The sequence below is a fragment of the Schistocerca nitens genome, chromosome 1 (assembly GCF_023898315.1).
Source record: "Schistocerca nitens isolate TAMUIC-IGC-003100 chromosome 1, iqSchNite1.1, whole genome shotgun sequence".
NCBI classification, from domain to species: Eukaryota; Metazoa; Arthropoda; class Insecta; order Orthoptera; family Acrididae; genus Schistocerca; species Schistocerca nitens.
The window spans coordinates 934,518,413-934,653,276 of record NC_064614.1 but is presented as its reverse complement, the minus strand read 5'-3'; the positions used below and the strand labels follow the sequence as shown (position 1 = coordinate 934,653,276).

Sequence of the window (134,864 nt, the reverse complement as noted above, 5' to 3'; positions counted from 1 at the left end):
CACTGCTGATCCGTGAAAGGCAATCCGCAACAATGTTGTCGATCCCAGAAATATGTCTAATGTCGGTAGTAAACTGGGCCACGAACTCAAGGTGATGAAATTGACGGGGAGAGCAGTTGACACTATTCCGACGGAAGGCGAAAGTGAGTGGTTTGTGGTCTGTATATACCGTGAAAGTTCGCGCTTCCACTTGAGGGCGAAAATATTTCACTGCTTGGTATACTGCCAGGAGTTCACGGTCGTATGTGCTCCATTTTCTCTGTGCAGGCGAAAGCTTGTGGGAATAATACGCCAGTGGCTGCCATGCGTTGTCGGACCATTGTTGTAACGCGGCACCGATCGCCGTCTGGCTCGCATCTACGACAATTGCTAATGGCGCGTCGAGTCGTGGGTGTGCGAGAAGCGCCGCGTCGGCCATACTCCTCTTTGTTGCCTCGAACGCAGAACACATGTCCTCTGTCCACTGTATCAGAGACTTGCTATTTACTTTAGGGCCTGATAATGCCGCCGTCAAAGGTTCCTGCAGCTCCGCAGCGTGAGGAAGGTGTCGTCGATAAAAATTGAGCATCCCCAAAAAACGACGTAATTCTTTGATTGTAGTTGGTCGGGGTAGCTGCAAGATAGCGTCCACCTTCTCGGACAGAGGAAGAGAGCCTTCAGCAGCAATCTTATGGCCAAGAAATGTCACCTCTGACTGCCCAAAAACACACTTGTCCACGTTCAAGACGACACCGTAACGCTCCAATCGCTCGAAAATCTCTCGCAGATGTTGTCGGTGTTGATCGTGGTCAGCAGAGAACACTAACACATCGTCCAGGTAGGCGAAACAGAACGGCAGCCCCTGGAGAACCGAGTCTATAAACCTTTGCCAGGTCTGAGCGGCATTGCGTAAACCGAAAGTCATAAATTTACTTTCAAATAAACCGAAAGGCGTTATTATTGCAGTCTTTGGAATGTCGTCATTGGCCACCGGAATCTGTGTATACGCTTTAGCGCAGTCCAGGACTGTGAACACCGTGGCACCATGTAAAGCGTGATTATAATCCCTCAGTAACGGAACGGGATATCTGTCCGGCACCGTTCGCGCGTTAAGCGCACGGTAGTCACCGCATGGGCGCCAAGCTCCACCCTTCTTCGGAACAAGATGTAATGCGGAGGACCACGGGCTCTTAGATGGCCGCATTATGCCCTCACGAATCATGGCGTCAAATTCTGCCTTCGCTATCTTCAATCTGTCCGGAGCGAGACGCCTAGGTCGGCATGCTACTGGGGGACCATCAGTCGTTTGAATGTGATGCACCGTGTCATGTGGTATGAACCTGGGAGCGCCGGGCGGCCTGGTCAAGTTCGGATAGTTAAGCAGTAATTCAGTGTACTCACCCTCCGTAGCATGGACCAACTTGGCACTGTGCGTTGCGGTGTTGCGACGGAAACCCGTGACAGCTAAGCCAGTGACGCTGTCTACCAAGCGTGCGTTCGCGACGTCCGGCAGCAGGTGGTAGTGCGCGAGGAGATCAGCCCCGACGATCGCCTCCGTGACGTCAGCAACTGTAAAATTCCACTCGTACGCGCGACGTAGGCCGAGATTAAGCTCCATCCTCTGTGTGCCATATGTTGCGATGGAAGAATTGTTGGCAGCCGTCAGGCGGAAGGCAGTTGGCGGCCGGCAACGATGTATGGCTGTTCGTGGTATGATACTCAGGTCCGATCCAGTGTCAATTAAAAACTTAACGCCGGAACTCCTATCGGTAACGAACAGGCGCTTGGAGGATAACTGGCAGTCGGTTGCGCCTATTGTCGACCGCCGGTGGCGTTTGGGTGCGAGCATGGCGATGTGCACTTCCTTGCCTGATCGCCGAATCGTCGGTGGTACCAACACAACGGTACCTCGCCTTGCGGAGTGGTAGTACTGCCGGAAGATCTGCTTCTCGAACGCCGCCGTCTGTATCGACTTCTTCTATTATTGTCGTCGTCCCGTGCTAGCAGCGCACTGACCTCGGCGCACAAAAGCTCAACCTTGGCAGCGAGAGAATCATGGTCGGCTCGTGCCACAGACGCGGTACTGTTTGCACTGTTGTCCAACGCCGCGACTGCGCTGACCGGAGCCGGTGTGATCGCGTCCTGAATCCGGTCTGCTAGCTGCGCCACGTCATCCAGCGGTATGTCCGTTTGTGAGGCGATTATGGCTTTTATTTGCGGCGGCAACCTACTGCTCCACAGCGTTCTGAGCAGACTGTCTGGCACAGTAACGGTGTCAACCTTGCTGCGTAGATGTCGCAGATATTGGGAAGGCTTCCTGTCGCCAATTTCTTCCTGTGTCAGAACCTGACGTATCCGGTCCTCTTGTGACGCGGCAACCCGTCGAATCAACTCTGATTTTAGCCTGGCATAAGCTCCAGCCTCGGGCGGTGCTGTGATTATGTCCTGCACCTCGGCTGCATAACGTTGGTCGAGTTGGCTCACTATCAGCGCAAATTTAGTTGCTTCGACCGTTATTCCAGCGCAGCTAAAACTTGCCTCTGCCTGCGCGAACCAGAGTACTGGGTTGTCGGGCCAGAACGGCGGCAAACGGACTGCAATCCTGGAGACGGCCTGCTGTTCGGTCATTATGTGCTCGTTACTTGCGTAGCTCACGACTGCTTCTTCTTAATCGCGTCGGTCTCTGCTTGAATCACGTCGGTCTCTGCTTGAATCACGTCGGGCTCTGCTTGAATCACGTCGGGGTCACCACTTGTCGGGTACAGCTAAACTGGTGGCTGTCCGACTTTTGCTTGACGTGATTCGGAAGAATGAAGACCTTCAGTTGAGTAATAATAACTTTATTGCGGCGCGTATCTGACGACGCCCGGCATGCGTGGACAGTTCGGGGCTATAAAATTTTGCTTCCGATCTATACAGAGGATCCTCAATCCTCGGGAACTTCTGTAGTTAGGAGAGAAAATAGTATCCGTCCACACAAGTCAGGAGACAAGGAACTACTCACTAACTCTAAAAAACAAGGAATAATAATCATAAGAAACAGAACGTATATAAAAGTTATAAAACTGTCGCCAATTTCTTCCTGTGTCAGAACCTGACGTATCCGGTCCTCTTGTGACGCGGCAACCCGTCGAATCAACTCTGATTTTAGCCTGGCATAAGCTCCAGCCTCGGGCGGTGCTGTGATTATGTCCTGCACCTCGGCTGCATAACGTTGGTCGAGTTGGCTCACTATCAGCGCAAATTTAGTTGCTTCGACCGTTATTCCAGCGCAGCTAAAACTTGCCTCTGCCTGCGCGAACCAGAGTACTGGGTTGTCGGGCCAGAACGGCGGCAAACGGACTGCAATCCTGGAGACGGCCTGCTGTTCGGTCATTATGTGCTCGTTACTTGCGTAGCTCACGACTGCTTCTTCTTAATCGCGTCGGTCTCTGCTTGAATCACGTCGGTCTCTGCTTGAATCACGTCGGGCTCTGCTTGAATCACGTCGGGGTCACCACTTGTCGGGTACAGCTAAACTGGTGGCTGTCCGACTTTTGCTTGACGTGATTCGGAAGAATGAAGACCTTCAGTTGAGTAATAATAACTTTATTGCGGCGCGTATCTGACGACGCCCGGCATGCGTGGACAGTTCGGGGCTATAAAATTTTGCTTCCGATCTATACAGAGGATCCTCAATCCTCGGGAACTTCTGTAGTTAGGAGAGAAAATAGTATCCGTCCACACAAGTCAGGAGACAAGGAACTACTCACTAACTCTAAAAAACAAGGAATAATAATCATAAGAAACAGAACGTATATAAAAGTTATAAAACACAGCGCCTCTAGAGGCTGGGCGCGGAACTACACAGCGTCGCTACATCACTGTACTGACACACGCGCACAGCACACACACACACACACTGGCGAGCTTGAATTAGCGCGCGGCAGCGTCGCTACAAAACGAAAAAAAGTGGGAATGCAAATAGTGTTGGCAAAAATTACTTAACAGTTGTTCACCAAAATATATGTTCCCTAGCAAATAAGACCCAACAGCTAGAAGTGGAGCTGGAGTCTACAGAGGGCTCAGTTGTTTGTCTCACTGAGCATTGGTGCAATGAGGCTGAAATTGGTCAATTAGTCTTGCAGTCTTATAATTTAGCGTGTGCATACTGTAGGACTTCTATGAAGTGTGGAGGGTGTTGTATTTATGTAAAACAAAATTATCAGTATAAGACCAGAAGCGATTTAGGTGTAATCAGTGAAGAGCAACATTTTGAACTGGCAGCAGTTGAAATCAAGGACAAATACAGGTGTAGGAATTTGATTATCTTATGTATATACAGATCTCCTAGTGGAGACTTCAACAACTTTTTCTCCAAACTTAATCATGTTCTTGACAAGATATCCACTCCAAAGAACCACATTCTCATATGTGGAGACCTAAATGTAGATAAACTGAATCCTGATACTACATGGGACTCATTACTAAGTCTTGCTCGAAGTTTCAATCTAGTTCCAATGGTTAACAGTGTAACAAGAGTAACAAAATACTGAAAGACAGCTGTTGATCAGGTATTAACAGATTTAGGCAAAGAAAACTGTGAGGTAGTGGTAGCAGAACTAGAATTATCTGATCACTCAGGTCACATCATCAATATAAAAGTGGCTCCAGAAGAAGCAAAGAAAATGCATATTTACAGACGAATTTTTTCTAAACAAAATAGATATGAGTTTGCCAAACAGATAGCAGGACAAACATGGGACTCAGTATACTCAGAGGTAGATGCAAATGAAAAATTCAAAAATTTCATGACATTGTTTCAATTAAATTTTGAAGAAACGTTTCCTAAAGTGTTATGTCCATTATCAACAGCAGGAAAAAACAAGTGGGTCACAAAAAGCATCAAAAATCGTCTGAAACACTAAAGTACGTGAGCTCCATTAAACACAGCCAAACTAATACTGCTTTCTCACTCTTTTATAAAAGATATAGGAAAACATATAGGAAAATATTGCTTGCAGCAAAGAGAGCTCATAACTCCAAACTGCTGCTCTCTGCTGAAAACAAAAATAAAGCAGTATGGAAGATTGTAAAGCAGGAAACTGGTACCAGGAAAATGAATCTATCAAACTTGAAAGTCAAAGAGGAAGGGACTCTAATTAAAGATCCAATATATTTGGCAAACTATATAAATGATTATTTTAGTAGCATAGGAATAAAATTACAGGAAAATTTTCTAACAGCCCCTCAGGTCAAAACGCCAAATAATGGTGTATCACACTCAATGGTGATATTCCCTACAACACAGGAAGCAGTCTACAAAGCAGTCAGCAAACTGAAAAACAAAAACTCAGCTGGTCTGGATGAAGTCCCCATTTTTATAATTAAGGACTGTATCAAGAGCTTACTTCCAACTTTAGTTGATATTATAAATCAATCTTTCAAGCATGGCTACTTTCCAGACTATTTAAAATATGCTCAATTACTACCTCTCTTCAAAAAAGGTGATGCAGGAAAAATAGAAAGTTATAGGCTAATTTCTCTACTCTCATGCTTTGCAAAAGTATTAGAAACTATTATGAAAGATAGGCTAATGAATTATTTAAATAAAAACAACTTACTGTCTGTTGACCAGTTTGGATTTCGATCAGGGAAAAGCACAGAATCAGCAACAGTACACCTCACAAAACACATTCTAGAAGCATTAGATAAAGGGTATATTTCTCGATCTAACTAAAGCATTTGATACAGTAGACCACAACATATTGTTAAAGAAGCTAGATGAACTGGGAATAAGGGGACTTGTGAAGAAGTGGTTCCAGTCATATCTAAAAAATAGAAGACAGGTAACTGAAATCTCACATATTTCAAGTCGCTCAAACTATATCGTAAAGTATACTTCAGACCCAAATTATGTAAATATAGGTGTCCCACAGGATAGTGTCCTTGGCCCAATACTATTCCTCATTTACATAAATGACTTCCCACAGAGCATCAAGCATGGACAAACAGTATTGTCTGCAGATGCCTCAAATGTTGTAATCAGTGACAAATCACCAGATGCACTGAAAGAAAAAGCTGAACGAACACTAAACAGTGTACGTGAGTGGGCATCCAATAATAAACTAACACTAAATTTAAAAAAAAAACAAATGCCGTTAATTTCTATGTCTGCAGAAAACCACACTATAACAACTTTAAGTTAAACAATGAAACTATAGAATGTGTAGACTACACAAAATTTCTTAGTATGCATGTTGACAGTCAGTTAAAGCGGGAAGAACATATTAAAATACTTGTAACAGAATCGCTACAGCATGCTATGCTCTTAGAATTCTGACTGCAGTGTGTGATACTACATGTGTCAGATCTGTATATTTTTCGTATACCCACTTTGTTATTACCTTTGGAATAATATTTTGGGGAGTCAACAGTAAAAATATTCAAATATTTTTCAAATTACAGAAAAGAGCAATTCGTATAATAACGAGGAGTGGCAGTAGGGCTCACTGCCTTGAACATTTCCAAAAGCTGGAAATCCTAACTGTCCCCTGTGAATACATTTTCAATGTATTATGTATGTAAAAAAAATATTGACTGCTATGTTAAAAATTCGTTAGTATACAGCTATGAAACTGGAAACAAATACAATCTGCATCTAGAGAGGAAAAATAAAGTTAAAACGCAGCAGAGCTTGTTGTACAATGCCGTTCAAATATATAACAAATTACCCCAAAATATAAAAGATATTAACACAATTGGACAGTTCAAAACAAAACTAAAAAAATTTTTACTAAATAAAAGTTATTATGCAGTAACAGACTATCTGAATACATGTAGTGTAATTAAAGTAGCCTGCATTGTAATGCATAAGGAAATAATTATAATAGGAAATCCAGAATTGTACAGTACTACAAGAAAATTACATAAGGATATAAAACTAATGTAAGATACTTTAAAATTGTGTCTAAATATTAATTTTATGTGTATAAATTGTAGGTATATTGTCTTGTATTTGATTTTGCTGACAAAATCCACACAGTGTAAATTGTTACAAGGATTAATAAAGAAATCAATCAATCAATCAAACCAATCTAGCAGTATAGCGTGTTTAAGTGCAGAACCGTGTAGCCCTTGGAATGTTTTTACATTCCACGATCATTTTCTCTTTCTGTTATCTTCTTGGTACGAATGCCTAACACCAGAACAACACTTCAGAATTGATAGCACAGTTGGTTTACATAATATGTCTCAAAATATGTCCATCTCAAGCTCCATCATACGTAAACCACACATCCAAACTTAACTGTCTATTATATCATCGCAACACTCTCACATCTGCTGTACCCTGAAAAGGGGTGCTGACTTCCTCAACAAGCACGTATCAGAAGAGATCTTGTCACTTGGACGGTGCCATGAGTAAGATTGGTGTGGAACAGTCTTCTCTGAATAGTGATTACAGACTCAGCTCACCCTGTTCCGTCACAAGACTTGGCATTTAAAGAGTTCAGTGCCCTTCTACCTCCTGTCAGCTGTAAATTAAATCAGCGACATTGTTGTAGGGAAGGTTGGTCAAAGACAATGTTGGGAGATCTTTCAATAGCCAACTCTATCCTAAGAATGCGAGAATACTCTATGACTCCCATCCACTTAGGGAAAGATGGACAATCGTAGTCGCATACTACGCACCATTATTCAACTACTAAAAATATGTATATAATCTAATTACATCGATATAGTACGCTGTCTGGTATACTTCGGTGTGTATGTTCGAGAATTAACCAGGAATGGACATACATTCACAATCTAGTATATGGTACACGTAAAGTAGTGGAGGGGTGGTTTAGTGATAATACAGAAATTGTGAAGCATGCTGCTGTGTCACTGGTCAGTATTGAAATTATGGAAAAACTGGTAAAACTGCTAAAACTGATCGCAGTATCAACTGTGGTGCTTATTACAATACATTGGCAGTGTCTTTTCTGTCCCATCTGCCCATTGGTACACTGTTGATTACCACACAGTGATTGACTGACACCACTTGTCTGAGTTGGGGAGAATCTTGGTGGGAGCAACACCTTCCAGGGATGGCCAATACCAAAATAGTGAAGGAGTACATGGATGCAATATATGGAATAAATGCTCTTGGTCTCTTCAAAGCAGAACACCTACACATCTGCCATCCCATAATTGTGAAATATGAAATTAAATGTAGAGGTCATCACGTTTGGGCAGCTGTTTGAAAACACGCCACAATTTCGCAAACCCTTCAAATTCCCATATGTTGTGATGTTTCCCGCATTTTTGTCAGTAAGGAATACCGTCTCTGTCTTTTATTTCAATTATCATGTATGTTAGGTGAGAGCAGCATAGTTTATACAATGTGATGTCCAGCTTTCTGTGAGAGCCAATGGATTGAAATGTGTTAATGTCGGTTTAGCACCTGACACAGTCATCGAAGATGTGGTGGAAAAACAAAATGTATGGCGGAGTAGAACGGTGTAGGTGAATGTGTTACAGTGGAAAACAATTAATCAAATTGTTTATCAAAGAACAACACAGATATCCTATCTTGATATCCTAGAGTAAAGGCGACGAAACTTTACACTGGTCTGAGCAAGCGACTTCGATCACTGGCTACCTGCTCCAGTGGATCAATACCTGTATATTTAATAGGATCACCAGATACGCTTGATGCCAGCAATCAGTCGGTATTGACTTTCGATATATCGGAAGAGAGGGACATGGTAACATCTTACCAAGTTCTCTACCAGGAGACGTTAGCAGTGTTTTTATGGTTTATAGCTTTTTTCAGTTGAATGGTACGAAATAATGAGGATACAAAGAATGTTTGGGTGGCAGACATGATTGCACCCTAAGGGATGCACATCTCCTATGGACTGCAGTACCTGTATGTAGTTTGGAGATGCACCACATGCAATAGCAGAATCCTCATCGTTCCGGTTTGCATATGACGTGGACTCTTGCTAATTTTCACAATTAAAAACACCACCATAACTCCTCATACTGTCTTTTCTACTACCTTGTGTTGCAGGAGAAAGCTTCGTTTGGCGCTGGCCTACCACATTGTACACAGCTGGCGCAGCTATGAAAACATGTTCTCATTTCCACTACTTGGACAAAACATGGTCCTGTCGCATTAACTCAGCTCACCCTGTTTCTCCATCGGGTGTAGAAAGTCTTAGATTTAGCGCTCTCTGACTTCCGCTCAGTTCCGTCCTAATCGGGGTCTATTTCATGGATAAAGCTGCAGGGAGGGTGGGACAGAGACTGAGGAAGTCTTACAAGATTCAGAGGGACTGTCTGAAAAACCATGCTGGAATTTTGCTGTATGGGGTCCTTAGCAGACTGGTTCGAAAACGGTGTTTAATTTCTAGATATGAGAGTACCATGAATATGATTCATCAGTTGCTGTTATCATTAAAAGATACATCCATAGGATCCAATGCAAGTATGTGGTTGAATGAATAATGCTCATTTCAAAATCGCAGACAGTGTATTGGTCATAGGATTTTGTACATTTCTTACACACTTGAATCTAGAATTGCATTTTTATGGGGTTCCCCACAAGCAGACCATCTACTGCATCTGATCATTCTCAGTCGACCATCATCCTCCATCGCCTAAAGCCTCGTGGATATATTGTGTGAGAAGATTCAATATGACGGATGTTTTCGCTGGACGATTGTTCCCCCCACGTAAATTGATCAGTGGATTGCCTTGTGACAGTCTCTCAACGACCTCTAAGCGTTCGGTACGTCTAGCGTGTGGATGTCGAGGATTGGGCGTGTATCTGCCACGATGTCTGGCATGGGTACATGGCGCTTGCGAGACGATGCGATGTTCCTGGGCGGACGGCGCGCACTTCGCGATTGCGAGTTTGTGTGGTCAGTAAGTTTTTTTACACCAGATATGTTGGACATGTTGTGGTGCAGGAGAGTGTTTGTTTTCTCTATGTCAGTGCATACAGGTCCTCGGATATATTTTGTGTTAATTTCTATTTGTGGCGGGAATTTCATACTTGATTTGTGTAATATTTGCCTGTGATACTTAAGCAATGAATATATTTTTTATTACGAAGAACGGCCATCAGAAGGTGGCGGTGTTTTAAATGATTTGATAGAGTAGAGCAAATGCATTATTTCACTCTATTTTTGATACCGAAATTGCGTCAGCTCTTCCTTTGTCTCCAGAATTATCCTATAGGAACACATTATTCTGGGAGAGATGAAAATCTCTGTCTGTGTGCTGGGAGACGTTGGTTCACATGAACAGACAGGGAGTGGCCTCTTGAGAGAGACAGAGACAGGAAGCGAGTCTGGAATTTCCCGATCAACAGAATGCCACCACGTGTTGCTTTGTTTTGGGGCTGCAAGATCAGAGCAGGCCGATATATGGTCTGTGGTCGGTGGCATTTAGGAACGTGATCCATAATGACGACAATGGTCGGTTTGACCTTCACAGAGGCGCCCTGACGACAGTCACACACGCAAGACACCCGAAACGATGACTACTACACCGCACTTCATTCCATTCCTTGGTTATTACAGTTATAGCGTGAAGTGAAGCTGAGGTGGGGGGTGGGGGGTATGCAGACGTGTCTTACCCTAGTGGGGAAGCCCTGTTCCAGCAAACTGATTAAATAAAGAATATGCATCAATATATTATTGACTTTATTTTAATTTCGTGTCGTTAAATCTTTCCCCTCCAGCACAGAGTGAGTCTTCTTCCCACCAATTTTTCCTGGGAAGGGTAGGGAGGAAGGGGGCAAGGGGTGGGGGAGGGACGTCCTCTCGTGGTGGCATTGTGCACTGGCTCAATCAATCACTGCATGTGAAGGTGAGTGCACACACGAAAATTTTCTAACAAGACTACAGCTTCAGTCAGTTTAATTATGTAATTACGACATGTTGCTGCTGAATGTGAGCTTTTTCCACCAAACGAAAGAGAGATCCAACCCTGCGAATTAAATTTTGTAAATAAACAGTACATCCTTTGCTGTGTAATTGACGTTGGTTTTAATTTCTTTTCACGATATCCTTACTCTCCAGCACAGACTGAGTCCTTTCCCCACCAATTTGCAGATGTGGGAGGGGTGGGGGAAGTGAAAGATGGGAGGGGAGGCTAATTTAATGATTTAATTAATCAGTCAATCAAATTGCTGGAGTTAGATGGAGCTATTCAAATAACTAAGGCCTGGAAATGTACTTGTATCAGCAATAGGAGTTACAAAAGGGGTGAAGGAGGAGGAGGGGGAGGAGGAGGAGGAGAGGGAGGAGGAGAGGGTGAAGGAGGTGTGAGGTTTCTTGGAAGGATAGATAATTCCCAGGGGGTCATAGTCCAGTTAGTGGTACAATAGATTAAGGACCTGTCAATCAAAGGACAACAATAGGTTTGCCCTTGACTGCACACTTGCACTTGGTGTAGGTAACCCGCACTAACACAATGCGCTGCACTGCTCAAGGACTTTAGTTACCACATTCTCACGACATAACTGTTCTCTATTTACCGTATTTATCGGAACATTACCATACCGATAGCCAACATTCGGAAAACTATTCTGTTCCTTGTGTTTGCCATTTTTCTCCAAAGCTGAAATGCGCTGATAAATTTCGTTTAATTTTGGTGATAGTCCTGACTTTCTTGTTCCACGTCGATATTTAATCTACACAAGGTAATTATTATCTCCTTTTCTACCTTACACTCGATTCTATTAGACAACTCATGTACATTAATGGTGAGTGTCTTGACTCTCTGGTGTCTGCTGTGCACTGTCAAGTGTCAAGTTTAGTCTCCTTCTGTTTACCTTATTTCTCTATCTCTTTTACTCTTTTCCTTTTCTCCTTTTCCAGTTCCCCTGCTTTTTTTCCTTTTCTCCCTTTGACATTCCTGTAGGACAACTTAGCTAGCAATAACGAAAGGAAATCGTTTGCAGGCGCCGGCAGTGACAGCACCTCAGCTGTAGCCACAACCGGCTCTGTTTTGTCTTGGGCATCGGCTGATCTTGCGCCTGTTTGCTGCACCAGCATCTCAGCACTAGATCCACACAGCACATTTTGTGTTCTCGTGATTTTGGGTTCCAAATTTTGCGCTACGGAGTCATCTTCATCATCAAGATCAGTAAATGGACATTCTTGCACATCTTCAATCATCTCGACCTCTGATGTGGCATCTGATTCTGCTTTATCCTGCCTACTGGGTCTACCCATGTTTAAAAAACAGACAGTGACACTATGTATACAAGAACATATGGTATCACACAGTAACACGAGACACTTAAGCCTAACCAATAAATACTATAATGTTTAATTACTTTTGAAGTTGAAAAAACCTTAAAAGTCTACAATACTGTATAGCTGATAATACAGTTCTCCATAGTAATTATTCGTTTTTTTGAAATAACATTATCTAACTGCGAAGGCTTAACACTTCTGTAGTAGTAAACACTTTACATATTCTGCTCAACAGTTTCAGCAAAAATTACTTTACTTTAGCCTACTTATTATTTATTAATTTTGTTTACTATTTACTTTTTTTACTTCAAAATATTGTCTTTGAAATGCTAACTATTGCCATAAAGTGACATATTTAAATCACTAAACTGATAATCCACAAATTGTGATAAATACTGCAAATACCTTAAAGTTATTAATATATTCATATAAGGCCTGTCAAAGAGAAATTATTTATACGCTCTCCAGCATTTATGCCTCAGGGAAGCTGTGAAAAATTTAAAAAAAAATGTTACGGCTGGTAATGGTGACCAGCAATAACTATTATTAACAAATAAAATCTTTTCATTCTGATTACACAGAACAAAGACTCTCTTTATTATTGCACCATTTCTGCACTGATATTATCGATATGATTCTTAAATTAATTTCAGTCCCTTTTTTCTTTATACATGCCTCTATTAAGGTCTTTGCATACAGTCAAAAATATTTCAGCAAATAAAAATGTTCACTTTATTTAACATCATCACAAAATTTCGGAACATAATGACTGTAAAAAGTACTGTGGCATTAGTCTTAAGACTATCTCACAGTAGACTGTGCACTATCTACAAACTTTATGCAGAGATAATCAATAACTGCATGTAGAATATCAGAGAAGCAATTATTTTTGAAGAACAAAGTGGATTTAGATCAGTTCAGTCATGCACAGACAATGTGTTTCTAAATATAGAAAAACACAGAAAACGCATTGTAATAAACACAGGTAGGAACTGATTTGAAAAAATAATAATTATTAGACAAGGGTGTGGACTATCACCTACCTTTTTCGATATTTACAATCATTCTTCACAAATGGAGATGTAATGTAAACAAAAAGTAATGAATGATTAACACCTGAATGTACTTTTGTTTCCATATGACATAGTTATTATTCAAAACAATGAATATGACCTCCGAAGATCAGTATACCAGCTGAATGAAATTTGCAAGAAGAACAACTTTAAAATTTCTAGCAACAAGACAAAAAAATAGCAATCTGAGGAAAGTATCCAAAAATTGTTTTGGATAATTCACTTTTAGAACAAATGTCTCAAATCTCTTCTTTAGGCTGTGCTATAAGTTTTGATTTTGATTCTGACAAAAAAATAAAATACACAAATTCCAAGCGGTCTGTGGTCCCATTAGCAGAACACTGTGCTACAAAGTCCAAAAAGAAACCATCATGAAATTCTATAAAGTAATGGCGGTTCCTGGGCTAGCCTATGGAAGTGAAATCTGGGTTACCAAAAAGAAAAAAAAAAGAAAAGATAAAATTCAGACAGCAGAGATGAGTTTCCTAAGAAAGATGAAGGTCTGCACAAGGAGATATATGATTAGAAACGAAGATGTTAGAACAGGAATATTTTCAGAATCAGTGAAAAAATTCAAAAATATCACGAAAATTGGATACAACACATCATGAGAATACCAAGTCACAGAATTCGTCAGTAGATCCGGATCAACAAGCCAAATGAGAAAAGAGATATTGGATCACCTCAAAAGGTGATGATGATAATGATGATGAATTGCGAACTTCGCATGATGATTTATAACTGTTTTTACACAGAATGCACATACACAAAGCGTGAGCTTACATACGTGGATGGTAGAGGCCTCATTTGTATGGAAATGGCATTTATTGGACTCAAATTGCTTGCAGCGTGCAGGGATAGCTTATGTATTAGACGAGGAAGACAAGCAATGCAAAAATGAGTGTGAGCCCGAAAAATGTCATTCTGTGGTGCAGAAAAGGAATGTCACACACAATACAAGGGGCTCAAGGAAGAGGAATCTGCACTTGATAAATATTTTAGAAAGTCAAAGCACCACCTTTTTCATTTGTTACTGGTATGTCAAATTGCACCTAGAGTTGCCAAAAGGAACACAGTGTTACGAGCGGCTATCACATCCAGTGAAAAACTGGTTTATTTGAGGTTAGAATTAGTACTTGCCAATCCAGTGTAAATTTTTGTACAATAGCCGTATCTCACGCAATACCTCTCCCTTCAAGAATTACAGGTTTTCTTTACATTTTGTATTTGGCTTTTAGTAGTTCAAGTGCTTTACTTGTTCTGAGATTAGCTTGCAAAACTACATAAATACGGACCACTCATGCTTGCAAAACTGTTTCACACACACAGTAAATAAGCCTGTCACAAACACATATTTAAAGAAACGACTTTAATACATTACCTAATGTATACTTCACAAAAAAGCATTTTGCCACGGTTGTAATGTCTGAAGTTTACAGTACATTTCTACATGAAACATTACAAATGCCTGACAGCATGCAAATGAATTACACTTAGGCCTACTAATCAGTCTGATTCTACCCATGCACTTTCTTTCACTTCAAGTTGCAGCCATATTGCAGTCCATTTCATTGTAAAATATTAAGTACATTGCTGGTATGTATAAAAATCCACTTAATATAAATATATGCAATAGAGGATAAGTAATTTAGCACGCTCATGTTGTACCATTTAGACTGCTGCCTCAGTGCTTCAGTTAATATTTCGTCCTTTATTATAAAATTATAAATTTTAACAAAAGAAATAACGAAATGAAACAATTTATAAGAAACAACAAAAATAACGAACAACAAACAACTGATATCAACCACATGGTATCGGGAGGAATTGAGACTGAGGGTCACGTCACACGTAATCAACGGATGACGTCAGCCGTCAAAACTTACTTTCCGAGAAACCTTGACAGTGCCGTGGCGTGAGGGAACGGCCAGTGTGGATGACGCTATTTGAAAAGCAGTGCAGAACGCTTTGACGTGACGTGGCGACCAGTTTGAACTGGCCTTGAAGCGTAATTGAGAATTCCACCGTCTGATTTCCAGTCGTGGAAATGGAAGTTTTCGTTACTTGTGTGGCAGTTATTGTTGGCTTTCTGATGGGAAGATTACAGTGATCACAATTGCTTAATAAAGTCAGTGAAGTGCCAGTTTCAAATGCATAGTAACGCCACAGTCTATGTTAGACTGTGGTAACGCTCAGAATTGAATTGATGTAGTGTCAAAGATATTACTTGACCACCGTATATCAACGAGGTTCTTAGGGATATTTCAGTGTCAGCTGCGCTCCGTGGTGTAAGGTTGTCAGAGTGTGACGTGAGTGTGTGACAACTGTTAGTTCATAGTTGTAAAGCGTCTGTGTTGGGTAGGAGTTCTGTGAACGAAATAAGTGTTACAGTCATGTCATCCTTTGAAGAAGTTGAAAACGAACTTGATAGAAAGCTTAAAATATTCTTCAGCAACCCAGATAACCTTCAGGCAGCATCAGAAAACGTCTTCGAAAGTCTACTCGAGGAAGTTATCCTTGGTGTTGTGTTCGAAGTGCACCGCTCTGTTAAGACCGGTTTGTACGAAATTGAAGAAGCGATACAAGAGGATGCGAACGAATTTCGAATTGTAGATGCGCCTGATTTGGATATTTTCGGCCAGCAACCAATCAAGAAACCGCAGGAATGCACCTGCCCAAGCTGTAAACGTAGCCTCGCAGCTTTAAGATTTGCACCACATCTTGAAAAATGTATGGGTATGGGCCGAAATAGTTCGAGAATTGCGAGCAGAAGGATAGCGAACAATAGTAAAGAGAGCGTGGGTTACGGTGGTATGATGAGTGATGACGACGATGACGCGGACTGGACCGTAGGTTCAGATAGGAGACGCAAGAAGCGTGATCGCAATGGTACAAAAAGATCAAGGAATCCCAAGGCGATGCGCAACGGAGACGTCAGCTCGGAAACTAGCGTCAGCTCCGACGTAGGCTCACACATGAGCTACGATGGTATGACAAACGAAGAGAAAAAGACGTTGCTGACTCAGATTTGTGGTGTTATATCAGAGCATACAAGAAAGCTTTGCACTAGGTCAATGAGGTGCCCGCAACATACTGATGAACAGAGACGCTTAGTGAGAGCATCATTAATTCAGCAACAGGAACCAGAAATGAATGGTGGGCCAGAACTGTTGCATGTGGACGGGGATATTGGTGACGAAGGTGATGGACAGAGTATGAGAGAGTCTGTGGGTCGCGGTTGGGAACAAGAACATTCAAATACGTCGTCACCAGCAGACTCAGCTTCAACAAGTTCGTCCTCATCCAAAAAGAGGGAGAAGATACCGAAGTCCAAAAGTAAAAGTTCAAAAAATCACAAAGGATCTCCTAGTTTCCATAATTCTCATGCCGAATTGTAAAAATGTTATTTAACAGTATTGTAATGGTACATATAGATTTGGGCAAAACTTCATATAAAATAAGACACATTAGTGCTCCATTAAAGTGTGCAGCTCCTTTATACAAAACTTTTCATAAAGATTAATCATTTGTACATGTTGATAGCCGCTTGTTTTGAAAACTAATATATTTTAGTTGATTGTTCCAAATCAAAAGCCGTATAAAAGTGGAGGGTGTATGGCTTCACTGTCTTATGAAAGAGTTGTTTTTTCCCCGTGGTAAATAAGTTAATCTTGAACATTTTTAGTGTCTTTAAACTATGTAAAAAAAGGTTTAGGGTACATTCCTGTACCCTGTGAAGACATCAGTCTGTGTCTTTGAAGTGCAAATTTTTGTTCTCTAATTTTGTGAGAATCCTTCATTAATCCCTTGTAGTAAATTGTTAATTTTGAATGGGTAGAAACGTACTTGAAACTCTGATTTTATTAGTGAGAGTCTAAATCTGTGATGATAATTTACTTATATACTCTATAATATTATTCCTTCCTGCAACTGCCTCCTCATCCTCCTCCAGTGCATTGTAAATCTGAAGATTGTGTCATATAAGTTAAAAAATGTTACACGAGTTAAAAAAAATTAAAAGGACATTAAAATTGAATTATTTTCTCATTCTTATTGAAAAAAAATAAAAAAAGCATAGAGTTATTGTGGGATTGGTGTCAGTGTGCTGTGATGTCTGTGTGAGTACAGTTATGTATATCAAATAACAGTGCATCAAGTTTTTGTAACATTGATGTCAGTGTGCTTTGGTGTTTGTGTAAGTACTATCAGGACAATAGAAGAGCCTCCTTTTTTTATCATTTTCCAAAAACTAAACTTCACATTGGGTAATACCACAATGCAGCCATACACAGTTGTCTTCCTGCCATTAGTATGCAACAGGGATACTGACAAAAATATTTTCTGTCTACCACATGTATTAATAGTATCAGAATAAGTGATTGTTTACATATAGTGTATTTGACAGTTTTGCAACATATTCCATCTACAGTTATATGAAAAATATATGATGTTAAAATATATCAGTATTATCTATGCTTGCTTTTTGCTTAAGTATCTCGGTTGTTAGAAATCTGTTGGTATTCTGTATGTTGCAGGAACTGTGGCAAACCCTGTGCTTTGTGCCTTTCCGTCCTGAATATTATTTATGTTAGAGAACTGAATGGTGTGGGTTCTTCACTTTTTAGGTGTGTTGATTGTAAAACAATTTGTTGTCATTTATATGTGCACTGAACATAACCTGTGGTTATGTAGGGTTCAGCACAAAGCTAATTTGGCCTGTCATAAATTTCAAAGCATTAATGACACCAAAGGGCATAAAAATAGTCAAAGCACGAGACACAATTAAGCAGTTTACATTGTTTATGGACACAGCTGTTGCTGTGGAAAAGCATTTACTTTAGTTTGTATCATGAGGTTTAATTTGATAAAAATTGCCACTGCATGTAAATAAAGTATCTTCTAGTAATCATTTAATGGAAAACAGACATGTTGATGGTTTTTGTGGACAAATGTCTCATGAGTTTTAAAGAAATCTCACTGTGAAAGGTAGAGTAATCTCAGAAAACTGCACTGCAAATGAATGGTAAACTTTCTGTATCCAAAAAATTCATACTAATCGTTGATACGAACATGTAGAGCTTCCCTGTGCAGGTTAGCATTACATTCCAATAAAAATGTAGATTCTTGTGATCATCTCCCATTGTTTCAGGGTTCTGTTCATCAGACAAGTTTTCTTGAATAAGAGAGCCATTTCACTGAAATAAGTTTAGTGTGTCATGCCACCTTGCACTCCACCTGGCTCTCAGGTGACTTTGATGTATTCTTGTAGCTCACTTATTTAAATAAAAACTAGCCTTGTCCAGTATGTGTATCACTCGAGATGTATACCATTCCCATCAATCATCTCACTGATTCCAGTGTGATAACCTGAAACATATATCTACTAAATCCATGAAATTATGCTGTGATAATCTCTGATCAGATAATGTTTAACACTTGCTGTGTAAGAGACTAGCATCGACAGCCCTTGATTTGCAACGCTCACTACATTTAGGGATAGCTGGGCTGTTTTTCTGATATGTGAAAGAATGTCGCGCAGCTTTGTAAAGCCAGGTGGTCCATGACTCACTGTATCTGAATATCTTTGATTTTAAAATAGAGAACATACACGGTGCAGATGGTTTTGCTAAGTGTGCTTTGATACCTACCTTTCAATTGATGGGTAGATGACTCAGTTGACTGCTGAGCATCCTTTGGTAACCTCCTACTCATCTCCTTTTCAGTTGCTGTTGTACCAGTCACTAATAAAGGAGCCAAACATAAATCAATGGCAGAATATGCTTGCTGCTGTGTTAAAGCATTATATTTTTCTGTGTACCAGGAACCTTTTAATTATGTGATGCCTAAAGCAGATCACCACGGCTTTTCCAGGATGTACAACAAAGTGCTATAATTCACTGATGAGCCCTTCACAAACTTTGCCTTAATAGAATCAAAAATTTGTAAATGTGTGGAATTAACTGATTTTGTACAGCCTATAAATTTTACAATCAGTATCTTAATGTTAACCAAGATAGTGTGAAATGGAATGAGTTGCAAACAAAATACCACCACTCCCATCTGTTATGTGGATCACTTTGTCTTGTTTAAAAATAAGCTGCTTCTAAAGACGTGATGGTGAACCAAGTAACTTGTCTCTGTTGGTGGACCAAAAAATCGAGGTGAGTATGAAAACAGCTATTCTATCCAGCTCCCCATTCATACCTTAGTAATCTATTGATATGTGAAACACTTTATATTTCCCATTCTTTTTAATACTCCCAGTACTTATTCTCTTTAAACCATTTAAGTTTACAACATCTGTCTTTGGACATTGTCAGTATTTTCTGGTCCTGCTTTGGTCTGAAGAATGTGCAATATTCTGAAAGATTATGATCCTGGCTGCTGGTCAATTCAGAATCTTTGTTGGTAATTGAATACTGGAATGTAAACCATGAGAGAAACAACTGTTTATTTCTTGTTCACATTAAAGTGACAGATTTCACACATATACTTTCTTACTCAGAAAAAAAGGTTGGCAAACAGTTCTAAGAATTTCTACCATTTTGTTTATTTCTCAATTTGGGGAAAATTCTACTCTTTAATGATCCCTGTAATGTTACTTTGTGATGGAAAAGAAGCTGCAAAAGAGGCAAATAGTTTCACTGTGAATTGACATATTTTCTGTAATCCTGAAGGGTTGTTTTTCTGGCAGTATATATAGCCATGACTTGGCTGTCACGGCCTATCCACTGAATATATATAGTTATAACAATGAAAGCTCTGTTCAGCTGAATGTACATAAACATTCTTACAATAGTACTAAGTATACATCTACAAATGACAGGTATACTTGTCCATTCATATAACTCAAATACTTAAATTCAATGACAAACATTTTTCTGACAACGTGACAAGTAGCTGTAAGTTTGCTCCAACGCCACATGACACGTAGTAAAATTCTTGTAATAGGGTTCAGTGTTTACAGATGTAGAGAACAATTTTCTTTGAAAAATACTTTTGTAATCAAGTTAATATTAAACTATCGGTATCAGGTAAACAGCAGCTATCAGAATATCGGCAGTATTGTGATAGTTTGTTATTAATACAGTATAAATATTATTTTAGCAATTTCTTCATTTTTGTTAATGCATAATTGTAACTTATTCCACATTCCCAGAGGTTCTTCTTTTTTTATTAAATCTATGGAACATCATGAATGAAACAACAAAGTGGTTTTCACACTCTTTCCTGGAAACTGTATCTCTGACAAGATACCACTCACCTTACTGTTAACAAATTTAAATCACTCAGCTTTCTGGAGTCAAACAAACAGAAATTGATAATTCAGTCAGTAAATATTTTGATTCTTCTGTTCAGTGTACTGATTCACCCCACTTTATTAATATGAGGTGGTTGTGATGACCTCATACAGTACAAATTATAGCAGACAATAATGCTTTTAAAAATGTTTCTTTAGTAGATAAATTTCTCTCTTCTTGTCTTGTTACTAAAACAGTGATAATCCACATTTCTGTACACACTTATGACTGCTGCAAATTAAATCAGGTTGCACTGTTATAAATGATGAGCCAAGCAGTATTGCTTTCTGTGACTGAGTCCTTATCCGAATTGCAATTATGAGCTCTGCCTGATAAAGAAACCATCAGTCTGAATGCACTTGACTTCACTGACTTTGGGTTGGATTTCACTTTTTCGAAGTCTTAGGCCTCTAACCACGTACTTGGCTTTTATTGCCTGTGCTTTTAATATATAACATCAGTTCTATGAAATGGGTATTTCCAGAATTTCTACTGATATATGTGAGATCCTTGTCTTGTCTTTTACAACCATATCTACCAGAGAGATCAGTTTTTCTCAGAATTTCCTTGCCATTCTTGCATTCCAGTTCTTGACAAAGTTGGTATTTCACTGTATTGATCATAGTGCTACAGAAATAAATAACATATTGGTCCCCACTGTCAGTAGGATATCTGTTGTGTGCACTTCTTTATCTTTGAGGCAGAATGCTACCTAGTAAGTAGCAAATGTACTCAGTCATTTGTGGTGAAATCTCAAAACTATGCTATTCAAAAGAATTAGGGGAATATTTTGTCAAATCTGGTACATAGCATTTACTTTGATACAGGTGGTACCTGGTTCATATTGCTTGGCTTGAGAGTTACAATTTCAATGTAAATTAAAATCATTTCTCATCTATTGTCTGTGTTATGCATTAAGTATCAGGTGACCCCTCAGAAGGAAGTGAGTACCAATGTCCCAGTGTTTCCTAGTGATGCAAACAGGTGGCATTTGTCATTTTTGGATGCTGTGTTCAATCAAGGATATGCATTTCAAATGTAAGTTGCACTGATCCAAAAAGGATGGACTTTTGGCCTTGGTGCTGCAGATGTCAATGCTTCTTCATGTGTCATCCACAGGTTGTGTACATACTATAGGGACACAGGTCAGTATACAAGGCAAGTTAGACAATGTCGCTGATGCATTACAACATCAAGTGAAGAACGATACCAGACCATTTCTGCATTGCGGTATTGTATGGATATTGCCAGAACATTGCAAAATGATCTTAGAAGAGCCATTTGAGCCGCTTTGTCCGATAAGACTGTAATGAACAGGTTACGAGAAAGGACCTTACAGCCCAGACACCCTGTTCGAGACCCTACTTGATGCAACAATGTCCTGCAGCTCACCATCAGTTCTGCCATTCCCAAGTCAACTGGCAACTTCATCTCTGATGAAACCTGTTATTCACAGACAAGTCCAGATGGCCTCTGATGCAAGGAGATGCCCGTGTCCACGTGCGGAGACGCTAGTGAGTGGTACCTGCTAATTGTTGTCCAGGAAATCGACAGATTTTCAAGGTTCTGTGATGCTGTAGGGAGGTTTCAGTGTTGACAGCCATACGGATCTTTTCGTTGTCTGTGGTTGCCTTACCATCAGGCAGTACATTGAACAGATCCTGTTGTACCAAGTGGTGGCTTCTGCATATGGTGATGGCCCTGAATTCCTTCTAATGTCGGATGTATGTGGCAGGCAACAGCAGAAATGTTTTGCAAAGCCTGGATACTGAAGTAACAGAATCGCCGGCACTAGGTCCCGACCTAAACCCGATTGTGAATGCGTGGGACATGCTTGACAGTCGTGTTCACGGTTGTGCTGTTCCATCATAGACTCTCAAAGAACACTCCCTGAAAAATGGAATGGATACCACTGGGTGACCTTCACAGACTTATAAGCAGGTTTCAGGAAGTGATAAATGCTTATGGAGGACATACTCTCAAAGGCAAGCTCTCAAAGTCCAATGACAGGATGAATGATTGTTTCTACTTTGTTTTCAAAACCTGTTGGACATTTCAGTTCTTTTTTTGTAAAAGATCAAGGACATAATGATGTTTTCTTGTATTTGTGAAAGATAAAGGTATAATTTGATAACATACCCAGTCCTCAATTGTTGCTCAATGGAGTACTGCAGACACCCAAAGTCATGTTCCCCTATTTCTTTTGAGAAGCGGATTTGTCATTCAGAGTAAAATTACTTCCCCACCACCCAGCCTCGATCTTTGGTACACTCTTTGGTGGGCGATACTTGATTGTATTCTGCTGAGCACTATGCTCCTCCTGCTGTAATTTGCAAACTGTCAACTTATTTAACTTTAATATTTTGCCTGCTCATTCTGTTGTGTTTCTTGTCAGCACTGTCACTGCTTTCTCTTTCACCGCTAGTAAATTAAATGAAATAAACTGCAAGAAATCATAGCTGACCATGACGGAATTTTCCACCAGGGCTTACCATGCTTGCACAGCAATGTAACAACATGCACTGCTTCAAGTTGGAACACAGATGAATCTAATCATGTGACCAAGTTAGTTCTGTTATGGGTGGGTACACAGCTTTGTTGAGTAATGCTTGCTTTTGTGTCCATACATTTCGTCTCTCTTACAGCCTCCACCTCCCCTTTCTCTTCAGATCAGGAAGTTCAAGATTCAATGTGTTCTTCTGCATACAGATACTTTTGGAGTAGGATGATAAAAAAAAGGCCATCCAGAAAGTAAAGAATGTTTCAACATACCAAGATATTCTTTAACAATAATACAGAAGCTGAATATACATGTTTTGGCGCATACTTTATCTACTATTCCACAGAGTCACCTCTAACGTTAAGGTATGCATACCTCCGCACCAGTTGGTGTATACCCTCTTCATACTATGTGGCTGCCTTCCTTTTCAACCATGTCATGACAGCATCCTCGAGGTCTTCATAATTTGTGAAGCCTTTATCAGCAAGGTGCTCCTTTGGTTTTGGAAACAGAAAAAAGTTTGACAGTGCCGAGTCATGACCGTAGGGAGGATGCTCGGATATGTCCCAGCGGAATTTCTCACGCAGCAAGGCTTGTGTCTGCTGGCAGTATGCGGACATGCACTGTATTCTGGATAGCCTGATGAAGACATTCATTCAAGGGTTGCAAAGTATGTATCACAACTGATTGTTGTGTTTCAGGGCATTAAATCAAGGAGTAGGAGCCCTTCGCTATCTCAGAATACAGAAGCCATCAGTTTTTTAGTTGAAGCAGTTTTTTAAACTTGTGTGGCTTCTGAGACAACTGAGGATGGCATCACCCTAAAACCGTCACATTATTGTAGGGGTGTTATGGGAAAACAATGTTTCATCTCGAATAACAACACAGTCAATGAACATGTTACCATCTCTTTTGCAATGCTCCAAGAAAGCTAATGCAGCTCCCATTCTCACAGCTTTGTGGTCACCTGAGAGCAAGTGTGGCACACACTGTGCACATATCTTGTGGTACCCTAAGTGTTGAATTACAATTTTGTGCACAACTGAACATGCCACTACCTGACATTGTTCATGCAAGTCGCTAACCATAAGTTGCCAATCCTCTCAAACAATGCAATCCACCTTTTGGTTAATAGCATCTGTGATGAAGTGCAGTCATCCTGATTCTCTTCATCATGAACATCTGTTCTCCCATTTTTGAACATTATGCCATAACGGGCAACATGTCTGTGGTGAATGTCATGGGGTCTAACATTTGCCACCTGGAGAAAGCATATAACACCACATACCTCACAGTCAACAGGGTTCGCAACTGGCACAACCATGGTCACAGCTATCTCTGTACTTACCAGATGACAATGTCTGACCAATCACTTGTGGCAATTGTCTGCACCACACTAAACACCACAAACCAATGAGTGGCTGCCACAAGACAGGCACACTGACTGTATGCGCAAACGTTCTTTACTTTCTGGATAGCCCTCGTATTTGAAATTCACTGAATGATACACAATATTTTTATTCAGTAAATGGTACATTAACCCAAAAACTTCCAACTGAATTCATTTCAGTAAGTGTGTCTTTACACTGTGTAATTACTTGCCCAAACACTTTATTTTTTCCTTTGTACATTGTTCTTACACTGAAGGGTAACAGAAGCATGAATGTGTGTCCTAACAGACTCAGGTAATGTTTTGAGCAAGTATAGTTCGTGCAATCAAAGTACATCGCTTTCATTGTAACAGACACATCAGTTAGCACTGTGATGGAACTGGTCCACTGATCCAGTCAACCTCTTTTTCATCACACCAAATATATTTGCCACGAGGTGATTTTACTTCAGGTGGCAGGAGAGCACAATGTAAAGGTGCAACAGCACCTGAAACAGTGAAAATACACAGATTTAGATATTTTGATTTTATATGAGCAGTTGAATAAATTGGCAAATTTAGCACATACTGCTGAACAATTACACCTAAACAAATAAATTAAAGAGGAGCTGATGATTATGAATAAAGAGTGTTCCAGTGATAATTTCTTGCAAAGTATCATGTTTTTGGAAAATCTTGGACAAATTAAAAGCAATGGGATGAATAAAGATGATTTCACCAGATGGCGGCAGTACTGAGCAGCTGAAAGATACACAGACAAGAAATAGAACAGTAAAGCTTTTTTAAACACACACACACACACACCTCTTTGAAGCTGATGCCTGACCATCCTTTGAGCTGCACAGTGCAGAGAATGTTTCCATGTTCCTATGAACAGCTCAAGTACAAAAGCTATGCAACAATGTTAAAATCTGCTGAGAGGTTATCTTCAGTCGTGCAATTCTAAACCTTACAATAAGAAAATTAAAAACCTTAATAAAAGCAGCAGATGAGTTAGAAATAAATTGTGATTTATGAAACCCACAGTCATTGTGGAGAAAACACACTAAAAGAACGTTTCACCATGAAACGAAGTTCTAAATTAAAATGTTGTAAATATGTGGCAGTGAAGTAGCTCTTAAAAAAGTAGGTAAGTTTGGGGTTTGACAATTTGTCCACAAAAAGTGCTTTAGAAAAGTAGCATAATCTCAAGCTGGAAAAAGACCGGCCATGGAAACTGGTCACATTACTTTCGAAGGAACCATCCAGTATTTGCCTATAGTGATTTGGGAAAACCGAGAATAATCTAAATCTAGTTGGCTGGACAGGCATTTCAAGCCCTTTCCAACTAAATGTGAGTTTAGATTCTTAACCACAATGACACATTCAATTGTCACTTCACAGGAGTAATCTGAGGAAATATTTAAATTTCTGTTTAAGGATGAGATATGATTTGATCCCAAAAGTCAGATTTCTCCCTACACTTGACTCTTTGTAAACTAAAGCTGAGATCAGGCATCTAGTATGGGCTGTACGTTAATTTAAATGTTAAAATACTGCTGAACATTTTAATCTAGTTATGCCATATTACTGATCATACATTTACTTTCTAAATAAATATGCTCTATTAACTATCACAGATACATTTAAGACCAATACCTTCTTCAATGGTTAATGGTCCCTTATGACTTGTCATGTCAGTATCAACATATCCAGGATGCACAGCATTTACAACAAGATCAGGTCTCTCATCACAGTCAAACTTTCTCTGTTGTATGAAAGTTAAAGCACTAACTCCAACTTTTGATACAACATAGGCGGAGTGGCCCCAGCCTTCTTCAGAATGTGTATTTTTCTTTGCTGACCTAAAAAAGAGGAAGGATCAGTTAGAAGCAAGTTTAATATGTCAGAATTTAATCCTATAATGTTTTAGCAAACAGTACCGTTCAGATATTATTTAACGCATTTCATAAAAAATGAATGCCAATCACAAGCAATAACAAGAACACTTAATTACGAAAAATTAATATTATGAGATGAGGGAGGAACATCTCTCTCTCTCTCTCTCTCTCTCTCTCTCTTTGTGACTGTTTACTACTTTCAGCCACAGATATAACAAATGTTTCATGCCACTGTTGTAGCTGTGGGCCTACTCTGAGCCTTTTCAAATAAGTTATTAGGCTTGTCTTATTGCACATTTGTGATCTCAAACCAACACACCACCTTCCTGGATGCTGACTGGTTTGGAGTGAAAGGGACTAAACTGAAAGGTCTTCAGTTCCTTCATCCGTTAAGTGGCAAACCAGGAGTAGAAGTCAAAGGAAGGAGGTGAAAGGCAAATCCTGGAAAGTTTAAGTGTAACTAACACAATAAAAAAAAACAGAGATGAAGTCCAGAAGAAAGACAACACAGACAAGTTGTTGAAAGATCAGTCAAGACAAGGCATTTAAACTAAGAAATGAAAAAGGATAAAGAGAAAGGCAGTCAATGACACCAAAGAGCCCTACCTTATAGGGATGAATAGGAACCGCCTTTGTGGGCAAAAACTTAACAGCAGGTCAGGCAAGTTGTCATTGTCTGCTAACACCAAAGGTAGCATGTCAGGAAGATTAACATGCAGTCTCTAAGCAGCCAAGTTAGGGCAGTCTATGAGTAAGTGGGCCACCACCAGGCGGGCTTGGAATTGGCAGTGAGGGGGAGCCTCACATCTGGGAATGTGGCCAAGGGTCAGCTAAGTGTGGCCAACGCAGAGTCTACAGAGGACAGTGGCTTCCCTGAGAGAAGCACTTAGGGAGGACTGCCACATGTTCATGGTCTCTGTAATTGTCCTGTTTGTTTGGGGAGATCAGGACAGGCCATTCTGAGTTCCAGACTTCCAGCAGCTGATGGCTTATAAACAAACAATGGTCCGGTTCTGGGACCCCCATTTCCAGAATTGGCATCCTGCTGGACAGCTTGGCGAACCGGTCAGCTCGTTCATTTCCCAAAATCCCAACATGACCGGGGTCCAAATGAAAATGACAGACCAGCTTGATGGACGTCTGAGACAAGATCCTTGATAGCCATAACCAGTGGGTGAGGAGAGTAGCACTGATCTATAGCCTGAAGGCTGCTAAGGGAGGAACAACAGATTAGGATACTCTTGCCAGTGTAAGAACGAACATGGCTAAGGGCTAATTTAATGGCCATCAATTCAGCAGTGAAGACACTGCAGCCATTTGGCAGAGAGTGGAGTTCACTGCACTAGGCATGCGAGTTCGCAAAGCCCACTCGTCCGTCAACTATCGAGTCATTGGTGAATACCGCTTCCAAACCTGGATACTTCACAAGCGCAGCCAAGAACAGGTGGCGAAAAATCATGGGGTCAACAGAATCTTTCAGACGAAAGGAGACTTGTAGGAAAATATGAGGTCGGGACACAAGCCATGGGGGCATATGCAATGCCTTTCTGACCAGAGGTGACAGTGGAGAAAGCTGCAGTTCCAAACAGAAACTGGAGGCATGCAACAATTGTAAATCCAGTTCTGGATCGCTTCTATTGGAGGTGGAGTCACTTCCAAGGAAAAGGACATGATAGTTTGGATGTTCAGGGAAGCTACAAATGCATACAGTGTAATTCAGCAGCTTTTGTTGGCACCTGATAGGTAACGAAGGGACTCCAGCCTTGACTACTAGGCTGTTCACAGGGCTAATTTAGAAGGGACCTGTCACAAGTTCTATCCCACAATGAAGAATGAGGTCCAGCATCCGCAATGCTGAGGATGACATTGAAGCATTTGCAAGACTCCCATAGTCAAGATAGGACTGAATCGGGGCTTTGTAGAGCCACAAAAGGGTAGAGCAATCTGCACCTCAGCTAGTGTTACTGAGGCAGCAAAGTGTAATGAGGTGTCACCAGCACTTTTGCTTAAGTTCATGAAGGTGTGCAAGCCATATCTGCCAGGATTGAAGACCAGTGGGCACCTCAACTACAAGAAGTGGGCAGTATGATGGTGACAGAAGAGCATGACATGAGTCTTGGTTGCTGATAACCAAAAGCCATGGGTGAGAGACCACGACTGTGCCTTTCTTATAGCTTCCTGTAGGCAGCACTCTGCAACAACCATACTAGAGGAGTGATGAAAACAAAAACTCATCAGCATATAATGAGAGTGATGCAAGGCCATTGATAGCCTTCAGAAGGATGGGGATACTCAATACAGAGCCCTGTCCCTGTGGGGACTGTTCTCTTGGATATGAGGGGGGCAGGGCGGGTACTGAGTGATCTGCCCACTTGACCTCAGAACATACAGTGCCACAGTGATTCTTAGCAAAAATTGAGAGTGGACTCCAGAGACTCCACTCATGCAACGTAGTACTGATGTGGTGATGCCATGTCATGTCATAAGCTTTCTGTAGGTCAAAAAATATGGCGATGAGATGCTAACAACGAGCAAAGGCTGTCCATATGGTGGACTCTAGGTGAACCAAGTTATCAGCAGTGGAGTGGCCTTTGCAGAAACCACCCTGTGATGCAGCCAAAAGGCCTTGAGACTCAAGGAGCAAACACAGTGAAGGTTGGTAACGCTTACAGGATGATAACTGTCCATCTCGAGGGGGTTCTTACCTATGTTTCAGTACTAGAACTATCGTGCTTTCTTGACTCTGGGATGGGAACTCACCCTAATTCCAAGAGGCCAAGGATGTGACTCTAACAATCCACTGAGAAATGTTTCAGCATTTGGTTCTGGATGCGGTCTGGCCCTGGGACCGTATCAGGGCAATGGACTACGGCACTGGAGAGTTCCCATTCACTGAATGGAGCATTATATGACTGTGCATTCGCTCCTCCCACTGTTTTTATGAGATAAAAGGTGGGGTGGTAGACGCACGAGCATAATGCTCAGCAAAATACTCGGTAACAGCATCTGGCTCAGTATAAATGGCATCATCTAAGGAAATACTTGGTACACCTGCAGGAGACTGGAAGCCATAGAGTCGCCTGATCTTTGCCTATTCCTGTGATGGAGAGGTACATGGTCCAATGCTGGAAACATACGAAACCCAAAATTCTTGCTTTCGTCGTTTTATTATGAGGTAGCAAACATGGGCATGGAGCTGTTATAAAGGCAATAAGGTGCTCCAGTGAAGAATGCCACTTATGGCATTGGAGAGCCTGCCTACAATCTCTAACGGCTGCAGCGATCTCTGGGGTCCACCAGGCACCATCTTCTGACAGAGGGATCTTGAGGAATAAGGGATGGCTTGGTTGGCTGCCAAACGAATGACTGCCATTGTATGGTGAACAGCCTCAATGATACTGCCTTGCAATGGGGAACTAAGGATGATAGCAGAGGTGAATCCATCTCAGTCAGCATTACAGACAACCCAACTGGGTGGGTGCTCATGGGAGCAATGCTGAAGGAGGGACAGAAAGATCAGAAAGTGGTCACTATCACACAGGTCATCAAGCACCCTCCAGTGGATGGATGGTAGACAACCAGGACTGCAAAAGGTGAGATCAATGGCTGAAAAAGTTCTGTGTGCCACACTGAAGTGTGTGGGGGTACCAGAGTTCAAGAAGCAAAGATCAAGATGTGCCAGTCAAGTTTTGATGACTGTATCACAGCCAGTAATCATTGTTCTACCCCACAAAGTGTTATGAGCCTTGAAAACGCCCAAGACTAGGAAAGGTTGGAGGAGTTGAGAGAGTAATTCAGGCAGTACACTTTGGGACATAACATCATTGGGAGGGAGATAAAACATTACAGATTATAAATAAATCCTGATATGCCAATACCCGAACAGCGACAGCCTCCAATGGTGTATCAAGAGGCACAAAGCCACTGTGAGTCCAGCACATACCTACCAACTCCATCCTACAGCCTCTATAGTTGGTACAATTCTTAAAACAACCTCAGTAGCCATAAAGAACAGGGTCCGAGTTGGTGGAAACCATGTTTCCTGGGTGACAATACAGAATGCAGGATATTTGCTTAAAAGCGGCTGTAGCTCAGCCAGGTGGTGGAAAATCCATTACAATTCCACTAACTGGAGGATATGACTGAATACTATGGGGCATTACTACCATTGTAACTATTGGTGGAAGCAGCTGCAGTAGTACAAGTACTGCCAGTATTAACGTTATTAGTTTATAGTCAGTATAATTTACTCACACTGTCCTTTTAGACACTCAAATCAATTTAATACTATTTGTAATCTCAAAATTATTATTTCTTAGGTAACTATAATATAAAAGAAGATACTGTATGTGTGAAACACTGGTCCAATGTAAGAGAGGAACTGATGACTATGATCAGATCAAGTTAAATCCAGAAAAATTATAAAGATACACTATATGATCAAAAGTATTCGGACACCCCCAACAACATACGTTTTTCATATTAGGTGCATTGTGCTGCCACCTACTTGATATCAGCAACCTCTGTAGCCATTAGATATTGTGAGTGAGCAGAATGGGGCACTCTGCAGAACTCACAGACTTCGAATGTGGTCAGGTGATTGGGTGTCACTTGTGTCGTACATCTGTACATGAGATTTCCACACTCATAAACATCCCTAGATCCACTGTTTCCAATGTGTCAGTGAAGTGGAAACGTGAAGGGACATGTACAGCACAAAAGCATACAGGCCGACCTCGTCTGTTGACTGACAGAGACCGCCGACTGTTGAAGAGGGTCCAAACTGCATCAGGATCCACTGCAAGTACTATGGCAGTTAGGTAGGAGGTGAGAAAATTTGGATTTCACGGTAGAGTGGCTGGTCATAAGCCACACATCACACTGGTAAATGACAAAAGACCCCTCGCTTGGTGTAAGGAGCATAAACATTGGATGACTGAACAGTGGAAAAACATTGTGTGGAGTGACGAATCATGGTACACAATGTGGCAATCCGATGGCAGGGTGTGGTATGGCAAATGCCCAGTGAACGTCATCTGCCAGCATGTGTAGTGCCAACAGTAAAATTCGGAGGCACTGGTGTTATGGTGTGGTCATGTTTTTCATGGAAGGGGCTTGCACCCCTTGTTGTTTTGTGTGGCACTATCACAGCATAGGCCTACATTGATGTTTTAAGCACCTTCTTGCATCCCACTGTTGAAGAGCAATTCAGAGATGGTGATTGATCTTTCAACACAATCGAGCACGGCCTGTGGCGGAGTGGTTACATGACAGTAACATCCCTGTAATGGACTGGCCTGCACAGAGTCCTGACCTGAATCCTACAGAACACCTTTGGGATGTTTTGGAATGCAGACTTCATGCCAGGCCTCACCGACCAACATCGATACCTCTCCTCAGTGCAGCACTCCGTGAAGAATGGGCCGCCATTCCCCAAGAAACCTGCCAGCACGTGATTTAACATATGCCTGCAAGAGTGGAAGCTGAGCTGTCATCAAGGCTAAGGGTGGGCCAACACCATATTGAATTCCAGCATTTCTGATGGAGAGTGCCACGAACTTTTAAGTCACTTTCAGCCAGGTGTCCGGATACTTTTGATCACATAGTGTATTAGTGCGTATGTATGTATGTTCCAAACCTCCTCCGAAACAATGGACTGATTTCAACCAAACTTGGTAAAATCTCATTTCCTGTCTGGAAAGAATCACTGTGGGGGTAGGAACCACCCATCTATCAAAGTGTTTGGGGTGAAAAAGCAGCGTAGTCCACAATCTGAGAATACCCATACTTTAGTTATCCCTTATTGATAATGAGAGCAATTAGAGACTTACAAAAACCTTTAAATATATTTTCCAACCTTAATAAAACTTTTTCTCACTGACAACCTCCACAAAATAATGAAAGGAAAAAAGTTAGTCATTTATTACATTTTCACTGCCCGTGCATTAAAACTGCCACATAAAGCATGATGTTTGGTTTGTCGGACGCTTAACTGCATGGTCATCATCCCCACATAGAGCATGAAGTTTTAATTTATTAGTTGTTTACTACTAGCAGTATTCACAACACATTTTGCAGACAGTATCCACATATGCTGCTGTAAGTACATACTAAAATATATCTTTGTACCACATGCAGTTCAGGAGATATGATGTCAAATACTGAGATGTGTGAAAAACTGTTCATACCATGCATGACGTTTTAATTTATTACTTGTTTACTACTAACTCTGTTCACAACACCCCCACAGACAGTAGGCACATACACCACTGGATGTACTTGCAAAATTATATATCATACAGCAAATAGTTCAGGATATACGACATCACAAACATTAAGTTGCATGGAAATGAAACTGCAGGGCAAAATTTGCTAGACATACAGGTGAAACTAGTACAAATACCCGTGGAATACAATAAATATGCATGAAATATATCTGATATGTGCATACGCAAAGGCATAGGTAAATAGCTCATCCTAAACTCTTGGAATGATTTCAATGAAATGTGGTACACATATCAGTTATAATTTGCAAAGTAATACTGCAGGGATAAAAACCACCATCCTCCTACTGGGTTGAGCATGGTAACATGGAGAGGGAGAGGGAGTGGGAGAGGGAGAGGGAGAGAGAGGGAGAGGGAGAGGGAGAGAGAGAGAGAGAGAGAGAGAGAGAGAGAGAAGGGAAGACGAGGAGAGGGGCAGACAGTGAGGGGGAAGGAGGAGGTAGGCGAAAATAGGAGGAGTAGATGGACAGAGAGAGGTGAGGGGCAAATCGACAGAGAGAGGGGAGAGGAAGAGATGGACAACAGCAAAAGGAAAGAGGAGGAGGAGGGAGGGAGGGAGACAGACAGACAGAGGCACCGGGGGGAAGAGACAGGCAGAGAGATGAGTGAAGGGGAGATGGAAGTGGGCAGACAAAGGGAAGAGCCAGAGATGGGCAGAGAGAGGGGAGGGGAGAGGAGAGGAAAAGATGGACACAGAAAGGAAAGGAGAGGAGAAGGTGATGAAGATGGACAGAAAGAGTGGGTGGTAGGTGTGATGGACAGAGACGAGGAGGGAGGACAGAAAGGAGGGAAGTGAGGTGGATAAAACAAGAGAGGATGGGAGGAGATGGACAGAGAGAGGGGGCAAGAGGAAATGGACAGAGAGAGGGGCAAAAGTAGATGGACAGAGAGAGGGGCAAAAGTAGATGGTCATAGAAAGGGGCAAGAGAAGATGGTCAGATAGGGGCAAAAGGAGATGGACAGAGAGAGGGGGACAAAGGAGATATACAGGGAGAGGAGAAGGAGGAGATGTACAGATAGGATGGAGGAGAAGATGCACTAATAGAGAATTGGAATAAATAAATAAATAAATAAATAAATACCTGGGCAATGACAGTTTCCTGGCTAGTAAATAAACAAATATATACTTTCTCGCTTAGTCAATACATTCTTAACAATTGCAACATATTCTCATGCTGATGTGTTAAACTAAGGAAGGTTGTATATAGAACACAACATAGATGGCATCTATGTTGCCAGCAATGAGAATGCAACAGGGAGTAGTAAAAGGGCTCAAATCTCAGAGATCAAGCCGGACTACTTCTGTCCTTTCCAATGCCTGTACTTTCAGCTCTGAGTGCTCTTTCAATAAAGTGGATCTGTTTCTGAAGGCTTGGGATTCAACTGTTGTAATGCTGAAGTGAGAACTTGATCACTTTCATGATAAAATTATTACCTAAAAGAGGGAAATTCTTCATTTCTTTATTTGTCTGTCATTATTGAAACATAACTGTAAAGAGAGAAAACCTCAATTCAAAAAGTTATAGGTGACAGATAAGCTGGCCTGTACCTCTTCAGGTGGTGAACTCCTCTTCATTTATTTGTTACATGTTTTGTATATTTTATTGTTATTGTCAAACATTACCAGTTGTTAAGACCAGTCAAGTGTTGGTTCCAGTGATGAGTAAACATGCACATGAATCAGGACAAAAATATACACTGGTGTCCAAAATTAAAGCAACAAACTGCTATTTTCCCTTCCTATGTCTAATTCACGATATAATCATACAAACTGTCAACACATGTCCGTAAGATCGTGTTCTGCACGGAAAATGGCAATCTGGTTGACGGACAACCACGCCAGCAATGATGTCATGGTACCTATCAAATGGTGTAGTGCTTGTTGCAGTATAGTCCCACATCCATAATCATTGTGTACACAGCCACAGATGGTGCAGTATGGCACAGAGAAGACACCTATCAGACTCTCTGCAGTGGAGGGCCATAAGAAGAATAGAAGCAGACAGTCACAAAATGATGTGGCCTCATGGCTTAAAGTGAATCGTTCTGTTGTTTCTCGGATGGGACAACAATTTATAGAGATCAAACTTGTATCCCGAAGGCCAGGACAGGGCTGATCAGATGTGACATCAGAAAGAGAGGACTTGTACTTGTCTGTAAGAATACTGTGATACTGCCTTAGTACTGCACAGCATCTGGCATCTGACCATGTAGCACCCACTGGATGTATTGTATCACGGCATGCAGTGTACAGAAGGCTTTGGCAGAATGGCCTTTATTGTTAGATACCTTCACTATGTGTACCTCTGATGCCCTTCACAGAAGGGAATGATTAAAGTGGAGACGTCAACATGCCACCTGGACAGTCGAACAGTGGGCCAATGTTCTTTTCACAGATGAGTCCTGATTTGGTCTGCAAAGTGATTCTCGACAGATTCACATTTGGAGGTACAGCAGAATACGATTTCCGGACCCAAACACTGTGAAAAGAGACCAATACTGAGGAGAATCCCTAATGGTGTGAGCAGGGATTATGTTGACCACTCAAACACCTCTGCATGGGTGAATCGGCAAGGTTTAACTGCTGGCAGGTACTGTGATGAGATCTTGGGACCTCATGTGTGATTTTTGCGAGGTACTGGGGGCTCAGACTTCATATGGTGGGCAATAATGCTCAACCTTGTGGAGTATGAGTGCTTGATGTTTTCTTGGAAACAGAGGATATTGCCAGCATGACTGACCTCCTCCCTCTCCCGATTTGAATCTCATAGAGTATGTCTGGAATGCACTCTTGGGAGACGGGTTGCATCACATCAGCAGTCTCTCCAAGACTTGACAGCAGTTCTGCAAGAAGAATAGGTATTACTTCCTCAACATGAGATTGATGACATCATTCATGGCATACCCCATTGTTGGTAGGCCTGTATTGAAGCTAGAGGTGGTTACACCCCGTACTGAAGACATTAGCCAGTTGTCAGAATGTGTGTGCAAATCCAAATTCGAATAAATTCAGAATAACATTTTTCTCTAGTGTTATGCAGTTGTTTGTGATCTGTATTCTTTAAATTGTTTCTACTTCACTATCACCTGTTTATATGGTTTTGTGTCAAAGTAAACACAACCTTGCAGAATTTCCATTTCTTGCTTTAATTTTGAACATCAGTGTATATAACACACACACACACACACACACACAATCTTGTGTCCTTCTGTAAGTGCAGGCTAATCTCCGGAACTGCTGTAGGAATTTGGATCACTAACAGATACACTGACTCACGAGGAAAGCTTTTGTATGTAACGCAAATTGTCTGAATTATGATGAATTCAAGTTAACATGTGAAAACAGTGCCACTGCCACTTAGCAGCAGACAGCTGCCAAACTCGAGAAAGCAGCAGTGGCTTGAGGCAGCAGAAAGTATGACTAAATTCGTATCTGGTGTGATGCTCTAGTGGTATACCGTTTGGCTAGAAACCGAAAGGTTGTAGGATGGGCTCCTGAATGAGTACTTGAATGTGTACTTTTTTCAGTTTGCCTTTTAACCTAGCATTCATCTCTCAATGAAGTGGAGATTCACCACTAAGCGACATCTGACTGATTGCATAGTGAAAAATCAAGTGAGTCTAAAATCTGTGATTTTCAATTATTTATGTATAGGGTGAAGTGTAGCATGAGATGCAGCTTTATTTTGTTTATATAAAGTAAGTTTTGCAATAGTGCAGCAGTTGGCATAACTTTCAACTTTCTGTTTTCCTTGAGTCAAACTTGGATGTGGACACGATTCTTTGCATGGCACCACGAAGAAGTCTGCCATAAAGAGTCCACAACAAAGAATTGCAGCAAGGAGTCTTAACAACACATCACAGTGCATCTAAGCTTCACAAATGCAGCCATAGGTACTTAATGCTACCTGTGCAAAGCCAGGACGTGTCACTAGTAAGTTATATAATACTGATGTTATAACTCAATAATTAAGAATGGATACTGTGATAGCAGCATCAGAATAGTGGCTCTTTCGATGTGAAGATCAAATTTGGGGAAGTCATCAAGCAAAGTTTGATAGAAATTCATGTCTGTTGCTGAAACCTAATAAACAAACATATAATCAGGTTTAATTTCAATACACCTCATTTAATGGTGAGCAGTGAGTGAAAACTTTTTTGTAGTGCCCACCAGTATCATGAAAAGTTTCAAGGAACAATATTCATTAATGAGCATCATAAATAATATTCAAGTAATGATAAAGTACAGAAGTAATTTCCAATTGAGAGTAAAGTCACATGTGTAATAATTAATTTATTCTTCACATGAACAATCTATCTTACGGCACAACAGGAAATAGTTATATGTATCAAGCTTGAGAGCAAAGACAGCAACTATATATTCGTTAGCTTCCAGATCTTTTGGTATAGAAGGGACAGCGGCTGTTGAAATATAGGTCTGTTGGTGGTTAGTGGGTGAAATGCGGAGGGATGAAGCTATCACAGAGGTGGAGGTCAATGCCCAGGAAGGTAGCATGTCTGATTAAGGAGGTAAATTGAAGAGGATGGGATAGAAGATGGTGAGATTGTGAAGGAATGAGGATAGGGTGTTTCAGTCCTGAGTCCAAAGCATGAAACTATCAGACAGACTATGGACTGGGTGGTTAGGAAAGTATCTTCTAGATCAGGGGTGTCCAACCAGCAGCCCACATACAGTCCAAAGCAAGTATCAAAGCAGCCCAAGAAATGAGCAACTATCACATGATCAAGAAAGAACAACCGTTTATGTAAAGTTATGATAAATTGAATATTTTCTATTTCAAACTCCCATCACTTGTAGCTATTCTATCACTGGTTCGTTCTGTCTTTTATTCCTCCCTTTCAGCAATATTTTTAGTGTTAAGTCTATTATGTGCGGACCAAAAATACTGATCCTCTGCCAACATAGCCCATTTAAGCTAAGAGAATGGACACCCCTGCTCAATATGGACCATAAACAGGTTGATGGTCAAACGCACGTGTGATCAAAAATCCTCACGTCACAAAACTATCCTATTGCCCTCGGCACAATTTCTTTTGTCCTTTTCACTTCCCACTCATGCTCTGTTATCCAGTTCCCCTGCTACAATCATGCTTTCACTTGCCCATTTCACGCATCATTTCTCAACACCATTTCTACGTCAATGGACCCCTGCTCCAGCTATCTGCACCAGTTCAGAAACTTAGGTTTCCCTGGCTAAACCCAGCCCCACATACTATTCACTAAATGCTGCCTAAGCCATGGAATTCCACCTCCACCCCCCGCCCCTTCCCCAAAGGTTTATCCATAGAATTCCCCTTCTCTGGGACCCAACCCTCCTTTCATAATAGCCTACACCTTTCATGATTCTGCCCTGCCTCCCACCTCTCTCCGTCTGTCCATTCAACATCACCCCACAACCTAGTCTACCTGTCACAATGCAGCACTGTCAAAAGTGTGTGTGTGTGTGTGTGTGTGTGTGTGTGTGTGTGTGTGTGTGTGTGTGTGTGTGTGGTTTTTTTTACTCTAGCTCAAAAAAGGATTACTCCGAAAGCTAGAAAGTATTCCTTCTTTTTGTGTGTGCTTATCGACAACTCAATGCCTCTAGTTTTCATTATTGGTTTCCTTTAGTCCAAAAGTATTTACATAAGATATGCAAATACTGTTGTTTTAATTATTTGTGATTATGTCACTCTCTGGCATTAATCAAACACTGACAATCAGTAACTCTGTCACATGTTTGGAGCACAGCTGATACAATGATACTATGTGTATACATATTTTACATATTGTACTTGAAAATGTCTGTCAATCTCGAAACTAGTTGTGTAAAGCTACAATAAAGGAGTTTCTTGACTGGAAGTGTGGAAACAAATAAATACTCTGCATGTAAAGTTGCAAAACTTCCTACAAACATCAGGTTCCTCTCAAGGCTTCAAATATGAATCCACAGAGTTTCTTGCATCACCTACACCAGTATTTCTGTTTTTAAATAAATATCATAAACTTAAGTAACCTGGGCAACCTACAGTATCTTGTTAAATGTGTGTCTTCTTTAGGTAATCAACTATTGTCCAAAAGTAGAGTTCACGTGTTAAAGAAATTATCCATTATTGGGCTCTCATATACACCCCATGAACCATGGACCTTGCCGTTGGTGGGGAGGCTTGCGTGCCTCAGCGATACAGATAGCCGTACCGTAGGTGCAACCACAACGGAAGGGTATCTGTTGAGAGGCCAGACAAACATGTGGTTCCTGAAGAGGGGCAGCAGCCTTTTCAGTAGTTGCAGGGGCAACAGTCTGGATGATTGACTGATCTGGCCTTGTAACACTAACCAAAAAGGCCTTGCTGTGCTGGTACTGCGAACGGCTGAAAGCAAAGGGAAACTAAGGTCGTAATTTTTCCCGAGGGCATGCAGCTTTACTGTATGGTTAAATGATGATCGTGTCCTCTTGGGTAAAATATTCCGGAGGTAAAATAGTCCCCCATTCAGATCTCCGGGCGGTGAATACTCAGGAGGACGTCATTATCAGGAGAAAGAAAACTGGCGTTCACAGATCGGAGTGTGGAATGTCAGGTCCCTTAATCGGGCAGGTAAGTTAGAAAATTTAAAAAGGGAAATGGATAGGTTAAAGTTAGATATAGTGGGAATTAGCAAAGTTCGGTGGCAGGAGGAACAAGACTTCTGGTCAGGTGAATACAAGGTTATAAATACAAAATCAAATAGAGGTAATGCAGGAGTAGCTTTAATTATGAATAAAAAAATAGGAGTACGGGTAAGCTACTACAAACAGCATAGTGACCACATTATTGTGGCCAAGATAGACACAAAGCCCATGCCTACTACAGTAGTACAAGTTTATATGCCAACTAGCTCTGCAGATGATGAAGAAATTGATGAAATGTAAGAGGAGATTAAAGATATTATTCAGATAGTGAAGGGAGACGAAAATTTAATAGTCATGGGTGACTGGAATTCAGTAGTAGGAAAAGGAAGAGAAGGAAAAGTAGTAGGTGAATATGGATTGGGGGGAAGAAATGAAAGAGGAAGCCGTCTGGTAGAATTTTGTACAGAACATAACTTAATCATAGCTAACACTTGGTTCTAGAATCATAGAAGAAGGTTGTTACATGCAAGAAGCCTGGAGATACTGACAGGTTTCAGTTAGATTATATAATGGTAAGACAGAGATTTAGAAACCAGGTTTTAAATTGTAAGACATTTCCAGGGGCAGATGTGGACTCTGACCACAATCTATTGGTTATGAACTGTAGATTAAAACTGAAGAAACTGCAAAAAGGTGGGCATTTAAGGAGATGGGACCTGGATAAACTGACTAAACCAGAGGTTGTACAGAATTTCAGGGAGAGAATAAGGGAACAATTGACAGGAATGGGGGAAAGAAATACAGTAGAAGAAGAATGGGTAGCTTTGAGGGATGAAGTAGTGAAGGCAGCAGAGGATCAAGTAGGTAAACAGACGAAACTAGTAGAAATCCTTGGGTAACAGAAGACATATTGAATTTAACTGATGAAAGGAGAAAACATAAAAATGCAGTAAATGAAGCAGGCAAAAAGGAATACAAACGTCTCAAAATTGAGATTGACAGGAAGTGCAAAATGGCTAAGCAGGGATGGGGAGGCTTGCGTGCCTCAGCGATACAGATGGCCGTAACGTAGGTGCAACCACAACGGAGGGGTATCTGTTGAGAGGCCAGACAAACATGTGGTTCCTGAAGAGGGGCAGCAGCCTTTTCAGTAGTTGCAGGGGCAACAGTCTGGATGATTGACTGATCTGGCCTTGTAACATTAACCAAAACGGCCTTGCTGTGCTGGTACTGCGAACGGCTGAAAACAAGGGGAAACTACAGCCGTAATTTTTCCCGAGGACATGCAGCTTTACTGTATGATTAAATGATGATGGCTTCCTCTTGGGTAAAATATTCCGGAGGTAAAATAGTCACCCATTCGGATCTCCGGGAGGGGACTACTCAAGAGGACGTCGTTATCAGGAGAAAGAAATCTGGCGTTCTACGGATCGGAGCGTGGAATGTCAGATCCCTTAATCGGGCAGGTAGGTTAGAAAATTTAAAAAGGGAAATGGATAGGTTAAAGTTAGATATAGTGGGGATTAGTGAAGTTCGGTGGCAGGAGGAACAAGACTTTTGGTCAGGTGATTACAGGGTTATAAATACAAAATCAAATAGAGGTAATGCCGGAGTAGGTTTAATAATGAATAAACAAATAGGAGTGCGGGTTAGCTACTACAAACAGCATAGTGAACGCATTATTGTGGCCAAGATAGACACAAAGCCCATGCCTACTACAGTAGTACAAGTTTATATGCCAACTAGCTCTGCAGATGATGAAGAAATTGATGAAATGTATGACGAGATAAAAGAAATTATTCAGGTAGTGAAAGGAGACGAAAATTTAATAGTCATGGGTGACTGGAATTCGTCAGTAGGAAAAGGGAGAGAAGGAAACATAGTAGGTGAATATAGATTGGGGGAAGAAATGAAAGAGGAAGTCGCATTGTAGAATTTTGCACAGAGCATAACTTAATCATAGCTAACACTTGGTTCAAGAATCATAAAAGAAGGCTGTATAACTGGAAGAATCCTGGAGATACTAAAAGGTATCAGATAGATTATATAATGGTAAGACAGAGATTTAGGAACCAGGTTTTAAATTGTAAGACATTTCCAGGGGCAGATATGGATTCTGACCACAATCTCTTGGTTATGAACTGCAGATTGAAACTGAAGAAACTGCAAAAAGGTGGGAATTTGAGATGGGACCTGGATAAACTGAAAGAACGAGAGGTTGTAGAGAATTTCAGGGAGAGAATAAGGGAACAATTGACAGGAATGGGGGGGGGGGGGAAGAAATACAGTAGAAGAAGAGTGGGTAGCAGTGAGGGATGAAGTAGTGAAGGCAGCAGAGGATCAAGTAGGTAAAAAGACGAGGGCTAGTAGAAATCCTTGTGTAACAGAAGAAATATTGAATTTAATTGATGAAAGGAGAAAATATAAAAACGCGGTAAATCAAGCAGGCAAAAGGGAATACATAAGTCTCAAAAATGAGATCGACAGGAAGTGCAAAATGGCTAAGCAGGGATGGCTAGAGGACAAATGTAAGGATGTAGAGGCTTGTCTCACTAGGGGTAAGATAGATACTGCCTACAGGAAAATTAAAGAGACCTTTGGAGAGAAGAGAACCGCTTGTATGAATATCAAGAGCTCAGATTGCAACCCAGTTCTAAGCAAAGAAGGGAAGGCAGAAAGGTGGAAGGAGTTTATAGAGGGTTTATACAAGGGCGATGTACTTGAGGACAATATTATGGAAATGGAAGAGGATGTAGATGAAGATGAAATGGGAGATAAGATACTGCGTGAAGAGTTTGACAGAGCACTGAAAGACCTGAGTCGAAACAAGGCCCCGGGAGTAGACAACATTCCATTAGAACTACTGGCGGCCTTGGGAGAGCCAGTCCTGACAAAACTCTACCATCTGGTGAGCAAGATGTATGAGACAGGTGAAATACCCTTTGACTTCAAGAAGAATATAATCATTCCAATCCCAAAGAAAGCAGGTGTTGACAGATGTGAAAATTACCGAACTATCAGTTTAATAAGCCACAGCTGCAAAATACTAACAAGAATTATTTACAGACAAATGGAAAACCTGGTAGAAGCGGACCTCGGGGAAGATCAGTTTGGATTCCGTAGAAATGTTGGAACACATGAGGCAATACTAACCTTATGACTTATCTTAGAAGAAAGATTAAGAAAAGGCAAACCTTCGTTTCTAGCATTTGTAGACTTAGAGAAAGCTTTTGACAATGTTGACTGGAATACTCTCTTTCACATTCTAAAGGTGGCAGGGGTAAAATACACGGAGCGAAAGGCTATTTACAATTTGTACAGAAACCAGATGGCAGTTATAAGAGCCGAGGGACATGAAAGGGAAGCAGTGGTTGGGAAGTGAGTAAGACAGGGTTGTAGCCTCTCCCCGATGTTATTCAATCTGTATATTGAGCAAGCAGTAAAGGAAACAAAAGAAAAATTCGGAGTAGGTATTAAAATTCATGGAGAAGAAGTAAAAACTTTGAGGTTCGCTGATGACATTGTAATTCTGTCAGAGACAGCAAAGGACTTGGAAGAGCAGTTGAACGGAATGGACAGTGTCTTGAAAGGAGGATATAAGATGAACATCAACAAAAGCAAAACGAGGATAATGGAATGTAGTCAAATTAAATCGGGTGATGCTGAGGGAATTAGATTAGGTAATGAGACACTTAAAGTAGTAAAGGAGTTTTGCTATTTAGGGAGTAAAATAACTGATGATGGTCGAAGTAGAGAGGATATAACAAGTAGACTGGCAATGGCAAGGAAATTGTTTCTGAAGAAGAGAAATTTGTTAACATTGAGTATAGATTTAAGTGTCAGGAAGTCGTTTCTGAAAGTATTTGTATGGAGTGTAGCCATGTATGGAAGTGAAACATGGACGATAAATAGTTTGGACAAGAAGAGAATAGAAGCTTTCGAAATGTGGTGCTGCAGAAGAATGCTGAAGATTAGATGGGTAGATCACATAACTGATGAGGAGGTATTGAATAAGATTGGGGAGAAGAGAAGTTTGTGGCACAACATGACTAGAAGAAGGGATCGGTTGGTAGGACACATTCTAAGGCATCAAGTGATCACCAATTTAGTATTGGAGGGCAGCGTGGAGGGTAAAAATTGTAGAGGGAGACCAAGAAATGACTACACTAAACAGATTCAGAAGGATGTAGGTTGCAGTAGGTACTGGGAGATGAAGAAGATTGCACAGGATAGAGTAGCATGGAGAGCTGCATCAAACCAACCTCAGGACTGAAGACCACAACAACAACAACATACAGCCCACATCTTGGTAGTTAGTACTAACACCACTTCTGACCACATCATTACACTCCATGTACATGGTCTGTCACACAGCTGAACAACGCCATAACTAATACCTATCTGAGGCTAACCTAATACATCCTCCCATCACCCATTTTATTTCAAATAATCTTCATTAAATACATGTGTAATTCAATAACAAGCTAAGTACAAAAAACTGATATTAACTTGTAAACTGTGTATAGCTACTCACTCTACAAACTCTTTCATTAGTTCTGAAAGCTGCTCTTCAGTCAGGTTAGGATCCACAAACTTTTTTCTCATGTTCTCTCCAGGGATTCTCAGAAGATGCCCAGCTGAACTTGACAAATTGACAACACGAGCATAAGGACGAAGCAGAGGAAACAATGCTTTACATGTCTCCAAAACTCCAAAATAATTCACTCGTACTGTATTTTCCGCTTGCTCGCCAAATGGCTCTGTTGCTGCATTCTTGAAAAGAAAACAAAGAGAAAAATGATGAGTCAATATAATTTTGCATACTTACAAAAGTTCTCATTGGCAATTCACCAACAGTTTTAATAGATAAATGAATCAGAAAAAAATCTAAAACATGAATAAAGCTAAAGGATATTACTGTACCTACAAAACAAATTATTGTTAGAAATTTCCAGTTAACTTTTTTCAATTTGTTTTCTTTGCTTCAAGTGTGCAAGTTTTGGTTCTGCCTACCAGGGATCTATGATACAAATCTGAAATGCTGAAACAAATTTCTTGTTTATTCACATTGTAATGGACTCTGAGAAATATTCAAACTCTACTTCAGCACAAGGTACATGTAGTTTCATTGTGCTGTGTTAAAAATTCACATTAGAATATTGATCATCATGTATTTTTCTTTATTTGGAGTGAGTAGATATACAGATTTATTTACATGAAAATGGTCCATAACTGCAGTAAATTTCAACTTTGTCTGGATAAGAACCTGTAAAATAACTAACTGGAAACAGAATGAAGAATGCCAACTTATTTTGGAAAGTTCACATAATGCAAAGTACGAAGTGCACAGTCTGTTAGCCTACACTCAGTTACTTCTACTTATTATATGCTGCTACATTACTAATGAATGTGTTTATGCTTTTTTACCTAAAGTGGAAAGTTGTTACATTAATTTTAACCCTAAACTACTAAGTATGTTGGACAGGAACACAATTACTATGGAGGGGTCTCGCACATCGCCCTTTTATTTTTCATGTCTAAAACCATTATTTTGGTGAATATATAACTTCATGACTGCTTGTTGTTTGTTACAGTTCTTGGAAGTATACTTTAAAAAAAATTCAAATTTCCATTAACTATGCAGGATTTAAAACACTTAGACAACTAAAACACAGCAAAATTTTAGTATATTTTTGAGTAATGTCTTACTAAAATAATAATACATAATTACATCTCCACTCACTCACGGCTTAACATGAGGAAGATGATATCACAGATTCGCAAAATAACTATAAGCAAAAACACATTTCACTTACGAGAAACCATACGCAAAATCAGTTTTGAGTTTACTTACCATTGTTTCAACACAAAGTGATTATTGCACCCCTTAATTCTACAAAAGGAGAAAATTTGCCAAAGCAGTTATATATTCTTGTGATGCCTTGGATAACATATTAATAACTTTCAACATGCACACATTTCATGCAGAACTTTCTAGAACATTCCTTGTTGTTGTTGTCTGAGCTCTTGATATTTATACAAGTGGTTCTCTTCTCTCCAAAGGTCTCTTTAATTTTCCTGTAGGCAGTATCTATCTTACCCCTAGTGAGACAAGCCTCTACATCCTTACATTTGTCCTCTAGCCATCCCTGCTTAGCCATTTTGCAATTAAGCTCTTGATATTCATAAAAGTGGTTCTCTTCTCTCCAAAGGTCTCTTTAATTTTCCTGTAGGCAGTATCTATCTTACCCCTAGTGAGACAAGCCTCTACATCCTTATATTTGTCCTCTAGCCATCCCTGCTTAGCCATTTTGAACTTCCTGTCGATCTCATTTTTGAGACGTTTGTATTCCTTTTTGCCTGCTTCATTTACTGCATTTTTATATTTTCTCCTTTCATCAATTAAATTCAATATTTCTTCTCTTACCCAAGGATTTCTATTAGCCCTCGTCTTTTTACCTACTTGATCGTCTGCTGCTTTCACTACTTCATCCCTCAGAGCTACCCATTCTTCTTCTACTGTATTTCTTTCCCCCATTCCTGTCAATTGTTCCCTTATGCTCTCCCTGAAATTCTCTACAACCTCTCGTTCTTTCAGTTTATCCAGGTCCCATCTCAAATTCCCACCTTTTTGCAGTTTCTTCAGTTTCAATCTGCAGTTCATAACCAAGAGATTGTGGTCAGAATCCATATCTGCCCCTGGAAATGTCTTACAATTTAAAACCTGGTTCCTAAATCTCTGTCTTACCATTATATAATCTATCTGATACCTTTTAGTATCTCCAGGATTCTTCCAGTTATACAGCCTTCTTTTATGATTCTTGAACCAAGTGTTAGCTATGATTAAGTTATGCTCTGTGCAAAATTCTACAAGGCGACTTCCTCTTTCATTTCTTCCCCCAATCCATATTCACCTACTATGTTTCCTTCTCTCCCTTTTCCTACTGACGAATTCCAGTCACCCATGACTATTAAATTTTCGTCTCCTTTCACTACCTGAATAATTTCTTTTATCTCGTCATACATTTCATCAATTTCTTCATCATCTGCAGAGCTAGTTGGCATATAAACTTGTACTACTGTAGTAGGCATGGGCTGTGTGTCTATCTTGGCCACAATAATGCGTTCACTATGCTGTTTGTAGTAGCTAACCCGCACTCCTATTTTTTTATTCATTATTAAACCTACTCCGGCATTACCTCTATTTGATTTTGTATTTATAACCCTGTAATCACCTGACCAAAAGTCTTGTTCCTCCTGCCACCGAACTTCACTAATCCCCACTATATCTAACTTTAACCTATCCATTTCCCTTTTTAAATTTTCTAACCTACCTGCCCGATTAAGGGATCTGACATTCCACGCTCCGATCCGTAGAACGCCAGATTTCTTTCTCCTGATAACGACGTCCTCTTGAGTAGTCCCCTCCCGGAGATCCGAATGGGTGACTATTTTACCTCCGGAATATTTTACCCAAGAGGAAGCCATCATCATTTAATCATACAGTAAAGCTGCATGTCCTCGGGAAAAATTACGGCTGTAGTTTCCCCTTGTTTTCAGCCGTTCGCAGTACCAGCACAGCAAGGCCGTTTTGGTTAATGTTACAAGGCCAGATCAGTCAATCATCCAGACTGTTGCCCCTGCAACTACTGAAAAGGCTGCTGCCCCTCTTCAGGAACCACATGTTTGTCTGGCCTCTCAACAGATACCCCTCCATTGTGGTTGCACCTACGTTACGGCCATCTGTATCGCTGAGGCACGCAAGCCTCCCCACCAACGGCAAGGTCCATGGTTCCTAACAAATCAAAATATGGTTATCTTGTTTTCCTCTTCAGACAAGGAGGGCAAAAGACACATGGTTTTCAAACAATTCTTTACATGTTTGTGGATCATTTTGTATATTAAGTATTCTTTTGATGGTGCCACTCAACTCTTGTGGCAAGCATCCAATATGAAGTCTATGCTTCATACGAGTTTCAGTAAGATCTCTTGCTAGAGTCTTAATGAAGATCAACCTCATTGCTACTTCTGCCTTTGGATAAACTCGATGTAATACATGTGAACTAACACCATAAGCAACATCCACTAATGTGAAGAAAAGGTCATCACCTTGTTCAGCAACTTGATGAACAAGCCGAGATAGTCCAACATCATCTTTTGTCATATATACAACATGGCGATCTCGGTTTTTCTCGAGTCAGGATCATTGTTTACTGAATGGTGCATAGAAGAAATTAGTACTGAAGCTTTGAATTTTTTTGAACACAACAGAAACTAGTGTCATGTCTTCAATAAAACCATAAACAGTTGTCTTTATGCCTTGAATCTTATTTAAATGGATAGATGAAAAAATCTACTTGATTCTTATTTGCTGGAAAGTGCTATGGAATCTCCTTTGTGTTTCTATACAGCCTACCAACCAATGTGCGATTCCTCAATGTGTTTTCAATAGTTTTCACCAATCGAATAACAGCCTACATGGGAACACTGTGGCTTTTTTCATGGGTTGAAATGACGTGACCATCACTGTATGTCTGGAATAAACGTAAGCATTATATAAGTAATTTGTATGTGTGTCAGTCAAGCACTGAATTTTCAAGCCATATTTGCCATATACATTCTGAAACGACATCTGCCACAAAAATATACAAGAATTTAACTGACACTCCCTGCTTCACCTACAGACTAGTTAAGTTGATCGTTTTCAATGAAATGCAGAAAGATATTTCAATTTGCTGTTGATTTGTCTACCTTCCTTCTTTCCTTCTTATCATCTGGGTTGTTAAATCATAATGCTAATAATAAAAACAATAATCTATCTTTACTAACGTAATGTACGAAAACATCTCTGCTTTTTCCATCAATTGCAAACAATACGTAAAATGATTCACTACCTGATTTGAAAATGGATGAATACGCTAGAGCCCAATTACTCCCTTAAATTCAATGGCATCAACATCGTCTAGATATGATAAGCATCATTGGTGTATTGTGTTCTAAGCTTAGGTATTTTCACATTTGTCCAAAGAGTGATTTTGTCTACAAAATCTAGGGCAAAAACAGATTCCATATCTCCAAAACAGTAGGTCTTTCTTCGAGACTTTTTGCTATGTCGCAGCTCACAGAAGCTGCAAGACAATGTCGTGTCGTCATTCTTACATAAGCTGGTAGCTGCTATTTTCTCCATTAAAAACATCTGTTTTCACTGAAGAAGTAAGCTTCTCCATAATCCAGCTAACACGTCTTCATCACTTCCAGTTTCCAGCTCCAAGTTCATGTTGGGGTCATTAAATATATCAATATCAGGGTCATTATCACTGTCAGCAAAGTCTTCCCCTGACAATTCAACAGGGCGTTCTTGAAATTCAACATTTGTCTCATTTAAACAAGAGAAAACACACGGTTGACAACATATGGAACTTTGGGTCTGGCCATGAGTCATGATGGGATAGCCTAATGGTAAGGCAACTGCTCGCAATAAGTGGGAATCCGGGTTTGAGTCCTGGTCCATCCCAAATTTTCAGTGTCACCACAGGTAGTGGTTGTCTGTGCTTGCCATTGTGAATAAATTTCTTGTAGAAACACAGAAGGTCACATAGACTGTCCTGTTTTCCTCGCTATGAAGAAACGGTAATACTCAACAGAAACAAGACTTGTAAACACAATGGTACATCTGTGACACCTCTCAAGGCCCATAAATATGAAACAAAAGGCAGCAACAATGCAAGAGCATTGGCAAATATAGCTTACCAGAACAGTCCACTTTGCTTCACAGGGGTGTGTGAAATATCGAGAGAGAAAAACTTGTAGCAGTCTGAGATGGTCTATAGCAGATAAGGATTAAGGAACCTATCCTAAGGAAATTTAATCTGAAGTATTTCTCTCTCATCATAAGCTCTGACTACAAGTTCAGGCACCCAATATAATATTGCTTCAATAATTAATTTATCCTCTACTTGACTTCTAACAGGTCGTACACCAGACAGTTAGTTTCCAATAAGTACAAATTTTTTGTCATGCCACATGGAATATGAATCAAATTAAACTGAATAGTTCCATCCACATTTTATGGAGAACTCGTAAGACACAATGCAAACGTACATTGCATACAAGAAAAGTAAGAGATGGTGAGTGAGTAGTATATATGATAATGAGTAAAGCTAACATTGAATGATAGACAGGCACATAAATAAGATTCAAAGTGTTGCTGAGCTGTCAGGCAATGTCCTATGAATTACAAAGATATGGAAATTTTCTTTACAACCGTCTTCAGTTCCACAGTCCTCCTGGCCTCAATCTTTGCCGGCCCCTTTCCCACACCCAATTCCATTCCTGTCCTTATATCCACCACTTCACTCCAATAATCTACACCCACTCATTCCTCTCTGCAATCTCCCTCTGTTATACCCCCCCAATACATCACAAAGAAATCTAACGAGTGCTATTCATAAAAAATGATCCCTGTAAATCCAATAGGTAAGGGCAACAAGCAACTGTTCTTCATAATACCATTTCTGATTAAACCTGTCATGCAATAATACACATTTTTGTGGAAAATCACAAAACTAACAAACTGTAAAACACAATACTTCAACTGAGAGTGTCATAGGAAAACATCTTGGTTATAATTGTATACATATTATATTACTAGCACTGACACAGTAAGTCAACATCTTTTTGTAACAAATAAATTTAAGTTTTACATTTGTAATGTAGGAACAGCAATTGGTAGTCCAGTTACACTGTCTTTGTCAGTTTTCACAAGTGCAATGTTCAACATTTTTCCACTGTTCCATAAAGCTGCACTTACACTGAGAAGGAGACCTTGTGGACAGGCCCACCTGGATTTTGTTCATACTTATAGTAATTCAAGATCAGTACACATACATCAATTTCTTACAGCAATACAATAAAATTCACAAAAAAAGTCAAAATAATAAGAGTTTTCTATTTATCCTATCAAACAACCCATAGCTCAGGGTGTAGCGGTCTACCCCTGTAACCACAGGGTTTCTGGTTTGATTACCATTACAGGTAGCTTTTTTAACTTTTGTTTGGATTCAACATTTATTAATCAATAGAATTCTTAAATAACAAATGCTAGCATGAATCATAATTTCTTAATCAAAATAACAAATTTTCATTTTTAACTACCATTCACATGAAAAACCATGTATTCATAATGAAAACTGGGAAACATCATTTAGAAATTAAAATACTTTTTTACTCGTCTAAATTACAAAAATACAAACATAACAAAAACACAAATATGATATCACTGAAAAAAATTAATTTACTACTAACAACAGTTTTTTCATGCAATTACTAATTAAAAATGAAAATACATAATTTTGGTTAAAAATTATGATTCACATCAAAATTTGCTAACACTTCAATGTGAAAATAAATATGAATTCAAATAAAAGTTAAAAATTTTATCTCTGATGGGAATCCAACCAGCGCTCTAGAGCTTATGAGGTTAAAATGATATGTACTCAGCTATAGGCAATGTGGTTAAATTGACAGAAATATTTTGTAGTTAACAGTGCTTTGAATTTTCAAATTTTCAAGCCGAATTCTTTAGGGTTTTTTTGTGAATTGCATTGTTCTGCTTTAGTAAATTGACGTCTATATACAGCAATCCTTCAAGTCCTAGAAGTATGAAGAAAACTGAACCAAGTCAGTCCGTAAGGTCCTCTTGCATGTTTAAAACATGTTTATGTGTGAATTCCTATGATCTGCTGTGATAAACCTCAAGTAAAACATTCCACATCGTACTACACTATGTTCAGTGCAGAGGTTGAATTAAAGATATGTGGAGCTACATTAATAATCCTTAACAACGATTGCACCATGCTCTTCTATCTATCTATCTATCTACCTTCCATACACACACAAAGTTAGCCTCTGTGGTTTATGTCTGTATGTTCAATTAACCTCAGGCATAGTCCATATCAATTCAGGCACACTAGGAAAAAGTCTTACCTTCATAGTCTTGGATGTTATTGAATTTAGCATTTGTTTTCTCAAAAAAATTCTGATCCGAGATACAGCCCTCAAAAGATAACACTGGCATGTCATTTTGAAGATGTGAATTTTGGAAAAAATTTTAAAATGCTGTATCTCTGAAACAGTTGTAGATATTTTGTTGGGTTTTCTTTTATTTGAAAGATAATTGCTTTACGATTACAAAGAAATCTTCCATTTGGAATTATCTGTCAAATTTCTTTTACTACAGCGTTCTGAACTTAATAATTTATGGATTTTTTTTTTTCAAAAATGCCAATCCATAAAATTTTGATTTTTTTTCTGTTGATTAGTATCATGTAGTTCTACATTCCCTGAAAAGGAGAGCTTCCACATTTAGGTTGAACAGGTTTTATAAACAATTGAAATTTTTGGCATACATAAAACCTGTTTTATTATCACATAACTACATAACAGGCTCATAAAAATCAAAACCTGCCTTATTTAACACAATTTTGGTTTTTAAAGATGAGTAAGAGACTCATTTATCAAGCATTTTAAATGGTTCCAAAATGTATGTCAAAGGTCCAGAGACTTAAAAGGTTTCAATTTATACAACTTCTGTGCACTCTGCTTTGTACTGAAATTAGCCAGTCAGTGAACTAAATATGTGTTCCACTCCTTCAGTATCTTCCTTTGATATAGAGTGATGCCTTTCTGTTGAACCAATGGGAACTGGAGCACTTATAATCTTCAAAACATTGTGAACAGGAAGTGAGCACTGATGGTGTCGTTGCTGTCCTTCAGTTGGAAACCTATATCAGCAGCTGGTCCATGTGGTAGCATAAAGTTCACTACAATTTCATTTAACTCATAACTGGTGTCTATAATCTCTGCAATCCACCAGTCACAACCATACACACACGCCACAAACATCCCCCTTCTCAGGCTGTGAATCTGAATATTATCTTGCTGTTTATGAGGTGTTGGCTGAATGAATGAAATTTCTTCTTTCTTGCTCTTTAAAGTGTGTGCAATATGAGTTTGCCCATCATTTTGAATCCAAAAAGTCTTCTAAATTCCTTTCACAGGAGTAGCTTTTTTGGACCATTCTTCTTTTTTCTACTCACGGAACCCTTTGATTTCCTCTTTGGACAAAAGAATGAGGGCTGTGGATGAGTAAGATTTCACGACTGTTGTACATTCATCAACATTCTGAATCGCAGCTGTATTTGGTCTGGAAAGATTATGTTTTGTAGCATGATGCTTCAGCAGGCCGCCTACACAATCACAAGGCCTCTTCCTGTGACCAGAAGCACTGTATACCCAGTCAGTTGGCACAAGCAACTTACTCAATTCAAACAGTTGGTAACGATTTTTAAAATGACTAGGAGCACCATTAGAAATAATGATGATCCTCTCTGCCCCTGTTTGCAGTTGAAAAATTTTGCGCATTGCTAGCAAAGCATGTGCTGAGTCATGTCCTGTGTCTTCACTTATAACTGCAACACTTGTGGTCTTGTTTTCCAAAATATGTCACTCCTGTAAAAAGTGAAACCTGGTCATTACTCCAATGATACCCTTGTACTTCTTGTGGGAGAATTACAAACCTGTTCCCAGCAAAATTCCAGTAAAGCACTAAACATAGTTCTTCAGCCTGTACACACCATTTCACTTCTGCAATGTGTTGTTTCAGTTTCTTCAGGTGCTGGTGTTACTGCTTTCACTGGCCATTTACCAAGTTCATCAGTGAAACTGTCAAAGGCAACAGTTTTCTTAATTAGTTTATTTTTCTCCCATGTCACATATGGGATTTCTGCAGAGTTACCTGCTATGTCTTCCAGGCGAAGTGTCTGTAAAGACAGTCCTCCCCCTCCAGGGCAGTCACCACATTCTTAAAACAAACAAGTCTCTCGCTTTACGTTACAGACTACTAATGACTACACATGCCCAACCAATGTGTCATATGTCATGTGCTCTTCAAAGTTAACACACAAAATTCAAAATTCATGCAGTACACACATAAACAGACATCTCTAGGTGGGTGTGGAGCTACTCACTCACATCATAGCACATAAAATTTTGATCTTTCAATATGTGAAGTTGTTTAGTTGCTCTTATAAATTTCAAAAGTTTCTTTAACACTGCAAGGCATGTACATGTACCTCTTCACTTTCACAACTTTTAGACCCTCTTTTTTTTCTGCTTCTACAGGATGACCATAATAGGGATCTGGTATTCCAAAGACTCCTTTTAAAGACCTCACATTTCTTGATTTGTCTACCATGTACTTTGATACTGATGGAACATGGTTCAAAATTGTTTTCTTTGAAAATGTCTCTGGAATAATAGTTAAAATTTGCAGCTTTTCACTGTAGAAAGCACAATATTCAACAGCTGAACTGATATTTGTGAAAAATTCCTGGTGAGAGATGCAAAAGTGCTTTGGTTCATTTCCTTCTGAAGATGGAATTTCTACTTTGAAGAGTGTGGTCAGTTTTCCTGTAGTGTATTCATCCATAGCTTTAGTAATTTCTCTGTCCTTTCTTGATACATAGAGCTTATGACTCGACTTCACTGAGCATGGTTTCTTAACAGGACTAACACCTACCTCTGCAGTTGATTAATTCGGGTATTTAATTCTTCCTCTACTGTTGCAAAATCTGCATCATCTGGACCATGGGGGGAGTCACCTTGTTCAGATACCATCATTGTTGTTATTCTGTCAAAACATTTAGAACACAAAAAATTGTCACTGGAAACATCATCTCTTTGAAACAGAGTCTTCAAATGAGAACATTTATTCCCAACCTGAACAAAGTCTGTTTCTTTGTTTGTCTTATATATCACTCTTATGGATATGCAAATAGTCAGCACACTTCACTCTCCTGCGGCCTCAGTCAAAAGACATTTAAAACAGTCCTTTCCACAAAACACACAGCAACTGCGTCAACTGGTAAATTCCTCACAAAAACACAGAACTCACTGGATGGTCTCAGATTTCTTAAAAGCTTCTTCAGCAAACAAACTGAACAACTGCAATATAGAGACCTGCAATGAACAACTATGACAAAGAAATTGACAAGGAACTACAACAAAGTGTAAGAAATATCTGTGGCAAAGAAAGTAAAAAGAAATAACTGCAACAAAGAAAGTGATAAGAAATAACTGCAACAAAGACAATAGAAATAAACATTGTAACAAAGAAATTGATAAGAAACAACCTAAGTGAAGACATACATTATGCTTGGGAAAAAAAAAGTTTCAAAATAAAACCTGTCCAACTTAAAAGTGAATGCTCTCCTTTACAGAAAATATAGTACTACATGATACTAATCAACATAAAAAAATCTAACTTTTCTGGATTGGCATTTTTTTTAAAAAAAATCTGTAAGTTATAAAAAAAATTCAAAAGGTGACAGTAAAAGATCTTTGACAGATATGCCCCAATGGAGGATACAACTGTAATCATAAAGCAATTATCTTTCAAATAAAAAAACCTCTAACAAAATATCAAGAACAGTTACAGAGACACAGCATTTAAAAAAAAATTCCGAAATTAGTATCTTCAGAATGATGTTTGCAGTGTCATCTTTGGGGGCCTGTATCTTGGGGCGGGAATTTATTTGGAGAAAACAAAAAATGCATGTTTCTTACTTACTCCTGAATTTTAACATATGCTAAATTCAATAACATCTGAGACTATGAAGTAACCCCCCTGCCTGAAGTGATACAGATTATTACCTCAGTAACAACTGTAGGGATTCTGATGTGGTTTTCACCAATACCTAGAATGATTCACAAGGAAGGTTTGTGGCCACATGTGATAGGCATAAGGCTGCCAAGCTGCATTGACAGGCCGACACGAGCTACCGGCCAGTGTGGTAGCTCGCATCTCCCATAATGTCACACACTGTCGTTCCAAAGTCCAAATGTGGATAATATCTGTCTCTCCTCAGAACTGTCCTGGGGTAGTCACACAAGTCTTCCAGCCACAGATATGGTGCTACATGTGTGCAACAATGGTTCTGCATAATTTTATTCCTGCCTCAGAGAGACCCTAAAATAATTTGTGTTTGAAACCTTCCTGTCATAAAGAGGCAGTTCATGTAATACACGAGTAACATATTCTCCAGATGCACTGACTGCATTCATCTTATCTTTTAGTTGCATCTTCAACAACATTAGTCCAGCTTCATTTACGTTGCCACATTTCCAAAGACCCCTCCCCTCCCCTTTTCAACCATTCTTGTGAGGTGTAGTACTAGGCAGTTCACAAGATGAATCTGCAGCATCTTATACTCTCTCCTGAACTGGTACTTGTGGAACCTGAATCAAATTTATTTGTTTCAAATGCTGGTGACTGAAGACGAAAAATGAAAAACGAAATGTGTTCTGCAAGGTCCTCTACTTCCTCCACTGTGTGGGAACGACTGATAGGAAAAATTGCCCTACTTTGCCGTTCTGAAAGTGGGAATAAAATTCACAACTGCAACATTTAACATTGTGCTACTTGCTGTCATTGATGTTACTACAACTTTTTGTAAGATGTCCTGGGTTGGCAAAGAATAATTTCAAATGGAAATATATTCAAGAATGGTTCTTATAAGTGAATTAGTTCACAAAAAGTCTAAACTTGCGACCTCATTAATGTCTATGTGATGGGGCAAAGATACTATCATTTGTATTCCTAGTATGTGATATTCTTTCACTTCATGAAAAAATCATGAAGCCATATCCAAAACTATTCAATTGAGGCTAAAAAGAAATAATTTTAGTTCCTAATTGTACAAGGCACTGATGGCTGTAGAAAACACATTTGGTATTACAGCCATGGTGTTTTGTGTCTTCTGAAACCTAATGTTGTTGCCACCTGAGAAGGTGCAACCTATCACCATGACAGCAATGGGTTTCCATATTTTCTTAAGATCTAATCTGAGAAAAGGAACTATTACAGCTCATAAGGAAGTTTTGATTCTTATTGCCTACAGAGTGTTAATGTTATCCAAGACACACAGAAACAAGATGATTATATTTCATCTATTACTGCACTTCTAAATATACCAAGAAGAACTTCAAAAGCATGTAAACAAATTCACAATCAATTTGCAAATTACTTTTTTAGGCAACAAGGAACTGTACCATGGCAAAATTGTTACATCTGAACATTGTACAGTACAAGATACAAATAAAGATACAGAAGAGTAATTTGACTCACACCTTCTGGCTGATATATTTCTGGGTCTCGCCATACCTCTTCCATCTTCTGTTCCTCGCAAATATACTGTGTCAGCAGAAACCTCACCTTCTCTTCTATATTGTTACTGGTATAAAAACAGCAATGATTTCATGAAAGAAGTCCTGATTTAATTTTATATATTTGTACTCCACACTTTGTACATTCCAGATTACTGCCTTGTTCACTCCATTATCAATTCAGCAACACGAAACAAGTGGACCACCCTGTTGCTCAGCATGCTGCCCAATACAACATCCTTCATTTCAATGACTGCTTAACAGTCTGTGCCATATGGATCCTTCCTAGCAACACCAGCTTTTCTGAACTGTGCAGGTGGGAACTTTCCTTGCAATATATCTTACGTTCCCACAACCCTCCTGGGCTCAACCTTCCTTAGTCATTGTCCTCACCCATCCCCTTTCCAGTTCCCATTCCAATACTACACAGCCCTCATTCCACCATCGCACCCAGTCCTTTACTTCTCTCCATTTCCACTACTCCCCCCCCCCCCCCCCCCACTGCTCTCCGTCTAAACTCCCAACTGCATATAGCTGCCCTACCCTCTCTCCACCTCGTACCTGCATGCTCCCCAGCAGCACTTCACTATCCCGCTCCCCTACCCTACTATCCCGCCCCCTCCCTGCCCCAGCCTCCTCCTTACCATCACCCAGTCACCACTCCCATCATGCACTGGTGCTGCTGCTCACAGTGTGGCTTCAGTTGCCAGAGACTGCACTTGTGTGTGTGTGTGTGTGTGTGTGTGTGTGTGTGTGTGTGTGTGTGTGTTTCAGTCATCTATTTTTGACAAAGGCCTTGCTGACTGGAAGTTTATTTGTGAGAGTGTTTCTGCTGTGCCTATTTGTGACTCAGCATCTCCACTATATGGTGAGTAGCAACTTTCCTTTCATAATATTGTGACATTCCATCCCAGATTTTCCATTGTTTGATTTTAATCTGTTTACCTGTGAAACGTACATATGTCTGCCAAGTTTTCTTGCTATATCCTACCATTTAATGCAAACAACTGTTACATTTTTTGAATTTGGGTTCTCATTAGAAGTGCCTATGTAGAGGCTCACTATATTCCAATGCATATTTAAAATTTCAAAGATAAAAAAACAAGAAATATGTTTTTAATTATATCATCAATTGCCTAATTCATTACCCGCATGACTTCCACGAGCTACTCAAAACATCAGGTTCATTTCAAAACCATTCACTTAAATGTGCCTCCCTAATCACTCCCTGTACATTGCATCTTTTATTTGATCCCAAAGCTCCACAAACAAGAGCTACTGGCCATCCCCTTGTGGACAGTTAAAGCACTCCCACAGCAAGATCTTTTGTCTTGGTTGACCAGCATCTATAGCAACTAACTGCCTGCAGTCTCCCTTCCTATAACCAAGACACCATTCAAATCCCAAATCAAAACCACCTTCAGCCAACTATATTTCAACTTTTATTTTATTTAAGCGACCACTTTCAGTGTTTCACTATGCCTTCCTCAGCCCCCTTGACCAATGTGTAGCTAGAATCCATCCTCATGTGCAATCAAAATAGGACCCAACATTCAATAGCTGGTATCCGCAGAACACTTTTTAACAACATGATCCCTTCGTTCATCATTAGCAGACTTTTGAGTCGAATGAGTAAATGAAATTCTGCTTTAGAAATAGTTTTGTTTGTAACGGGGAACGAGCCAGTGTTTTATTTGTCAACAATGGGTGTTACATGAAAGACATGAGAAGCAGCACTGTAAAAATAAAATTACAAACAACTCCCAAAATATGAGAAAAAATGTGTCTGACAACAATAGATAGGTGCTATAAGATGATAATGACAACATTAATAATGCTATGAGTTGAAACTACTGGAAGAGTGAAAAAGATCTGAAATGAGGCTGGTGTGTGTGTCAGAGGGAATTGCCCCCCTCCCCCCCCCCCCCCCAGCACACTCGTGTCAAGAGGTGCAGAACCTACCATGACACAAAACACACATAAAACAATAACATAAAACACAACTCCCTTCAAAATGCATGAAGTAGAGGTCACTGCAAGTAAAAGGATTTGGACAGCTAGACCCTGCGTTCACCGTGGAGCTGTAAAGAAGGGGCATTCCATGAGGATGTGTGCTAGTCAGTGAAGCACTGCAATCACATTGGGGAAGTGTTTTGTTGCAGAGATAAAACCATGAGTCAGATGTAAACAATATGAAACTGGCACTAGACAGAGAACTCTCTGTGACAATGGCAGCTGTGATCTCCTTGATGGTATACGGTTATTGGACAGAGAAGCAGCCCATCATTCTCTGTTCTATTTGCAATGAATCGCAAGTCTCATCGCTCCTTGTAAATCAGAGCCCAGTATCTCCATTACTAGTGTCAGTTGTGTGGTCACTTAACTGGTCAAGTGATCAGCTAGCTCATGTTCCCTGGGATTCCCATATGACTCGGGATCCAGAGGAAAATGACTGAGCATGCAGTATGGGGAAGACCATAAGGAGTTCAAGGATACTAGACACTGTCAGATGGTGAAGATAGCCTCAGTCAATAGATCAGAGATTGCCGAGAGAGTCACTGCATACCAAAAAACGTGTTGCGAGTTTCCTTCTTGATGAAACAGGGTGTTCCAGCAATTAGCAACAAGACACTTAAGGGCATGTGGTAATGAGTGTTGTTCCTGACTTTAGGCATATATAAAAACACATCCTGCCTTTTCTGCACCTTTAGAACAATCAGTATAAATTATTTCAGCTCCTTGATAGTCACAGGGAACTACGAGAAAGCTACAATGGAAATCAACAGGGGTAACAGATTTTAGAGCCTTGCAATAAATCTAACTGGACCTATTGTCTGGTTACACACCCGGAAAGAGCACTGGTACATTCGAGATGAAGGAGGTGAAGACGGGTATGAAGACTTTCAAAATACATTCCAATTTGGAAGCCTGACCTAGGACATTTGTTAGGGGGGGTTGATACTCCACAGAGAGGAACAAAATTTGATAATTTGATTAGCTTTGATAATTGTCAGATGGTAACTGAGTAGCAGCTGGCATTGCTGAAACTGACTTCCACCAGAAGACAGTCAGCAGGTCTCATATGAAAGGCACCAGTAGTTAGCCTCATCCCACAGTGATTAACTGGATCTAACAGTTGAAAAGCTGATAGTGCTGTCAAATCATATGTATGGCATACTATCAAGACACACCAAGATCAGTGCTTTGTAGAAGCCTATGTATGTATGAGGTATAGCTAGGAATACAGAGAGCATTAAATTTCCACATGGAACCTGTTACAGTCTGTTGGATGTGGGATAACTATGTCAGTTCACTGCTGAAGGGGTGACCTAATTTCGAATTGTGTGACTATCTCGAGGCATTGGTTCCCAACGTAGTGCTTCGGCTCGGGATGGAATATGGTGTGGTGCCAAAAGTGCATGACCCTTATTTCAGCAAGAGAAAGTTGGAAGCCATGGCAGAGGGCCCAGGAAGAGGCCCTCCATATGGCTCCTTCATGCTGACACTCAGCTAAGGCCACAGAATCAGGGTGTACCAAATGTAATAGTAGTCAACATAAAGAGCTATGAGAAAATGTATACCATTCAACATTGAGCCTAAGGGACACCATCCTCTTGGAACTGTGCACTGATGATAACATTAAACCATCAAGCTGACAAAATGTTGTGGATAAAAAGCAGTTCAACACTTTGAAAACCTTAGACTGGACACCTTTGTAGAAGTCTATTCTGAAAATGGATAGCTTCTTAAAAATATTACAAAGTTTTAACAAATAAAGAGATACTTCATCATTTTGATGTGTTTCGTTTTTCTTTTTGCAACCCTGCACTGGCTCTTTATGATGTTTCCAAGAGTCATATTCCTATGTTATAATAGACAAGACAGCATCATCCTCCAATTCACTTTGACTACTTTGTTGCCTGTAAACCATACTTTTCAGTTTGTGTATGGCTGGATGTTGAAAATGCAGGTTTTTAAACCTTGGGTCCAATAGAGTTGGTCATTTAATTCAGTTTACCTATACTTTTTCTTCAGCTCTTTCAATTAAAAGTCCTTGCATTCTTTAGCAATTAGTGAGACTCGGGTGACACTATTAAGTTCTGTTGACAAAAAAATTTTTATAGGTACAATTCTGGATATTGTAACATACTTTTCTCCACATGCTTCTCTAGCAACATGTTCCAAAGGCTTTCAAAAATCTTTAAGCTGACTGAGTGTTTCCATCTCTACAGCAGTTGGCATATCAAAGAATATTAAAAAATAATAATTATTAGATTCACACATACCTTTCCCTTGTTTTACCAGGCTCAGAGGCACTGCTGACTTTCTGTTGCTTTCTTTCTAGAACAGTTCTGTGAGTTCTGGTGTAAATGAATTCAACATTTTTCCGCAAAACTTCACAGTTTTCATAAACTTTTTGCACTTTACCATGGTGTCACTCATTGTAGTAATATATGTCCATAATTTCGATTTCAGCAGCAAACGCTAACAAAGCACTCCATGATTGTGAACAACAAACAATATAGCCGATTAACAGATGAACAGCCCCACTGGACGAAGAACAGTGTAAGCAGGTGGAAAGCAGTACCACAGACACAAGCAAATTGTCACTCACTACTTGGATATGTTGTGTAGAATCAATTCAATACGAGTACTTTTCAGTCGGTACCCTGAGTAAGTCTCTAAAAGAGCTCAGTATTGAAATTTCCTTGTACTGCAACACTCCTCCATAAAAACCAGACCAGGTAGTCAGTTGTTGACCATCCCTCCCTAACATCACACTGGTAGAAGGAAAAAAGGTCTTGTGATTCAAGAAAAGGTCTTGTGATTCAAGAATGCAGCACAATAGATTGGCCACCATCCACTTGAGCAATCTGTGTAGCACTTTCATAAGATGACTGGTCTACAGCTGTCAATGGAAGTTGGGTTTTTGCTTGGCTTAGGAATTGTAATGATGATACTGTCACACCACTCTTAGCCATATATTATTGAAAACCATCAAGATGATCCAGACTCAGGTACTGAATCACTAGATTGTTAATCAAGCCAAAGTCTGGGGCAGTACCACGGACCAAGTGAAAGCTTCTATGTAATACCTATTTATTAAAAGGCGAGTTACATGTCTCGAGGCTGTTTATAGTAAAACAAAGGCAGGTATTTTCCACCTGCTGTTTATGTGCTTGGAAGGCAGGAGGATAACAAGTAGATTTTCACATCACTGTTAATGTAATGCATAATAAAATGTTCAGCAGAGAACAACAGGTCAGTAGACACACTATTATTAAGTAAGATACTAGGATTGGTTATTGGTCATTGGTGCCCTAATAGACCACGCAGTTTGGCCCAGGAGCATGATGTGTGCATTCCCAAAGGGAAATTCCAGTGATTCATTTTCCTTCGTTTGATTAAGAAATGAGCCCTTGCACATAAATGCTTATGGTGTTGCACCAAGGAGTGGAGTTCATATTGTAGAAAAACTCTGTGACAGTCCTGGACGGTCACTTTCATTTCTTCAGACTAGAATGGGACAGACTGCTGGTAGCAAGAGCCCATGGAAATGGGGACACTGTGTCAGCAGTATGGATGATCACAGCACAATCATCTCTGTGGACATTGTCACTGACTCTTGGTGGTGAGGGTGGGGGGGCTACAAATATGACACGGGAGGTATAGGTCTGCCAGTCTGCCCTCTGAAGTGTGCAGCATAGTGACTGAACTGATGGATGGCAAAATAGAAGCCATACGATCACTAGAAAGGTGATCAGTCACAAAGGTTATTGTGCACAGACCACCAATTAGACTGGCAGAGAAAATTGTGAAGTCAGTGCCGTGGAATGTGTCTCGAGCTGCATTAAAATGAATAGGACTTCAAATGTTGACATCAAAATTAGAAATTAGTTGCTCAAGCAGGAGAGAGAGGGGAGGGGTGAAGATTATAGTTTAATGTTCTGTCGAAAGTGAGGTCATTAGAGACAGAGTGCAAGCTCGGATTACAGAAGGATGGGGAAGGAAATTGGCCTTGCCCTTTTTCAAAGGAACCATCCTTGCATTTGCCTGGAGTGATTTAGGAAAATCACAGAAAACCTAAATCTGGATGGTCTGATGAGGATTTAAACCGTCGCCCTCCCAAATGCAAGTCCAATGTGCTAGCCACTGCGTTCAAGCAGGAGACTTCTTCCAGGTTGCTAGAGACTCTCCCATAGAGGACTGTATGCATTGGAATCTCTGACCAAGAGGAGGGTGAATACATTATTTACTTATCACAAGGAAGATAAATATTACTGTGGGTGACTTCAGTAGTTGTCCAAACACACAGAGTTATCATCCTAACATTGTATAAATCAGCACTTTGAATATAATGCAAATCATCATACTGACCCTGCCTGATGTCCCCCTCAGGCTTAGAAAATTTTCTATACTAGGCACAGTAATGCCCGAGTGAAACGGAATGCTTACCAGCGAACTGTGTTTCTTGTAGGGCCATGTACGTGGATGTGCTGAAAAGTAATGCCTCCTAATTCTTTATGTGAAAAGTCAAAGCTTTTTTAAATAAAATAAATGTTATTAACAGTCTACATCCTTATTCTTCATGTCTACACATTTACTTTTCAACATAGCTACCCCGCCAATAAAGATATTTCTCCCAATGAGGGACCTGTTTGTTGATATTGTCAATGTAGAATGTTTGACTTTGTTGACAGAGCCACAACCTCAGCTCACTATCAAAGTGAAGTCCTTCTTTAAATTTTGGAAACAGATCAAAATCAGATGGGGCCAAGTAGAGACTGCAATAGAGTACAATTAATGAAAATGAAGACAAGGCATCGGATTGTTCCAGATGTCACAGCACTCATGTATGGTCTGGCATTGTCATGCTGAAGGATAGGTTATTTCCATGTGTGGAAGAGCTCTTCGAATTCGAAACTTGACTAGAGTAAGCTGTTTCTCACACACTGACATATGTTAAACACTGCCATGTAGACATTACAATTCGAGCCCTCCAGTAGCAGAGGGCTACAAATGTGTAGACATGAAGAATAAAGGCAGAGAATGTTAATAAAATTTCTTTTATTAAAAATGCTGTAAGAGTTTTCACATAAAAAATTTGAAGACATCACTTTTCAGCATGCTCTCGTAGACTGTCAAGTAGTATGACAATCTTGCAGTTCTGAGATGTAGCAGTTATATTTCTTCCAGTTCCATTAAATGACCACTCTGTGGGTGTCTTGGGGCAATGAAAGGAGAGGGGAGGGAGGCTGTACGCATTGGGATGAAGGGGTGGCCAGTCACAATTTGTTACAGGTTGGAGGGGTGCTACATCAACTGCAAATACACGGTTTCAGAATCAGATAGGGCTTTCCTTTGCATCTTTTGAAACTTCTGAGTGCAGTGGGAGTTTATCCATTTTCAGGACAGAGACAGAGGAAGAATGGGTGGAAAACCACAGAGCAAGAGTGCTGCTTCTCTGGCTGAGGGCAGGGGATTGAGATCACCAGTGTTAGTGAAAAGGGAGTCTAACATGATGTTCGCTTCATCTAAGGGTGAAAGGGCGCAGTCATTGTTATCAAAGATCCAATAACACAGATTTTCAACAGTCATTGCAAAACTAGCTACCATTTTGACAGCCAATTGTTTGTACTCCTGTATTTTTCACTTATTTTTATTAATTGTGAACATTAGTCAATGAAAGATGTTGATCCTGGTAGCTAATACAGGTCAGATAGAGTATGTAAGAAGTTCAGTCACACTAGTGCCTCATGCCCACTCAAGCTGATGGGCTCAATGTGAATTATCCATCCTGGTGCAACCACTCCGACTGGGGTCTCTCTCCAAGGGCACTGTCCAACCACAGTAACATCCACCTAGCACGATCGATGTTGACCGGAGTTCCAGTGTGCCAAAAAATGATACCAACATACTCCCTCATACAAGGAGATCTCTCAGCTCACTCACCAGGAGTACATTCCCTGTTATCATGCAACTACAACTGTACAGGTACATGATGAACCCAGCCAACAACTGACTGGTTACCAGGTAATCAATTTTGATACTTTTGGTACAAGTTTCTCTATGATGCATTCATAGATTCATGATATATAAACCGGGGACTTCTGGAGAGATCAACTCGCAACAGCCAATTCCCAAACCAGGGAATACATAAAGAAATCTGGATCTGTTGCCACAGAACAGAATAATCAAGCTTGGGACTGTCCAGAACCAGATGACACAGATGGCTTCTTATTGTTTACACTATAATAGTTCATAAAGTGCTATTAGGTTATCTCGGTTCCCACTTAGAACTTATCTGAAGCAGGCACTTATGCTCTGGTAACATAGAAATGTAAAAGTAGAGCTTTCATCATCTCTGATCTCCGTGAAAGAAAGTGCTTTTCATAGGTCAAGAAAATAATTGATGTTTGCTGAGCATAGAAGTGATATAGATTTTTGCATAATTAGTGAGAACTTAGTTCCGGCAGAGCTACTGTCAGAAGAGGGATTTTTATTTATTTATTTTATATTAGTTAAAATATAACTGAGTGCAATGACAAAGTATGCAACAAGACATTTATTTTACTTTCATGTGGAATTATTTTAGTGTGGAATTTTGATGCAACAAGACCTTAAGACATGGGCATATAGGACTAATCATATGTGAACAGGAAAGTTCAGTAAAATATCTTGCTTGTATAGTGTCACCAAATAATTTTGTTTCTGCTAAGGTTATTGTTCTCCGTACCATACTTTACAGGCAATAAGACACACGTTAAGTTTTAACCAATTTTTTTTTAAATTACCATTTTTATTATTACATTGCAAAGCCAAACTAAAAAAAAATTCTTAGTTTATAAAACTAAACTGACCTTTAAAGTCCCTGAAAATCGACATCTGAACTTTTTTCTTTTTCTTCTTCTTCCTCTTTGTTGTCATTGTTGCCCTTTTTTCATATATCATGGTCTTCACTGCCATTGAGAGTATGATTTATGCCACACTTCTTGTAAGATTTAACAGTAACGTCTTCTGTCACTCTAGACCACAACTGTTTTATCCACTGACACACTTGTTTGATTGTAGGTCGTTTTAAAGCTCTCTTCAGTGCGAATTGAATCCAGTGTTGCCAGATAGAAATAGGTTTCCCATGGCATCGGATATTTGGCCACTTTTAAAACTGGTGGAAATTTTAAATCACACGCTAGACATTTTTATATTAATTTTGAGTACAAGACACCTGACTCTCGGAGATAATTTTTTGAATAAAAAAGTGTGCCTTGAGTCTGTAAAATATGGTAGTTTATGATATACTTGTATATATGATGAATCAGGAGGAAAGGTAGATGCTTTGAGGGATGACAGTATTAGTGATTCTGAAAAAAAAAGCTTCATATGGACGTATGCCCTATTCTGAATGGTTTCCGAGATAGAACACATTTAATATCACTTTTGAACATGTTTCTTGAATAACTGGAAAACTGCACCCTCCAGTAAAAACGTGTCACAGCACAAAATTAAACTATATTAAATTTCCTACAAAAAGGTCCTATTCATTTTTTTTCTCTAGAAATAATGGTTTGTGAGAGAGTGTGAGAATGTTGGAAAAACTCACTAGACGCGGATGCGCTGTAGCTTATGTAGTTTTTGTAAGCCAATTTGAGGTAGTTTCCCGACTTGATAGACCACAAGTGTCCCATATCAAACTGTTCGTCTCAACTTGCTACCTCAAATTGGCCTACAAAAACTACGTAACAAAAAGATGTACATCTAAATTAGATGATCCCAAGAAATATGTTACTGTATTATTTCTGTTAAAGCCATGCTAACTGAAATAGTGTAATGCAATAATATACAATTTTTTCAGATTTTCTTATTTTATTCTTTAAAGAGTGAGTGAATGTCATGTCATACTGTTTTCATAAAGACTGACTAATCTGGAATAGCAATGTTAGTGAAAGTATAAATTTAAAATCAACAAACAAAAATTAGTAAAAATTTGAGCTGTGTGGCTTTCACTCACCGCCCACAGAGAATCAAGCATCTTATTTAGCATGCTGTAATAGTCTTAAGTTCATTATGACAATAACAAGGGATTTTTAAAAATATAAAACATCTGAATTTTACACACAACACCAGCACGACTGTACTATGTACTATTATCTCTAGAGTTATATATAAAAAGAGCAACTGTTGCATTGTTTGTCAAGGGTTGGAACCTAAAATAGTGGCAACTATTTACTCCCAACCGATACACAAGAATTACATGTTTGCATCTGTTACTGTCCTTCAAAGTAGTCACCAGCGCTGTGTAGAACCCGTTGCCAGTGATGTGGAAGGCGTAGTATACCATTAGTAGAGCCTGTGCTGTTGATGGTGCGAATGGAGTGGTGTACTGTCTGTTGAATCTCTGGAACAGTTCTAAAGCGAATGCCACGAAGTGGCTCCTTCATCTTTGGAATCAAATCAAAGTCACAAGGACTTAAGTCCGCAGAGTATGGTGGATGGTACAGTACTTCCCAGTCCCATTGAGCGAACAGAGCAGCCACAGCTTGTGCTGTATGCGCCCGTGCATTGTCGTGCAAAATGATTGGTGGGTTGTGCAGAAAGTGTCGCCACTTCTTTCGCAAAGCTGGTCGGAGGAGATGCTCCAGAAACTAACAGTAATACTGTGCATTGACGGTCTGCCGTGGAGAAACGTAATGCGTTAGGATAACACCATCACAGTCGTACACGAGAATCACCACAACTTTAGACCACTCCATTCGCACCATCAACGGAACAGGCTCTGCTAATGGTATACTACGCCTTCCACGTAGCTGGCAACGGGTTCTACACAATGCTGGTGACTACTTTGAAGGACAGTAACAGGTGCAAACATGTAACTCTTTTGTATCGGTTGTGAATAAATAGTTGCCACTATTTAAGTTCCAACCCTCATATTTGCAGCTCACTGTCTTCATGTGGCAACTGACTTTTGGAGAAGCCATACAGCACCTAAAAGCTTCACAAAAATAATAATTTGTCTTAGCACACTCATGAAAGTTTTCTTTGTGGTATACCAGATGGTTTGGTATTATTCTGTTGGGAAACTAAATTTATGTATATACTGATACCATTAAGTAATAGTTCCTGTGATTTGACAAGTCCGGTCGGTGTAACAGTCCATTAACCAATCATTAGACATTACATACCAGTCGAGTGGTTAGATTAATAATATTGTTTGTCACTGTTTGGCAGAAATATATATATATTTTTTCCAATACTCAAATTGTGACAATGCTCCCCTTAGAACTACTTCAGTACAGTTGCATGTAATATTGTAAATTTTTCAATTTTTCCAACTGTATGTGCCACAGATGGCAAGCAAATTTTAAAACTCCAGATTCAGTTACACTTAAAGCAGGAAGATCGTCTCTCTCTCTCTCTCTCTCTCTCTCTCTCTCTCTCTCTCTCACACACACACACACACACACACACACACACACACACACACAGCTAGTATATATGCCTAAGTGCCACTTATGAATCATCTTTTCACTTTGTTTGTTGCCTCTAGTCTGAAATATCATTTACATAACAAAAATATTATTTCTTCTAGGGGAGAACTAGCATTCACAAAATAGTCTACCGAGAAATACAACATGTGAACACACAAATACAAGGAAGAAAATCTTTTTTTTTTAAGAGGTGCCTGGGAGAGCAGTGAGCTATGTCACATCCAGGAAGTTAAGTGTGCTAATTCAGCTACTAAGTCATTCCTTCTTGTGAAGCACTTGTGTCCATGTTGTCAGGTAGTCCACATAAATATTGTAACACAATGACACACTAAAACCTCATCATTTTTGAAATCATAGATCACTGTTCACCTGCCTTGCAGTTATCATTAACAACGTCTGCTCTGCTCACTTTCCCCTGAAACATTTGACAATAAGCAACTGAGCACTTCTGCTCAATATTCCACTTATTTTCAGTCAATGATAAAGTAGCTAAAATTTATAGAAACACATTTAAACTTCCTCAAAGTAATTTTCTTTTTTTCCCCTACCATGATTATGTGGCATTACACTGGAAAAGCTCCGATGATCTTACATTGACCACTGTGTACAGAATCAGCAAAGTGCTGAGTACCTCGCATACATATTCCTGTGTTAACACTACTGGAAAAATGGTTTATTATCAGATGACATAAGCCTCCATGAACTTGTGACAACCATTTATTCTCAAATTCATTCACTACACTTCTGAATCAATATGCACAGAATATATACCCCCACCCCAGACACGCACGCACGCGCGCGCACGCGCACACACGCACACACACGCACACACACACACACACACACACACACACACACACACTGTTTCTCTTCCAGTCACAACTGAGAAGAAGCTTTCTGGCTCAGCAGCAATGTGAGAGCACTGACGAGAAATTGCTTTGGAAAGCCCACTACTATTGTGCACCTAGCTTATAGCTTCAATCTAATGAAAATAACTGATGAAAAACAGTGCTCTGTTGTAGCATTTCTGTGTTGGTGAAAATTCCTCAATCTAACAAAGAACTGCTTGAAAAGACATGATTACTTTTTAGAGGGAATGGTTCTAATGGCAAACTGCAGAATAACTATAAAATATCAACCAAATAAATTACTATGCAACAATAGAAAAACTGTGGTTTGGACAGGACCAACTCTTAATACTGATAAGTGAAAGAGGAAACCGATAACATTTGTGGGAGTGTTTTTCCTATTTATGCATCAGTTGCAGATCACTCAAAACTGGTTGATTCTCTTTCTGAAACATAAGCCATTATCATATTATTTTAGAAACTGTAAACTGAATAGTTAACTGTACAAGCACAAAACAAGATTTAATATAAAGAACTCTTGAAAATAATTTTTTAAGCCCAAGTGCCTTTATATTTACATGGGAAAGCAACATGTTCCATTGGAGTTGGATTTTATATGTGACACATTACACGTACTTACGCAATCCTATCACGAATCACACCGTTCTCGATAAAACCTTTTCTCTCTCTTCTATTGGTCCTTTGTGGTAAGGATACCAGACTATGAACACATACCAGAAATGGCTAGACCAGAGGTACTCTGCACCCAAGAATAGTTTGAACTTGTTTTCACTAATGCATATTCTTCAATGAAAGACCTCAATACTGTGGACAGACTCAGCTCCTTGCTAAGGCATCAATAACACCAGCTGAACTCACTAAAATCTCAGAACTGACACACATAAAAAATTTGGAACAATGTGCTCGAAAAAACAATTCCGATCCTCTATTATGCACACTCTTCATTATTATATATAAATAATTTAACAACCATCTGGTTTATGAGACTCTGGAAGCTACAATGTCATTCCAGGTTTCACAGTTCTCCCTGTTGACTGGATGGTCAAATTTCACTTGTCAACTGTCTGAGCAGATGAACACGCTGTCAAGTTACAATCCTGAAAATTTTATCAGTGTTGTCTTCAGGCTACCTAAACTACTATAGGGACATATTTTTAAATGATGGTTATTGAAACACAATGACTTGAAACTGGTGTTTATTAGTTTGAAATGTGTAGTAGTTTAGATTACAATTATGTCTATCTGTTTACTTCATGGACAAGAGGTTGTGACAGTAAGTGCCAAAGGAGCAACAAAAATAAGCAAGTGATCACATCAATCAGTTCACCATAACTCAAAATTAGTCAAAGTTCTGAATTTGCATATGTTCACTGAAATTCAATAGGCTCTATTAAACTTCTCACTCTTCCAAATAACTTGCAAAGTTATTATACTAAAGACCTGGCATTCACCGGTGAGTAAAAGTGTAGTTCAATGTTCCAAACACTCAAGGAATATTTCCAAATCTCAACTACATTATAATACAGCAAAACGGTTTCAAGTCTTAAACTGACACTGCTGTAACATTATACAGACACAATATCAGAAGTAACACCAACCAACTTTTTTCCTGCTTTCACACGAAGAGATCCACAATAACATTTAATGAAATATAGAACAGTACAAACTCTCAAACTATAGAACACATCAGTATACAGTCTCATAGGTGAGACTGAGGGCCCAGCATGCTGGGCTTATATTGAGCTGTTGTACACACAGCACACCGCTTGCTGTGTCGTCTGCCCAAGTTGACCGGTGACCTCTATAGGTCAGCCATGGAGGCACTTGTATCATGTAATACGATTATGCATGCTCACACTATAGGGTTACAATACTCCTTCCACTTGACGAAAAATGGTCACTTTGGAGATGTCAGTGTATTCATTGGTAGGTGATGACACTGTTGGAGCAGCTGTTGTGCTGTCACAGGAGAATGTGGTCTGAAAGAGCACGGGCACCAACAGGCATGGTGCTCACTCCCCTGTGAGAAGCCATAAGGGATGACTGGTGATGCCGGTGCTATACCCATGTCCACATCTGGGCAGGCACTCAGCGATGTAGGCAGCAGAGAAGAAGGCAGTGGAGGTGGCGGGGGGGGGGGGGGGGGGGGGCAGCGACAGGGACTGTGAAGATGGAGGCAATCCAGTGCTACCTGCTCGGCCCAGCAGCACTCTGTGTGAAGACAGCGCTGGAGCCAGAGGAAGCGTGGGCCGCAGCACAGGGGCCAGCGTAAAGGATTGCAGGGCAGAGGACTCTCTGGTGTGCAGTTTGACACTAGTGGACAGAGCTGTGCCCAACACAGAGAAGACACTCTCGGCCTGATGGACAACGACTGGTATCCACATAGGGTGCCGACCAAATCTGCAGGCCCCGGGCAGCAGAGCCTCGATGGAATCGCTGCGAGGTGGGTACCAGCAGGTGGACAGGCACTGATCAGACAAAGCAGCATACGGGGCTGGCAGCCATGAAGCAGCTCCGCCAGGCTACGGTTGTCAATTGGAGTGAACGTATATGAACTCGAGAACATACCGAGGTCTTCAGCTGCTCCGTCACTCCAATGGACTGGGGAATCTTTTAGTTATAGTGACACACAAACGGAGCCCAGTATTGTAAGCGAAGGGCTGCTTTGTCCAATAAAGAAGTCAAAGGATTGAAAAGAGAGACCAAAGGTTTTTGATCAATAATGAAATGAAACTTGGAACCTATAGGAAAACATGAAAGTTTTTGAGTGTAAACCCGACAGAAAGGGCTTCTTTTTCTGTCTGTGAACAGCGTTGTTGCATCTGATTCAGAGTTTTGGAAGTGTATGCAATAGGGTGTTCAGAACTATCCACATATTTGTATGCGAGAACAGTCTTAGGCCATACTGGGAGATGTCTGTGGCCAAAACAAGATGTTGGCCTAGTTGAAAAGTAACCAAGCATGGTGCCAAGTGTAATTTTGACCTCAATAGAGTAAAATCATGCTCACAGGTGGGTGACCAGTGAGAAGGAACATTTTCATTTACGAGGGCATAGTGGCTGGCCCAACATGGCTGCACCAGAAAAAAAATTTATTGTAATACACAATCTTTACGAGAAACTCTTGTAGCTCTTTGACATTGGTAGGACATGGTAAAGCTGTAATGGAATCGACATGCTGGCATAAATGCTAGTCACCACCATGCAAGACTTTAAAACCGAGGTAGATGATAGACAGCTAAAAAAATGGTGATCTGTCAGAGTTACATTTCAAATCAGCAACCTGTAGCACTGAGAACAAGGCACAATATCAACCATGTGGTTAATGCACCACGGAATGGAGGCTGCGAGCTGCTCCAAAAATCACTGGAAAATGAATGGGCACTAGCCACGCCAAATAGCAGGCACTGGTATTTATGTAAACCGAAAGTGGTATTCACTACGAGGACTCGTTCAGAATCATCATCCACAGGCAATTGTAAGTAGGCTTCTGACAAATCTATTTTGGAAAAATACTGATCCCAGAAAACCGATGGGACAAGGAATAGGTTACCAACAATAGACTGTGAACTTACACACACTTTAAGATCACCACAGAGCTGAAGGTTGCCGTCAGGTTTTTTGGCAATTACCAATGGAGTAGATCATTCACTAGAGGATGTAAGGCGGTCTAATTGACTTGCTACCTTAAAGCTACTGGGACCAAATGGGCATGAAAAAAGTGGGGGTGTACTGTCGGTCTCATTGTGATGTGAGTCCTGAAATCAGAAGAACACCCTAAACTTTCCAAAAACAGGGAGGAATATTCCAAGAGAGTATGTCCAGTTGTTGGTACACAACTTGATCCAATACCAGATGCACTTCACCAAAAATAGAGAATCCAAAAATTCTGAAGGCGACTAACTCGAAAAAGTTTTCATATTGGCATAATCCACTACTAGGAAGGTCAAAGGCCCAACAACTGCTTTATACACTACGGGACTAGAAAACTGTCCCAATATGGGTATTTATTGTTTGTTATAATTCACCAACCAACAAGATACAGGGGATAATGCTGGTGATCCAAGATCCACATTGGGTTGAGAATTTAACAAAGGCACTGCTACATCCGGGTCCACTTGCTTGCGCAACACACATAACTTCAATGTAGAATTTGTATGGGGCTACAATCACTTGGGAAAAACTGTTCACATCCATGTTCATGTCTGGTGAAGGAGGCTGAGAGTTGCACACATACGCAACAATAGTTGCATGTTGCAAACATTCTGGGTATGTGGCTAACTCGTGTTGAACAAAACAATACAGGCACAACGGTAGAAGAGCACACGGGTGCTGTTGTGACACTGACTGCTGCTGTTGCTTAGCATGGCACTGGCAAATGCAGCATGGAGACCACCACTGCATGGCCACATTATCGTCTTCCTCTCCATGAGCTAATGATCGACGGGCAAGGAGGAGAGGAAGCAACAGCGGCTACTTCACACCATGCTTATATCTGATTTCCTTCTGCCATAGATACTTCAAAAGACTACGCAGACTCTAAGAGCGGCATTTTTACATTGTAAAAAACATTCACAATCTTCCCTATCAGGAGCCAGTTGTATTATAGCATCACAAATTATCAAATCAGCATATGAGTCCTGGTGGGGCTCAATAACAAACTGTCAATGACAGCTAAGCCCATGAATTTCCACTGCCCAAGCTCTGTACAACTGTTACAACTGCTTTTGACAACAGTAGCACTCAACGCGAGCAGCAACAACATGAATACGTTTGCAATGCTAATTAGAGAGCAACTGATACATTTCATCAAAAGACAGACTAGCAGCTTCCTGGGGAGGAGCTAGCTGACACAAAAGGTGATAAACATAGAGAGAAACCCATGACAAAAACAAAGCCTTATATGATTTGGGGTTGGCAGCTCCAAAAGCTTGAGAATGTTGCTGAAGGCATTTTTCATATGCATCAATGTTGCTGGAACCTCATACGTCAATGAGACTGCCAAACTGTTTAGTACCACAGAGTTAGCCTGCTTCTGCTCACTGTTATTCAAGAGACTGAAGAACTTCTTCCACTGAACTGTTGACTGTATGTCAAAACGGAAACACGAGGAGTAGAATACTGCACTAATCGCCAAATATGCTGTAATGTTGTACAGACACAAGAAGTAACATCAACCAAGTTTTATTCTGCTTCCATTTGAAGAGATCCACAATAACAATGAAGTATAGAACAGAACAAAGTCTTGTAACTACAGAAAACAGCAACACACAGTCTCTTATGTGAGCATATAGTAAGTAAGTAAACATAAGTTAGTTCAAGGGCCCGGCACACTAGACTGATATTGGGCGGTTGTGCACACAGCACAGCACTTGCTACACTGTCTGTTCGGGTTGTGAGGTAACCTCTCTAGGCCGGCCACTGAGCCATTGTAGTGTGCACTGTTTGACTATGCACCCTCACACTATTGGATTACAATGGACACATACTTGAAAAACTCAAAAATGTGCAGCCTTGATATTGCCCAGAAACAGAGTGCAAAAGATATCACGCAGGCACACTTTGTAAATTGTGATGGTTGGACATTGTGCAGAGTGGGAATTGTACAGTCAGCAGGCTTAATAATATCACTGTGGTTGGAACTTATCTACGAGGGCAAATCAGAAAGTCTTAGCCCCCCTCCCCCCCTCTTTTGAGTTCTGGCAACAAAAAGGTTCTTCACCCAGTCACATACCAGATCTGATATTTTGGTGTGTACTTTTCTTGAAACTATCTCAAAGGCTATCTAGAAGTTAAATTTAGTCTTAATTTACACCCTCACCCTCCTGAAATTCTTGAAAGGGTAAACCAGTCTTAGTTTAGTACAACTGTAGTTTGCGCAACACACACTGGTCCCTGTAAAGAGGCAGCTGAGACTACAAATTTGTCATTCAATACAAGTGAAAAACAGGTTCCATAATATTATCACAAATCTGCATCAGCAATTTAGATCTGCAGTTTAGTGCATCTGTCCTGTGATGTTCCTTCAAATCTGGAATCAACTGTCTCTTAGAGTCGCCTAAAAGAGGAACCAGTTCTGTTGCATATCAGTGCAGGATCTGATTATATAAAGGGTGTCCAGGTCTATATATAAATAATATAAAATATAATAATTTGAAAAGTAACTGAGATATTTATTGAGATGATATGTTTCTATATGTATAACAACTCAAAATATTTTGTATGCACCTTACACACCTCTATATATGTACCATTAGTGGTGAAACATACATCTAATCTGTATTCCATCACTCTCCAAGTGTTTTGCAGCATTTTCAGGCATAACATTTGTGACAGCTGCACGAATGAGATGCCGCAGATCTGGTAGATCATTGACAGATGTTTGGTACACTTGATTCTTGATAAACCTCCATAGAAGGGAAAAAAAAAATCTATTGGAGTAATGTCTCGGCTTATAGAGAGCAAAGCAACTGATGGACTACCTCTCCCAATCTAGCAATCTAGGAACTCATGATTCAAGAAGTAACTCACAATGTTCGCAAAATGGCATGTCACAAGGAAGTTGAGGCTCAGCATACAGCTCCAACATGTCTGTGTACATTGTTGCATTAACTGTAGGCCCTGTGAAGAAGAATGAGCCTATAACCCTGTCCTTCAACAATCTACACCTACGGTCAACTTTTGGAGAGTCACATTCGTACTATCACTGTGGGGAGGTTCAGCTTCCACATGTGGCAAGTGTGCATTTTCATCACACTGGAAGTATGGAATGTAGCTTGGTCCAAGAAACAGGAAAAGAGGAACACTTCGTTTTCATTCATTTTTGTCAGAATTGTCTCCAAGAAAACCTTCTGTTATGGCCTGTTCTCAAGCTTAATTTTGTGATGAAGCTGCAGTTTACATGCCTGCAGGCACAACCTTTTATGGATGACGTTATATACTATCAAATGAGTTAACTGTAACTGCCTACTTGCTTGTCGGATTGACTTACAAGGACTCTGCTGGAAGGATGTACACATTAATGCAACAGTAGCCCCCGGAACGGCGTGCTTGTCCAATATTAAAAGCAAACTCCCAGTTTCCCAAAGCCACTTGTCCCATTTATTGATTGTTATGTAAATGGGAACATCGTCAGTTGATCGCAGTCCTTACTCAAGCCGGAAACAGCATTGTACCAGTGCAACAGACTTAAGCTCTGTGGGACAAAGCACGCAGAACACCTTCTGCCATGGAGTCCACAGTGCTACTGATGCATGTTTAGATGATCAAAGCAGTTACATGCATGTGCACGTAGTAACAAGTGTCACAAGCAAACACAGAAAACTCTTTGAGTTACCTTACTTGTGGAATCAAACTGCAAATAAACACCTCAATTACATCAAGTTTTTACATTTTATATTACTACATGTTTACCCCAGACATCCTGTAATAGAAATCAAACCTGTGTGCCAGACCATTGTTCTAAACTGGATTCTTACCTTTTGCTTGCAGTGCCCTATGAACAGTACTATCCATGCACACTTCACAGGTCAACTCATAGCTTCAACTTGTCAAGAACTCCTCCCCATCCCTTCCCAATTTACACACAGAATGGTCATAATGCAGTGCTGTTTGCATGTCTGGGAGATTTTATATAACAGCAAGTTTAACTACTCCACAGTGTCAGCAGTTTTAACAGAGGTGGAACACAATTTTACAGGAATCTCTCTGCTGCAGTTACTACAGGGACGCAACTCCCAATCACTTGATGACGAAGAAATTGTCTCTCATCACTATGGCATGTATTTAAGTTCACAGTGATAATCTCTTATTCTACCTTGAAGTGTTCTGGCAATTCAATAATTGCTGTATGTGGCTGACAGTAGCAACTGGTCACAATTTTTGAGCCACCTTTAACCTTCCATTTCACCCTGACTAGTAATCAGAGTCTTTATTTATACACTAAACATAAACTTGACAGTAATAAATAAACAACGTCCACTGGCTTCCATCAAAGTGATCAAAAAATTTAAGTAGGAGAGAGTACCAAAAATAGATTGTCTATCATCTCTGCTAATTTTTCATGCTTGACATTAGATGTGAAATTGTTGTATAATATTGCTTTAAAAAGAAAAGGTACTGGATTTGTTATATCAGTATCTGTTTACCTTATATGCTATAGCAGCATTGTTTACAAGTACATCAAGTCCTCCATATTTTTCTTTTATGTAGTCCCGAAATCTTTGTATGCTTTCCAAGTTATCTATATCAAGCTGATGAAATTTTGGATTTAATCCATTCTGAAACAGAAATTTTGCTTAATTATAAACACAATTTTATACAGTGATATGACGGAAAAATAATGCAGTATAATGAAGTATGTATGGTTATCACACCTTTTTTAATTCTTCAATAGCATTCAGACCACGTGTCTCATCTCTTGCCGTGAGGTACACAGTGCCATCAAATTTTTCGCATAGGCCACGGGCAATTGCAAAACCAATGCCCTTGTTTCCACCAGTAACCTTAACAGAAGTTATATATTAACATTATAACACTTTTGCATATGAGTGTGTTCGAAGAAAGCATAACACAACAACAAACACTGTTAGCAAATTAGCAGAAAGGTATAAAGTTGTCTAAATACTAGCATGAAAAGAATACAAAAAATGGAGTACTTATTTACTTTGTTTCTTTTCATCAACACTATGGCAATACTGAAAACAAATTAATCACAGAACAATCAGACTATTGTGGTGGTACATAATAATATATTTTCACATAGGACTGTTTGTGCAGTCAGTTAAGTCCACATTAATTGCTGGATGGCTACATCACAGTTACATGCCTCTCCGCTATCATTTTCTGATGGCACCTAAAGCTGAGTACTAAGTTGCAATCGAATGATAAGTTAAGGACCTACATCATCTTGAAATGGCAAACATCTTCAACATATTTATTGTAATTGTAACAGATGAACTGATAAAATAGATGAAAGAAGTAAAATGCCACATATCACACATATTAGTTGTACAATTGCATTCATCACAGCAACAGAGATAGAAGTTCTATGTGTAATAAAACAATTAAAAGTAAAATATTCATCTGTTTTAGATTATGTTATAACACATCTCATAAAATAATGCAGGAGAAAGCCTGATAAAAAGTTCACACCTGTTCAATGCTGCAATAAAGGAATATGTTTTTCCAGATTAATTAAAAGCATGTAAAGCAAAACCAATACTAAAGAAAGGTAACAGAGGTGAATTGGGAAACTACAGACCAATATAAATGATTTCCACATTTGCAAAAATCTTCAGAATTATAATAAAGACTAGAAATGTAAGCCTTACAACAAAATTTTAAATACTACAATCATCACAACATTGTTCCAGAGAAGGGAAGTCAACAAGAACCCCACCAACAGCTTTTGTTGAACATGTTAAGAGTTCACTTGACAGAAGCAGAAGTTATGGAATCTTCTTGGACCAGTTTAAAACACATCAGTATACGAATCTTTGTTGTAACAGTAGGGGATGTGTGGGAAATGAAATGACATAATAAAACTGCACTTCATGAAAGGGAAGCAATGCATAGAAATCAGGACATAATTGTGGGGAAAATACAACAAATTACAAATCTGAGCTAAATCTGTCAAATATAATGTGCTGAAGTTTCCATACTACAACTCCAATCAACACTATTTATTATCATCATCATCATCATCATCATCATCATCATTTAAGACTGATTATGCCTTTCAGCATTCAGTCTGGAGCATAGTCCCCCTTATAAAATTCCTCCATGATCCCCTATTCATTGCTAACATTGGTGCCTCTTCTGATGTTAAGCCTATTACTTCAAAATCATTCTTAACCGAATCCAGGTACCTTTTCCTTGGTCTGCCCCGACTCCTCCTACCCTCTACTGCTGAACCCGTGAGTCTCTTGGGTAACTTTGCTTCTCCCATGTGTGTAACATGACCCCACCATCTAAGCCTGTTCGCCCTGACTGCTACATCTATAGAGTTCATTCCCAGTTTTTCTTTGATTTCCTCATTGTGGACACCCTCCTGCCATTGTTCCCATCTACTAGTACCTGCAGTCATCCTAGCTCCTTTCATATCTGTAACCTCAACCTTATTGATAACGTAATGTGAATCCACCCAGCTTTCGCTCCCATACAACAAAGTTGGTCGAAAGATCGAACGGTGCACAGATAACTTAGTCTTGGTACTGACTTCCTTCTTGCAGAAGAGAGTAGATCGTAGCTGAGCGCTCACTGCATTAGCTTTGCTACACCTCGCTTCCAGTTCTTTCACTATGTTGCCATCCTGCGAGAATATGCATCCTAAGTACTTGAAACCGTCCACCTGTTCTAACTTTGTTCCTCCTATTTGGCACTCAATCTGTTTATCTCTCTTTCCCACTGACATTACTTCCGTTTTGGAGATGCTAATCTTCATACCATAGTCCTTACATTTCTGATCTAGCTCTGAAATGTTACTTTGCAAACTTTCAATCGAATCTGCCATCACAACTAAGTCATCCGCATATGCAACACTGCTTATTTTGTGATCACATATCTTAATCTCACCCAGCCAGTCTATTGTTTTCAACATATGATCCATAAATAATATGAACAGTGGAGACAGGTTGCAGCCTTGCCTCACCCCTGAAACTACTCTGAACCATGAACTCAGTTTACCGCCAACTCTAACTGCTGCCTGACTATCCATGTAAAGACCTTTAACTGCTTGCAAAAGTTTGCCTCCTATTCTATAATCTCGTAGAACAGACAATAACTTCCTCCTAGGAACCCGGTCATATGCCTTTTCTAGATCTATAAAGCATAGATACAATTCCATGTTCCACTCATAACACTTCTCCATTATTTGCCGTAAGCTAAAGATCTGGTCCTGACAACCTCTAAGAGGCCTAAACCCACACTGATTTTCATCCAATTGGTCCTCAACTAATACTCGCACTTTCCTTTCAACAATACCTGAGAAGATTTTACCCACTACGCTGATTAAAGAGATACCTCTGTAGTTGTTACAATCTTTTCTGTTTCCATGTTTAAAGATTGGTGTGATTACTGCTTTTGTCCAGTCTGATGGAACCTGTCCCGACTCCCAGGCCATTTCAATTATCCTGTGTAGCCATTTAAGACCCGACATTCCACTGTTTTTGATGAGTTCCAACTTCATTTCATCCACCCCAGCTGCTTTATTGCACTGCAATCTATTGACCATTTTCTCCACTTCCTCAAATGTGATCCTATTTCCATCATCATTCCTATCCCACTTCAAATCGAAATCTGAAACATTACTGATCGTATTTTCACCTACATTGAGCGACTCTTCAAAATATTCCCTCCATCTGACCAAGTAATCCACAGGATTCACCAGCAGTTTTCCTGACCTGTCCAAAATACTTGTCATTTCCTTCTTACCTCCCTTTCGAAGACTGCTAATTACACTCCAGAATGGTTTTCCAGCTGCTTGACCCAAAGTCTCCAACCTGTTTCCAAAGTCTTCCCAAGATTTCTTCTTGGATGCTGCAATTATCTGTTTGGCTTTGTTTCTTTCTTCAACATAACTTTCTCTGTCTACCTGAGTTCTAGTAGGTAGCCATTTTTGATACGCCTTCTTTTTCCTTTTACAGGCTGCCTTGACTGTGTCATTCCAGCAAGCTGTTTGCTTCATCCTACCTTTACACACTAATGTTCCAAGACATTCTTTAGCCACTTCTAGTACTGTGTCCCTGTATCTTGTCCATTCCTTTTCCAATGACTGTAATTGACTACATTCAACTAACTGGTACCTTTCTGAGATCACTCTTACGTACTTGTGCCTGATTTCCTTATCCTGAACTTTCTCCACTCTTATCCTCCTACATATGGACCTGACCTCCTGCACTTTCGGCCTCACAATACCAATTTCACTGCAGATTAAATAATGATCAGTGTCATCAAAGAATCCCCTGAATACACGTGTGTCCCTCACAGCCTTCCTGAATTCCTGATCTGTTGTTATATAGTCAATGACAGATCTGGTTCCCCTGCTTTCCCAAGTATACCTGTGAATGTTCTTATGTTTAAAAAAGGAGTTTGTGATTACTAAGCCCATACTGGCACAGAAATCCAAGAATTGTTTCCCGTTTCTGTTGGCCTCCATATCCTCTCCAAATTTACCCATAACCTTTTCATACCCTTCTGTTCGATTTCCAATCCTGGCATTAAAATCACCCATGAGCAGAACACTGTCCTTGTCCTATACTCTAACAACTACATCACTGAGTGCATCATAAAAACTATCCATCTAATCTTGATCTGTCCCTTCACAATGCAAATATACTGACACAATCCTAATTTTCTTGCTAGACACTGTCAAATCTATCCACATCAGTCGTTCGTTTACATACCTTATTTCAACTACGCTGGGTTCCATTTCTTTCCTGATGTAAAGCCCTACACCCAATTGTGCTATTCCTGCTTTGACTCCTGACAGGAAGACCTTGTATTCTCCCACTTCCTCTTCTTTCTCACCCCCTACCCGAATGTCACTAACAGCTAAAACGTCCAGCCCCATCTTACTTGCAGCCTCTGCCAGCTCTACCTTCTTCCCACAGTAGCCCCATTGATATTAATAGCTCCCCATCTCATTACCATTTCTTTGCCAAGTCGTATCTTAGGAGTCCCTGGTTTGTCAGTTAGAGGTGGGACTCTGTCACCTCCAAAGGTCTGAGGCATTTTGCTCTGATTGTTGCCAGCATCATATTTAAAGTACCAGGGAAGCAGGTTGCTAGCCTTACTTGCCCCGAGTCCCATTGAGTTTCACCCCTAACGGTTGAGGGACTAACCGGTGGATTTGGTAGTCTTTGCCGTATGAGCACAAAGGTGACCACGACTCAGAATATGTCCGAGATGCCCAGCCTTATTCCAAAGTAACTGGTATCCCGACTGTCGGGACCACTTACTTGGCCACTCATATGTTGCCCGTGGTTCATGAACTAGGACATGACAACAGGAACCCACACCATGAACCACAACACTATTTATTCTTTACATAAATGATTTCCCACACAATGTTGTCACTGTTGTGGTCTTCAGTCCGAAGATTGGTTTGATGCAGCTCTCCATGCTAGTCCATTCTATGGAAGTCTCTATATCTATGAATAACTATTACAACTAAACCTGCTTATGTATTCATCCCTTGGTCTCCATCAACAGTTTTAGCACCTCCCCCCATATATACAAACTTTTCCATCACCAAACTGATGATCTGTTCATGCCTCAGGATGTTTCCTAGCAGCCACTACCTTATTTTAATTATGTTGCGCCTACATTTTATTTTCCTCCAAATTAATTCAGTACCTCCTCATTAGTTACTTGGCATACCCTTCTAATCTTCGGCATTCTTCTGTAGCACCATATTTCAAAATGCTTCTACTTTCTTCTTGTTGGAACTGCTTACTGTCCATGTTTAACTTCTGCACAAGGCTATATTCCAGACAAATACTTTCGGAAAAGACTTCCAAACACTTAAATTTATATTAGATGTTAAAAAAACTCCTCTTTTTCAGAAATTCTATAGCCAATCCACATTTTATATTTTTTCCACTTCGAACATCAACTGTTATTTTGCTACCAAGTAGCAGGGCTCATCTACTACTTTTGGTGTCTCATTTTTTAATTCAACTCCTTCAACATTAGCTAATTAAATTTGACTAATTTCATAACTCTTACTTTACCTTTGGTGGTGTTCGTCTTACAACCTTTTTTCAAGACACTACCCATTCGATTCAATTGCTTTTCCAAGTCCTTTGCTGTCTCTGACAGAATTATAGTACAATGTCTTTGGCAAACTTCAGAGTTTTTAAATCTTTTCCCTCTCCAAATTTCTACTTGATTTCCTTTACTGATAACTCAATGTAAAGACTCAATAACATTGGGGATAGGCTACAACCCTGTCTCACTCCCTTCTCAACTACTACTTCCCTTTCATACCCTATGACTCTTATAATTGCTGCCTGGTATCCAATACAAGTATTAAACAACCTTTAGTTTCCTGTATTTTGTCCCTGCTATATTTCAAAGAGTGTATTCCGGTCAAAAGCTTTCTCTAAATCTACAAATGGTATAAATGCAGATCTGCCTTTCTTCAGTCAGTCTTCTATATAAGCTGTAGGGTCAGTATTGTCTTGCATGTTATTATATTTCTCCAGAACCAAAACATCTTTGTCGAGGTCAACTTCTACTTGTTTTCCAATTCTTCTGTAAATAATTTGCATTAGTATTTTGCAAGTATGATTTATTTAATTGATAGTTCAGTAATTATCACACCTGCACGCACTAACCTTCTTTGGAACTGGAATATGTATACTCATCTTGAAGTCTGCGTCCCATATGGAATAAGACAGGCAGTCAAACGAAGACCGAACACCTACACAACGGGACCATGGAATGGTTCTATTCAGAAGTAATCATCACACACGTAAGACATTTAACCGACTGGGAAAGTAGATGACCAATGCCCATTTCGTAGAACATGGTCAGCCACCCCCTCCCCCCTAGTTTTTCAGTCTTCAGTCTTCTGACTGGTTTCATGTGGTCCGACATGGATTCCTCTCCTGTGCCAACCTCTTCATCCCCGAGTACCACTTGCAACCTATGTCCTCAATTATTCGCTGGATGTATGTCAGTCTATGTCTTCCTCTACAGTTTTTAGCCTCTACAGCTCCCTCCGATACCCTGGAATTCATTCCCTGATGCCTTAACAGATATCCTATAATCCTGTCCCTTCTCCTTGTCGGTGTGTTCCACATATTCTTTTCCTCTACGATTTTGCACAGAACTTCTCCATTCCTTCATTTTAATTCTATCTAATTTTCAATATTCATCTGTAGCACCACATCACAAATGCTTCAATTCTTTTATGTTCCAGTTTTCCCACAGTCCATGTTTCTCTGCTATACAATGCCATAGTCTAACATACATTCTCAGAAATTTCTTCCTCAAATTAAGGCCTATGTTTGATACTAGGAGAATTCTCTTGGTCAGTAATGCATTTTTTGCCAGTGCTAGCCTGCTTTTGATGTCCTCCTTGCTCCATCCGTTATTGGTTATTTTGTTGCCTAGGAAGTAGAATTCCTTAACTTCATCTACTTCATGACCATCAATCCTGATGTTATGTTTCTAGCTGTTCTCATTTCTGTTGCTCCTCATTACTTTTGTCTTTCTTCGATTTACTCTCAATCCATATTCTGTAATCATTAGACTGTTCATTCAGCAGCTCATGTAATTCTTCATCACTTTCACTAAGGACAGAATTGATATCAGCGAATTGTATCACTGATATCCTTTCACCTTAATTTTTTATTCCACTCCTGAACCTTTCTTTTATTTCCATCATTGCTTCTTCGATGTACAAATTGAACATTAGGGGCAAAGACTAGATCCCTGTTTTACATCCTTTTTAATCTGGGCACTTCTTTCTTGATCATCCACTCTTATTATTCCCTCTTGGTTCTTGTACATACTGTATGTTACCAGTCTCTCCCCACAGCTAACCCCTTTTTCTCTTAGAATTTCGAGCAACTGACCCACTTTACATTGACAAATGCTTTTTTCACGTCAACAAATCCTATGAATGTGTCTTGATTCATCTTTAGTCTTGCTTCCACTATCAACTGCAATGTCAGAATTGCCTCTCTCTTGCCTTTACCTTTCCTGCTACCAAACTGATCGTCATCTAACACATCCTCAATTTTCTTTTCCATTCTTTTGTATGTTATTCTTGTCAGCAACTTGGATGCATAAGCTGTTAAGCTGATTGTGCAATAATTATCACACTTTTCAGCTCTTGCAGTCTTCGGATATGTCTGGATGATATTTTTCCAAAAGTCACATGGCATGTCACTAGACTCATACATTCTACACACCAATGAGAATAGCCATTTTGCTGTCACTTCCCCCAATGATTTCAGAAATTCTGATGGAACGCTATCTTGTCCTTCTGCCTTATATGACCTTAAGTCCTCTAAAGCTCTCTTTCATTCTGATTATAATATTGGATCACCTATTTCTTCTACATCACCTCCTGTTTCTTCTTCTATCACATCAGACAAATCCCCCCCCCCCCCCCCCCAGAGAGGCCTTCAATGTACTCTTTCCACCTATGCTCTGTCTCTCCTCGGCATTTAACAGTGGAATTCCCATTCCATTCCTAATGTTACCACCCTTGCTTTTAATTTCACCAAAGCTTATTTTGAATTTCCTATATGGTGAGTCAGCTCTGCCGACAATCATTTCTTTTTCGATTTTTTCACATTTTTCATGCAGCCATTTCATCTTAGCTTCCCTGCACTTCCTATTTATTTCATTCCTCAGCAGCTTGTATTTCTGAATTTCACTGAACATTTTTGTAGTTCCTTCTTTCATCGATTAACTGAAGTATGTCTTCTGCTACCCATGGTTTCTTTGCAGTTACCTTCTCTGTACCTATGTTTTTCTTCCCAATGTCTGTGATTTCCCTTTTCAGAGATGTTCATTCCTCTTAACTATACTGTCTACTGAGCTATTCCTTAATGCTGTATCCATAGCATTGGAGAACTTCAAGCAACTTCAGCCTACTCTTCATCACTTGTGATCTGCGTCTACATGTGCACCTTACAATCCAGTATCTGATTTCAGAATCTCTGTGTGATCATGATGTAATCTAATTGAAATTTACCCGTATCACCTCGGCTTTTCCAAGTATACCTCCTCCTCTTGTTATTCTTGAACAGATTATTCGCTATGACTAGCTGAAATTTATTACAGAACTCACTTAGTCTTTCTTGTCTCTTATTCTTTGTCCCAAGCCCATATTCTCCTGTAACCTTTGCTCTACTCCTTCCCCTACAACTGCATTCCAGTCCCCCATGAGTATTAGATTTTCGTTTCCCTTTATGTACGCAGTCAGTATCCACATTTACTTTCTCTATCACTTCATCTTCAGCTTGCGACATCGGCATGTATACCTGCACTGTTGTTGTTAGTGTTGGTTTGCTGTTGGTTCTGATAAGAACAACCCTATCACTGAACTGTTCACAGTAATTCACTCTCCGGTCTTCCTTCCTATTCATAATGAATCCTACTCCCATTATAGCATTTTCTGCTGCTGTTGATATTACCCTGTATTCATCTGACCAGAAATCCTTGGTCTTTTTTCCATTTCTTTTCACTGACCCCTACCGCATCTAATTTGAGCCTTTGCATTTCCCTTTTCAGACTTTCTAGCTTCCCTACTACGTTCAAGCTTCTGACATTCCATGCCCTGACTCACAGAACATTATCCTTTCATCGGTTACTCAATCTTTTCTCACGGTCACCTCCCCTCTGGCAATCACCTCCCGAAGATCCAAATGGGGGACTATTCCAGAATCTTTTGCCACTGCAGAGATCATCATGACACTTTCAAGTACAGGCCATATGTCCTATGGATACACGTTGTGTGCCTTTAATGTAGTGGTTTCCATTGCGTTCTGCATCCTCTTGTTGTCGATCATTGCTGATTCTTCCACCTTTATGGGCAGTTTCCCACCCCAAGGCCAAGAGAGTTCCCTGTAACTCTGTCCACTCCTCTGTCCTTTTTGACAAAGCCATTGTCAGAACGAGTGTGACTTATTATGTAATCAAAATTTAAGCAGTGGTGTGTTTTGAAACCAGGACCGAGGACATTTTGATTTCTAATCAAAGATGCTACACCTAGACCATGGGCGGAGCTGCTTACGGTTCTGCAAACGCACCCACTCCTGTACTTCCTCATCTGACTGAAACTACCATCCACACAAGTCTTTCTTCAGGTCACCAAAGAGGTGAAAATCACATACTGAATGAACCAGGCTGTACAGAGTATGTCACAGTGTTTCCTGACCAATTTGCTGAAGCTTAGCCTTTGTACAATTGGCAAAACAAGGGCAGGCATTATCATGCAACAGAAAGAGTCTGTCCAACAGCATTCCAACAGCCGAGGGCAAATGGCAAAACCAACAGTGAAATCGTCCTACATCTCCCCCACCAAAGATATCCAAAGCTGTTCACACAAGTTCTGGAAAAGTCTTTATAACCTCCTTCAACTGCAGCGGACCTCTGCTCACTGAATTCCTCAAGTGTGGAACCGCAATCAATCTGCAGCACTATGATGACAATTTGCACTTTGTTTAGTTCTGCAGTAACTGCGACGCACCATAATGTCAAATTGCAGGAATGTTGTCAGATAGGATCACCCTGTTGCATGATAACACCCACATCCACACTATCAATCAATATGGTTGGGAAACACAGCGACATCCTTCGTATAGCCCAGAACTTTCATTGTATGATTTTCACATCCTTGGTGACCTGAAGAAAGACATGCCTGGATGTTAGTTTCAGTCAGATGAGGAAATACCAGCTTGGGTGAAGTTGTGGATCTGTCAGCAGCCAACCGCATTCTATGATAAACGAATTGACCATCTCGTCTCCCAATGGGTCATATCTCTTAACGCATGTGGTGATTACTTTTGAATGGAACTGTTCTGCAGTCTCATTGTGGCAGGTGTTCGGTTTGCCCCTTATATTTTTTTCAAGCCGGTTCTCATAAAGGTCTCAGTAATTCTAAGGGACTGTCATCAATTCCAAGTGTCTTGTTTTGACTGAGGTCATATAGTGTTATGTCAAATTCTTCTGACAGTATTGTATCTATAATTACACCTACAACTACTTCCTCTTCCCTTTTTGTAACACTGCCTTCAAGCTATTTTCCCTTGCATGGGCCTTGTCTATATTCCTTCCAGATTTCTATTTTCCCTTCTTTGCATAGTACTTATCTGTCATCTGAGCTCTTGATATTCACACATCTGCTTCCCTTTCCTCCAAAGATCACTTTAATTTTCCTATAGATGACATATATCTTTCTCATAGTTAAGATTGATTCTACCAAGCAGTGTCTTCTTCCAGTTCTTTACCCCAGTCCATGCTCTCTCTATTCTCTGTTTTCTTACTAGCAAATTCCAGTCTCCCGTCCGAATCAAATTTTCATTTCCCTTAACCGTCTGAATAATTTCTTTTGTCTCATCATACATTCTTTCAAGATATTCATCATTGGCATCTGCAGGTGGAGTTAGTTGGCATATAAAGTTATGCTGTCATTGTGTGTGTTGCCTTTTTGCTTGTCTGGCCAATGACAATACATTCACTATACTATTCGTAGAAACTTATCCATATTTCTTCTTTCTTTGTCATTATTGGAAACACTTCTGCATTACCCCTACGTAATTGTGTGTTGATAATCCTGTACTCACTTGATCAGAAGCCATGTTCATTCTCCCACCAAACTTCCGATTCCCACAGTATCTAATTTCAACCTACCCATCATCATTTTAAATTTTCTAACCTACCTACCAAATTAAGGGATCTTATATTACACGCTATGACCTGTAGAATGTCTGTTTTGTTTTTCCTGACGAGAGCATCCCAAGTCATCTCTACCCCAAGATCCAAATGGGGGACTACATTACATCCAGAATATTTTTCCCAATGGTGTGCCATAATCATTTAGACATACAGTAGAGCAGCATGCCTTTAGGTAAAATAATGGCTGTTGTTTCACCCTGTTTTTTACCATTCACAGGACCAGCACAGCCAGGCAATGCTGAATAATGCTATAAAGTCAGATCAGTTACTGATCAAACTACTGAAAGACTGCTGTCCCTCTTTAGGTTTGTCTTGTCTTTCCACAGATACCCCTCTGTTCCTGTTGCACCTGTTTGTTGTTGAGGCACATAACCTTGGCAATGTGCACAGTTCATAGGAAGCTCCCAGACAGTATAATACAGAAACTTAGGACAGTTATCTATGCAGCTCAGAGCAAGGAGAAGCTTGAAAAAGAAACAATCCCGATTACTGAAGATGCAAATGAGTAACTTCTTCAAAACAGTATTTTCATAAATCAGTCTAAAACAATGTATGCAGTGTTTTACACCAGAGTGGAAGGTACAGCATACAATTAATATAAATACAAAGTCAATCAAAGATGCAAGTAGCACAAAAATTTTAACAACTATCATGATACGCATTTGATATGGGGCGAGGGAGCACAAAGATGCGCTGTGTAAAAAGATTCACACAGATTTTCCTCATACACAAAACAACTCACCAAACAGTAGAAATGATAAATCGATTACAGGCACTGAAAGCTTTGCTGACATTCAAGCAAGGGTTTGGTGGTATCACCCCTCCTCCAGTCGCGTCCCAAAATCTTGGTTGCAATGAAAGACTGATCTGTAGTATATTCTGAGGTCTAATTTGGGTTGGAAGGTGATAATTTGGTTGTGAGTCAGCATAGCCAACAATGCGAATGTCAAATACAGGTTGTGTAATAGACTGATCTGTATCATATCCTAATGTTTACATTTGTGCCATATTTAATGCATCCTTCATCATAAAAACTAAAACTATGAAGTAAATTCAGAAAACCTATATTAGATTATGGACAAGTCCCTGCTGAGTATTCTGAAGGACATTATTTACATGTTTCACACATAAAGAACAAAACAAACAAAAAAATAAAAAATCAGAAGGATGTACACACACCTCTACAACTATGTTGTGTCCGATGAATACACTTGCCAGGACCGTAGTCCTGCAGCTTAACTAGGGTGAGTGATTGTGTGGGGTGGAATGCCTGAGGGAAGAAAGGAGGTAGAGGCATTAGGCGCGTGGGGCAGGAATGTAACATGGCACCAACACTGGTGAGTTTGTGTAGCACAAAATCATGACGACATGGAGGAGTAGGCCTAGATTTGAAGGGGGTGACAATGCAGAGAAAAAGAGGTTCATGGGGATAAGGGAGTGGTGATGGATGAGTCAACTTACGATCCTAGGATAGTGTGAGTACAGGTACAGGGCAGGGTCATTCCATATCAAATCACCCAATAAAAAATAAATTTTACACCCACCTCCTTAGATTTTCATGAAATTTGGCTTAAATGGTTCTAATACCATCCTGACAACACCTGCCAATTTTTTTCGCTGTATCTCTTATAGTTTTTTTTATAAATTTTTAAAGTTTTTATGTTTTGCGTTTTCCGAACCTTCGGAATCTTTTAGATAACATCATGAATTTTTGCAGCAAGTTTATTTATTATACATATTTGAAGATAAAAATGATACTATTAACATATATTAATAGTTTCTATGAAAAAAATATATATATATATTTTTTAGATGTTTTGTTTTATAAGAATTGCAATATCTAGAGTCTCAGACCTGATAGAATGCTCAAATTTGTTTTAATTTACTCTTAAACATATAGGCTACTTGATAAAACAAAAATAATGATGGCTTTTTAACATGTTTATTAATTATAGTAGATTACATTAGAATTATGTACAAAGATAGTGTACTTACGACACTTATGTATAACCCAACTGATTGCTTGAAACACTGAATTTTTTGAGTAATTTTGGCTTTTTAATAAACATTAATGCTGATTCAAACTGTTTTTCCACTTCATCCGAGAGCTTTCAGTTCTTATGATACAGTCTTTTTTGAAGTAATACATTCTTCCAGTGCTGCTTGATTGAGGTGCGTCTACTACACAGACTATTTGCTCCAAAGGCACTATGCAAGAATCTTCTCTTTCAGGCCAATAAAATGATGCAGCTGGTCCTGAAGGATGTAGAAATAGAATTTCTGCATCTTCTTCATCATTGAATATTGTTTTTACCAGTCCAAAGTACCAGTTACCATCATAATTTGCAGCCACATAGCTATTTATGGATGGTTCAACACGAACCCAATCAGAAGAAGAATGGAAAGAAAATACTAAGGAGGGTTTTACACTATCTGTAGTCCTTCTAATTTCAAGGTTGTTTGTTGGAAGTGGTTTGAAGTTATGAAAACTTCGGTTCGGGTTGCTGAAAAACATTTTTCTAGTTTTAACCGTAGCAAATCAGCTTATTTTTTGTCAATAAAGCAAAAATGAATGTTTTCAGTATTTTTTTCACAAAACTTGTACACATCAATTGCTGTCATTATTTGTTCTTCGTCTGAAAGCTGTAGACTGGCTTTCCTTAAAATTCTTTTAATAGTTCCTCCTAGGCCATCACAAATTGACTTCCCATGACTTGTTGCAAAAAAAGAGTGTTGGGCCTTCAAATTAAAGTGTCTCAAGTGTTCAGTCAAATTTTTAAAACTGTTTCTATTTTTGTACTGCCCAGCACAACCATCCGTAAAGTAGTGAACTGAGTCAATGTCAGTATGATGTAATGACAGCCACTTTGTAATTTCTTTTTGTACAAAGTTAACAAAACCAGTGTCATGTTCTTGGTCATCACTAATAAAACAGTGGTTGGAAACAAAAACATTGTTTTCCTCATTTCTTAGAAAAACTCCAACTGGGTGTAGAGTACAACCACCTCTATTCCAGTGGTAACTTTGGATCTCATTTTGTATAACAAAGGAATAATTTTCACTGAAATCCATCACAATAATTGCTGTTTTGGGTGGTGGGTCTTCTTTCAATCTTTTAAAGGCTGCTGATTGGGATTTTGCTATAAACGAGTGCGGGGTGAGCTTTTCCAATGACCTAACCAATAAAGAAATGTAGTCTTCAACACTGATAGACTGTTTGATCATTTCTGCCCTGTCTGTGTTAACCCACTGACTGATTACAATTTCTTCTTCTAAATCATAAGCTTCACTTAGTTTTTCAGTTAAGTACTCAGTTAGTGCAGTATTTGCAGGACATCTGTCGTAATGATGTAGCATGCAGCTTTGGTTTTCCGTGTTGCAAACAAGCATCTTAATTAGGTCTTTATAAGATTCTTCAATTTACACAGCATCCAGTAATAGTTTAACATTCTGGTGGATACTGCATACACATACAGTGTGTGTGCCTGCAGCACCAGCAAGGATACACCATTTAGGTCTCAAGAAACAAAATTTTGAAAATCCTACTTCTACCTCGGGATTCTCCCATTTGAAAGAATAATAGAGTTCTCTCAAGTTACACAAAATGAGTCTTTTTTGCGTGTACACATTTTTTTTAACACTTACTTTGTCTTTTGTTCCAGGTAGCACTCTGGAACTTTCATCCTTTTCATAAAAATCTGTTACAAGTCTTACTGTATTTTCAGAAAGAGTTTTACCTTTTTTTGGATCAGGAGTTTCCAAAATACCCTTTTCAGATTTTAGCTTTCTAGCTTGTCGCACTATGAACTCACTTACATTAAATTCTTTCATCACTTTATTTCGACTCCAAGAATCTGGAGACAAGGTCAGAATCTGGATTTTTCTAGACCTCCCAACAGATGAAATATTCTCTTTCATAAGAGAAATCATTATATCAAAATCCTTTGCTTTCTCAACCACACTTGTATCTTCTTCATCATCATCAGAACTTGGTGCATCATATTTTAATGCTTTTGAAACCGCCTTTTTTGCAGTCTTTTCAATACTGCTAACCTTCCTTTTAAAATAAGAACCTTTACTTTGTTCTGACAAGCCATGAAGCTTTATCGGTGTTAAACCTAAATTATCAAGAGCAATGTTTGTTTGTACGAGGGATTCATTTATGGATTCCAATGATTCTAATTCAACCATGACTTCATCATCTGTTTCACTTTCATTGACTTCAACTCTTAATTTTTCCTCACAAAAGTTACAGCATGTTGAGCAAAGCTTTTGTCCAGGTTTTATGCTAATATTTTTTGTCAGTAATTGTTTTCAAAAACATTTAAAAAGTAGTAGCTGTGGTGTGAACATATATTCTTAAATTCACACAGATTAATTCCCGATTGTAAGTGGATCAAATCTTTTTCTTTCTCACTCAATTCAGATACCGGTTGTAACATTTTTGAAGGTGTGTAGGTTGTTTGGAAACAGTCAGATTTTTTAAATAACCCTACGCTGCAGGTTTGAATATCTGACATACTGATTTCACTTTTGGTCTGATTACTGTTCTGGTTACTTTTATACGATATTGGAAAAGAATCTGTGTAAACTAAGTAACAGTACTTACTGAAAGTTCGAATAAACTTAATAAAATACTATCCAAACACTATTTAACACTCTAATAATTTTTTACTTCAAAACAAAATCCAAGCGTACATTGTTACTCCAAGAAGACAAAAACTTATTTTCGGTGTCTAAGTCACTTGGTACTTTTTATTTTTAAAATTAGATAACTATTAAACAGGTTAAAAAGCCAACATAATTTTTCTTTTATCTAATAAGCTATAGAATTAAGAGTGTTTTAAAACAAATTTGAGCTTTCTATCAGGTCTGAGACTCGATATTGCAGTTTTTGTAAAACTAAACATCCGTTAGCTAAAAAAAAAAAAAAAAAAAAAAAAAAAAAAAAAAAAAAAAAAAAAAAAACCCACACCTTGTAAATTTTTTTTCATTTGAAAGATTTTAATATATCTTTACGGTAATTTTTTTTAACATTTTGATATAATACACAAACTTATTCCAAAATTTCATACTGGTATCTTGAGTATTCTTTAATATACAAATTTTTTTAGTTGTGAGGACGAGGACACGTTTAAGTTACGATTTCCGACTGCTGAAACAACGCCAAATCTAAAAACTTTAAAAATTTATAAAAAAAACTATAAGAGATAGAGCAAAAAAGTTTTACAAGTGCTTTCAGGATGATAAAAGAAGTAATTGTACCAAGTTTCATCAAAATCTGACATGGTTGGTGTCAAGGCCTGGGTGACTTGACATGGAATGACCCGGAACAGCATGTTAAGCTGACATGACCATCAGCCAACTGTTCACCAGAATGAATGGCCAGCACCAAACTATCGACAAGAACGGAGCTGACCACCAAGCGGCACATCATGCTGCTGAGCATAACACACTTGATTTCAGTGGAACTGTGGCACCTGGACTGTTCCCATCAACACTAATTTCTCTATGTTGAGGGGAACTGCCATTGTGACACATCCTCCCCAGCTTCCCCTTCCTCTGTTCTGTCACTCTTCCCAATCCACTCCTCCACATCATCATCATCATCATCATCATCATCATAATAATAATAATAATAATAATAATAATAATAATAATAATATCACTGTGTGCTACATGCTCGCACTGGTGCCAGTTGTGTGTTGCATCCCTATTCCATGCACCTGCTGCTTCCACCCCAACCATAAACCACTGTTCTACAACCTTCCCTCCCACCCCCTGCCTCCTTTCTCTCCCACTCCATTAACCCAAGCTATTTGTTTTCTATGAGAACTTCCCATTACCATACATAAAAACAATATTTGTAATTCAGAAAAGAGCAGTGAGGTATATAGCAATAATACCACCCAGATACTCCTGTAGACAAGCGGTCATGCAGTATAATATTATGACAGTGTACTCACTGTATATATGTATATCAGAATATTATGGCAATGAGAACAAATGATATTCACATTCTTAAAAAAGACATACATGACCATGGAACAAGACAAAAGGAAAATTATTATGCAAGACAGTGAAATTTCAAACTGACAACAAGTGCTCCTGGTGAAGCGGGCGAAAGGGTTTTTAATAATCTACAAACCTCAATTAGCTAAATGAAAGAAATTAATTTTTTAAAAATCACGTAACCATCTCTCTCATGGTGAAATGTTAATACAGTTCAAGTGAGTATTTAAAAGGAAAGTAAATATCTTGTAACAGAAAATATGCAATAACCTTTTATGTGCTTTAAAGCGCAATGCTGTTTTTGGTTGTGCTTAACCGTGAACAAAAACAGTGCCTGGGTGGTTCATTTTAAAGCTTAGCCATGTTTTGTTTTATTGCACATTTATTGTTTATACATCCACAGTCATTTACAGAAATAAATGCAGGAGGGGAAGAAAGACTCAAGGTCTGAATTACCATTTTTGATATGAATGAGCTGGTCAGATTCACAATGTGTCATGTCACATGCCACTTAACATATAACTGGTTAAATGACAATCTTGTCGAACAATGGGAAATCACTTTCATAACGTATGACAATCCTGTAGTAAATAAAAATTCCTACTCCATATTCTAGGGGGCGGGGGGGAGGGGGTGAAGAGCAATTACGTCTCCCACTGTGGAAGTCTATTTACCTACTCACTTTAATTAAGTCCTGCTGTAATGGAACATGGTAAGTGCAATCACAATACAGATGTTTAATGTGTTTGACTCTCAGCTGGAAATTGCCATCTAGAGTCCACGGACAAAGAATAAACAAATAAAATATAATGATGATGAGTAGGTCTTCACTCTAGGACACGGGCAGTGCCAGTCAGAAAGTGTTTCCTCTGTAGTGTACACAGGTTGGAAACGCATCTGTTAGCCGATAGAAGAATTGTTTTATGCTATCACTGATAGGAAAGAAAAAGAGGTAACGTATTTAGAGTGCCAACTTTGAAACCATTTCATATTCTTTGCAGATCGGAGACTATTATGCTGACACACGGACTGGCGTCATAGACCAAGGTGTATGTTATGATGGAAGACGGCGATTTGGTTACGAGTTGGTAAAGATGGCACATGAAATGTCAGGACACAAAGCTTAGCACCAGTTGGAGATCTCTTGTGTCTCACTGGAAGAACATGAATGTAAAGAAACTCCTGGGCAGATTGAAACTCAAACTCTGGCACATGCCATTCACATGCACGTTCTTGACCGTTGATCTACACGGGCATAAAGAAATAAAATGGGTATTGCAAACAAAATGGGCGTATACCTGTATGTATTTAATGACGTGCAATTAATGTGAACAGAAACACAGTATACGATTATTCTGTTTTCTGGATAACGTATAATTCAAATTATTTTCAGACTTGAAGTAATAGCTACTTAAGTGACTTTATTTTAACATAGTTTTTTAGATTATGTAAAGATACAATACACAGTAATCAAAATGTGTGATAAACAAACTAGCAGACAACTCAACTCCGAAGAATTCGTAATTAATATTTCGACTCCTTGCAGCTGCCTGTCACCGACGTAAAAACATTTTCTACCATATAATTAATTTTTACTAATTTGTATATTGAAATTGTTCTTTTACATACCACAGCAACCTTCATTTTATCGAAAAAATTATTCCGAAAGCATTCAAATACACTTTTACCGCCAACGACCAAAGTAACTATAGATAAATAGAACCAAAGAGACAAGGGACAACAATAGAACCAAAGACACAACACAGACAAGGGACACAGTAACTTTCCAATTTTTATTTTAGTATACTTTAGGCCAGTCTACACACAAAGATCTGGGCATCTGTTGGTGAACATCTCATCGCTGCAGACATCACTTAAATCTGGTTTTTGAAACTTTGTAAGAGAACCAAAGACACAACACAGACAAGGGACACAGTAACTTTCCAATTTTTATTTTAGTATACTTTAGGCCAGTCTACACACAAAGATCTGGGCATCTGTTGGTGAACATCTCATCGCTGCAGACATCACTTAAATCTGGTTTTTGAAACTTTGTAAGAAAGCTTTCACGAGGTAGTTTGAATATATTGCAAGTCTCGTTGTGCGCGAGGCTTATGGCTCAATTACACTTTCTTATTGTGGGAGAACTGCGTTTAGGCGAGTCCTACATTCAATGCACTTTACTTGAATAATTAGTATGCTTCCAAATTACAGTAATCACAAGAAACATGAAAATAAAATTAACACAACTGAAGGAAACAATTCGCTGACTGAAGCTAAGAGAGCGAAAATCTCAGTAAATAATCAACAACGGAACAATCTACAATATAACTCAAAAACCACGGAACGTCCGCGCGCCACGGCAAGGAATAACCATGTCAGCCATCGCTCCTAGCGGCCAGCTAGCGAACTCAGTTGACACTGGTAAGCGATCAGCTGATCCCTCCCTGACAGATGCGTGATCGCCTTTCGCCACGCAGACACCCCCCCCCCCCCCCCCACGCCTAACCGCCGCCAAATGGGAAGCGGAGCGTCGTCTTCGTTAATTGGCAGGAAGTGCGACCGGACTGCTTCTAACTTTGTAGCTGCGTCGCTCGGGCTGAAGGAGGTGGCTGTCAGACGTTGGCATTTATCGGGGATGGGGAATGTTATCATCAAAACATTTCTCCAAGACAAACGCTAGTTTAACTCGGTCGATAGACACAGTGTTTCTCTTGCCATTAACCAAAATGTCCATTTTTTTTATCTTGCTACTACACTATGTGGTCCAGTGTGTGGTGGCTTGAGTGTGGGCTTATTTTGTAGTATGATGTGGGTGCAACATTTCAACTCTTTATGGACGAACGTTGCTGCATGCCATGTCGTGACACTGGTTGTGGTCGCGTGTGCGAGATCCGTTCTCTCAAATGCGCTATGAACTGCAGTGACAGTGATACGTCCCCGGCAGGGCGCCGGATCGACAAACTCTCTGGCAACTATAGTGTTTCCCCACAGATAAAGTCAGTAGAGGATGCATCGAGATCTGGCTTGCTTATAATGAGGAGGCCGAACAGAGCTAATGGTAGGGCTGTCGTCCACTTCTGTTCATGACAAATGAGGATGGCAGCAATTAGGGTCTGGTGCAACTGCTCGATCATATCATTGTTGGCTGGATGATAACTCGCTGTTGTGTGATGTGACACACTGCAAAAACGTAAGCAAATAGGACTCGAATTGGCATCCTCTGTCAGTTATATGCAGTGGGCATTTGAAGTGAGTGACCCAGTTAGATATAAAGCCAGCGGGTAGTGTCTTGGCAGAGACATTATCTAGAATAATAGCATCTGGCCAGTGTGTGAATCTATCAACAATGTTTAACAACTGTTGTTGACCTTCTGATGGTGATAGCGGTTGCACGACGTCAACATGTATGTAGGTGAAACTCTCGGTCGATGTGGGAATTTGCCTACTGGTACTTGAACGTGACGTGAAATTTTCCTGTGTTGACAATTCATGCACGCGCAAGACCATCGATGGCAGTTGTTTTGTATCCCAGGCCATACATAAGGATTAGATACAAACTTTCCCGTCGCTGTTACTCCTGTATGACACAAATTATGGAGGCAATGAAATGCATTTTTGCGCAGTTCTGCCTGAACGAACAGGCGAGTTTTTCGATTGGAGGTGTTGCAATACGAGTTAGTGTTTGTCTCTGGTCCATCAATGAGCGTTAGCTGCAGGTTTGCCGTAGTATTGTTTAGCCAATCTTGGAGTTCTTGGCCGGAGCCGGACAGTTGTGCTTGAGCCAAGCGTGTGAGATCGATTGTCTTTGTAATGGCATTGATGCACGATAAACAGCCTGTCATTATATTGTTCAATCCTGAGACATGTTTAAATGTCTATGGAAAACTGGGTAATAAATCCTAGCTGATTAAACTTGTGGCGCCGCTGACGTTTTGACTATTTTCTCTTTGAGGCTTGAATGCTATGCTCTCTCAGCGCGCAACTTCTGTACTACCATGTTGTTCTCGCTTACTTCAGTGTCTAATAAATGCATTTACGATATCTAAAGTGTGTTATTACCGACCTATGATACGTAATAACCACAGTGTTGTCCCCGACATCGTTGTCGTGAGATTCGAGTTATTTTGTGCTTCTCTTCATCATTAATGGACTTCGTGTGCCAGCCCGCGTTGTCTTCAGAACAATGGATCTACCAGTGTCTTTCGGTGCTAGTGCCACGCATCCTATTAACTGTGCTTGTGACCATGAGTGGTCAAGTGTACCTAATGCACGTTTGGTTAAAAGTGAACAATTATCTAAGATACGCCCAGCCATGATGGCGGCCACTTAACGTTAACCGGTCCAGCATGGCCACCGTCAAGTGTGACTACACAGCAACGGCCATTACATAACCAGTGCACGCCGCCTAGTGACATCGTGGACGATAACCCAGTTAAGGACGTTGTGGTTTACCCCTCAGCTATGCAGTCTCCTTCGGTTTGGTGTGATGTGCCGAAAAGGTGATTCAAACGTTCCTCTGCATAGCGTTGCACATTCTTATATACCTAGTTGGCAGCACCCGCCCCACGGCCGTCTCGGCGACGCGGATCGCCTCGAACGCGCACTTTTCCACGACCGTCGCTCCATGGTTACACCACGATCGCCTTCCGCCTGCTTTCGTAACAGTACCGGCCGTTCCGCCCGCGCCAGTTACTGGGTCAGCCCCCCTGTGGCTGCACCGCGACCACATTCTGCCCGCTGTTGCAACAGCACTGGCCGTTACACACGCGCCGTGTTCATCATCAGGCCTGCAGTTGGGACACACTGTGCCAACTTTTGTACCTGCCCACTCCACCCCGTGTGCTCGATGCGTCCGCCCCCCCACGCAGACCTCGGGAGACACATCGTCCACAGCTACTGCACTCCCAATGCCGGGGGCTTCCTGCCCAGCGCACATGGATCTTTGTCTGCCAGTGCTGCATCAACATGTGATACCTGGCAAGTATCCTAAGCTGCCTGCTTTGCAAAAAGATAACCCGAAGACTTGTTTCGCATTAGTGGATCTTTTACTAGACATCCACGGTGTTTCGGATGACGATGCACGTTTCGTCTGCCTGGTGTGTCACCTCCATGCTCATTCTGACCTCATCAGTGATCTGCTCCTCCCACCACCTACCTCACACAAATAGTCGATGGCGAAAGGACTGCTCATCGAGCGCCTTCTCATTCACTGGCGGAGGCTATCCACCAAATTAATCACGACGAGCACCTCAACGACTGCACACCTTCGCAGCTTTGGTGGCACCTCCATGCATTAATTGATGATCAAGCATTACCTGACAGTGCGCTTTAGACTTTGTGGATGGTCAGACTGCCCTAAGATCTACAACTTCACTTGCTATCTCACGTAGCCGACGCCCTTGAGGTTTGCTTAGGAATGACTAATCGAGCTTATGCTCTCATTCGTCACCGACGCCGCCTGTCACAGATGACATCTCCATCACTCTCAATTGGCATGCCTGCACCTTTGGTTCCTCACTCTGCTGGCAGAGGTCAGCACACTCACCTCAGCTGCCCGTCAGGAGCTGCCACTTAGCGGCCTACAGGAAGTACTGCCTGCGGTCTCCCGACATTAGCCGACCTCACTCGAACAACAGCCTGAGCAGCCACCAGCAACGACGCAGCCAGTTGTGGCCCCCTCCTACTTCTCACAACCCCGCCTCCAAGCTGACCCGATATGCTAGTGCCATGTTACTTACGGGGACGCCCCATACAACTGTCGCATGCCTTGCACCAACCCAAATGATTCTGACAGGCATATTTAGGCACCACATCCCGCCACCATTTTTCACGAATCTTACGTCCAATGCCGCACCTTTCGCTCCAGGGGTGCAACTCCTCAACATCATGGACTTGTGATCGGGCACTCGCTTTCACGTCGACAACGTCAGCGTTATCCAGGCCAAGCGCATAGGCACCATACCATCACCTGCTAACCTCGCTTTGATCACTGCAAATCATTGTCCTATCGTGGTCCTTGGCTCCATCAAGATGTTGCTTCGCCTATCACCAGTCCACACATTCCCTTGGACTTTCCATGTTGCTGACGTGGATGAACCTGTGATTGGTTTGGACTTTCTACACCATTACGAACTTTCACCAGAACTGCAGACCACCACACTCCACCATGCATCTGTTTCTACTGTTCCATGCACAAACGAGATCAGCAAGACTTCGCCCTCTGCCTCCTTGGCTACACTTTCCACATGTGCATTTGTGCTCGAATGTATTACTAAATGGCTCTCTGATTTGTCGGATGTTCGCACACAAATTGAAAAACTCTGCACCCGCATTGCCTTTGCCACTACTGAATTGTCACACATACGGTATATGATATGTCACATATCTGCAGAACCGCAGCAAGGTGAACGAACACATGCTTCTACTGCATCTCCTCACCACATTGCTCCTGTGTTGAGCATTCCACCAACAGCTGCCATTTCCCCATTGCCACAGACGAATCTCCAAGATGCATCTGTTCACGGTATGTGGGATTCCTCACATCACATGGCTTCTGTGCCATGCCTTCCTTCATCGACTACAGCCAATGCACCAGCCACACCGCCCCGACCTGGCAAGGCCAGTGAACTGCCATTGCTAAAAAAAATGGCTCTGAGCACTATGAGACTTAACATCTACGGTCATCAGTCCCCTATAACTTAGAACTACTTAAACCTAACTAACCTAAGGACATCACACAACACCCAGTCATCACGAGGCAGAGAAAATCCCTGACCCCACCGGGAATCGAACCCAGGAACCTGGGCGCAGGAAGTGAGAACGCTACCGCATGACCACGAGCTGCGGACGAAGTGCCATTGTATTTGGACCTCTTCTTGCCCCCCTCCTCACTGGTCTCTCTTCATGGGTGTCGACTATCAGTAATGGCATTTGTCATAGTATTTGCACCACAGACAGTTTGAATGTACATTATAAGGCTAGGCGCCTTGACGCTTCCAAACTTCTATGCGCAAAAGATATCATTCAGGATTTGTTGGCTTCAGGCGTGCTCCACCCCTCCAATAGCAACTGGTCTTCATCTATCCACCTTGTTCCTAAAAATAACGGCTCCTTATGCCTGTGTGGGGACTACAGGTCCCTTGATGTTCACACAACTATCAATAACTATCCCACTCCTCATATCCAGGATTTCACGCAATTACTACATGCTTCTAAGTTCTTCTCTGTTTTAGACTGTTCGAAGACATACTATCAAACCCCTATGCATCTGCTGGATATTCCGAAGACGACCATCATCACACCCTTTGGCCTATTTGAATACTGTTACATGCCTTTTGGGTTGAAAAATGCTGCACAGATGTGGCAGTAGTTCATTGATTCCATTTTGCTACCTCTGCCATTTGCTTACACTTACTTAGATGACGTACTGATCTTTTCCTCCTCTGCTAAGGCGATTCAAGTCCACCTCGATGCAGTCTGTTCAGCCCTTGCTGCCAATGGCGTGGTGATCAACCATGACTAACCTTTATTCAGTTCCACATTGATTACATTCCTAGGCCATACTGTCTTTGCCGACATCCGCCGACCGTCGAAACCATACTTGATCGCCCTCTTCCTGAAGATTATGCTCAACTCCTTCGTTTTCTGTGTATGGCAAACTTTTATCGCCAAAATATCCCCCAGGCTGCCTCTGTCCAATTGGACCTCACCGACGCCATCTCCAGAAAAAACACCACGGGGAGATGGATGTTGGACTGGGTCAAACCCATGATCGCCGTGTTTGGTAATCTTTAAACTGCACTCGCCAAAGCCGTCACGCACTCCCATTTTGTCGCTGAGGCCCGTGTTTTGATCACGACTGATGCCAGTGACTCAGCTGTGGGTGCTGTTTTACAACAGCACACCGCCGACTCCACCAAACCACTCCGCTTCTTTCCCAAGAAACTGACTAAGAGTCAGCGTAAGTGGTCGGCTTTCGACCGTGAGCTTCTCCCAGTGTACAAAGCGATTATACACTTCCATAGTGACCTTGAGGGGCGACCGTTCATGATCTAATCGGAATACAAGCAGGTTGATTGATTATATCAATACTTTTTGAATGCAACCCAAATGTTATAGTTTACTAGCCTCTCGTGGATGCTATTCATAACCCGGCTAAGGACCTTCTGCAGAGACGTTTGCGCCATATGGGCTACATCTGTCAGCACTCTTCTTATGCACGCTATATCCATGGCACGGAGAATCGCATCTGTGTGCAAAACAGCACTGTTGAACTTGGATGAGCTCGCCTGACTTCAGACTGAAGACATCAATATGCAGCGATTAGTTTCGGACAGTGATTCATCGCTTGCTGTCCAAGCTCATGTCCTACATGAGTCGACAAATCCAGTCCTTTGCAATGTCTCTACAGGCACTCCCCACCCCTTGGTACCCTCCGCTCTTTGGCACAGGGTCTTTAATGCTTTACACAACTTGGCCCACCCTGGAACACGGGCCACGACGAGGCTGGTTACTGAATGCTTCGTCTGGCCCAGCGTGAAGCACAGCTGCTGCACTTGGACCAGCATGTGCATCCCATGCCAGCATAGCAAGGTCGGTTGGCATGCTCATCCTATATTAGGAAAGTTCGATGTTCCAAGAGGTCGCCTTCAGCACGTCCACATCGAAATGGTTGGTCCAATTTTCCCTTCTGAGAGGTACAGATACATATTATCAATCATCGACTGTGTAACCCACTGGGTCGAGGCGGTCTCTCTCATCGACATCACAGCCGAGACCATGGCTTGCTCTTTCGTATCTGCATGGATCGCTCAGTTTGGCTGCCCTCTTTCCCTCACGACTGATCAGGAACGACAGTTCGAATCCGCGCTCTTTGCTCGACTGTGCGAGCTCTGAGGTGTTACTAAATTCCGCACCATGGCCTACCACCCAAAGGCAAATGGCCTGGTCGAGCAGTAGCACAGAACTCCCAAGGCCACACTTATGTGCTGCAGCAGGTTATGGTCTGAGGCCCTCCCTTGTGTCTTGCTTGGCATCCCTATGGCCCATGAAGAAGACTTGAACGCATCACTGGCTCCTCCTTACAGCAGAGTTCGTGGAGGATGCATGCACCATCGGATGATACTATGGACCTTCCGGCCCTTGTGTGCATGTTGCATGCCTGTGCACCCCCCCCCCCCCCCACGCCCTCATTCCACCCCACCCTGCCAGTGTTCGTCCTTGGACCTTGCATCATGTGAATTTTGATGCTGCACGACGACTCTGTGAGAGCGGCCTTGCAACCATCTTATTCAGGCCCTCATCACATGTTACAACGAGGCGTGAATATGTTCATAATTAATCTAAATGGACGACCACAGACTGTGTCTGTTAACTGCTTAAAGCCGGTGTTGTTCCTCTCCCACCTGCATTCTGACGCTTCCGATCTGCCTGCCGGCGCTGCCGTTCCGCCTCCTGACACTGCAGACCTGACTTTGAGCAACGTCCCGCCGCTTACACAGCAGTTGGCCACACGGGACTCGTGCAATGCAGTTTTCGACGCGCATACTTTCCGCGCCGGCTGCCGTCTTCAAACGCCGCGCTGGCACGACGATTATGAGTTTGGGTGACGTAGCTTCCTTCCTCCATGCTCTGTACTGCCGGGAGGGGGCTCTGTGGCCCCTGTGGCGTAGAGCATCCTACCTTTGACTATGATTTCTTTGGGGCTTGTGTACTATATTCTCTCAGCGCGCAACTTTTGTACTGCCATGTTGTTCTCGCTTACTTCGGCGTCTAATAAATGCATTTACGATATCTAAAGTGTGTTATAACTGACTTACGATACGTGATAACCACAAACTGTTTCGGAGAGAAATGTTGTTGTTCTGGTAGAAGGCGAATGTTAGAGGTTTATGGTCAGTGTAGATTGCGAATACTCTTGCCTTCAGCAGGGGACAGAAAAATTTTACAGCTGCACAGATTACTAACAATTCTCAGTCAAATGCACTACATTCTTGCTGGGCTGGAGACAAATTCTGAGAAAAAAGTGAGGGGCTGCCAGCCCTCATTAACATATTGTTGCAATGCTGCACCAATGACTACCTAACTAGTGTCATCCACTAGCACACAGGATGCATCTGCAGCAGAATGAGTGAGAAACGTGGCCTCAGCTATGTTCTTCTTGCCGGCCTCATACGCATGTGTCATTGATTGTGACCACTGCACAAATGCCCTGACTTTTGTTTTGAGACCAGCCAGAGCTACTATAGTTGGTTCTTGAAGATCTGCTGCATGTGGCAGATGGCAGTGGTAGAAATTGAGCACTCCAAGGAGTCTGTGTAATTCTTTGGCTGTCTGTGAGAGAGGAGTATTCAAAATGGCTTCAACTTCCTCGGGCAGAGGGCGTGATCCTGCTGACAAAATAAGGTGGCCCAGAAAATGTTATCTCCAATTGTCCAAACATACACTTAGAGACACTCAAAACAATGCCCTAAAGTGAAGGCACTCAAAAACTTCTGTGAGGTTCCACTCATGTTCCTCTTGCATTGTTGAGAATATGAGTATGTCATCGAGGTAGGTGGAACAGCATGATAATCCTTGTACCACTGAATCAATCAATTACCGCCGTATTTGCGCAGTGTCTCTTAGGCTTAAAATCATGAATAAGCTTTCAAACAAACCAAAATGTGTTATAATAGTCATGCTTGGAATGTCTTTCTCAGAGACTGGGATTTGCATGAATGCTTTGGCAAAATCTAACATGCTAAATACCCGTTCCTCACACAATGCTTGGTTATAGTGTCGTAGGAGATGCGCCAAATAACGGTCTGGGGTCATTCTCGCGTTTAAAGCACAGGAGTCGCCACATAGCATTCTTTTTTGGGACCAAATGCAAAGGCAACGAGCATAGCCCTCTAGATGGGCGGATGATGCCTTCGGTTAGCATAATGTCAAACTCTGATTTAGCTGGGCCTGCGTGAAATTGGAGGGCCTGGTGTAGTATTAAGGTATCATGACGTATCTGTTGCGGAGCCCCTGGAGGCGATTTGAGAGCAGAGAACTGGTTGAGCAGCTTTGCATACCGATGTCCTGTAGTCTGTGTCACTATGACATCAAATGCAGTTGCGTGATGCTGGAACCCAATGGTGGACAGCCCTTTGACGGTGTCCAGTAGCCAAGCATTGTCGACATTCGTGAATCAGACGGTAATGCACCAAGTCGTCTGCGCCAATGGTAGGCTCCATCACACTGCCATTACGAAGTCCCATAACAAATCACGCCAGAGTCCTAGATCCAGTCGCAAGTGCTGCATGCTGTACATCATGACAGCAGAACAGTTAGCGGCTGACAATATGGTGGTTGGACAGTACTTGTGTAGCTTGTCCTGGAACAGAATGCTGATCAGATCTCGTATCTATCAAGAACTCTCGCCCTGACTTGCAATCCATTATGAGCAACCATTCAGAGGGATGACCTGATGCTGACAAACTCACATGGAAGTTGAAATCTGTTGTTTGGTCTCCAAATCGCTGTTGAAATCAACAAAAGCTCGCTGACTCTGACTTACCAGAGAGGGGTGCGTTTGATGAAGAGTGACTCTCTGTTGGGACTGTTCTCTAACGTTATGGCCAGTGAGTAGCTCACTCATCTCTTTACTGGGAGCGTCGACCCTGCTTCAGAAGCTGTCATTTAGCTATTTGTTCAGTGCCTCAACTTTATTCAGTAGACTTTCATATTTGAGTCTGGTTCCCATCAATGTGCTGTTACACGCCATCGCTGGGTCAGAACAGGAGTTAGGCATAATTGCTTCTTGAATACAGTCAGCCAGATCGGCTTCGGCGTCGAGCAGAATATCCATCTGTGTCACAACAATAGCTTTCACTTGAGACAGTAATCTACTGCCCCACAAGGTATGAACTAGTTTGTCTGGAACTCTACATGCGTCGACCTTACTCTTCAAGTGACGGAGGTATTGTGACGGTTTCTTGATCCCAATTTCCTCTAGTGTTAGCAATCGTTGCACTCCCTCTTTTGGTGATTCCGATACCCGGCCTACTAATCTTGAGTTTCAGTACACTTCTGTGTTGGATGGTGAAGCTATAATATCTTGCACTTCGGCAGCATATCGATGATCCAATTGACTAGCTACCAAAGCAAGCTTGATGGAATCAGACGTCACAATGGCACAAAGGAAGCCTCTCTGCTTGCGCAAATCATAATGTTGCGTTGTGGAGCCAGAATAGTGTTAGCAGTCTTGAGACTGCGGGTGCATCTGCCTCTGACATGTTTCTGTTATCGAATGTGATGTTCTTGTGCCTTGCAAATCGTCTTCTTGACCAAAAACTACGTCGGGATCACCATTGTCGAATGTCCTGCTGTGCATGAGGCTTGCGCCCTAATTCTACATTCTTACTGTGGAAGAATTGCGTTCAGTCAGCTCCTACATTCAATACATTTTCTTTTCGTAATTATTGTGCTTCCTAATTACAGGAATTACAAGAAATATGGAAACAGAATTAACACAAATACAGGAAACAGTTCGTTGACTGAAGCTAAGAGCAAGACTCTCAGTAGTTAATCAACAACGGAATAACGTAAAATATAACTCGAAAACCACGGAACGTACACATGCCCGGCATGCAGTAATTACATGTAAGCCTGCGCTCCTAGCGGCGAGTGCGCGAACTCAGTTAACACTCGTAAGTGGTCAGCTGATCGCTCGATAACAATTGCGCGACTCACTGTTGCCACAAATCTTATCTTCAAGCATTTCCCAGATCCGTTCTTGCAGCATCTCAGTGATGCTCTCCCATGACTAATAAGAGTTTGTGGCTAATCGTGCTGCACCTCTTTGTGTACGTTCAGTATCCCATGTTAGTCCGAGTTGGTATGCTTCCTACACATTTGAGCAACAATCTAGGAAGGGTTGCAGGAGTGTTTTATAAGGAATCTCCTTTACAGTCTTATTATATATATCTTGTACTGTATTCTACCAATAAACTAGAGTATGCCACGTGTTATATTTACAAGACAGCTTCTGTGATCATTCCATTGCATGGAGTGTGGTTCAGTTTCAACGATTTCACCTGTACCTCCATGCCACCAACACTAACATCTGTTTCTCTCACCTTTGCTGTGGTGTGAGAATTGAATGAGGACAGTAGTGGTTTTCATTTGTAAAGGAACATTTGAAAAGGGCGTCAAGCATTTCTGCTTTTGATTTAATACACCCAATTCCAGTCCCTGTCTTGTTCATCATTGCTGATGGATTCTAATCTTTTGTCAAATAACCTTTAAATCTGACCCAATTTCTTTGAGTTTTTTGAGAGGACTTTCGATAAAATTTTACTATGGTAGTTACTGAAGGCGTCATGCATTGCATTCTAGACAACCATACACGTTTCATTTAGCATGTTCCAATACAAAGACCTTATGGTTTGTTTCACATCGATTGTGCACCACTTTTGGCTTCTTAGAAGTATCCTTCCAAAGATTGTATCCCATTAAAGGACACTGCCATCATAAACAGTTCTATTAGGTACCAGATACATATATATCAAGTGTGTGGCCATTTGTTTTAAATTTGAGCCACAGTTCTTCTACACGTTCCTGTCCAGAGCTAAATGTCCCTCACTGTAACACAGCACTACTACATCATTATCTACTCTACTGAACATAAAAGTCTTCCTACCTTAGTTACCCTTTGGATATTGGTACGGTAATTGCTGTTGCTACAACTACTTCATGGTCACGTATACCAGTTTCGATGTGGACGCCCTCAGATAGGTCAGGTCTATTTACTACCAATAGATCCATAATATTTCCATCACGAGTTGGCTTCGAAACTATCTGTTCTAGACAGCTTTTAGAGAACACATTTGTTTTTGGTTAACAGGATGTCTTCTCAGAAATCACAGCTGCAAGACTAATCGTAGCATTTGGACTGGAGATCAAAAGAAATCTGGAGTGTGAAACCTGTTTCAGTCAGCTATTTTTTTCACTCTAGTGTTTCTTGTCTGTGTATGTACAATGAATCCTAAAGTGGCTGATAAATGTCAGTGCTTTATAGAGTTTATTGCTGAATTTATTGAAATACATAAGAGTCACCCACTGAAAAAAAGATTTTTCACTGGATTATGAAGTAACAAATTTTATGAATACTTTTTCTTTTTATCTTCGTACAACAGCTCCAGCAATTAATATTAATATCAACATCACCAAAAAACACAGAAAAATGGAGAATGAAAGTCATATCTATCTCAAGAAACAAAATAAAACTATTTTACAGGGTACACAAAACTAGCAAAGGTGAAAACGTTAATACATATTAGAAGAAATGGGCCAGGTGTAAATAGGACTTATGTTGTGAGAGTTCCAGGCAAACTTAATTATGTGTATAGACAGTTTATCCATTCCAGAAATCAAAAAACTCGGACAATTTTGCCTGTTATCAATATTGATACTGGTAAGATGCTGGTCCCGGGAGTTCCAAGGCATCCAACAATGTTTAAATTTCAGTTTGAAGTCGGATAACAAATGACAAAAAATATTTTTCATGTGATAGAAGTACAATTTAACAATTTACTGCTTTTTTCCCTTACTTGTATTGTAAAACCTCGCGTCTTCCAAATTTTAGGATTCTAGGTCAATGGGAAGTACCTATAGGTTCTAACAAGTAAGTTTGTAAGTATCAAATTATGTGACATAAATGGCTGTATCTTTTGAATATATTGACTTAAAAGCTAAAGCTTTTTACACAGCCATGGAACGATAGACTTTAGCATGTGACATAGATTTCAACTTGATATGTCTACCCGGTCCTAAGAAAAAGGGTCCTAACAGACAGACAGTCAGATATGAACTGACAAAAAAATATTTTTTCGTGTGATATAATCACAAATTAACAATTTTCTTTTTTTCTAGAAATAAGTAAAAAATAATTAATTACACATTAAAACCTTAAGTGAAATATTGACTTAGAAATTGTTACACCCAATTTATGCACTTAGTGGGTTTTGCAAACATATTTATCCAGATACGAAACAGACGTTCGGTTGTAAAATCTGCTATTCGACCATATGTTAGGAATGATAGTATTTAATTATTGAGGATATAAACAGAATACATTTTACTTCGAAATCTGAAAATTTTACAAAATTGGCATATAAAAATACGGAGATTACATTATTTTACCACGAAAATCTGGCTTAATTAACGTCAAAAAAGGAACAAATATGTAAGTTAGGACATTAATTTTTTTATATGTATACACCATCGTGTTTTTGAGATCAGAAGATATTGGAGAAAATAAAATAAGCTCCGATTTTTATCTTAGTGAAATATCGAGATAATTTTGGAATATAATAAATTTGGCGGAATGTTGCATCACAGTTAAAACAGCGAAAAAAGATTCTAGAAAATGAATTTATCTGAAAATTCTTTTAAGTGACATTGACCCCAACACTCCTGTCAACTCAAAATCGCTTCCCACGTTTTCTGATGGTTAGCAGCGGCAGGAGCGACTCTAGTGTGCCTTCCTACTCGTCTAACACCTCTGTCTAGAATTTGAGTTTGTCGTAGGTCACCCAGTCTTCATCAAAGTGGAGCTGCAAATGCTTTTTGACATCTTCGAATTTGGCTTCGGAAAGTTCTACACCAGCTGTGATTAGTGCTAGGTCGTTTCCTTTGCTGAAATTTTTTTCTCCTCTTCAGATTGCTCTTCCCCTCTCCAGCTTGAAAATTGTAGAAGGGTTCTTCATGAGCTAGACAGATCTTCCTTGTTTTGCTTTTCGTGAACAGGATCTTTTGGCTTTTTGAATTCGGAAATGCAAGTTACCAGTAACTTTCACTAAGCCTTCCATGTATGTCATAACCACTAGTGTCAACACCGGTTTCGTCGCATAACATTGCGTTAATAATACTTTTCCTGTTCTTACCTTTCTGTTTTATAGACATTTCTTTTCCACTGATCAGGACGCCCCTTCCTTTTCCATTGTCCTCGGTCTCGTTTTGATGATTTGCAGCCACAATGATCGGTTCGACTTCTTGCAGCATTCCTATTATTTCAATAACTCCCACTTCGTTTGTACTATCTTCTGCATTTTACTGCCCAGAAAATCACTTATTTTCCTCAAAACACTCACGCAAATACATCAAAAGACATCCTACTGATCAGCTGAACTGTGCTTACTGGCGTATATTTCGACAACGCATCGGCAGCGAGAGCTTCATTGTTGTGTACTCGTTTACTTCAGTCAGCCAACCTAACAATGAATAAGAAAAATATCCCTTTTTATTGTAACAAACTGAAAGGTAGCTTTGAATGTCTAGACTGATAAGTCTGACGTCAGTTAGCGTGCTTTGCATCCGGACATGGCATGGTGACTGCTATGCTTGTTGAACTGGGCGAGTTTTGCAAATGTTGGATATTTAGCACACTCTGCACACGAAGGCAACGTGCGGTTAGCGGCTTTTGCAACCGGACACGATTTTCTACAGACAGTTTCAATGGGTTGTACCGGGTTTTGCTCCCTGAAACCTATTCCATAGTGTAGGCGCTGAAAAAGTCTATGTGATAGTGTGCTCAACTCAAAATCGACAAAAAACGCATTTAGCGGCTTTTGCACTTGGGGTATTCATTTGTTGTCCCACAGGTATCTATACTTGGCCCATTGTTCTTCATATTATGCACGAATCACATCTAAAAATTGTTAATCATGAGAATATAGTAGGCCTACTTATGTGGATGATACAACCCTACTGTTCAAGGACAGTGACAGAAAATCCCGAAATAAAAAACAGCTTGGAAATAAATGATGATATCCAAATGTTTGCTGAAATAAATTTACATAACACCATTTGTTAAGTGCTTTGATTAAATTTCAAATCTAACAAGCAACATAATGAAGATATTGTAAGGGTCTACGGGTTGCACGCAGCCACACGGTAAGTAACACGCGCTCACCAGCCGACCTATCTGGAATGCTGGCAATTTGCTTGGTCAGTACACGTGTGTCCAGCCGCAGTGCGATGCAGGGAGTAAGCGACTGGCCACTGTCCGCAGCGCGCCATATTAACTAGCGTGGCCTCGGGCGCGAATATGTCTCTTTTCTTAGTTCACCATAGAGCCTTTTGATACAACCGTAATTAGGACGTCAGACACAGTGATGATTGGTGCACGTAGGGTGCGTGTTTTATAAACAGCCTTTGTTAATAAAACTGTTTAAACTTACTTCTCTGTGTTCGCGTATTGCCATACCTCAAGGACCCCGCTTACAAATCCTGACAAATATTTTGTCTAATTATCATCTGGGGCAACAACACAAACAACTCCCTTATAGAAGTGGTGTCAGTATGGGGGTAATTATGGAAAATCTACAGTCCTGAAGAGGTGCAGCACAACGTGAACTTTAAGCAGCAGCAGCATGAACATCTTCCGTCTACACGGGGACGTCCAATGCTGGAATTCAGGTTGGTCTACCTCAGCTTGGCTAGAATACGAAAGGCAGTGATGGATTTTTATGTTACATTTGAGTGACTCATTGACGTTAAATTAGACGAAATGTCGCAATCCAGTCAAAGTAAATTTGTCGATCTGCAAACTTATTAATGAACTGCAAGAAGAGATTCGGCAGTTAAAAGCAGGAAGAAGCAAGCGTAACATTCCAAAAGACTTGTCAAATGATAGTTCATGCAGTACAGGTACAACTACAATAAAGAATTTTTCATTATTGCCATCAGTACCAGTGTTTACCGGAAAACCCGAAGATGACGTGAAGGTGTTTTTTCGTAAACTTGAAGGTGCCGCCCTGTTAGGATCCTGGACAGATTCCAGGACAAGATTTCATTAGCGCGGAGCCCACTTGTGTGAAAACAGAAGATTACAATGAGCTTAGAACGATTGTTGTTCAGAGATTTAAACGTAAATATGACATCATACTTTACAGAGAGCAGCTTTGCAGTTTGCGAATGCGACGAGGCGAATCTATCTATCAGTTTGCCGACAGAATTCGAAACATCAACGCTCAAACGTACGAGTTAGTAGAAGTCGAAAATGAAAATCGCATTCAGTTGTTCGAAGCCGACCAGAGAGCCTTGGACACACTCATTCATGGGTTGTGCGGTGAGGAAATAAGCAAAGCTGTTCGATTGGCACTATGAAAAACGTTTCAGGAAGCAGTAGAATCAGCTGTTGGTTTTGTTGAAGCACTAAGACGATTGAATGAGATGCAGAAACAAGAATGCAGGGTTTTCAATACAACAATGCACTGCTACAGATGCAATAAGCTGGGTCACAAGCGTAAGGATTGTAGAGAGAATCGAATCTGCTATCATTGCGGGATGCAGGGTCATGTGTCGAGAGACTGTCGCAACAAGAAGATAATGCGAACAGACAATCTGACAGATCTTTAAACGAGTAGGGGACGTACGGGCCACCACTCCGTCCGCCCCTTGCCAGAGACAGTGATTCCTGTTAGTTCCAGCAAAAATCAGACCGAAAATGACTTCGTGATAAGTGCTGTATATCGTGGGAGAAACATCAAACTACTTATTGACACAGGAGCACAGACCTCATTAATGTGGTGTGGCATAGGTAAACGAGATAAATTGAAACCGCCGCTATTAAACTGCGACGGTTAAACGGAGGAAAGCTACGTAACTATGGAGAAGTTGACGTAGAATTAATTCTTGGCCAAGGCCAAGATGATGGTGAAAATAAAGATAAAGATAAATACACAGCAATGGTGCAAGTAGTTTCAAATAACGAAACGCGTTACGACGGTGTTCTTGGATTTGATTTCTTGTCCGCTAACAAGGCAGAGATATTTATCGCAAAAAGAAAGATCAAACTAGGCCGTAGCAACTACAACTTAGGAAATCGTTCTTCAGATCGTACTCAAAGGAGTAGCAATATTGACGTCGTGGAAATGGACCTCCCAAACCATGCATCAGTTCAAACCGTCCTAGTTGATGTTCAAATTGATCAGCCTCAGCAAATTCCCAAGGGAGCAGGAAAGACAATCTACGTTGAAGTCACCCCGATGCAAGGAAGGAACTTTGTTATTAATTGAGCGATCGGAGAAAAGTGAGTTGCTGGATACAATGGATTGTTATGTTGCTAGAAGTGTAGGTGAGACAGAATGTCGCAAAACTTCCGATTACAATAACGGATATGTGCAATGAGGATGTTGTTTTGCCACGAGGAACGAAAGTTGCTGATGTGACGTAATACGGAACCCAGATGAGGTAACAAATGCTGCAGTTATAAACATAGATTTTTGTAACAGAACCGCAAAATTACGAGGAGACGAAATTAATAACGAACTGAAGCACAAGATTTGGAAGACAGCGGATGAACAGAAGAATTTAGCGTCTGTTTTGTTGGAGTACGCAGATTTATTCCGAGAATGTGCAAATTTAGTTCAGCATCGTATTCATACAGGGAATGCAGCCCCAATCACACAGAAACCTTACCAAATACCATTTAGTCAAAGAGAGTTGGTAGAAGACATGGTTAAAGAACAATTAGAGACAACCAAGAGATAATTCAGATTCAGTGTGGTGTTCTCCTGTTGTAATTGTAAAGAAAAAATCAATTTGTGGAGAACCGCAGTTACTGTTTTGTATTTATTACCGATCTTTGAATGCTGTGACCACACACGACATTTACCCCTTACCAAATTTAGTGGAAACCTTGGATTACTTGGGCAGATGTCGAATTTTTTCAGTATGTGATTTAACAACTGGTTATCACCAGTTAACAGTGCATCCAGATGATCAAGCAGAAACTTCATTTGTAACAGCAACAGGAGTATACAAGTATCTTCGAATGCCGTTTGGACTTTGTAATGATCCAGCTACATTTCAACACCTGATGGATTCAATTTTACGAGGGCTTACCCCAACAGAAGCACTTGTTTACCTTGATGATGTAATAATTTTTGGTGAAACCTGAAGCAGCATACTGAGAGACTACAAGGTGTTTTTGAGCGTATAGGGAGCGGAAACCTGTTTTTATCAATAGATAAATGTCATTTTGCACAAAGTAGAGTTAACTACCTTGGTCATGTTATAACCAGTGAAAGTTTTCGACCCGATCCAAAATTAATTGAAGGTGTAAACAATTTTCCTGAACCACAGAATTTGAAAGAACTACAATCATTCTTGGGATTGTCAAATTTCTACAGACGATTTATAGCCATTTATGCCAATATAGCACGTCCAATGACACAGCTACTGAAGAAAGGAGCCACATTTAATTAGTCAACAGAGTGCATTAAGACAATGGAAGAACTTAAAAATGCTCTAACCACAGACCCAGTGTTAGCCTATCCGGATTTCAGTATACCTTTTATTCTTTCAACAGATGCATCCAATTTTGCCATAGGTGCAATCTCGTCTCAAGAAGTTGATGGTCATGAACATACAATCCCATTTGCTTCCAGACAATTAAACAAGGCAGACTGTATTTATACTACTACTGAGAAGGTGCTTTTTCCTTTGGTTTTTGGCATAACACATAACAGATGTTTTTTAACAGGTAGTATAGAAGCCAAGATGGCAGGCTAGAGAATACTGGAACAGCCTATGTTGTTCCAGAATAAGATTTTCACTCTGTAATGGAGTGTGCACTGATATGAAACTTCCTGGTAAATTAAAACTGTGAGCTGGACTGAGACTCGAACACGGGACCTATGTCATTTGTGGGCAAGTGCTCTACCATCTGAGCTACCCTAGCATGACTCACGCCCTGTCTGCACAGCTTCATTTCTACCTGTACCTTGTCTCCTCCCTTCCAGCATGTGTTGTTGGATCACTTCTATTAATTGCCCAATTGTCCCAAGTCTGAACTGGTAGGAAATTCAAAATATTCCAACTGTGCTACTGGGCTTCCTCATCCCTCTGACATCACAGCTCACTTGTGCTACCAGTACAAGCCCAATTGTCCTATGTGCAAACTGGTAGGAAATTCAAAAAATCTAAGATGGACAATTGTCCTACTGGTGGCATATTCATAAATCGAAAATGGTGGGTCTGAGGATAGCCTCCATGCTTGCCAAGTTACTTGTTCTAATTATAAAATCCAAGATGGCCAATATGACATCATAGTACAAGTTGGTGATGCAAGATGGCGGACCTGAGGACTGCATGGTTTCCAACTCACTGGCGCTTAGTACAGAACTCAGGTTGGCATACAGAGAGCAGCCTCTATGATGTCAGAATCCAACATAGCAGTCCAAGATGGCAGACCTAGACCAATTTGGGTGATTGTTATTGCACGCTAGTGGAGTCATGTGTGATGTCATTATGATGTGTACATGCTGTATCGAAGATGATAGGGACCACAACTGTCTTTTGCGATATTTCGAGACACTAAACGGCAGTTGCCATTTTGCAGCCAAATTGAAAGAGCAGCTCATTATATTCTCAGTTGGTACATTCTCTGCAATTTTTGAAGCTACTAATGTGTCTGCTTTCTTCGAAAACGTGCATTTGCCAACTTTTGGAAAAGAGAGCTCACAATATTCTTTGTAAATGGTAAATTTGGGAGCCAATTACATCAACATTACAGTGGCTCAGTCTGTTAATCGAAGTTATGCAGTGACAGAGGTCGTATGTGTGAAGCAACATCAGGTCAGATTTTTCTTTAAATATGAAAATTGCCTCCAAGTAGCAACGTGCAGTGCGGTACGGAGTCCACATTAAACTCGACACAAGTAGGGAATTACCTTCAAAAATAGTTTATTTGTCAAAATTAAACACTGAAATGTCTAAAGCCAAAGCATGTCCTCCATATTGTCAACCAACTACACATATCACTGTAGAACTGCATCAGTGTGTCTGAAGTTGTCCCAGTACCGTGTATTAGTAAAGTTTTCAACCTCACTAGCGAGAGAGACTGGTGCTGGTCTGGGTTATTTGCTGTGAGACATCAGGGAAATCAGTAGTCTATCTCCAACGCTAAATTTAACTTTTCATTTAGATTCGGTATACCATCACAGGGGCAGCATTTTTGCTGGAAATACGTGACCAAAGAGCTTTCTTTTTCTTTTTTGCAAATACCAGTTTGAAGCGACTGTACTGAGCTGACAATATTTGAAGTGCTTTTTCATATCAGTAAAAAGCAAAGTTTTATTAACATTACTCATTTGCTATTCAACACATTTTAAAATTTGCAGGCATACTTTCATTGCAGATGATGATAAATAATGGACTATATGATTCTGTTTACGAGGAAAATGGGTCGAAGATATTAAAATACATGGAAAAATAATCTATGGCATCTTATGCCATTCTACATCTATGTTTCGTGTGTCAGGGCAGATTACTTTTCTTAAACACAGTGTCATTAGCCATGTTCCAAGCTTTTAGGATTGTGATGAGCTGGCCGAAGTGGCCGTGCGGTTCTAGGCGCTGCAGTCTGGAACCGCGAGACCGCTAACGTCGCAGGTTCGACTCCTGCCTCGGGCGTGGATGTGTGTGATGTCCTTAGGTTAATTAGGTTTAACTAGTTCTAAGTTCTAGGGGACTAATGACCTCAGAAGTTGAGTCCCATAGTGCTCAGAGCCATTTGAACCATTTTTTTTTAATTGTGATGAGTAATGTTAACGAAACTTCGCATCTTACTAACATCATATGTGTAACTGGTCGACAATATGGAGGATATACTTTGGCGTTAGACATTTCTGTCTCTAATTTTAACAACTGAATCATTTCTGAAGGCAATTTCCTACTTGCACAGAGTTTAAATTCTGTCCCACACTGCTACTAGGCGGCAATTTTTGTATTAAAAAATAATAAAATTAAATAAAAATAAAAAATGAAAAAGTGATCCTTTTTTAATTTTTGAAGACAGGGCTTCTTTCAGTGCACAATTTCGTTTAAATGAGCATGATGTCACTGTAATGTTGACACACACTCCTATATTTACCAATTACTGTAAGCTCCTTGTTTTCAACTTTGCACATTCACATTTTCAGAGAAAATAAGCACATCAATAGCTTCCAAAATTGCAATTAATACACCAATTGAGAATAATAATGAGCTGCTCCTTTAATTTGTCTGCAGAAATGGCTACTGCAATTTAGCGTCTCGAATGATCAAAAAATTCAATACATGGTCTCTGTCGTCTTTGATACAATGGGTACACATCATAATGACATCACATGTGATGCTACCAGTGTGCAATAAGATTCACCCACCCAATTCCCCTAAGTATAAATTCTAAGATGGTAGACACAAGGGCAGACTTTATGATGTCAGAATCCAAAATGACTGTCCAGTATGGTGGACCTTGGGGTACAGGTGTGGGCTGCACAGTTTCCAGGTCAGTTATGCTAAGTGTAGAATCATATATAAAATGGTGGGAAATTCAAAAACCCACTTATCCTAAATGTAAAATGGTGTCACATTAAACTTTGCAATGTGCGTGTGTAGCAGGATACGAACAATTGCGTTTTGTTTAAACAAATGTAAGACATAACAGGGGAGGGCCTCTTCTGCAGCCACCACTTGCTTCACATCATGCCATGCTGTACTGTGCTGCAGAGTGCTGTGAGTTACACTGTCTCCCTCCCCCCCCCCCCACACACACACACCCACCCCCTATCCCTTCCCGCACCACACAGCTCGCCACATCACAAATCCCAATGGCTCGTGAAAGTTCTGTGGACAGGACCACTGCAGGATGCCGTACGCATATTTTTGACTCACCTGCCTGACATGTAGTCAGAACATGATTGTGATCTCGTATGCCACCACAGTAAAAATAGCAGTAAATTAAAAAATCCAAGATGGCAGTTCCTATTTCTGCCACTGGTATGTTATTTGCAATGGTGCTGCAGACATCCTCACCACTTCTCTAGCATCACAACACATGTGTCCTAAGTTAAAATGGCAGGGAGTTTTGAAACTGAAAGAAACAAACTTATGTTTTTTAACCCACACTCAAAGACAGCATGGATGGAGCACACTGCTACTTCCTCACAGTATGAGTGTATTGCTGTAGTCCAGCTGAGAAATTAAAAAATCATATACACATGCTTGTGTTGTGGGAAGGACTTGTGCAGTGGCTCAAGACCCGATAGGTTCAAGTACTACATATTTATTAAAATTCACTGCAAAATATTAATGTGTGGGAGGAATGTCAGCTATTAAACAAACCATTCTCATTAATAGCTAGCTCTAGATGTGTCAAAACAAGTGAGGCTTATATGCACCAAGCATGCACCCTCTGCTTTTGAGAGCTAAACTTGTTCATATGAAGTGACAAGTTGAATCATAACTACCAAATACCTTTCAAATACAGGTTATGAAAAAGATCAATATGGCACTAGAGTAGCAGCCAACAGCTTAATTGTGCACAGCATTTCAAGACAAGAAAACTTTGCCATCATTAGCAGGAGAGTGCAACGTCATCTAACAGATAGATGCTGAGGCTGTCACCAAGTGCTCCACAGACAGGTTAATGGCACCTGACACGAGCTGATCACATGCATAACTGGGCTGTGAGATGCCACACAGTCGGACGGCAAGAGTATCAGAGCAGCAGCAGTAAGCTGTGAGTAACCCCGATGAGGCGTGCCACTCATTCCCTCAGTTAATCATTTCTCCTAAGCAACCCCCCTATTACATAGATGAATTTCTATTTAAAAACTAGTAGCCTGTAGAAAAACTAGCTTTTAAGTGTAGTTGCATGAGTAGGTCTAAAAATAATACATTCATTAATATTAACACTGATCATGTATACAAATCTTGTAAATTGACTCATTCCATATCATTTCTTTAAAAGAATCATTCAAGTGGTCTATGGAACCTGTAACTAACTAACTACCTTAAGGAAGACATTGAACCAACTCAGAGATACACGGTCATTCTTTTTGTGTAACATCATTGAGAATTTTAAAGAGGTTACATATGTGACAGACAGCACAACGATTTACTGCCACATGTGTAACTCACGTAATAACACCACAGACAAGAGCAATTACAGCTCGTACGGAAGCACATAGACGTGTCCATCTCACTAAAATATCATTACTTGATGGTTTGATTGTCCAAAACACATCCTACAGCACTTGCAGTGATATGAAAACATGTTAAATTTTTTGTCATGGAATTTCTAGGGAAAAAGATAGAAAAATGACAAAATGTGATAGTCCAGACAACTGCTTTTATGTCCGCTGCCATGTAAATATAATAAAAGGACCTAGATCTACATCTACATATCCCACAAGCCGCAGTGTGGTTCATGACGGAGGGTACCATGTGCCACTGTTAGTCACTTTCTTTCCTGTTGCACTCGCAAATAGAGTGAGGGAAAAATGAACCTCTATATGCCTCCATATACAGGGTGTATACGACCCGGGACAACCGGGAGATCCAGGAAAAACCCGGGAATTTTTTCATCCGGGAGAAAACCGGGAAAAACCCGGAATATTTTTAGAATTCCGGGAATTTTTCGTTGTTTTAGTTTTCAGTTAGATTTTTGTAATTTTGACTGGTAAGAACTGATACTCTAACAAAGGATTTACTGTATCCCGCTACTGCAGAATAATACTTCAGCAATACAACATAAACGAGAGAAAAAAACGAAAATAACTTAAATTGCAAAGGAAATGCGCCACATACAACAACGACGCACAGTGCTCAGCCAATTGAAAATGTGTCAAGGGCTTTAGGAAGACTATGCAGTGTTTCATAACAACAAATTGCCTCCAATCTACCGGGAAAAGGGGGCGCCAAATTGATATTCTTGAGGGAAAAAAAACTTGTTTCACGAAGCGCCTAGCATCCAGCGCACGTTTGTCTATCGATTATTCATATGATTTTGAAACGCTCCCCTGTTAGTTTTTGAATATTTTTGAACACATTTTAAGTTAATTTCTGAATTAATCATAAGTTGACTTATGAATGCATACATAGTGTACGTTATGTCTCCGTCAGGAGAATCCTCGTCGCATCTAGAAATAAACTTTCCGCAGACGAAAGGGGACGCGGCTATACGAGCTTAGGGAGTAAAGCCGAACGGATGAATGCCAATCGCTGTCTGATTATGTGGTTGATTGGGTTTGCGAATGATCAGCATTGTTATAATTACTAGCGAAATCCATAGATTCAGACTACCAGAATGGAACTAAACGACTGACAGGAATAACAGGTGTATCCAAGAAAATGAAATTTTGACAGAAAATTTTTGGCCAGATCGCTACACTAGTAAGGACGAGTAGTAAAGTCCCCGGCTAGCAGCCGCGTAAGTTCTATTCTGGAAGTAACGCGGAAAAAGTGTTGTTCGAACACGTAATAACGCCTAACCGGAAAATAATCGCGGGATAACTAAACCTGTGATTTTGGCAGGGTTACTGAAGTTAATCGGCGAACAAATTTTGACAGGGCAGCAATAGCTACAGAATTGGCGATGACAAGATTGTTAGAACGAGGAAGGAGAGGAAACAGGAACATCACACAAATTATGGAATAATATGCCGATTCCAAATTTATATAAAAAATTCGTAATACTACTTTTCGATCTCATGCTTGAGAAGCTAGTGCGTATGAATGAAATGTGAAACTAATTCCTAACATAAAGCTTTTTGCTTGTAGGAATGCCTAATAGGCATTTGATATTGGTACTTCGTCGATTATATTCTGGCGTGTTATAAAAATGGCCATTTGTGCCAAAACAGTCTCGTTTATTTGGTGTGTTACAAAATTGCTCCCATATTGGAAAGGACTATTTTGTTTTATCTAGCAGACAGTGATAAAATAGACGTAATCAGATCGAGAAACCACACCAATCTTGAGTATTATTTGTATTAACAGCTTTTTCAGTATTGTTGTTGTTGTTGTGGTCTTCAGTCCTGAGACTGGTTTGATGCAGCTCTCCATGCTACTCTATCCTGTGCAAGCTTCTTCATCTCCCAGTACCTACTGCAACCTACATCCTTCTGAATCTGCTTAGTGTATTCATCTCTTGGTCTCCCCCTACGATTTTTACCCTCCGCGCTGCCCTCCAATACTAAATTGGTGATCCCTTGATGCCTCAGAACATGTCCTACCAACTGCTCCCTTCTTCTGGTCAAGTTGTGCCACAAACTCCTCTTTTCCCCAATCCTATTCAGTACCTCCTCATTAGTTATGTGATCTACCCATCTAATCTTCAGCATTCTTCTGTAGCACCACATTTCGAAAGCTTCTATTCTCTTCTTGTCCAAACTATTTACCGTCCATGTTTCACTTCCATACATGGCTACACTCCATACAAATACTTTCAGAAATGACTTCCTGACACTTAAATCTACACTCGATGTTAACAAATTTCTCTTCTTCAGAAACGCTTTCCTTGCCATTGCCAGTCTACATTTTATATCCTATCTACTTCGACCATCATCAGTTATTTTGCTCCCTAAATAGCAAAACTCCTTTACTACTTTAAGTGTCTCATTTCGTAATCTAATCCCCTCAACATCACCCGACTTAATTCGACTACATTCCATTATCCTCGTTTTGCTTTTGTTGATGTTCATCTTATATCCTCCTTTCAAGACACCATCCATTCCGTTCAACTGCTCTTCCAAGTCCTTTGCTGTCTCTGACAGAATTACAATGTCATCGGTGAACCTCAAAGTTTTTATTTCTTCTCCATGGATTTTAATACCTACTCCGAATTTTTCTTTCGTTTCCTTTACTGCTTGCTCAATATACAGATTGAATAACATTGGGGAGAGGCTACAACCCTGTCTTACTCCCTTCCCAACCACTGCTTCCCTTTCATGTCCCTCGACTCTTATAACTGCCATCTGCTTTCTGTACAAATTGTAAATAGCCTTTCGCTCCCTGTATTTTACCCATGCCACCTTTAGAATTTGAAAGAGAGTATTCCAGTCAACATTGTCAAAAGCTATCTCTAAGTCTACAAATGCTAGAAACGTAGGTTTGCCTTTCCTTAATCTTTCTTCTAAGATAAGCCGTAAGGTCAGTATTGCCTCACGTGTTCCAGTATTTCTACGGAATCCAAACTGATCTTCCCTGAGGTCCGCTTCTACTAGTTTTTCCATTCGTCTGTAGACAATTCGTGTTAGTATTTTGCAGCTGTGGCTTATTAAACTGATTGTTCGGTAATTCTCACATCTGTCAACATCTGCTTTCTTTGGGATTGGAATTATTATATTCTTCTTGAAGTCTGAGGGTATTTCGCCTGTTTCATACATCTTGCTCACCAGATGGTAGAGTTTTGTCAGGACTGTCTCTCCCAAGGCCGTCAGTAGTTCCGATGGAATGTTGTCTACTCCGGGGGCTCTGTCAAACTCTTCACGCAGTATCGTATCTCCCATTTCATCTTCATCTACATCCTCTTCCATTTCCATAATATTGTCCTCAAGTACATCGCCCTTGTATAGACCCTCTATATACTCCTTCCACCTTTCTGCTTTCCCTTCTTTGCTTAGTACTGGGTTTCCATCTGAGCTCTTGATGTTCATACAAGTGGTTCTCTTATCTCCAAAGGTCTCTTTAATTTTCCTGTAGGCAGTATCTATCTTACCCCTAGTGAGATAAGCCTCTACATCCTTACATTTGTCCTCTAGCCATCCCTACTTAGCCATTTTGCACTTCCTGTCGATCTCATTTTTGAGACGTTTGTATTCCTTTTTGCCTGCTTCATTTACTGCATTTTTATATTTTCTCCTCTCATCAATTAAATTCAATATTTCTTCTGTTACCCAAGGATTTCTATTAGCCCTCATCTTTTTACGTACTTGATCGTCTGCTGCTTTCACTACTTCATCCCTCAGAGCTACCCATTCTTGTTCTACTGTATTTCTTTCCCCCATTCCTGTCAATTGTTCCCTTATGCTCTCCCTGAAATTCTCTACAACCTCTGGTTCTTTCAGTTTATCCAGGTCCCATCTCCTTAAATTCCCACCTTTTTGCAGTTTCTTCAGTTTTAATCTACAGGTCATAACCAATAGATTGTGGTCAGAGTCCACATCTGCCCCTGGAAATGTCTTACAATTTAAAACCTGGTTTCTAAATCTCTGTCTTACCATTATATAATCTATCTGATACCTTTTAGTATCTCCAGGGTTCTTCCATGTATACAACCTTCTATCATGATTCTTAAACCAAGTGTTAGCTATGATTAAGATGTGCTCTGTGCAAAATTCTACCAGGCGGCTTCCTCTTTCATTTCTTAGCCCCAATCCATATTCACCTACTACGTTTCCTTCTCTCCCTTTTCCTACACTCGAATTCCAGTCACCCATGACTATTAAATTTTCGTCTCCCTTCAGTATCTGAATAATTTCTTTTATTTCATCATACATTTCTTCAATTTCTTCGTCAGCTGCAGAGCTAGTTGGCATATAAACTTGTACTACTGTAGTAGGCATGGGCTTTGTGTCTATCTTGGCCACAATAATGCGTTCACTATGCTGTTTGTAGTAGCTTACCCGCATTCCTATTTTCCTATTCATTATTAAACCTACTCCTGCAATACCCTTATTTGACTTTGTGTTTATAACCCTGTAGTCACCTGACCAGAAGTCTTGTTCCTCCTGGCACCGTACTTCACTATTTCCCACTATACCTAACTTTAACCTATCCATTTCCCTTTTCAAATTTTCTAACCAACCTGCCCGATTAAGGGATCTGACATTCCACGCTCCGATCTGTAGAACGCCAGTTTTCTTTCTCCTGATAGGGACATCCTCTTGAGTAGTCGCCGCCCGGAGATCCGAATGGGGGACTATTTTACCTCCGGAATATTTTACCCAAGAGGACGCCATCATCATTTAATCATACAGTAAAGCTGCATGCCCTCGGGAAAAATTACGGCCGTAGTTTCCCCTTGCTTTCAGCCGTTCGCAGTACCAGCACAGCAAGGCCGTTTTGGTTATTGTTACAAGGCCAGATCAGTCAATCATCCAGACTGTTGCCCTTGCAACTACTGAAAAGGCTGCTGCCCCTCTTCAGGAACCACACGTTTGTCTGGCCTCTCAACAGATACCCCTCCGTTGTGGTTGTACCTACGGTACGGCTATCTGTATCGCTGAGGTACGCAAGCCTCCCCACCAACGGCAAGGTCCATGATTGATGGGGGATATTAGATAACGAAATTTCGATTTTTCATTTAGCAAAACGTTTGACGAACTTTGATGAGGTAATAGATTCTTTCGCAGAAAGGAAAGCACACCATGTAAAGCTGTAGCAAGATTAAAGAGAAAAAAATTCTAGCAGCAAAGGTTTGAAGAAATGTGTAATTTATTGCTTAACTCTTGTCAGTATTGGTTTTATATATCCTATATTTAATATTATGTCACACAAAGCATCAAGTTATTAACTAATAAGCAATAAAGAGTTCAGATTTCTGAAGAGCTCTTGTTCTCTCGATTACAAATAATCCCATCCGCTATTAATTGTGAGATTTTTTTTTAATGAGGGGCAGGCTGTCTAACAGGCCGACTGGGAGAAGGAGAACTACCACAGGACATTTCAGTTTCCACTCTCCTGAATATAGTTTGGACGTGTGGCAGAAAAATGCTTTATGAAGAGTCATGGCACTGCACTTTGGCATACTTAAGACCAAATATGGCTTACATTTCCTCGAATACATATGTTTTATGTTTCAGACTTTACAGAAAGATGTACACTACAAGATGAACATATTTTGAAAATTCGATTTTTTTTAGTATTGACCTGGTTCGCAAATGTCGTAGATCCGAGGCTGATGCGCAGAGCAGTCTGAGTTATAGTGGGTAGTCTCCACGTGACCCGTGTTTACATTTAGTGATTTTGCTGTTTCCCCTTCGTTTACTCTCACATTAAATGAAAACAAAACGTATATCTGAGGCCGGGAGCTCTCAAGTGAATTAAAACACATTCACATAATTACGGAAGGCTGAAATATGTCATTAGTTTCAGATTTTATTTAATTTCCACCCTTCTGACAGTCAAGCATTAATCGCCTTGCGGAACAATGAAGTTATTTTTGTCTGTTTGCTAAAGAAATTTGACCTTTGTTTTACTTTTTCCGCAGAGGCAGTCAATGTATTTGAAACGAAATGCTTAATTCCACAGTACTGGCTAGTTTCAACTGTTCGCTGCATTTCAAGTGCACGTTTTCATTTTCTAGCACGTATGGTACTATGCCATAATAAAGAACCAAACATGATATAATACAGTACTGGTGCTCCAAGAAAATTTACATCCCGAAAACCACACAGAAAAGCTGAATATCAGGTCGAGGTCTACTTCATTGGGAGTCTGGAGATACGAATGTGCCCTTTAAGAATGTACTTTAAATGTGCACATTTTAGTAAGGTTCACAAAATTCCGATGGTCTTGCAGTACCCTCTGATGTCTTGTTTCTTTTATGACATAATGTATGATCTTTCAATGTTTTACACATACGTACATACGGGCTTCCTACGTCATGATAGCCACTGAAGCGCGGTGTCACCTGTTATCTGCGCTCTCTGGCAACTGCTGAAACGAACCTATTTCTAACAGGTCGCCAGAAAATATTGCGAATGGTGATTTGAAAAGTGTTACTTTCAAAGTAACTATGTGCAAGAATGTACCATGAATTTATTAAATCACAGAGCGTTTGACTCTCATTTAAAAATCAACTCTTTGATGACGAGCCATTTAGAAGAATTTCGAACCCTGAAGATCAGACATTTATTTCATTATTAAATATTTTACTGGCACATCCTTCCCCCATGAACCATGGACCTTGCCGTTGGTGGGGAGGCTTGCGTGCCTCAGCGATACAGATGGCCGTACAGTAGGTGCAACCACAACGGAGGGGTATCTGTTGAGAGGCCAGACAAACATGTGGTTCCTGAAGAGGGGCAGCAGCCTTTTCAGTAGTTGCAGGGGCAACAGTCTGGATGATTGAATGATCTGGCCTTGTAACATTAACCAAAACGGCCTTGCTGTGCTGGTACTGTGAACGGCTGAAAGCAAGGGGAAACTACGGCCGTAATTTTTCCCGAGGACATGCAGCTTTACTGTATGATTAAATGATGATGGCATCCTCTTGGGTAAAATATTCCGGAGGTAAAATAGTCCCCCATTCGGATCTCCGGGCGGGGACTACTCAAGAGGACGTCGTTATCAGGAGAAAGAAAACTGGCATTCTACGGATCGGAGCGTGGAATGTCAGATCCCTTAATCGGGCAGGTAGGTTAGAAAATTTAAAAAGGGAAATGGATAGGTTAAAGTTAGATATAGTGGGAATTAGTGAAGTTCGGTGCCAGGAGGAACAAGACTTTTGGTCAGGTGATTACAGGGTTATAAATACAAAATCAAATGGGGGTAATGCAGGAGTAGGTTTAATAATGAATAAAAAAATAGGAGTGCAGGTTAGCTACTACAAACAGCATAGTGAACGCATTATTGTGGCCAAGATAGACACAAAGCCCATGCCTACTACAGTAGTACAAGTTTATATGCCAACTAGCTCTGCAGATGATGAAGAAATTGATGAAATGTGTGACGAGGTAAAAGAAATTATTCAGGTAGTGAAGGGAGACGAAAATTTAATGGGTGACTGGAATTTGCCAGTAGGAAAAGGGAGAGAAGGAAACATAGTAGGTGAATATGGATTGGGGGGAAGGAATGAAAGAGGAAGCCGCCTTGTAGAATTTTGCACAGAGCATAACTTAATCATAGCTAACACTTGGTTCAAGAATCATAAAAGAAGGTTGTATACCTGGAAGAATCCTGGAGATACTAATAGGTATCAGATAGATTATATAATGGTAAGACAGAGATTTAGGAACCAGGTTTTAAATTGTAAATCATTTCCAGGGGCAGATGTGGATTCTGACCACATTCTATTGGTTATGAACTGCAGATTGAAACTGAAGAAACTGCAAAAAGGTGGGAATTTAAGGAGATGGGACCTGGATAAACTGAAAGAACGAGAGGTTGTAGAGAGTTTCAGGGAGAGCAAAGGGAACAATTGACAGGAATGGGGGAAAGAAATACAGTAGAAGGAGAGTGGGTAGCTCTGAGGGATGAAGTAGTGAAGGCAGCAGAGGATCAAGTAGGTAAAAAGACGAGGGCTAATAGAAATCCTTGGGTAAGAGAAGAAATATTGAATTTAATTGATGAAAGGAGAAAATATAAAAATGCAGTAAATGAAGCAGGCAAAAGGGAATACAAATGTCTCAAAAATGAGATCGACAGAAAGTGCAAAATGTCTAAGCAGGGATGGCTAGAGGACAAATGTAAGGATGTAGAGGCTTGTCTCACTAGGGGTAAGATAGATACTGCCTACAGGAAAATTAAAGAGACCTTTGGAGAGAAGAGAACCACTTGTATGAATATCAAGAGCTCAGATGGCAACCCAGTTCTAAGCAAAGAAGGGAAGGCATCAAAGGTGGAAGGAGTATACAGAGGGTTTATACAAGGGCGATGTACTTGAGGACAATATTATGGAAATGGAAGAGGATGTAGATGAAGATGAAATGGGAGATAAGATACTGCGTGAAGAGTTTGACAGAGCACTGAAAGACCTGAGTCGAAACAAGGCCCCGGGAGTAGACAACATTCCATTAGAACTACTGATGGCCTTGGGAGAGCCAGTCATGACAAAACTCTACCATCTGGTGAGCAAGATGTATGAGACAGGCGAAATACCCACAGACTTCAAGAAGAATATAATAATTCCAATACCAAAGAAAGCAGGTGTTGACAGATGTGAAAATCACCAAACTATCAGTTTAATAAGTCACAGCTGCAAAATACTAACGCAAATTCTTTACAGACGAATGGAAAAACTGGTAGAAGGGGACCTCGGGGAAGATCAGTTTGGATTCCGTAGAAATGTTGGAACACGTGAGGCAATACTAACCTTACAACTTACCTTAGAAGAAAGATTAAGAAAAGGCAAACCTACATTTCTAGCATTTGTAGACTTAGAGAAAGCTTTTGACAACGTTAACTGGAATACTATCTTTCACATTCTAAAGGTGGCAGGGGTAAAATACAGGGAGCGAAAGGCTATTTACAATTTGTACAGAAACCAGATGGCAGTTATAAGAGTCGAGGGGCATGAAAGGGAAGCAGTGGTTGGGAAAGGAGTGAGACAGGGTTGTAGCCTCTCCCCGATGTTATTCAATCTGTATATTGAGCAAGCAGTAAAGGAAACAAAAGAAAAATTCGGAGTAGGTATTAAAATTCATGGAGAAGAAGTAAAAACTTTGAGGTTCGCCGATGACATTGTAATTCTGTCAGAGACAGCAAAGGACTTGGAAGAGCAGTTGAACGGAATGGATGGTGTCTTGAAAGGAGGATATAAGATGAACATCAACAAAAGCAAAACGAGGATAATGGAATGTAGTCAAATTAAATCGGGTGATGCTGAGGGGATTAGATTACGAAATGAGACACTTAAAGTAGTAAAGGAGTTTTGCTATTTAGGGAGTAAAATAACTGATGATGGTCGAAGTAGAGAGGATATAAAATATAGACTGGCAATGGCAAGGAAATCGTTTCTGAAGAAGAGAAATTTGTTAACATTGAGTATAGAGTTAAGTGTCAGGAAGTCGTTTCTGAAAGTATTTGTATGGAGTGTAGCCATGTATGGAAGTGAAACATGGACGGTAAATAGTTTGGACAAGAAGAGAATAGAAGCTTTCGAAATGTGGTGCTACAGAGCTACAGATGAATGCTAAAGATTTGATGGGTAGATCACATAAATAATGAGGCTGTACTGAATAGGATTGGGGAGCAGAGGAGTTTGTGGCACAACTTGACCAGAAGAAGGGATCGGTTGGTAGGACATGTTCTGAGGCATCAAGGGATCACAAATTTAGCATTGGAGGGCAGCGTGGAGGGTAAAAATCGTAGAGGGAGACCAAGAGATGAATACACTAAGCAGATTCAGAAGGATGTAGGTTGCAGTAGGTACTGGGAGATGAAGAAGCTTGCACAGGATAGAGTAGCATGGAGAGCTGCATCAAACCAGTCTCAGGACTGAAGACCACAACAACAACAACTGGCACATCTGTGTGATGTATCTTAAAGTGTAACACGCGCAAAAACGATCAATAGTATATGGGAAAGCGTAGTTTCTCTTGCAGCTTGAGACCAATATTATATGTGAAAGCTTTGCTTTTCTTGCAGCAACACTATGTATATTAATTTAAACAATTAACTTTCTCTATTTATGTGTTCATACTACTTACCACTGATGTTGCTGTTGGCTGACTACATCGCGTGTCGTATGTTCTGAATACCCGCTGTCATCGGCTGGCGAGATCACGTGACATGAGCTACGAACTGCTTACAAAAGTACATCGAAATCTCGATTTCAATGATTCGAAAAGTAACGTGCGGTGTTTGGTGGAATTCCAATGTATACTTTCGTAATACGAAAATATACAGCGTACATGTTGCTGCACGTCAAAGATATTTCCAAAACATATCTTTTTCCCTGAGTTTCGTTTTCTGAAGTGCCGGGAAATTTTACGCCCATGTATAAAACCATAACCATTCAAAGGATTGATAAGGGAAAATATACTGTCACCCGGGAGAAAGTGTATTTTTAACCGGGAAATCCGGGAAAAATCCGGGAATTTTCTTTCCTTGTCCACGTATACACCCTGATATAAGCCATAATTTCTAGTATCTTGTCTTCGTGGTCCTTACACAAAATGTATGTTGGCAGCAACAGAATCATTCTGCAGTCAGCTTTAAATGCCAGTTCTCGAAATTTTCTCAGTAGTGTCCCTTCCAGTGATTGCCATCTGAGTTTCTGAAGCATCTCTGTAATACTCACATGTTGTTCGAACACATTAGTAACAAATCTAGCAGCCTGTCTCCAAATTGCTTTGATGTTTTCCTTTAATCCAACCTGGTGTGGATCAAACACGTACTGAAGAAGAGGTTGCAGTAGTGTCTCCTATATGTGGCCTGCTCTACAGATGAACCACACTTTCCCAAAATTCTCTCAATAAACCAATGTCGGCCATTCACCTTCCCTACCACAGTCCTCACCTGCTTGTTCCATTTCATACTGCTTTGCAGCATTACATCAAGATATTTAGAGAACATGACTGTGTCAAGCGGGATACTACTTATGCTATATGCCAAAATTACAGGCTTAGTTTTCCTACTTCTCTGCATTAACTTACATTTCTCTACACTTAGAGCTAGCTGCCATTCATGACACCAACTAGAAATATTGTCTAAGTCACCTTGTATCCTCCTACACTGACTCAACTTTAACATTTTCCCATATACCATAGCATCATTGGCAAACAACTGCAGATTACTGCTTGTCAGGTCCACCAGATAATTTATGTATGTAGAAAATAATAGCGTCCTATCATACTTCCATGGGGTTTTCTTGACAATACCCCTGTCTCAATAAACATTTGCGGTTGAGGGTAACATACTGGGTTCTATTACTGAAAAGGTCTTTCAGCCACTTATGTATCTGTGAACCTATTCCATATTGTTGTACTTGTGTTAGCACTTTGCAGTAGAGTACTGTGTCAAATGCTTTTTGGAAATCTTGAAATATGGAATCTATCTGTTGCCCTTCATCCATAGTTTGCAGCATATCATGTGAGAAAAGGGAAAGCCAAGTTTCACGTGAGCAATGCTTTCTAAAACAGTGCTGATGTGTGGCCATAAGCTTCTTGGTCTCTAGGAAATTTATTATATTCAAACTTATAATATGTTAAAGAATTTTGCAGGAAACCGTTGTTAAGAGTATTGGTCTGTAATTTTGCAGGAGTCATCTGTGCTTTGTTCCAGTCGCTTGGGACTTTGCGCTGAATGAGAGATTCATGATAAATGCAAGCTAAATAAGGGTTCATTACTATAGAGTAGACCCATCCTCTGAAAATCTGAATTGGGATTCCATCCGGACCTGGTGACTTATTTGTTTTCAACATTTTCAGTTGCTTCTCTATGTCAAGGATGCTTATTACTATGTTGTGATGAGACTCTGTTCCATGATCAAATGATGGTCTATTTGCACGAGTCTCCTGCATAAGCAATTTCTTAAATGCGAAGATGGCGTGAGAGCTAAGAGACCATTTGATTGTAGCACTGAGCACGTGTCAGAACTAGCAACTTGAACAAGTGGATTCTCACAGGTATCTGGATGTAAGTTGTGCCAAATGTTTACATGATTCCTGTAAAATGCAGGTGCAGAGCTGGCATCCAGTAGTGTCCAAGATGTGTTCCAATCAGATGAAACTGGCAGCTTTGTCAGTGTGGCTCCTTCAACAAGATCAGTACAATGTGTATTCTCGTTAATGTGAGCTAGCATTTCCTCTCTTGATGTAGGCAGTATGTTAAACTACAATCCTCCTCCTTATAAACAGGAAATAATGTGTTCAGACAAGCATTGCACTTTTAAGTGATTATCAAGCAATTCTTCACATAAATTAAAAGTTTTTTTTTTTTTTTTTCTGTAGATAGGGCATCACAAATTTGCGCAATATTTGCGAATGGGGACTCTTGAGGAATCTGATCATGTGGCTATTTTGTTAAAGGTTTTCTGCCCAATATGCTTGCAAGTATAGATACCGGATGTGACAGAGAAATAGTGCCGAGTCTTTTTGATATTTTTATCGACATTTATCTTCAGAAAGTGACATTAATTGAACGCAATAATGTGGGTGACTCTACTAACTTGCAACTCCAACTTGAGACATTTTTCAATTCTGACTCAAATTACACAACTATTTTCATCTTTGCACAGCCATACATCCAATGGCACACCATTAACGTAGTAAGTAGCAGGAGTGCCATAACCACATGTCGAGCAATGTGTCTCAGTGGTTAGCAAACTGGACTCACATTCAGGAGGACAACAGTTCAAACCTGGTTTTCTGTGATTTCTCTAAATTGCTTGAGGCAAATGCCGGGATAGTTCCATTGAAAGCGTGTGGCCAACTCCCTTCCTCGTATTTCCCTAATCCAATGGAACTGATGACCTCACTGTTTGGTCCCCTCCCTCAAATCAACCAACTAACCATTACTGCATATACTGGACTGTCATTAAAGTGAATGTAGCACCACCATTATTTATTGTCACTAAAGATGCTGCCACGGCCATTGCCTTAGGCCATTGTAGGGTGCCAGACCAGAGTCAATGATGCACAGTTACATCAGTGTCAACCTCCTGATACAACAGAAGCTGCCATTACAACACCAGGCCATTACCACATTGTGTGACGGATGAGAGACCAGTGTCTTAATAACACCAACGAAACAGAAATGTAGATCTGTTGGGGACGGTGGCCTGATTACTCCATGCCCATATCACTGGTTTTGTTGGGGCTATGTGGTGGGAACTGATGTCTTGGTAAAACAGGTTCACACCAACCCAGTATAAATACCCCTCATTTTTAGATAGATCCAATCAGTCAGGCGGCTGCAAGCTATGACTGTAGGTCAACACCGGTCTACGAGTTGACAAAGTTCTGCAACCTCCCACCATGAGACTTGGCCTCCACTAAACACAGGCCTATTGCTGGATCTGAATCTGATGCTGTGGAGTTAGTGCCTTTCAGCTAGTTGGCCGCTTCTGAGCCTATTTCCAGCTGCTGCCAGCCTCCTACCCTGGAGGGTAAGTGTTTGAGACCAGGATGGTGCAGCCATCCAACTGTCTTTGCCTCTGTGGGCATGCTGTAGGCAGACACTACAGCTGAGAGCTGTCCCCCTCTACGGTGTCGAAAGTGGGATTCTGTGCCTTCTGGTGTGACCTGCCCTGGGTTGAAAGCTGCATCCAGTCGATGCACACACAGCCACATGAACCTCATGTCTGCATTCACACTGGTGTCACTGCAGGCTGCCAGAGGTTGTGACTGCCGTGTCCCTCAGTGTCTTCATACTCACTGCCTTCAGTACACGGCTTGGAGGGCGTTGGCACTGCAGAGCATCACTACAACTGTTTTAGTTTGTTCACTAGCAAAATGTGGGTGTCACTAATAATACTTTCTTGCTGACCTGTCAGCCTATGACTAGGTAACCACTTGTCACCCTGTTGCTACTCTGCACAGGATGGTGAACAGCTGGCTGAGGGACTGCGTCAGCTTTCAGACAACACTACATACAAAGTTTGCCATGGTAATCCCATTCCTGATGAAATTTCTTACCCTCTCCCTTAAAACCCACATCCTTTCGTCTTTCCCTCTCATTCCCTCTTTCCTGATGAAGCAACCGTTGGTTGCGAAAGCTTAAATTTTGTGTATATGGTTGTGTTTGTTTGTGTGTCTATCAACATGCCAGCACTTTCGTTTGGTAAGTTACATCATCTTTGTTTTTAGATATATTTTTCCCAAATTGTTGTTAGCTGACATTGTAGAAGTGGAAGCATTGATTTACTCCATATGCTGGAAACATATCACATTATATCAATTTCAGTTAGATGTATTAATGAAAAATTAGATGTATGAAGTAACTGGTCTCCATTCACAAACAAACAATGAACGAGGGGTAACTTCGATTCTAAGGTTTTATGAGAGATATACTATGAGATCAAAAGTATCCGGACACTCCCAAAAACATATGTTTTTCATATTAGGTACATTGTGCTGCCACCTACTGTTAGGTACTGCATATCAGTGACATCAGTAGTCATGAGACATCGTGAGAGAGCAGAATGGGGCACTCCGCACGGATTTCCTGGACTTCGAATGTGGTCAGGTGATTTGGTGTCTCTCATCTCATACATCTGTGTGTGAGATTTCCACAGCCCTAAACATCCCAATGTCCACCTTTACAATGTGATAGTGAAGTGGAAATGTGAAGCGACATGTACAGCACAAAAGCATACAGGCCGACCTTGTCTATTGACTGAAAGGGACCTCCAACAGTTGAAGAGGGCCGTAATGTGTAATAGGCAGACATATATCCAGACCATGACATAGGAATTCCAAACTGTATCAGGATCCACTGCAAGTACTATGACATTTACGCAGGAGGTGAGAAAAGTTGGATTTCATGGTTGAGCAGCTGCTCATAAGCCACACATCACGTCGCTAAATGCCAAACGATGCCTCGCTTGGTGTAAGGAGTGTAAACATTGGATGGATGAACAGTGGAAAAATGTTGTGTGGAGTGACAAATCAAGGTACACAATGTGGCAATCTGATGGCAGGGTGTGGGTTTGGGAAATGCCTGGTGAACGTCATTTGCCTGCGTGTGTAGTGCCAACAGTAAAATTCGGAGGCAGTAGTGTTATGGTGTGGTTGTGTTTTTCATAGAGGGGGCTTGCACCTCTTGTTGTTTTGCATGACACTACCACAGCACAGGCCTACATTGATGTTTTAAGCAACTTGCTTCCCACTGTTGAAGAGCAATTGGGGATGGCGATTGCATCTTTCAACACGATCGAGCACCTGTTCATAATGCACTTCCTATGGCGGAGTGGTTACACAACAATAACATCCCTGTAATGGACTGACCTGCACAGAGTCCTACCTGAATCCTATAGAACACCTTTGGGATGTTTTGGAATGCCGACTTTGTACCAGGTCTCACTGACCAACATCGATACCTCTGGTCAGTGCAGCACTCCATGAAGAATGGGCTGCCATTCCCCAAGAAACCTTCCAGCACCTGATTGAGCATATGCCTGTGAGAGTGGAAGCA

The 134,864-nt window shown here is 40.4% G+C and overlaps 2 protein-coding genes across 2 annotated transcripts; one reads left to right on the top strand and one right to left on the bottom strand.

The window, feature by feature from the left end:
* The first annotated feature begins 15,341 nt into the window (after positions 1–15,341).
* LOC126237368 (ataxin-7-like protein 3) lies at positions 15,342–18,813 on the top strand. The gene has a single exon (XM_049947452.1). The coding sequence runs from the start codon at positions 15,682–15,684 to the stop codon at positions 16,684–16,686; it is 1,005 nt and encodes a 334-aa protein (XP_049803409.1). The 5' UTR covers positions 15,342–15,681; the 3' UTR covers positions 16,687–18,813.
* A 5,769-nt stretch (positions 18,814–24,582) lies between these two features.
* On the bottom strand, positions 24,583–96,035 carry LOC126237365 (carbonyl reductase [NADPH] 1-like). Its single transcript, XM_049947439.1, has 6 exons — positions 95,889–96,035; positions 77,204–77,332; positions 76,976–77,107; positions 43,786–44,024; positions 26,118–26,323; positions 24,583–24,967 (listed from the first exon to the last, which is right to left on the bottom strand). Exons 1-6 carry the CDS (start codon positions 95,901–95,903, stop codon positions 24,843–24,845), a joined length of 846 nt encoding a protein of 281 aa, XP_049803396.1. The 5' UTR covers positions 95,904–96,035; the 3' UTR covers positions 24,583–24,842.
* Positions 96,036–134,864: the final 38,829 nt, after the last annotated feature.

Coding starts and splice junctions, on each gene's coding strand:
- LOC126237368 (XM_049947452.1), top strand. CDS start 15,682: ATGTCATCCTTTGAAGAAGTTGAAAACGAACTTGATAGAAAGCTTAAA.
- LOC126237365 (XM_049947439.1), bottom strand. Junction 26,324..43,785: donor CTAATGAAAGAGTTTGTAGA/GTGAGTAGCTAT, acceptor CCTCTTTTTTAG/GTCAGCAAAGAAAAATACAC. Junction 24,968..26,117: donor ACCATTAACCATTGAAGAAG/GTATTGGTCTTA, acceptor TCACTGTTTCAG/GTGCTGTTGCACCTTTACAT.